Source organism: Odocoileus virginianus, chromosome 20 (assembly GCF_023699985.2).
Source record: "Odocoileus virginianus isolate 20LAN1187 ecotype Illinois chromosome 20, Ovbor_1.2, whole genome shotgun sequence".
Classification (NCBI taxonomy): Eukaryota; Metazoa; Chordata; class Mammalia; order Artiodactyla; family Cervidae; genus Odocoileus; species Odocoileus virginianus.
Window position 1 is genome coordinate 748,606 of NC_069693.1, and position 121,896 is coordinate 870,501.

The 121,896-nt window shown below is 54.6% G+C and overlaps 11 protein-coding genes, 1 long non-coding RNA gene and 2 other non-coding genes across 38 annotated transcripts in view; 7 read left to right on the plus strand and 7 right to left on the minus strand.

Moving 5' to 3' along the window:
• Window positions 1-7,492, minus strand: part of LOC110141009 (tigger transposable element-derived protein 1-like) — a 9,565-nt gene extending 2,073 nt beyond the window's left edge. The window contains exons 1-4 of one of the 3 annotated variants that reach the window (XM_070451599.1): window positions 5,838-7,492; window positions 5,098-5,132; window positions 2,422-2,594; window positions 1,809-2,246 (exon numbers count right to left, since the gene is read on the minus strand). In XM_070451599.1, the coding sequence (XP_070307700.1) occupies window positions 1,809-1,883 (75 nt within the window). In that variant the 5' untranslated portion in view covers window positions 1,884-2,246; window positions 2,422-2,594; window positions 5,098-5,132; window positions 5,838-7,492. Of the gene's footprint in view, window positions 1-1,808; window positions 2,247-2,421; window positions 2,595-3,492 lie in introns of all 3 variants that reach the window. The other 2 variants (XM_020899740.2, XM_070451598.1) reach the window with 2 other exon arrangements.
• Window positions 7,493-7,498: 6 nt separating this feature from the next.
• On the plus strand, window positions 7,499-16,403 carry MZF1 (myeloid zinc finger 1). The gene is made up of 5 exons (XM_020899675.2): window positions 7,499-8,186; window positions 8,532-8,715; window positions 9,185-9,255; window positions 9,365-9,485; window positions 14,809-16,403. Exons 1-5 carry the CDS (start codon window positions 7,791-7,793, stop codon window positions 16,242-16,244), a joined length of 2,208 nt encoding a protein of 735 aa, XP_020755334.2. The 5' UTR covers window positions 7,499-7,790; the 3' UTR covers window positions 16,245-16,403.
• A 4,151-nt stretch (window positions 16,404-20,554) lies between these two features.
• On the plus strand, window positions 20,555-23,760 carry UBE2M (ubiquitin conjugating enzyme E2 M). Of its 2 annotated transcripts, none has more exons than XM_070451647.1 (6): window positions 20,555-21,150; window positions 22,283-22,377; window positions 22,500-22,538; window positions 22,651-22,754; window positions 23,005-23,123; window positions 23,241-23,351. In XM_070451647.1, the coding sequence occupies exons 1-6, from the start codon at window positions 21,042-21,044 to the stop codon at window positions 23,252-23,254; spliced, it is 480 nt and encodes a 159-aa protein (XP_070307748.1). In that variant the 5' UTR covers window positions 20,555-21,041; the 3' UTR covers window positions 23,255-23,351. The 2 variants fall into 2 exon arrangements, with proteins under 2 accessions (XP_070307748.1, XP_070307747.1); XM_070451646.1 differs by having other exon boundaries at window positions 20,791-21,150; window positions 23,060-23,123; window positions 23,241-23,760.
• A 658-nt stretch (window positions 23,761-24,418) lies between these two features.
• CHMP2A (charged multivesicular body protein 2A) lies at window positions 24,419-27,110 on the plus strand. 3 transcript variants are annotated; one of them, XM_020899941.2, is made up of 6 exons: window positions 24,419-24,550; window positions 25,178-25,452; window positions 26,267-26,446; window positions 26,517-26,647; window positions 26,729-26,790; window positions 26,903-27,110. In XM_020899941.2, exons 2-6 carry the CDS (start codon window positions 25,285-25,287, stop codon window positions 27,028-27,030), a joined length of 669 nt encoding a protein of 222 aa, XP_020755600.1. In that variant the 5' UTR covers window positions 24,419-24,550; window positions 25,178-25,284; the 3' UTR covers window positions 27,031-27,110. The 3 variants fall into 3 exon arrangements, with proteins under 3 accessions (XP_020755600.1, XP_020755610.1, XP_020755589.1); XM_020899951.2 differs by having other exon boundaries at window positions 25,216-25,452; XM_020899930.2 differs by having other exon boundaries at window positions 25,239-25,452.
• Window positions 27,111-27,681: 571 nt separating this feature from the next.
• Window positions 27,682-59,055, minus strand: TRIM28 (tripartite motif containing 28). Of its 3 annotated transcripts, XM_070451584.1 has the most exons (19): window positions 58,972-59,055; window positions 44,211-44,297; window positions 32,908-33,020; window positions 32,565-32,697; window positions 31,413-31,454; window positions 30,801-30,936; window positions 30,607-30,723; window positions 30,408-30,522; window positions 30,106-30,252; window positions 29,888-30,002; window positions 29,703-29,809; window positions 29,578-29,614; window positions 29,451-29,496; window positions 29,119-29,371; window positions 28,711-29,030; window positions 28,510-28,633; window positions 28,341-28,427; window positions 28,125-28,262; window positions 27,682-28,027 (listed from the first exon to the last, which is right to left on the minus strand). In XM_070451584.1, the coding sequence occupies exons 3-19, from the start codon at window positions 32,956-32,958 to the stop codon at window positions 27,851-27,853; spliced, it is 2,145 nt and encodes a 714-aa protein (XP_070307685.1). In that variant the 5' UTR covers window positions 32,959-33,020; window positions 44,211-44,297; window positions 58,972-59,055; the 3' UTR covers window positions 27,682-27,850. The 3 variants fall into 3 exon arrangements, with proteins under 3 accessions (XP_070307685.1, XP_070307684.1, XP_020755875.2); XM_070451583.1 differs by lacking the exons at window positions 44,211-44,297; window positions 58,972-59,055 and adding an exon at window positions 33,352-33,759; XM_020900216.2 differs by lacking the exons at window positions 31,413-31,454; window positions 44,211-44,297; window positions 58,972-59,055 and adding an exon at window positions 33,352-33,759.
• A 116-nt stretch (window positions 59,056-59,171) lies between these two features.
• Window positions 59,172-64,116, plus strand: ZBTB45 (zinc finger and BTB domain containing 45). Of its 2 annotated transcripts, none has more exons than XM_020900076.2 (3): window positions 59,172-59,282; window positions 61,475-62,744; window positions 63,316-64,116. In XM_020900076.2, exons 2-3 carry the CDS (start codon window positions 61,475-61,477, stop codon window positions 63,570-63,572), a joined length of 1,527 nt encoding a protein of 508 aa, XP_020755735.2. In that variant the 5' UTR covers window positions 59,172-59,282; the 3' UTR covers window positions 63,573-64,116. The 2 variants fall into 2 exon arrangements, with proteins under 2 accessions (XP_020755735.2, XP_070307711.1); XM_070451610.1 differs by lacking the exon at window positions 59,172-59,282 and adding an exon at window positions 59,328-59,610.
• Window positions 64,117-64,218: 102 nt separating this feature from the next.
• On the plus strand, window positions 64,219-73,581 carry SLC27A5 (solute carrier family 27 member 5). The gene is made up of 10 exons (XM_020899696.2): window positions 64,219-66,001; window positions 66,352-66,561; window positions 66,887-67,045; window positions 69,999-70,123; window positions 71,166-71,360; window positions 71,439-71,529; window positions 72,093-72,291; window positions 72,819-72,916; window positions 73,019-73,149; window positions 73,230-73,581. Exons 1-10 carry the CDS (start codon window positions 65,314-65,316, stop codon window positions 73,404-73,406), a joined length of 2,073 nt encoding a protein of 690 aa, XP_020755355.2. The 5' UTR covers window positions 64,219-65,313; the 3' UTR covers window positions 73,407-73,581.
• Window positions 68,770-71,231, minus strand: LOC139029986 (uncharacterized). Its single transcript, XR_011482329.1, has 2 exons — window positions 71,144-71,231; window positions 68,770-69,404 (listed from the first exon to the last, which is right to left on the minus strand). It is a non-coding gene; the product is annotated as an uncharacterized lncRNA (long non-coding RNA).
• A 1,025-nt stretch (window positions 73,582-74,606) lies between the features above and the next one.
• On the minus strand, window positions 74,607-83,426 carry ZNF446 (zinc finger protein 446). 7 transcript variants are annotated; one of them, XR_011482319.1, is made up of 8 exons: window positions 83,375-83,426; window positions 81,771-82,138; window positions 81,494-81,695; window positions 81,091-81,221; window positions 79,941-80,022; window positions 79,718-79,816; window positions 79,122-79,572; window positions 74,607-79,039 (listed from the first exon to the last, which is right to left on the minus strand). XR_011482319.1 is itself a non-coding variant. In XM_020900222.2 (7 exons), the coding sequence occupies exons 1-7, from the start codon at window positions 83,418-83,420 to the stop codon at window positions 79,199-79,201; spliced, it is 1,263 nt and encodes a 420-aa protein (XP_020755881.1). In that variant the 5' UTR covers window positions 83,421-83,426; the 3' UTR covers window positions 74,607-79,198. The 7 variants fall into 7 exon arrangements, 6 of the variants coding, with proteins under 6 accessions (XP_020755881.1, XP_070307725.1, XP_070307724.1 ...); XM_020900222.2 differs by having other exon boundaries at window positions 74,607-79,572; window positions 79,718-79,813; window positions 81,091-81,185; XM_070451624.1 differs by having other exon boundaries at window positions 74,607-79,572; window positions 81,091-81,185.
• A 2,010-nt stretch (window positions 83,427-85,436) lies between these two features.
• On the minus strand, window positions 85,437-101,697 carry ZNF324 (zinc finger protein 324). 7 transcript variants are annotated; one of them, XM_070451603.1, is made up of 6 exons: window positions 101,039-101,651; window positions 90,843-100,081; window positions 90,670-90,732; window positions 89,151-89,277; window positions 88,728-88,844; window positions 85,437-88,124 (listed from the first exon to the last, which is right to left on the minus strand). In XM_070451603.1, exons 2-6 carry the CDS (start codon window positions 90,882-90,884, stop codon window positions 86,731-86,733), a joined length of 1,743 nt encoding a protein of 580 aa, XP_070307704.1. In that variant the 5' UTR covers window positions 90,885-100,081; window positions 101,039-101,651; the 3' UTR covers window positions 85,437-86,730. The 7 variants fall into 7 exon arrangements, with proteins under 7 accessions (XP_070307704.1, XP_070307705.1, XP_070307703.1 ...); XM_070451604.1 differs by having other exon boundaries at window positions 90,843-91,709; window positions 101,039-101,109; XM_070451602.1 differs by having other exon boundaries at window positions 90,843-101,651.
• On the minus strand, window positions 90,152-90,281 carry LOC139030098 (small nucleolar RNA SNORA30/SNORA37 family). The gene has a single exon (XR_011482411.1). It is a non-coding gene; the product is annotated as a small nucleolar RNA SNORA30/SNORA37 family (small nucleolar RNA).
• On the plus strand, window positions 96,678-96,750 carry TRNAW-CCA (transfer RNA tryptophan (anticodon CCA)). Its single transcript has one exon. It is a non-coding gene; the product is annotated as a tRNA-Trp (tRNA).
• A 185-nt stretch (window positions 101,698-101,882) lies between the features above and the next one.
• Window positions 101,883-110,372, plus strand: ZNF132 (zinc finger protein 132). Of its 2 annotated transcripts, XM_070451595.1 has the most exons (4): window positions 101,883-102,338; window positions 104,140-104,220; window positions 104,376-104,544; window positions 107,558-110,372. In XM_070451595.1, the coding sequence occupies exons 1-4, from the start codon at window positions 102,324-102,326 to the stop codon at window positions 109,480-109,482; spliced, it is 2,190 nt and encodes a 729-aa protein (XP_070307696.1). In that variant the 5' UTR covers window positions 101,883-102,323; the 3' UTR covers window positions 109,483-110,372. The 2 variants fall into 2 exon arrangements, with proteins under 2 accessions (XP_070307696.1, XP_020755343.2); XM_020899684.2 differs by lacking the exon at window positions 104,140-104,220 and having other exon boundaries at window positions 101,888-102,338.
• Window positions 110,373-112,833: 2,461 nt separating this feature from the next.
• On the minus strand, window positions 112,834-120,699 carry ZNF584 (zinc finger protein 584). Of its 4 annotated transcripts, none has more exons than XM_070451642.1 (3): window positions 120,416-120,699; window positions 119,207-119,333; window positions 112,834-114,370 (listed from the first exon to the last, which is right to left on the minus strand). In XM_070451642.1, the coding sequence occupies exons 2-3, from the start codon at window positions 119,238-119,240 to the stop codon at window positions 113,364-113,366; spliced, it is 1,041 nt and encodes a 346-aa protein (XP_070307743.1). In that variant the 5' UTR covers window positions 119,241-119,333; window positions 120,416-120,699; the 3' UTR covers window positions 112,834-113,363. The 4 variants fall into 4 exon arrangements, 3 of the variants coding, with proteins under 3 accessions (XP_070307743.1, XP_070307744.1, XP_020755557.2); XM_070451643.1 differs by having other exon boundaries at window positions 120,589-120,696; XM_020899898.2 differs by having other exon boundaries at window positions 120,185-120,692.
• Window positions 120,700-121,896: the final 1,197 nt, after the last annotated feature.

Here is a 121,896-nt window from a genome sequence, read left to right on the forward strand (position 1 = left end):
AGCCCTGCAGACCACTGCCTCGGAGGCAGGTCCAGTCCCTTCTCTCCCTAATGCGAAGCAAACTGCATACACACTTCTGAGCATCCTTTGCAACCAGAGGAGCATTTCACTTAGTTTTCGTTTATGAGATCAAAAGAGATCTGCAGGAGGGCAGCAAAGGCTACACAGACATAAAGAACAGACTTTTGGACACAGTGGAGGAAGGAAAGAGTGGGATGATTTAAGAGACTAGCACTAAAGTATATATATTACCATATTTAAAATGGATAGCCACTGGGAGTTTGATGTAGACACAAGGAACCCAAAGCCGGTGCTTGGTGACAACCTAGAGGGATGTGATGGGGCGGCATTCAAGAAGGAGGGGACATATGTATACCTATGACCAATTCATGTTGATGTTTGGCAAAAGCCATCACAATATTGTAATTATCCTCTAATTAAAAAATAAATGAAGAGGCTGAACACGCCAAAAAAACAAAAACATCTGCCAGGAGACTTTGCTCTTCCCCCAGCAAAACTCTTGAAACCATAAGGGAATGCGAAGTAAGTCTAGAAATCCTGATCCACCTCCCAGACACTGATGAGCAGGAGCATCTCCATGCTTCTCACTCAGTGTGAGAGACTGAATAATGCCTCTTAAAAAACACATCCACATTCTAATCCCAGGAAACAATGAGTAAATGACCTTTCAAGGCAAAAGGGACAGGTGTGATTAAAATAATAATCTTGAGTCCTGGGTCATCCAAGTGGGCCCTACACGTAATCAGGGATCCGTGTTAAGAGGACACAAAAAATTTCACTCACTCAGAAGACAATGTGAGAAAGAAAAGGCAATGTGACCACTGAAACCTAGAGCTTCAGAAGGAACCAGCCCTGCCAATACCCTGTTAGCCCAGGAGACCCACTGCAGATTTTGGAGCTCCAAACTTAAGATAATAAACTTGTGTTGTTTGAAATCACTAAGTCTGTAGTAATATGGTACAGCCATGACAGGAAACTAACACAGAAGGGAACTTCCTTAAATCACACCACCACTGTGGAGCACCTAGGGACAGAGAAGGTGGTTCTCCACACAGCAGCCAACTTTTCCACACAAGTCAGGGGGGAATTCCCTGGATGTCCAGTGGTTAAGACTCCATGCTTCCACATCAGGGGCACAGTTTTGATCCCTGGCTGGAGATCTAGGATCCTCACAAGTTGCAAAGTGCTGCCCCCCCCCCCCCCAAAAAAAAACCAATGGCCCCTCTGCTCAGGGTCCTCCCAGGCCGCCCACCCCGAGTCAAAGCCACAGTAATCACCAGCTTTGTCAAGGGCCTCTAAGCCTCCTTCTCTCCTTTGCTTACTCGTGACCACATCCTTAGGGCAGGCTAAGGGCACCCCCAGCCCAGGGCCTTTGCTACTGTGGCTCTTTGGCCCACAGTAGGGCGCCCACGAAGAGTACCTAACCCTAACCCATGGGCTGCACCTGGCGTACAGAAGGGTGGGCATGGGGAAGGCTTCCAGGAAAAAGGCCCCGAATTCCAAACAAGTCAAGTGCCCGTCCCTCTCTCTCCATATCGATGCCTTCGCCTGCTCAACCACAATTTTAAACTCCCCCTCGCCCTCTAGAAAGCCCCAAGCCCGCCGGGGAGGAAGGCACGAGACTACATTTCCCAGAAGGCGGCGGGGCTTCCGACGACTCCCATTGGCCCCTTCCCCGCGCGTCCGTTCCCTTCCCCCCCCCCCCCCCCCCCCACGAGAACCGAGTGTATGGGCGCCTCAGCCCCTTCTCCCGGGGCCCCGGCTTCCGCGCGGCCGACCGCCCTCACCTCCGGGCCGCAACATGGGCCAGCTGACTCAACTGGGCCTACGGGGCTGCAGAGCCTCCTCATCTCCGGCCTCATTCGCCGCTTCCCAGCGGCGGCCGAGCCCAGCCTTCATCTTTAGCGACGGAGGCGGAGGTTGCCGGGCGACGACCAGGATTGGAGGGGAATCCAATACTGCTGCTGTGCCCGGTCGCCCAGGGCCTGACGGGAAGTGTAGTTCTGTGAGGCGCCTGCCCAACGCTGAGTCCAAGCGGGGAAGCTCAAAGCCGTGTCAGTCCAAGGATGGCTTTCTTGCCTATTAATTTCCTTCTGTCTTGTCTGCCGTCTGCTTTCCGTCACTTTCTTGTTTTTTCTTCCTCTTTCATGAAGTTTTTAATAAGCTGTAATTTTCTTATATGCATGCTAGTAACTGGTGAAATGCCAGGCTGGATAAATCACAAGCTGGAATCAAGATTATATCAATAACCTCAGATATGCCAGTGATACCACTGTAATGGCAGAAAGCAAAGAGGAACTAAAGAGCCTCTTGATGAAAGTGAAAGAGGAGAGTGAAAAGGCTGGTTTAAAATTCGACAAAGATTCGTATGGTCAAAGCTATGGTTTTTCCAGTACTCACGTATGGATGTGAAAGTAGGACTATAAAGAAGGCTGAGCGCGGAAGAATTGATACTTTCGAATTCTGGTGTGGGAGAAGACTTGAAATGGAGCAGGATTATGTGGTCCTTGCCGCTGCCACCACCACCACCACCATGACGATGTCCTTGTGCCTGCCTTTTTTTCTGTGGAAAACTTTAGTCAAAGAATAATTTAATCAGAGAAGAGAGAAATGCTGAAACAAAGGAAAGCAAAGGAGACTAAATAATAATAATGTAGTTATTAAGCATAGTCAAGGACCTTTAGTTCTTTCTCAAGGGCTATAAATAATATTCTGAGCCATATCCTGTGAGCTGTCTTATAGATACCAAAACACCAGGTGGAAGAACTACATGATGACCAGACTACACCCACGACATGAGCTGCCACAGTTCCAAGAACTGGCTGCAAAGAAATGGGAATAAATGGACCCTAGAACTTAAGATTAACTATACCTAAAACAACCAAGATCATGTTGGTCAGACCACTGATGACCAATTTGAAGATGACTGCTAGAGATGACTGTGTGATTTCTGCATGTAGCCACCCCCCTCCTCTGTCTATGAAAGCTCTTGCCCCCTGCTTGTTGGGGGCAGGAGTCCGCCTTTGGACAGATGTCCAACACCCTCCCCCCCGACCCCAGTTGCCAGCACCGGATATAAAGCAAACGTTCCTTTCTACCAAGCTGGCCTGTTTATTGGCTTTTGAGCGGCGAGGAGATGGACCCAGCACACGTTCTTTCAGTAACAGACTTTTGAGAGTCCCTAGGACTGCAAAGAGATCAAACCAGTCAATTCTAACGGAAATCAACCCTGAATATTAACAGGAAGGATTCATGCTGAAGCTGAAGCTCCAATACTTTGACCACCAGATGCAAAAAGCCAACTCACTGGAAAAGACCCTAAGGCTGGGTAAGATTGAGAGCAGGAGAAAGGAGCGACAGAGGATGAGATGGTTCGATGGCATCACTGACTCAATGGACATGAGTTTGCACAAACTTCAGGAGACCACTTTGGGTTCCCCACCAACATCAGCTTCCGAAGTTGATACATACCATTTTCAGTATTTTGAAATTCCAAATCGGCCTCCTCATGGGACTCAACATCTTGTTTAATTTCTTCCCATTCCCCATATGGGTTTGATTTTTTTTTTTTAATTGTATTTACTTGGGCTGTGCTGGGTCTTCGTTGCTGCACAGGCGTTTCTCTAGTTGCAGAGAGCGGGGCCTACTCTCTAGTTGCAGTGCGTGGGCTTCTCATTGCGGTGACTTCTGTTGTGGAGCATGGACTCCAGGGCTGTGGGCTTCAGTAGTGTTCCTGGGCTCTAGAGCACAGGATCTATAGTTGCGGTGCATGAGCTTAGCTGCTCTGTAGCATACAGGATCTTCCCAGACCAGGGATCGAACCCAGTCTTCTGCACTGGCAGGCAGATTATTTATCACTGATCCAACAGGGAAGCCCCTATACACACACACACACACACACACACACACACACACACACACACATTTTTTTTTTCCTCTAATGAGCTTTGGATTTTTCTTCATTTGGACCTCATGAACTCTTCCTTTAGGGATTTTTTTTCTTTCTTTTTCTGGTTCAGTACCTTTATCACTGTTTTTAGTTTTTTCCTTAAACTTTATTTTTAGCTTTTGCATTGCTATAGAGACCTTTCCTTACCCCCTCCCTTTTTTGCTTCCTGTTCCCCCATCAGTCACTATGTGAATCTGATAGTTGGACTCTTCCAGGGCACCAAATAACTTTCATTGACTTTACTAGATAAGAGATCGTCAGAGTATGGAATGAAATGATCAGGTTTTTCCCATCTGGATTCCCCTGTTTGTGTTATAATAACATGTATAACCATCTTCACTTAATCCTTCTACCCAGTCTTCACTGCTGCTTTTTTAAGTTTCCTTGAAATCCTTCAGGTTTTTCCCACTGAGGTACTCCTGTGGTAAGATCATAACAGAAATGGTAACCCTGAGAGATAACTCATTCTGCCCATTTGCCCTTTGAAGGGTCTTTTTTGTCTTCCTGCTGATTTGATGCAGAGATGAATGGAACAGCACTGGTCACTAACAATATGCTTGGCTCTGAAATTTCTGACTCTGAGTCAAACCTTTTCAAATCTTGTTGGTATCCTTTCAGGACAGCTACCTCCACTGCAGCAAACTCCTTTGATGCTTTTTCTTCTTCCTTTCCCTTCTCCAGGCTTTCCTGTTTAACCTCACATATCCTCTTTGCCACATTTTCCTTATGATTCTTTCCTCTTTCAAGAAAGTAAACACTAGGCCTATTGTCCACTATCCAGCACCTGCAGCACTCGCAGAATTTCTTTGGTTGTGACTCCCAGTAGTCTTCCATGGACTGAACCAGTCGCTCTGATCCAGGCCTAGGTGAGGCTCACATTCCCTATGCGGGATGAGTTGGGGCCCAGCTCACCGAGAGGCACACTGGAGCCTTTGAGCCAGGACCCGGTCTCTTTCTTTCCATCATCCTTCGTACTGCCTTCCTTCCCTGGGTCTGTCTCACTGTTTTCTCTTTCTTCCTATCTGTTCCACATTCGGGGAGAAATGGTTGCCTTCAGACTGTCAAAATTTTAATTTTTGAAACCACTAAAAACAAACGCAGTGAACATGTGTCAAAGAGGTATTTACCTCCGGTGGGAACTAGCAGGATGACACAGGTGGTTCTGGGAAGGTGAGAGAGAAGAAACAACAGAGAAGGTGAAAGAACAAACACTGAAATAATAGCGCAAAGTTGAATTGGTGGTGTCCCACATAGGAGCGGGCAGGCATCTTAGTGTCCTACAGTGTGGTTAAAAAAAAAAAAACTTGGGGTACCCTTCTCTACTGGACAGAAAACATTTACAACCTATCAACCGTTTACAAGTTAGCATCCAACGTCACAGTATCTGAACTCTGATCAAAAGAGTTGCTTCGCTTAGGGAATCAGACAACCTGAAGCAGTCTTACTAGAAACGGTGCTAGGACTCCCAGCCATCTTTTTTCTCTAATTGACAAGTTTTGGGTAAGTTTCCTTAACAAGTGTCCCTCCTGCTCCGTCTGTCTCTCTTCTTGCTGTCACCCTTCTCTGAACCCTTGAAAACTCTCGACCCATTTCACTCTATCTCCAATTTCTGTCCCCGTCTCTCCTCTTGCTTCTGTACTCCTGATCCTCGTCTGTCACTTGAATCTCTTGATCTGCACGTCTCGCTGTAAATCGATTCACCCTTTGTCTCTCCTTTCCTCTCCATCCCGGCCCTGATTTCTCTCCCTCTTGTTAACTGTTCTGACACACATCTTACCAGCCCTGACTCTCTGATCTAGGTCTCTGAGAGTAGAAAGCCCTCTACGCTGTCTGTCCTGCCTGTCTCTGTCACTATGTGTTCACTTACTTTCACTCTCTGCTCGCTGTCTTGCTCGCTCAGCATCTCTACCCTCACCCCACCTCTCCCATCCTCTCAGACACCAGGCGGTACACGGGGTTGCCCTGGAAACCACCTGCTCAGTCCACCGGTTACCGTGGAGACGCCCGGGGCCCGCCTACCGCCGCTGACAACAAAAGAGCGTCAACGGGCCGCGCACGCGCGCGGAAGGCCAAACCGACCACTCCGCTCGGGCCCGGTCCCGGGGCCCCGGCTCTCTGCGGGAAGAAAATGGGAGGCTCGCTTGCGGTCCCCAGGGCGGAGGAAGGGGTGACCCAGTCTCGGCAGGGAGTTGCTATGGAGACGGGGGCTGAGGGCCTCCTAGCGAGGGCCGTGATTGGTGCAGAGCCCTAACTCCTGGAAGCCCCGTAGAGAATTCAGGGAGACTTGCTGGGGTGCACGCGTTGCCCGGAAGAAGGTGCTGGACGCATTTCCCCCAGAGAAGCTTGCTCGCGCCGACGGGTGCCGGGACGCCTGAAAGTGAGGCTGGGAGAGCGGGGAGACACGGCTCCAAGAGTGGTCCGACCGTCCGGAAAAACACTGCCCGGCATCACAGCGGGAGGAGGGTGGAAACTGAGGCGAGCGTGGAAACAGGCGAGAGTGGAAACGGAGGGGGGGGGCGGGGCGGGGGGGCGAGGCGGCGCGTGTGCTGCTGCGCGGAGCATTCTGGGAGCTATAGTCTGGCCGGGAGGGGAGGTCGGCGAGTGCCCATGCTCGGGATCGCGGCGCTGCCTGCTGAGCGCCGAGGTGAGGGCGGGGCACCCTCGGCCCGGAAGATTCGGGCAGGGACCCGGACGGCAGCCCTGCGGGGCGCGGGGCGCGGGGCAGGGTCCTAGCGCTCCCTGCGGACGGGCCCGGGGTTGTCGCGCGCGGAGCGGTAGTCACCGCGGGTTGCCACGGCGACAGAGCCTGGAGTCCCCGCGCCGTTGCCATGGCGGCACCCGGATCTGCCCCGGCTCCCTGAGGCAAGCGCCGCCCGCCTGGGCTCCTGGTCGTTGTAGTTCGGAAAGCTGCGCAGGGCCGGCAGGGTCGCGGAGGCCCAGCCTTCCCCTGGGGTTTCAGGCAGACTTGGAGCCTTAAGGAGACAAGGTCAGACTCACGGGATCGGGCGGCCTCGAAATCAAACGTAATAAACTCCGGTTTCTTTCCAAAACTCGCACCGTAACTTCAGCTGCAAGAGCAGCGCGAGTGGGGCGGGGATCGCCCCCGTTTGCAGACCGGGGAGCGGAGGTTCACAGTGGCACCAGCGACATGGCATGATTACGTGGCAAATAGGCTGGGTCAGGATCTCCGGCTCTCCTCGCAGGCTCCGAGGCCAGCGGTCTGGGGCCCCTGGCACCCCTCTCTGAAACGCCATCACCCGCTATTCCTACCTGAGTCAGGAGGTCGAGGAGATAATGGGGCTCAGAAAAGGGGGCTGGATAGGGGGAGGATGGCGTCAGAGTGCTGTGCCCTACAGTGGGCCTCGCATAGGTGTGGGCTGGGGCCGCTGGAGGGGGGATGACCTGTGAAACCACGCTGGGGGGCAACAGTCGGAGAAACACGCAGGAGAGTGAATGGCGCAGTGATGGGCCGGCGGGAGCGGGGTGGCGGTGGTGCGGACGCCCAGCGGCGGGGGTCGTAGGCGTAGGCGTAGGTATCTCTCTTGCAGGGAGAGGGCTGAGGGCAGGGCTCAGATCGTGCGTGTAGACGGGTGGGATTTAGCGGGCAGAGGAGGAACCTTCTGGGCCTGAGAACCAGCCCAGGAACAGGGGGTTACCAGAGACTGCACACGCCCAGCTAGAGGGGTTCAGCGAGGGCTGGCCGGCCCCATGCGTCAGCCTCCGGCCTGAGCTGCACGCCACTGTCCCCATCGCAGCAGCCTCCGCGTGCTCCTCCCTGGGGGTGGACACTGGCCTCAAGAGCCCCAGCCTGGTCTTTCCGATGAGGCCGGCAGCCTTGGGCTCCCGGGGCCGCGCATCCCTAGAAGATGAGGGGCCCGTCACGGTGAAGCTAGAGGACTCTGAGGGGGAGGGTGAAGCCGTCGCCTGGGATCCGGGCCCAGAGGCGGCACGGCAGCGCTTCCGGCGCTTCCGCTATGAGGAGGTTGCAGGGCCCGGCGAGGCGCTGGCCCGGCTCCGTGAACTCTGCCGCCAGTGGCTGCGGCCCGAGGCGCACTCCAAGGAGCAGATGCTGGAGCTGCTCGTGCTGGAGCAGTTCCTGGGCGCACTACCCACCGAGATCCAGGCCCGCGTGCGAGGACAACAGCCAGGCAGCCCTGAGGAGGCCGCGGCCCTGGTCGAGGGCCTCCGCCGGGAGCCAGGAGGGCCCCGCAGATGGGTGAGTCAGAGGCTTGGGGTCTCTGCCTCATCCTGGGGCGCCCTGCTCAGCAGGACGCTAGCCCCCCCGGGTTCTGCAAGTGGTCACCTGCAGCAGACCCTGTGCCAGGGCAGCCGCGGTTCTGACGCCAGCCCTCCATCAGCTGGAGTCAGGACTCAGGCCGCAGGGTTGGGGGAAAGGCGGGCGGTGTCGGCAGAGGAGAGCAGCTGCAGGGCGTCCCTGCCCTCCTTGTCAGTCCCTGGGGGCCGTGTGTCCTCAGAGGCCGAGTCAGTACCCCTGGGATCCCGAGAGGGTGGAGGCCAGGGAGCTCCCTACCTGAGCTCCTGATGGGGGGCACCTGCCCAGGTCACGGTCCAGGTGCAAGGTCAGGAGGTGCTCTCGGAGAGGACGGAGCCCCCCAACTTCCAGGCCCTCCCTCAGCCCACACCTGAGACTCCAGAACCTGGGCTGGAGATGCCCCCTGGGGCCATGGAGCAGTCAGCACTGGGCCTGCGGGTGAAAGAGGAGTCCGAGGTTACTGAGGAGCCAGGTAAGAGCAGGAGGTGTGCCCTCTGCTTCGGCAGCCCCGCATCCTGCCCAGCCAGTGGTGGCCATTCTCCCCTGTGGGCCAAGCCTGCCACAGCTGTGGCTCCTTGCACGTTCTCAGCATGGTGCTGGCTCCTGGGATTCCTGTGTGTGGGAGAAAGGAGTCCTCTCCCCAGGAGGTCTGCGGGGGGGGGGGGGGGGGGCGGGGGTGGAATTAGCCAACTGCTGCAGACCAGACAGCAGACTGGAGCGTGGGGGCGGGGGGCTCCAAGTGCTGGGGGGTGCCCTTCTCTCCTCCGCCTCCCGGGCAGATGCCAGATATGCCCCCACACCGTGTTTCTGTGAGTCCTGAGATCCCCCTGCCACACCAGCCCCAGGTCCCACCCCACCGGATCCTGGCACCTGCCACAGCACTGAGGAGGGCAGCGGGGTGGGGCGCCCTGGAGCTTCCTGACCGCACCCTCCTTCTCTAGAACCGCTGCGTCCTCAGCCTCTAAGCAGCCCGCAGGGGACCCCTTTCACTCTGCTCCCCGACCAGGCCCGGGTGAGTCCCTGCTTTGGGAGCCTCAGCGGGTGGGGCTGGGTGGGGGCCGGGTAGGTCTCTCCTGGGTGGGCCTGGCTACCCAGACCAGCAGTGACCACTGTGGTTTCAGGACTGTGGCGTGGTGCTGGACCAGGCCTCCCCCCATAGTGAGCCTGGGCCTGAGGGTTCCTCCTGGAGGCAGCACCGTGGGGCCCTGTGGCAGGAGGAAGCTGGGGGCATCTTCTCCCCAGGTGAGTAACACAGGGCCCCTTTTCTGCAGCGTCACCTGCGCGCCCGCATTGCCTGGGCAGCCCCTGCAGTGTTCAGCCTGCTTCAGCATCTCCTGCCCTCCAAAGCCAAGCCCTCCATTAACCTCCTGGCCCCATAAACCCCCCTGAGAGCAGGACTCACGTTCCCCACCTCCTCTCCCAGCCCTGGCATCCTGGATGGCCCCCAGGTTCCAGGCCTGCGTCCCACCAACTGGACAGCAGGTCAGCAGGGTGGACAGACAGGAGGGACCTACACACAGGTGGGGACTGGGCACGACAGCACAGTGTCCCTCCCAACCGCCCAGGCTCTCAGGCCAGACGCCCTGCGCGGTCCACCTCGGTCACACGCCTGCGATGGCCCACCATCATCCAGGCGCCGTCTCGTCTTCATCCCATTTCCTGGGCCCCTCCCCTTCTGGGTTTCCTCCCATGTTCTGGTGGACCTTCCTGTGAATGGAGCGGGAGGTAAAGTTCTGAGAGGTGTTACATGTTTAAAACACATTTGTCTAACACTCCACATTACACTGGACTTTGGCTGGATGAAGAGTTCTTTTTATTGACTCAGTCTCCAAACATTTTTTTTCTTAACTGCTGTAAAACTGGGTCAAAACATTTTTTATCACCACTGTTGGTAAGGCTGTTTAACTTTAAATTCAGTTTCTCAATTGTGGGAAGCTGGCTTGAATTGTTTCTTTGAGTTCCTTCCCCTGCATTGTTCTGTTCTCTCGTTTCTAGAATGCCTGTTACTCAGTTATTGGACTCTAGGACAAATGCTCTAGTGTTCTGTTCTCTGCAATTTCCCATCCCTTTCTTTCTGCTCTATCTTCCAGAAAATTTCTTCAGATATCCTCCAGATTCTCCTTTTGAGATTTTCACATCTGCTAGTAGAGTTTCAATTCCCCATCAGTGTCGTCTTTCCCTGAATACTTATTTAAGCCACTTTCTGTTCTTACAGTTGTAACATCTTTCCTTATTTCTCTGAGGATAATAATTTGTTGTTGTTCAGTGGCTAAGTTGTGTCTGACTTTTCTCAACCCCATGGACTGTAGAACGCCAGGCTTTCCTGTCCTTCACTGTCTCCAGGAGTTTGCACAAATTCATGTCCATTCAGTCTGTGATGCCATGCAACCATCTCATCCTCTGTCGCCCCCTTCTCCTCCCGCCTTCAGTCTTTCCCAGCATCAGGGTCTTTTCCAGTGAGTCCGTTCTTCACATCAAGTGGCCAAACTGAAGCCAAACTTCAGTTTCAGCATCAGTCCTTCCAATGAATATTCAGGACTGATTTCATTTAGGATGGACTGGTTGGATCTCCTTGCAGTCCCAGGGACTCTCCAAGAGTCTTCTCCAACACCACAGTTCAAAAGCATCAATTGTTCAGTGCTCAGCCTTCTTTACGTTCCAACTCTCACATCCATACATGACTACTGGAAAAACCATAGCTTTGGCTATATGGACCTTTGTCAGCAAAGTGGTATCTCTGCTTTTTAATACGTTGTCTCAGTTTGTCATAGCTCTCCTTCCAAGGAGCAAGTGTCTGTTAATTTCATGGCTGCAGCCATCATCCACAGTGATTTTGGAGCCCAACAAATGATGACTTGTCTTCAAGCTTCCTCCCAGTGTGCTCTCTGATCTCTCTGGCAGGTAAGAGAGGGCAGCTAGGAGAGAGGAAGAGTTTGCTCCCCACAGAGACCCACTTCTTGGGAGACGTGTGGGTGGGTGGAGCAACCGTGGATGCCACTGAAGGAGTCATAGGGCACCCTGGCTGGGCTGCGTGGAGGCGGCGCCCTTGCCGTGAGGGTCTTCAGTTCTCTCCTTTGAGTGTCCTAAGAAGGCATGTCTAGCCTCTTGCCTGCATCCCGGCTGGGAGACAGGTTGGCATCTCAGTCCCCTGGGTGGCTTCGCTTACCCCCTTGACTTCCTCAATGTTGGCGCTCACCCTCAACCCAGCCTTTTGCCAGGATGAGAGAAGAGATCCAGAAATCAGAGCTACTGCAATGCCTGCCCACATCCTCCATTTCCTCAGAATTGTGTGCAGAGAGGGCCCAGCGCTGTTCCCTGAGGTAGCCCAGCTTCAGCTTGAGTCAGCTTCCCCTGCCCACCTGGTGTCCTTGCCCCTTTACCTGCATGGCCAGAGGGACTTGGTCCTTCCAAATCCTGAATGTTTCGAGCCTTTGAGATCAAACAGGTTGATTTCTTTCCATTTTTCCCCACTGCTGCACAGTTACTGTTTGCTTGGTCTCCCATCCAGAGTAGAAATATCAGGGGTTGCTTTGTTTCCTTTCCTCTTCATCTTTGTGGATTTTATACCTTGAAGAAAACAAAACCAAAGAAAACCTTTATGGAGGTTTTTAATGCTGTTTCACAATGAAACCAATGTAAATAGATACTGTTATTACCCAGAAGTCCCCATTTGCTGTTTTTATCAATAAAGGGCCCAAACTCATTCTTTCTTCATGGATGTTGACCCATCCTTTGAGAACCTGGACATACCTGATGTTATTTCTGGACTTGTTAGCTAGCTTGGTTTCCTGAGGTGCGAGTGCTCCCACTTGTTGCACTATGAACAGCCTGCCCTTCACGGCTCGGGGAGTTCCTCGTCTGTCCCTGCACTAAGCGTCATCCTGGGTGACAGGCTGCCACAGAGTCCATCGTGACTCTGAACTGGAAGGCTCACCTGGGTCCCCAGCTGTTCAGTGGAGACCCTCTGCAGGCTCACCCACACCAAAGGTCTGTGGGTGGACTGAGCTCACCCAGGCCAAGTCCTCAACCCCCAGCTTCACGGCAGAGCCTGGCCTCAGCCCCCAGTCTCTAGCCTTACCACTTTGGAGCATGGTGCACAAGCTCTGGACGGTCCTTTCTTGTCTTGGAGCTGCCCCAGGTATTTTTAAGGTTCTTCTGTTAACGTTCTGTCAGTGCTGCATACTGAAGCTGAGAGGAGGTCTGGCAGCCACCCCTTCCGCTGTCTCAGCCTTCAGCTGGGGGCCCTGCTGGGCAGCTAGCGCCCTGCCTCTCTCAGCACAGCGCAGCCTCCGCTCTCTCCAGCCACACTGGCGGCTCCACCTACAGCTCCTCCGCAGGTCCTTTCTCTGCAGTCCCATCTTTCCTCGGGCTGCACTCACCCACAGACAACTATGGCCCCTGCTTCAAATACGGGGTCCCTCAGCCACTGTGGGCTCCGCACCAGGTGCCCTGGCTGCTCCCCTTGCCCTCCACGGAACATCAGTGCAGCCAGTGTTTTCATCAGGAGAACATTCTGAATAGGTAGCATTCACGTTAGAAAATTCAGAAGGCCCAAGGGCATATACAGTGGAGCGCCCCTCCCCTGCCTGAGTCACACGGTCCTGCACCCCAACAGCCAGCATCACCGGTCTTTTGTATGGACTTACAGAAAGATTCTGTGCGCAGGAAAGCAAACACAAATGTGGTTGCATACTCATCTGCCGTCTTTAAAACACACATGGAAGCTTGATCTTCACCCTGTTCCCCGCCTGACATTTTTCATGCATCTTCCCACTTGAACACACAGCAGCGAGCACCCTCCTCTTTGGACAGCTCCCCACGACACACCTGTTTACCCATCCAGGTTCCCACTGACACTCTTCTGAGTTATTTTTCAGTGAGAACTGAGAACCCTCCTATTGAAAGGTTGTTGCTGGATCATGCAAAGACGCCGGGGTTCTTGGCCTCTGGAGGAGAAGAATTCAATCCGGGGCCAGAGACCAGGCTGGGTCACTCAGAGCTTTTGTGTAATAAAGTTTTATTAAAGTATAAAGGAGATAGAGAAAGCTTCTGACATGGACATCAGAAGGGGGTAGAAAGAGTACCCCCTTGCTAGTCTTAGCACTGGAATTATATACTCTCAAATTAGTTATTACAGTGAAGCAAAAATGTCTAGAGGTTGTAAAGACCTCACCAGACCTACTCCCATGATTTACATACGGAGATAACAGAATTAGCCAGGTTTTTTCCAGAGACTGTCCTCAAGCAGGATACATTATTGTTATATAATCCTAAGGAATATAGAGGGAAAAAATTTTGTCCTTTCTGACTCCTTGAGAATTCCAGACCACTGTCTCCATGGGGACCCCTAGACTTCTTATCAACCTGCCTAGGAATTGACTCTCTCACTATACCGGTCATTTCACACAGGGAGGAACACAACTGGTGGAGAAGTACTTAGAAGTGGAATCGTTGGATTAGCCTACGGGAAATTTATTGTTTGATGTATTTGACGACACCAACTTCTGTCTGTGCTCACCAGCAATGCACACAGACACTTGGGTTCTGGAGTAAGGATGTGGAACTGCAGATGAGTATGGCCCTAATGTGCAGTTTTCTTATGGGGGGAACTAAGCATGTTTTAGGGAATTTAAGCATCAGTGACATTTCCTTTCCTTTTCCAGTCTTCTGCCCACATTCTTTTCTGCTGACTGATTGCTGCTCTTACTTTGGTTAATTAGACCCTTGCCTCTGGAGGGTTCCTCAGTTTGTCATTCATCTTTTGACTCTTGAGGGTTTTTGCTGAGCACAAATGATTTCCTTTGAGGCAGTATAATTTATCTGCATTTTCCTTGGCAGCTTATAGATTTTCTGTCATCCCTGAAACCCCTGTTCCCCTCTCTGCGTCCCTGATGTAACCCCCTCCTCCTCTGTGCCATGCTTACATCTCCCTCCTCCAGCATCTAAGGATGGAGTGCTCGCAGCCTGGCTGGAACCTGCTCCTTTGAGCCAGACGCCCAGCCCTGTCTGACCACAGGCAGGCCCAGGGCTTCGTGTGCCCTGTAAATGCCACGGTACCACAGCCACACTTCCCTACAGGCAGGGCGAGACCCCTGTGCCCCAGTGGCTGCACTAGGTCTCAGCGGCGCCACAGGAGTCCCGCGGGCATCACAGGCACGGCACAGCAGACAGAGGTCCTGGTGCCAGAATTTCCCGCCTGTCCGCTCCACTTCCAGCCTCCCTCAAACCCACCCACTTCTCCGCATCTGTGGGAACCAACATCACCCACCTGCCCAGTGCAAGGGCCACCTTTGCGCTACAGCCCTTCCGGAAAGGTGGTTTTGCAAACTTATGCCACACCTGGAAAGCCCGTCCCCTGTTTTTAGTCTTCCACCTGTCTGTCCCATCCTTACCGCCTTCGGAAGCCTGCTCAGACAGAACCCCTGCCCCTGCCCAGGTGACTTCTGTCTGCCTCTTTGGACAGTTTTAGGTCGCTCCATTTCACACCCTTTCACCAGGGCTGGAGTGTCTCTGGGCACCAGCGGGTTCTCTGTCATGAATGAGTGGATCCCCTTGTGCCATGCAGGGTTTACACTCCAGATCGACAGCGTTTCTGTGGACCCACACATCGTGAGCCCCCACGTCCACCTGCCCTGGGACCTCGGTGTGGCCAGCATCACAGGCCAACTCGAGTCAGCCTCCCACGAAGCTGGCTTTTCACACGCGCTAGTGCTCTCCAGCGACCTGGGAGGTGAGCTGGACCCGACGGAGGATGCCCGCCAGGCCGTGGGCCGCGGACTGGCCGCGGCGAGCTGGCGTGCCCCCAGGGGTCGCAGCCGGGCTCGGGGGCGCCCCGGCACAGGGGCCGGAGCTGAGCGAGGGGGCCGCTGCGATGTGTGCGGGAAGGTGTTCAGCCAGCGCAGCAACCTGCTGCGGCACCAGAAGATCCACACCGGAGAGCGGCCCTTCGTGTGCGGCGAGTGCGGCCGCAGCTTCAGCCGCAGCTCACACCTGCTGCGCCACCAGCTCACGCACACGGAGGAGCGGCCCTTTGTGTGTGCCGACTGCGGCCAGGGCTTCCTCCGCAGCGCGCGCCTGGAGGAGCACCGGCGCGTGCACACGGGCGAGCAGCCATTCCGCTGCGCCGAGTGCGGCCAGAGCTTCCGCCAGCGCTCCAACCTGCTGCAGCACCAGCGCATCCACGGCGACCCGCCGGGCCCCAGCGCCGCGCCCCCCGCTCCTCCCGGTGCGCCCGAGCCCCCAGGCCCCTTCCCGTGCAGCGAGTGTCGCCAGAGCTTCACGCGGCGCACCGTGCTGCTGGAGCACCAGGCAGTGCACACGGGCGACAAGTGCTTCGGCTGCACCGAGTGCGGCGAGCGCTTCGGGCGCCGCGCGGTGCTGCTGCAGCACCGGCGCGTGCACAGTGGCGAGCGGCCCTTCCGGTGCGCCGAGTGCGGCCAGAGCTTCCGCCAGCGCTCCAACCTCACGCAGCACCGGCGCATCCACACGGGCGAGCGGCCCTTCGCCTGCGCCGAGTGCGGCAAGGCCTTCCGCCAGCGGCCCACGCTCACGCAGCACTTGCGCGTGCACACGGGCGAGAAGCCCTTCGCCTGCCCCGAGTGCGGCCAGCGCTTCAGCCAGCGCTTGAAGCTCACGCGCCACCAGCGGACGCACACGGGTGAGAAGCCCTACCGCTGCCGCGAGTGCGGCCTGGGCTTCACACAGGTCTCCCGGCTCACCGAGCACCAGCGCATCCACACGGGCGAGCGGCCCTTCGCCTGCCCCGAGTGCGGCCAGCGCTTCCGGCAGCACGCCAACCTCACGCAGCACCGGCGCATCCACACGGGGGAGCGGCCCTTCGCCTGCCCCGAGTGCGGCAAGGCCTTCCGCCAGCGGCCCACGCTCACACAGCACCTGCGCACCCACCGGCGCGAGAAGCCCTTCGCCTGCCAGGACTGCGGCCGCCGCTTCCACCAGAGCACCAAGCTCATTCAGCACCAGCGCGTGCACAGTGCAGAGTAGCCGGAGCGCGTGGCCCCACCGTCGTCCACCATTGGAGGCAGGGTGTGTGTGGAACACCTACCTCATGGGGTTGCTGAGACCCGTGATCGCGTCGGTACAAGCCAGCTCTCTTAGGGCCTGGCTCCCAGTAGGTGCTCAATAAACAATATACAGAACCTCCGTCTGGGTGTGCACCCACCGTCTGCCCACTCGCCGGGACCCCTCTCAGCCCATGCTACTGGTCTACCACCTTCTCTGTAACCACGTGCCTCCTGCAAGACCCAGGGCTCCCGGCAGATGTGGCCCCTAGCAGGGCCTGCCCCCGTCTGCAGGACGTCCCCTTACAGCGGGGCTCCTGTACTATTTGCCTTCGACCCACCTCTCCGCTGGCCAAGCCAAAGGCCAAGGGAGGACCTGGAGGGCACCGCCCTGCCAGCCAGCCAAGATCATCAGGTGCTAAAGCATCAAACGGGTGCCTGTGAGGCCACCGCCAGCCTGAGTTTATATGTTTATGAAACCAAGGAAGCCATATCTTAGCTGTAAAAGCTATAAGGTTTTAAGTGGGAATCTAGTCTTAGAAGACTTTCCTCTGTTCCCGCAGACTCCAACCGGTCTGAGAACCAAAGCTGGCGGCAAGGCCAAGCTAGTTCCCCAGCCCTCCAGGTGCCGGCTGTTCTCTTCCCTCCCTGGCCCCAGGCACAAGCCCTAAGTACCCTCCAACTGGAAGGTCTCTGTCATGTGTGTTCAGTAACTACTCACAGGACACACCAGCTGCTGACATGCAGGTGGACAGACACTGGCAGCTCCAGGTCAGAGTCCTGCAGACTTGAGGGCGGGACCTCTGGACCCCTCCTGCCTCTTCCTGTGCCACTGCTGCTTTTGCTCTGTCCTCCCCTTCCATCCTACCACTGGGGCCTTGACACAGCCCCCGACTCCCCCACTGGATGCCGGAAGTACCAGAGACTGTGGGTGAAAGGCAGTTCCAAAAAGGGGATCTTCATGCAGCAGGGTCGGGCTTGGGACTCAAACCTCACCCTAGGCTGGTGTCAGCCTGCTCTTGGTCTAGAGGCCTAGAGGGTTCCAGGAACAGCCCTTCCGCACAGCTGGAATTTCACCTACCACTTTGAGTCACCCCAGTCCCAAGACTTGGGCCCTGGTATCAGGAAAAGACAAGCAGCCTGAGCCAGAGGCTTCCTACCAACATGCGAGAGAAGGCCCGCTCCCAGCCTCAGCCCCCACTCCTCCCCAACTCTACCCCTCTCCTTCCCCCTCCCCGGTAGCCTAGCCCCAGCCACAACCAGAATCACTCTTGGCATCTACTACATCCGGCAGGTCAGCCACTCCCCCAGGCAGAGGCACTCCTGTGTGGCAAGATCAGGGCTGGGAAGCTGGGGCGGGGGGGGGGCGGGGCGCGCTCCCCTGGGCCCTTTGACAGCACTCAGTTCTCTGGTCACAAAGGGTTCTGAGAAACCTGGTGTGGGATACATAGAATCAGAGGGAAGAGGAAGACAGGAAGGGGCTGAAGAATCAGATCAGGGAAGTCACACGAATGAACACAGGTAGCCAGTAGCTAGTGGTCTCAGGTTGGAGGAATGTTGCTGGAACTTTACAAAATCCTGTCATGTGGATTTTTTTTTTTAAATAACTTGTGTGACTTATAATCTGAAATAAAGAAAACTCATCTTTGGTCATCTTTGTGTTCATCATGAAATCTGTGCAGATACAACTACATAAAAACATGAAATTCCACACAGGAAAAATTATAACAGACATGAAAAGCATGGAGACATCTGGATGGGACCCCACACCCAAATCCTTGAGAAGTCCATGGACCCACGTTCCAAAACAGCCCTCTGAGAAGTCAACGTGAACAGCTATGTGAGGGCCACTCATGAAAGGTCATTTCTGCAGCTGGCCAGGGACACCTCTGCGATCCAGTCACACAGCTACAGGTCAAGACCCAAGTGTTACCATGCGGATCATCAAGACTGAGGGCTTGGACAGAATGACCACTTGGCCAGAGCCACAGAAGAACCCAGGAGAGGAATACCTACGCACTGGTCATCTAGGAAAGCTACAACAGTGCCCAGCCAGCCTATCCCCGGACTGTCTGTATCCAAGTCCATGTTGTCCACTTCCAAGCCCAGCTGGCTGCCCCATGCCACATCCATCCAGTTATTCTCATCAGCACCCCAGCCTCCCAAATCTATTCACTTGTCTCCACCAATCAGCACTGCTCTGATTCCAGCCATCCACCTCCAGCCTGGAGGCCCACAGCACTCAGCCTCCCTGCCCTGCCCACTCCTACTCTCTCATTCCCTGGACAGACCCTTTCTTCACAGAGGCAGGGCCCAGAGGCTAGGCTAACAATCGGAGGTGCACCTTCACCCTCACAACCCACCCAACAGGTTCTGCCCGGTCCTCTGCCCAGTCCCTCCAAAGCACTGGCCCCAGCTTCCCTCAGGGTCTTTGCACGTGTTAAGCAACTGTGCTGCCTACTAACAGGCAGCAGGCCCAAGGGCCACAAGCACCTGTACCACCCAAACCACCTGGGCCTCTCTGCCACTCGAGTGAGCACTAAGGTGACAAGCTTAGCTGCACCACCTCCAACCCAGGCGCCTGCCTCACTTAGGCCATCCCCTCTTCCTCGGTCCAGACACTATGGCCCCCTTTGCTTAGCATTTTGTTTCATGATCAAGTCTTCCGCACTGCACAGTGGGGAAACCACAAGATCAAAGATCACACAAGTCTAACTGTGGACTGTTACCTCTCCAGGGGATGAATACTCTTTCCCGAGATGGGACTTTAGCTGAAGGGTCTCAGCAACTGGCCTGAGGATGGATACATGAACCAGGCTGGCCAATAAAAACCATCCCTGAGATTTTGGTTGGAAACTGCAGGATGGTCACCAATCCTCACGTCCTGTACAAAGATAATCACCAAGAGTAGAGCAGATGAGAAGAACAGAGAGAAAGAGGAAAACTAACTTGGGAAGAGTCCTCCGCGTCCCAGGACCAGTCATGCCTGAAGGCTGAGAACACCAGGATGGTTGCAATCTCATCCGCCCCAAACCTGCGGTTTTTTGCAGCTTCCGATCGCTCAGCCTCACCCCAGCATCTCTCCAGCACACAGCTCTCAAGGAAGTCAATGAGGCCGGCAGTGTGGGGTGAGGACAACCAGAGGGTTGAAGGGGGGCTTCTGGAATGGCAGAAACTGAATGCAAGCGGGAGGAAAAGGGAACGGCTTCACAGCCACCACTGGGATCTGAGACCACGGAGCCCAAGGACGCCGAGGGTACCCGGGAGAAGGCTGGGGTCGGCAGGGACACCAAACCACGGCCCGAAAAAGTGGAGGTTACTTTCTGGGATGAGGATCGGCCTGGGGTCGCCAAGAGGAGGCCATGGGCTGAGCCTGCCCACCACTAGCGCGGGCCCAACTGGGCTGCCGGGACTACTCCCACGGTGCTCCAGAAGACGGTGGCACGTCGCCTGAGTGACGGGATGGGGCGTGCGGCAGGAGCCTCATTCGGACGCGGGAAGGCTGAGGGGCAGAGCCCCGGCCGCCCCTCAGGCCCGGCCCCCGCCCCGACCAGCCCTTGAGGCGCCGCTCACCACCAGACGGTGTCTTGGTGACAGCCTGAAGTCTCAGAGCCGCTCCGCGCCGCCTGCTCCAGCCTTCCGACGCACGCTGAGCTACGATTGGAGGGGAGGCTGGCTCCGCCCCCCTCGCGCAAAAAGACGGCGGAAGGCCGGAGGTCGCCCCGGGGGAACTCTAGACCCACGGGGAAACTCTGGACCCGCGCGGAGGGCTGACCCCAAGTGTGTGAGCTCGTGTAAACCTCCAGTGTTATACTACGCTCTGACACAATACATGTTTTATTTGTTACTTTACCTCAACCAGACTCTCTGCGAGCGGGTTCTCTGGGCCTGAGATGGGACACCGAAGGTTCTGGGTCACGCACTCTAGGCCACGCTCCTGGCCTTGCTCAGGCTCTGACCCTAACCCTGCCTCGGCCTGTGGCCCCTGGGGACAAGCCCCTCGTTTGGCCCGCCTGCGCCGCCGTTCGCACGACTGCGAGTGGGCATGGCGGCCTGCATCTGCCCCATTTAAATATGGCGGCGACACCGCCACCCCCCCCTCCTCCCTGGACTCGCGGGCGTCCCCGGAAGTGGCCGGCCCGGCCTGCACGAACGGAAATACCCGAGCCAAGCCGAAGGAGCTCGACCCCCAAGCCCCAGCGCGGAGCAACGTGGGGCGGTGGCGGCGGCTGCGCAAGCGCACAGCGCAGGCCGGCCGGGAAGAGCCGAAGCGGGCAGGCGACGGAAATAGCCGAAGCGGTGGGGCGCCCGAGGCCGTTGCGGACCTCCGCGCCGAAGCCGCTGCTGCCACGGAAGCCGGCCCTCCTGTCTAGTACACGGCCACCGCAGCCCCCGCCTCCCCCTTCCGCCTTGAGCCGCAGAGCCCTCGCGAAGAGAGCGAGTGACCAGGCCCAGGGACACGGCCTGAGGACGCCGGAGCGGACGGCCGGGAGGAGGGAGCAGCGGGTGGGGGCGGGGCCGAGTGATCCCGAGAACAGCCGAGCGGGCCCGAGCGCCGCCGAGCGGGCCCGAGGCGCCGGGCCAGGCCGGAGCTGACTACGGGAGCCGACGCGGGCCGCGCGGTGGGCGCGGAGCAGCGCGGCAGGCCCGGCGGGCGGCGGCAGCAGCCTAAGAGGCCGCGGCGGCGGGTCCGAGTGGCGGAGGCGGCGCGGGCGGCGGCGGGGGGCCGGGTGGCCGGGGTCCCGGGCCCCGCAGCGGCGGCAGCGGCGGCGGCGGCAGGATGATCAAGCTGTTCTCGCTGAAGCAGCAGAAGAAGGAGGAGGAGTCGGCGGGCGGCACCAAGGGCAGCAGCAAGAAGGCGTCGGCGGCGCAGCTGCGGATCCAGAAGGGTAAGGGGAGTCGGGGGATGGGAGTGGAGGTGGGAGGTCAGAGCCTGGCTCGGGGTGATACGGGAGTCAGGTGTGGAGTAATGCGGCTGCCAGGGGTCAAAGGTGTCAGAAACGGGGAGGCCGTGGATGTGGGGATTGGAGACCAGGGCCTGGGGGCCGAGGGGCCACGGGTGGGGTAATATAATCACCAAAGTGGTCGGAGGTAGGGGGACCGAGCAGGGGGCACTGAGCGTATTCGGAAAGCTAGGCGTTTGATACTAGGGACCGAGAATCTGAGGGTGGCAGCGGAAGGGGGAGACCGGCAACTCGAGAGTCTGGGGGTCAGACTGGAACCTGGGCGACAGGAAGAGCAGCTACTGACGGTGGGGTCGAGGATTGAGGATCGGGGTGGGAGATTTAATGTATTAACGCTAGAGTCACTGGGAATCAGAGTCAGGCCTGGTGAAGTAGGTTTTGGGGCCTGGGTGTCGTGGGTCTGGGGGAGTCACATGTCAGTTTGGGGTGACAGGAGGAGGGAGGTGCCAGGGATTGTAGAGATAGGAGTAGGGTTGGGTTTAGACTATCCTCCTAGAGATGCTGGAAATCTTATGCTCAGAATAGTATAGGGTAGGAGGCTTGGGAACTCACAGATCTGGAGGTCAGATGGGATCCTGAGTTTAGGATGACAAGCAGAGAGGAGTGTATGGAGAGCAGGCCAGGGATTGAGGGTGGTGGTGATTTAGGGTGAGGAAGGGGGATAAGATCCTTGCATCTGGGCAGACAAGTAGAGATTTCTCTAGAAAGCAGAGGTCACGGTCGGGATGCTGGGTTGGGGGTAGTCAGAGGCTCTTGGTGAGGCACATAGGAGTGGGAACATGTAGGAGCTGGGTTGGGGGACTTAGGACTGTGGATTCAGAAGAGTTGGAGCTTACCCTGGGTTAGGAGTTCAAGCACATCTCCGGTGTTCCATAGATGCGGAAGAGCCTGCCTGGAGACGCGGAGCAGCAGCAGGGAGAGGGTGGGGGTTGTGGCCCACTGCCCAGGACAGAGCCGGGGTCTTGGGAGAGGCTGTGGAGGCTCTGCCGGCACCTGCTCTGAGCACCCTGTCTCTCCCCTTCCCGGCCTGTTGCCCTTTTCTGCTGTGAAAACCCAGACATAAACGAGCTGAATCTGCCCAAGACGTGTGACATCAGTTTCTCAGATCCAGACGACCTCCTCAACTTCAAGCTGGTTATCTGTCCTGATGAGGTGAGGGCACGCTTAACTGGATTCTCAGGCACGGCAGGTGACACCACCTCAAGTTGGCATACCTGGTTAACCTGCCAGGCCTTGCAGAGCAGGGTTCTGACTCCTCTCCTCTTCCTTCACAGGGCTTCTACAAGAGCGGGAAGTTTGTGTTCAGTTTTAAGGTGAGTCTCAGGTGGGCAGGGGTGGCTCCCTGGGCTGAGGAAGCAACAGCTGAGGCCCCAGCCAGGCACTGCTGTGCACCTATCCACCTGCCCTCTCTTCTCCTGGAGCCAGGTGGGCCAGGGTTACCCGCATGACCCCCCCAAGGTGAAGTGTGAGACGATGGTTTATCACCCCAACATTGACCTCGAGGGCAACGTCTGCCTCAACATCCTCAGGTGAGGGCACTGGCCCTCCACTACGCTGCCCAGCCCTGCCTGCCAGGCCCCTTTAGTGACCTTGCACTATACCAGTCTCTTTCCCTCCCCTCCCACTTGTGGTCTGTGTGTCCCTCTGTCTCCAGCTCATTTTCTGCCTCATGGCTTGACCTTGGCTTTCTCCCTGGCCTGTGCTTCTCCATACCCTCCCGCTAGCATTTCCCGACTGCGCTGTCCCATGCCCTGGGCCTGACCTGTTTGGTCCCAGCAGGGCCTGTGGTGGCTGCCCGCTCACCAGCCCCTATCATGATGCTCTCTGCCCACAGAGAGGACTGGAAGCCAGTCCTTACGATAAACTCCATAATTTATGGCTTGCAGTATCTCTTCTTGGTGAGTAGGGGTGGGGGTGGGGGTGGGAGTGGGAGTGGGAGGGCAGCTGGGGAAGGTTGGCCCTCTGCCTTCTGGGCTTGTTGACCTCCCCGCCCCCGCCCCCCATACCGGCCGCAGGAGCCCAACCCTGAAGACCCACTGAACAAGGAAGCCGCCGAGGTCCTGCAGAATAACCGGAGGCTGTTCGAGCAGAATGTGCAGCGCTCCATGCGGGGTGGCTATATCGGCTCCACCTACTTCGAGCGCTGCCTGAAATAGGGCTGGCGCATACCCACCCCTGCCAGGGCCACCAGCCCCGGCGTCCCCTGCAGATATTTATTGGGGGCCACAGGTGGGGGGACATGGGGCGGCCGGTGGGGGAGTCCCATGCCCTGGCCGGCCACCCCTCCCTGCTACCCGCTCCTAGTTTGTTTTTTTTTAACCACCACGTGATTAAGGTCGGCGCTGCCTCCCCCGACCCGCTCAGCAATGGGAAATGAATTGGCTTGTCTAGCCCCTCGCTGGGTGCTGTCCAGCCCCACCCCCTACTCTGGGCTCTGGGGTGGGTGGCCATGGGGGTTGGGTGGCTGGGGATCCGGCACCCCACCCCTCCACCACTGGAGGTCCCACCAGGCTATTAAAGGGGAATGTTACTGCATGGCCTCTGCCTCTTCCTTTTGTGGGCTGGGAGGGGCAGGTGATGGCCGCCAGAGCTCCTGCAGCAAGAGTGGTGGGAGTTGTGTGCTCACAGGTGGTATGAGGAGACCCCCACCCCCGCCTTGGGCAGCAGCCTGCCCAGTGCCTGAGGCAGTGCTGGTGGGGGAATCCCAGCCCCAGGCCTCGGGCAGGATGAGATGAATCCCACTCTGGGACAAGGGAGGGTCAGGATCCAGTGACCACTGGCTTCCCGGCCAGTGAGCCGGCATAGGGGCTAAGTCCGCACCATCTACTGTTCTGCCCTCCTGCTGGAGGAGGAAAACTGCCTGATGCCACTGGGTACCTGAAGTTCGGAAACATCAGCGCGAGTTCTGGGTCCCTCGGATGAGCAGGGCTCTACAGTGGGTGACGTGGTGGGGTGCAGGACCACCGGGTGGCTGGAAGGAAGGCACCCGAAAGGTCACCAAGCCCACAGGGCCAGGATGGGACAGGACCTCCGCTCCCTTAACCTGGACTTGAACCTGCGGAATACCAAGCTTGCGGCAGCGAGGCGGAAGCTGCTGCGCATGCGTTTGTGGCAGGCACTTTCCTCGGCGCGTGCGCACGCGCGCTCTCGTCCCCGCCCAGCATTCCGGGCGCCGGCGGGGCGTGTGACGTCAGGTGGTTTAATCCGGAAACGGTGGTGACGGCTGAGGCGACAGAACGGAGGGGCTGTCGTTGGTGGGCGCTCCAGGGCTCTGAACGAGAGGAGCGTGACCCGGAAACGGAAGCGAGTCCCCATCCCAACTCCGGTGAGTCGCCCCTACGGGGGCGCGGGTCCTGGGTGGGCGCGAGGGCGGCGGCGTTCGAGGGCCTCGCCCCTGCCTGGGACCCTCACTTATCCTCTGGGTCCCCATGTTGTTTTGCCTTCGGTGCCCAAGACCCCCCAAAAGGCCCCAAGAGTTTCCTGGGTGAACAAGGCACCCCATCACCTAAAATCCCGCCCTCTGTCCAGGAGTCCCCAACATCCCCCAGCCTTATTCTCCGCACCCAGATTCCCTCAGCATTTAAGACCCCCGCCCTAAACTGAATGCCATCCACGCGCTGTCAGCTTCGGAGCCCCCACATCGACCCTGTCTGTAGCACTTGCGGCCTCCAGCTCCTCATGTTAGGGATCCTGTCAACTGGTCTTTCCTTGGAGCTCCAGGTTCCGAGCCCCCTCTCCCCGCGCCCGTCCCCGTGCTGTATCCAGCCTAGGTCCATTGGACATTCTAGGGTCTCATCCCAGAGTCAGGAGGAGATTGAAGCCCAGAACCTCCGTAGGGGCACTGTGGAGTAAAAGGAGCTGGGGTGGCTGGGGCTCCCCAAGTTCCAGGCTCCACGCTTTGGCCTTTCCATTCACTCGTTTTCTCTCTGCTCACCCTTTTCCTTTTTGTGAGCCCTCGTCTGTCCCCGCCCATACACAATGTGACCCCAGCTGTGCCTCACACCACCCTGCAGCCAGGTTTCACGCTAGCCCCAGGCTTACTGGTAGGCTCCTGCGGCCATGGACCTGTTGTTTGGGCGGCGCAAGACGCCAGAGGAGCTGCTGCGGCAGAACCAGCGCGCCCTGAACCGGGCCATGCGAGAGCTGGACCGTGAGCGACAGAAGCTTGAGACCCAGGAGAAGAAAATCATCGCAGACATCAAGAAAATGGCCAAGCAGGGCCAGATGGTAAGCTTAATTGGGCACAGGCTGACTCCAGGCCAGGTGCCGTCGCTTGGTCAGACCCTGGGGCTGCAGCAAATGGGAGAAAACACTAACATGTTCTAAGGAAATGGAATGAGTGGGGCTTTCCTTAGTTTCAGATTCCAAAACTGCTGCCTCTGTGGAGTTGATTTTAGAGCCTTGAGTAATTAAGAGAACAACCCTGCGAAGAGCCAGGTGTCAAGTGTGTCAGAACAGATGTTCAGTGAGGGAGTAATAGGGAAACTCAAGAGTGGCCCATGCCAGACCACTTAGAATCGTGGGCAGCAGTGGGAGCTGAGGGCTGAGTTGAAGGAGTTACTTCAATAGATGTGGTATGAGATCCACTTGCCCTGAGGGCAAACTAGCAAGAGATGGCCGAGTTTTGGCCTGAGCAGCTTGTTTGAGGAGGTGCCATTTCCTGGGATGGGCAAAGCAAGGAGGAGCTTTGGGGAGGACATCACAGCTGAGCTTGGATACCTTTGTATGTAAATCAGGATTTGGTGCTTGAGGTGAGCACGGCCTATGTGTGGTGGAGGGGGATTTTCTTTGGCCATGATTGAAATTCAGGAATGGGTGTTGACTAGCCATTGAGGAAAAAGGATTCCTAAAGGGTGGGCCTGGCTTTTCTTCAGGAGCGAGAAGCCTACAGAGGGGTCTGTGCAGTGGAGACCCAAGACGCGGGGGGAGGGGGGGGGGGGTGTGAGCACTGGGGCAGATCCCCAGGAGCCCCTGAAGGCCTCAGTGGGCACGCGCGAGCACACCCCCAAGGCTCGCTCCCTGCCCTCTGTCCCCTCTTCAGGACGCGGTCCGGATCATGGCGAAAGACCTGGTGCGTACCAGGCGGTACGTCCGAAAGTTTGTGTTGATGCGGGCCAACATCCAGGCTGTGTCCCTCAAGATCCAGACGCTCAAGTCTAACAACTCAATGGCACAAGCCATGAAGGGCGTCACCAAAGCCATGGGCACCATGAACAGACAGGTTTGCCTCTCCCCATCACCCCCCACCCCTGCTGACCTCTGGCCCAAACTCATCCTCCTCCCCCTTTCAGCTGAAATTGCCCCAGATCCAGAAGATCATGATGGAGTTTGAGCGGCAGGCAGAGATCATGGACATGAAGGAGGAGATGATGAACGACGCCATCGATGACGCCATGGGGGATGAGGATGACGAAGAGGAGAGGTTTGGAGACGGCTGGCAGGAAGGGTGGGGAGGGATAGCTGGCTCTGCACCTGATCTCATAAGCATTCTCTCCTTATCTAGTGATGCTGTTGTAGCCCAGGTCCTGGATGAACTGGGGTTGAGCCTGACAGATGAGCTGTCAAGTGAGTGTTTACATCTTGGGCCCTGTGTTAACCCTGTGACCCAGCCACCACCTCCCTCCCCTGCATTACTCCCTTCTGCATGGGTGCTCTTCCTAATCCCATCTCTCTGCAGACCTCCCTTCCACCGGAGGCTCCCTCAGTGTGGCTGCCAGTGGAAAGAAAGCAGAGGCTGCAGCCTCCGCCCTGGTGGACGCAGACGCAGACCTGGAGGAGAGGCTCAAGAACCTTCGAAGGGACTGACTGCCCATGCTGCCCCAGGGAGCCAGTGGATGGCCCGATATTTTCATTGTACCTTCGGTAATAAACGAGGTTGGACACTAGTTCTGGGCCTGTGCGACTGACCTGACGTGAGCCAGGCTGGGTTAGGAAGTCACTCAGGCGGCTTGGTAATGTGCCAGTCAGTCAGGGTGTGGGATAGAGGGCTGGAATGGTTTCATCTGGGCAAGCCTACCAGGTCCTCTGGGCTCCGAAGGTGATAGTGAGCTGCAAACACTGGTCCAGCACCCCTCCTGCTTGAGCCTCGAGGCTAGCACCCCCAAAAATGTTGGTGGGTTCCCTCAGACCTCTTGGTATAATTCCAGGAAGCCAGGCATATCCCCCAGGGATACAGTGCCCAACTTTATTAGCCAAGTGGAAGTCTCAGCCCACCCAGCTCACTGTGATACCCTGTCTGGTTATAAGAAATGTTCTGCCCCAGTCTAGGATGCAGCATGCACCTGGGGATTCCCCCTGCTTGCCCACAGATCCGCCAGCCCACCACGTAACCCTCCCCAGACACCAGATGGCTCGAGACATGAGCCCCACCCCATTCAGCACAAGGGCTTCGGGGAGGGACTGATGGCAGGCAGACACCAGGCCCAGGACCACTGCCCCCACCAACCAAGGCCTGAGTAATTGGTGAAGTTTTTATTAAATCCACAGAAGTAAAAACCATATCGTGAGGGACTAGGGTACGGGCCACCAAGGAGTGGGAGCCAGGCCACCAGAGGAAGGAGAATGGGAGAGGAGTGACAGGACAGAGAACAGAGCCAGGCTGGGCTGGCTCAGGGGCTGCCCAGCCTCAGGGGCCCTCACCAGGGCCACTGGACAGGTCCTGGGCACTCAGGCCAGCACCAGGCAGGCTCAGCGGCGGGGGCTCCACCAGCACAGCAGAGAACTTGGTGTCCCCGAAGGCCTCATTCATGCGAGTCTCAAAGAAGCGCTGCAGGCCAATGATGGACTGCACGTCGGCCTTGTCCTGCCAGCAGATTACAGTGGATGGGTCCTAGCTCTCTGCCCCCTCTCTGCCCCCCAGCCTCCCCTCCTCCAACTCACCCTCATCCCCACAGGCTCACCTCAGTCAGCTTGTTGAACTGCTTGAACATGCGGCCCACATCCTGGGCAAACTCCTGGGGGGAGCTATAGGGGGGTGACAGCTTCTCCTGGAGGCGGGCTCGGATAAGGGTCAAGTCCAGGGTGCCCCCAGGCTGATCCTGCAGGCAGAGGCCACAGGCTGAAGGTGAGGCCGAAGAGCCCCTGCAACTCCCACCCTCCCAAGTCCCAGAACTCACCAGGGAGAAGGTGGAGTCAGTAGCCAGCTGGTGCAGAGGCCGGCAGGGCTCATGGCAAAAGAGGGCCAGCAGAACGCGCTCACACTTCTGTAGACGACATGGACATCAGAGTCAGAGAGGAGTTCGGGGCTGCAGGAAAACCCAGCATATGGGTCCCCCCCCCCATCACCTGCTGGTTGGCTGGTGAGAGCTTGGCCACCACTCCAGTACTATCCCCCCCATCCAGGTTCAGGCTGCCATCCTCCTCCTTCAGGTCGGGCAGCACATGGCAGAGAGAGCAGCTCCACTCCTCCCTGGAGGAAACGGAGAGGTGAGGGGCTGCATGGGACCCAGCCCAGCCCTCCACCCTGCAGACTCCACAGCCTCGCACCCTGGCACATCCTGCAGGACAGGCAGGTGGCAATCCAGGTGGAAGCAGAACTCGCACTGGTTGCACATGACCAGGTCACCTGGCTTCTGGCAGACACGGCAGATGGTGGCACTGTCATCCAGGGAACCTGGGCCACCAGCTGGGGCTGAGGTGCCCTCTGGAGCCACCACCTCCAGACCTGAGCTGGTGCTGCCACTGGGTGAAGCCAGGCGGGGACCCTCTGCACTAGGGCCCTCCCCCAAGGCCATCAACACAGGCTTGGTCTCTGGGCCCTCGGTGGCAGCAGGTGGAGCTCCAATGGCAGCCTCTGTTTCTTCCTCCTGCGAGGAGGCAGGGGTGGTTTAGTGGGATGCTGGCTGGGACAGCAGACCTCCACCCCCCAGCCACAGTACCCAGGAGCAGGCTTACCTTGACAATGGCCATTCCAGGCATGGGAGGGGCCCCAGGGACCCCCGAGGGCGCAGTCCCAGGCTGGCCAGCAGCGGCGGCGGCAGCACCTCGCTCAATGACGATGAGGTTGTAATCTTCAGTGGTGCTGCCTGGGAAGACCTTGAAGACTGGTGGCTGGCTGTCAGCCGTGAGATCCAAGTCCAGGCGTTCAAGGCTCACCCGTGGCACCTTACGCATGAGGCCACTCACCTCGCCGTCACCTGAGCGGGGCCTGTGGGTGTGGCTTGTGTTGAGCACCCGACCCCATGACCACCCTGTCCCTACATGCACCAAAGGACAGTCACACTCACCGCTTCACCCCCGACACATGGGGCTCAGCACTCGAGTAAGGGTCATCTGCCCGGGACACAGAAAAAGATAGGTTAGATGAACCTAGGATGTTGGATTTCTCCCACTTACCGGGCAGAAACCACTCACCTGATCCGAAGCCGTAGCCTTCCTGCACCTCCATAGGCTGTAGGAAAAGCAAGAGGACCTCAGCAGGCCGGCCACCCACAAGCCTCAGGCCCCTCTCCTCCCCCACAGCCCCCTCCTCTACTCGCCTGGCTGCTGCCAGAGCCCTGCTTGCTCAAAGGCCCCGGAGCCCGAGGAGGGGCCATGGGTGCCGGGCCTGTGGAGTTGGTGCCAGGACGCTCGGCCACAATCTTGCCTGCAGCAAGGAGGTAAAACAGCTTAAGGCATAGTGCCTGGGAGAGCAAGCTTCAGTGAGAGCAAGACAAACACCCACCAAAGGCCTCTGCACTCTTGGTCCAGGCATTGAGGTCCCACTGAAATTTCATCTCGCCATGGGGCTCCACAGGGTCCACAATCATCTTAAGGGCCCGGTGCAGTTGGAAGTAGATCTGGGGGAGAGCGGTACATGAGTACAGAGGTAAAGGACAGTGCTCCAAGGCCTTGGGAGGTGCTGACCCGGAACCCACCGCCTGGGTGCCCACCAGCACACACCAGCTTCTTGGAGAGCAACAAAGCCGTGTTGTTGTCACTCTCCAGAGCCCAAGAGGCAAAGCGCAAGATGTGTTCCTGGTGCTTCTGGATCTTGGTCATGGTCCAGTGCTGCCGTTCCAGGCGCTCCTGCTGCCCCTCAGTTACCTTCTGCAGGTGGAGAGCAAGATAGGCCAGGGAGGAAACAGCACTAGAACCTCTCCCCACCGAAGGATGCCATCAGCAGCCAGCAGAGGGAGCCAAACCCCCAGAACGCTGCTACCAGAGTTAAAGCGACCTGTCGACAAGCACCACACAGAAGGTACCTGGGCATCGTTGACCAGCACACGGCCCCGCTTGTTCAGTTCCTTCATGATCTGCAGGATGGCCATCTTAACGTCCACTTGCACGCGCTTCTGTACGTCAGACACCTGGCGGATCCTGGGGGGCGGAGGGTGAGATCAGGGCCAGTAGGGCAGGTGCTCACCGCAGGACCTCTCCCATCACACTGGCTTCCACACTTACGAGCTGCGAACCTCCTTGGTGTTCTTCTGCAGTGTTGCATGCTTGTCCCCAAGGCGCTTCACCAATGAGGCCAGGAGCTTGCGCTGGTTTCTTACTGCATCCTCCAGGAACTGGTACCTGAGGGCAAACAGAGGTGGGCCCGGGCGCCCAGCATGGGAATGGGCAGCACCCACCCACCATGCCTCAGGACTCACTGGTGGTCTTTGTGGGCGTTGAGCTGGCAATCCCGGCAGGTGAGGGTGTCGCAGCTCTCGCAGAACAGCACAAGGGGCTCGTGCTTGTGCACATTGCAATACACAGTGCGCTCACCGTCCCTCGACTTGGCTGGCCCTGAGGAATGGGGTCTATGAAGCAGGAGCCGGTCCTCACCGCCTCAACTCAAGGGGCAGACAGACTGGGGCCTCACAGTGTCTGTCCTGCAGCCCTGGCTTATCTGCTAAAAAACGCAGAGGGCCTACAGCAGTGAACAGGGAAGGGCCCAAATCCTTGCTCTGAACGCCCTCTGCCCTAATCTTGACCAAGAGATCCGCACTCCCTTCTTTCATCTTCTGGGAGTGACAACTTAAGTGTAAGGACGATGGCCTCTGACAACCACCCCACTGCTCCCTCTACTGAAAACTCCTCCTAGTGGACACTCCAGAGAGCTCCTCCACCTCTGCAGCCCCCACTGCTGGGCTCCCTTTCTCGTCCACTCAAAAGACTGTGTCGCAGGGGAGGGGACTCTGGCAACCATGGCATCCGGACACACGCAAAAGCTTTCTGACTCAGACAGAAAGCAAACAAGGACCTAAAGACATGTCAGGTACCTTTTCCTCCTGAGCCACGCCTGGAGACCTCTTCTCTCTTCTCTGGTAAAAGGAGACCACACCATCTTAACAACCCACGAGGAGCCTTGCAAAGCCTTCTCAGGCTGGACAAAGTTGATGTCAGACCAGGACCCTCAGAGAGGGGTCAGGCCCCCGCACAGGGAAAAGGGTCTTAAGTGCTCAAAGCAAAACCCCCCAAAGACTAATACACCACAGTGACCCCCACCGCTTCCCAGAATCTGCTGCCATTAGATAACTGCTTGGGAACAGCCAGCCCCTTCCTTCCCAATCACATCTGATGCTACACTGACCCAGCCTGAGACATAAAAACATTGAGATACAGATAAGGCAAATCTCAGTCCCCCCAATACAGCCCCCTCCTGCACCCTGATCTTTGCTTAGAACCCAGGACCCCCTTGGAGACCCCTGCCCTTCCCTCCTGGCTCCTCATGACTCACGACCTCCATCTGGATTTTCCCATCAAAACTGTCCTCTGGGCTGCAGGAGCCACGGCATGACTACCAAAACACCATTCACAGGGAGTTCTGGATGAAAAAACCAAGCCCAAGCGCCTCTCCGAAGAACTGCCACCACGTTCACAGAAAAATCTGAAGATGCCTAGTTAGACTTTGAAACATCTGCAACCTAACAATAAGAACACTTAGAACACTCACTGGTCAGTGCCAGTCTGAGAACACTCATGGCTTTTGAGGACACAAGGTCCAAAGACCTCACTTTTCCTGCGGAGCCTTAAACCACATTCCAGGGATCTCAAGCCTAGGAGATCCCTCACACATTCCCCAACAACCTGCATTTCCCTTATCCGTACATGAGATCCCTCCACCTCAGAGGCATATTCCCTGCCTGGGGATTCCCTGAAGTGCTTCCTCAAAGCCTCCATACACCCTCTAGTGCAGCATGAGATCCCCGTGCACTCCACTCCCTGCCTGTGGCTTTTCCCCTTCTACCCGAACCAGCAGAGGCGACCACCAGAGCACCGGCCTCCCCCTTTTTGAACCCTGCCCTCAGGCCTTTCAATTGGTACCCCCTCAGAAATTCCCTGAGACTCCACCGCCATCTGCAACCAGCATCAAAAGCAGCTGGAGAAACATGTAGGGGAAGAATTAAGGCAGCCCCCTCCGTGTTGCATACCAGTGGAGCGCACGGTGTGGTCCTTGGTGTACTTCACCCGCTGGTGCGCCTCCACACAGGTCTCACAGAGCGGCTCAGAGCACTCCACACAATAACTGGTGGCTGGGGCATTATCCTCACAGCTAGTGCAGCACTGCTGAGCAAAGGCAGAGTCAGAAGAGACAGCACCACCAGACACATCTGCATTCAGACCCAGAAAATACAACCTGGTAAGATGATGCCTTTACTTAGCCTAGACAACCTGCTAAAGCCGTGGTAAAGCCTGGAGCTGGTACTATGCTCTGCGCTGCAGACTCCTACCCACGTCCAGAGGCCTTCCAGGGATCGCTTGGGCAACACATACCTGATTCGCATCCTGGGAATCCGTGGCGGCCTTACCGCCACAGTCTCGCATGAAATAATTCTCCACGATATCTTTGGAGAAACATTGCTGCTTACATACTGGACAGTCCACCACTGCGAAGAACAGGGGAAAACAAGATCACCGCATATTCACATCCAGACTGCGATCCCATCCTCCACAGGGGCCAACTTCCACCCCATGCTAGGCCAACCTTCCGCTCTAGGAGAAGCAATCAAACCCTTCTTCAACCTAACTTGAAACAGTCGCCCCATCCGAGTACGAGACTCACAGCCCGCACCCGTTTCGCCACTGTCCGATCCTGACCCTCTCACCCAGATGACCCCTGCCATTGTCACGCTAGGGACCGACCCCCAATACCTGAGCCTCCTCAGAACCTTGGCTGCAGGGTGGGGGAGGGGACGCCCCCGGCCCGACCGCACTCACCAGAACCGTCGCCCGCTGCACCTCCATCCCCCGAGTTGTTGGCGGCTGCAGGCGCCGGGGGCCCGAGGCAGGCGCTGCAGGCCGAGTGCAAGCAAGGTAGCAGGCGCGGTTCCCTCTCCGGCCGCAGGCGCTCCCGACACACGCCGCAGTGCTCCAATAGCTCCAGCGCCTCGCCGCCGCCCCCCGCGGGTGACGACGCTGAGGCGGACGCCGCCGCCGAGGCCGATGCGGAGCCCGCGGCCGAGGAGGCGGCGGCGCGCTTCTCGGCGCCCGCCGAGCCCTCACCCGGGCTCGGGCTGCCGGAGGCGGCTGCTGCCGCCGCCGAGGCCGCCGCCGCCGAAGCCGCCATTCACAGGCCGCCGGGGGCGCCCAAGGAGGGAGGAGGGGCACGGGGCCCGCCACGCAGGCGCAGACAACGGCTGGGCCGCTGCAGCCGCGAGGCCTAGCGCCGCCAGGCGAAGCCTGGGGCGCCGCCCGCTGCGCGCGGGGCGCTACCGAGGCTCACCCGGCCGCTGCCCGCTCTCCCGCCGCCGCCGCCGCCTGCGCCGCCTCCTCAGCGGCTGCTCAGATCAGCGCCACACAGCACGCGTACAACCGCTCGCCCGCGCGCCCGCTCGCAGAAAGAGCCACTGTCGGGGGGCGGGACAGAAATAACTGGCGCCGACGCCGTCGCGCACGCGCGTTGGGCGCCTCAGGCCTGGAGGCGGGGCCCTGGCGCGCGAGGCCGCGAGTACGCACGCGCGACTCCACCCCGCCACCACCCCTCGCAGCGCCTCTCCTGAGGTAGGGGCCGGGCCTCTGCGTCTCCACCGCCCCAGCCTGACCCGCCAGCCGGGCGCGTGCCCGCTACTGTTGTGCCCGCTCCAGGCCGCTTGTTTCGCTGGCGCGCACGTGGTCGGCCCCCGCCTGGGTCCCCGCCTCTCGGACCGTCCGGAGAGGTCGCCAGCAGCGACGTCACCGGGCGCTCTCAGGAGGGGGCGAGACCGAGATCTAGGGGAGATGCTGGCCCGGGCGGAGGGGCCAAGGGTCCCCACCCCGTGGCCGGGCCGGTTACTGGCATTCTAACCTTTTTATTGTTTAACGTGAGAGACACTGAAACCTAAGTCAGCTAGCTCCCAAGGGGCTCAGAGCAGCGAAACTGAAATTCCGTCTGGTCTCCAAGCGCCCCTGGCCACCTTTTAGCCAACCACTGCGCTGGCTTTGACACTCTTCGGGTGGGCGGACTTAAGAGGGGAGCGGAGTCTGTGGGGAGGTCCATCCGAGGATAGAGGCAGGATCTGTAAGGCGGGTAAGCCTGCCTCAGCCGGGAGCAGGATCTGCGTGGGAGGCGGGTATGCCTGTCTGAGGAAGGAAGCAATGTCTGGGAGAGTTCTACCAGGTGGGGGAAGCTAGGCCTGGAGGAGGAATCTTAGGGGAGACAAACACGGTCTTTCAGTGAGAATCCTGTCAGAAACGGAGTCTGGGCGGAGAATCCTGGGGGTGGGGCGGAATCTGGGGGGGGGGGGAGGAGCCCTGTCTGCCCGCGGGCAAGGGAGCAGGGCCTACGGCTGGAGCTGGGGGAGGAGGGGTACTGAGAGGAAAACAAGGGCGCCGGGAGGGGATCTATTTGGAGTCACCGGGCAGAGAAAGCCAGAGGCACGGGCTCCCTGGAGCTGTGCCTGGGGTGAGCCTCCGTCCCAGCGCGGGGCTCCCGGTCCTGCAGCCTCCAGTTCGGGAGGAGGCTCGGCGGCTACTCTGCGAGGACGCAGAGAATCTGAAGGGGAGGCACGTCCAGCCCCCAAACCCGACTCCGCCTGGCGCGGCTCCACCGACCCGGCAAAAGCTTCAGGAGAGCGGGGCGCGGCCTCCCCCACCCGGCTCCCCAAGACCCCGCACGCGGAGGCGGCGGTGGAAGTGCCTCCGGCGCGGCCCGGCAGGGGTGATCTTTGGCCCCCACAGCAGGGCCTGGGGGCCGCGGGGCTTTGTCTCGGCGCCGGCCTTTGTTTCGGTTCGGGCGCGGCCCCCAATCCGGGCCCCGCCCCGCCGCAGCGCCCGCCCCTCCCCCGCCGCGGGCCTCGCCCTCCCCCGCGGCCTGGGCCTGAGTTCTCGCTTCCCTCCTAGGAAGAGGGTGTAGGAAAGTTGGTGGCTGGCCGTGGGCTGCCTGAGGTGTGGAATCCTTTAGTAATTATTTGCTGAGCACTTTCCATGACCCCATCCAGCACTCTGTACTGGGCCCCAACATCACAGGGATGCGTAGGGTAGGGATGAGCCATACCGATCCTGGCCCGACAGTCGAAATAAATAGGTGATGGTCAAGAGTATGGGATTCAGGGCTGGCCCTAACAGCTGGAGGAAGAACAGTTAAGTCGCTCAGTCGTGTCCGACTCGTGTTCGACCCCACGAAACGTAGCACGCCAGGCCTCCCTGTCCATCACCAACTCCCGGAGTCCACCCAAACTCATGTCCATTGAGTCAGTGATGCCATCCAATCATCTCATCCTCTGTCGTCCCCTTCTCCTCCTGCCCTCACTCTTTCCCAGCATCAGGGTCTTTTCAGATGAGTCAGCTCTTCGCATCAGGTAGCCAAAGTATTGGAGTCTCAGCTTCAATATCGGTCCTTCCAATGAACACCCAGGACTGATCTCCTTTAGGATGGACTGGTTGGATCTCCTTGCTGTCCAAGGGACTCTCAAAAGTCTTCTCCAACAGCACAGTTCATGCAGATGCAAGTGCACAGGCCTTGAGGCAGGCAGGCACTGAGAGAGCAGTGACGGGAGAGGTGGGAAGTGCTTAGAAGTTGCTGGACAGGTTGGGTCCTCCGGTTGCCCCGCTTACGGTCCCTTCATTAGACTCTGGCAATTCTTTCAGAACAGCATCCGTGGAGGCAGGTTCGAGCAGAATCAGGCTCAGAAAACTCGGGGAAGCGCAATGGTGGAGACAAGTGGGCTTACAGGAGGGCAAGGCCAGGCCAGAACCTGCCTCTGAGTCCTCCCTGAGGAGCCAGCCTGTCCAGAAGAGCATGGCAGGGCATGATCTTACTCCCCAGTAAGCCAGTGTCACCTTATACCCTTAACCCCTGTGTTCCTTGCTACCTTCTACGGTACCTCACCCTTTCCAATCCTGGACCACTAGAAATTGTCTATATTCTGGCCCTGCAGACAGCGTACCTGCCTGCAGACAGCCATCCTTACTGCCTCTTCACTTCCCAAACTCCATGCTTGCATAGGACTCAACCTCCAACCTTCAGGTATTACCACCAAAGCTACTTCCTGGGGAAGTCTTGTAGCAGTATCACTCCGATCTCTTTCTCCATCCTTACAGGTTTCATTTGGGAACAAGACAGTTGTGATAGTTGCACATCATCAATGTACTTAATGCCACTGAATCATATATGTAAAACGAGCCAAAAATGGCAATTTTATGTATCTTACCAGGCATATAACAATCAGATTTTGATGAGTCTGTCCCCTCTGACCTCTGATCTCAACACTCAGCTCCAACCACAGAGGCTGGCCCATTTGTTCCCACCTCATAGCCTTTGCACTTGCTTTTCCTTCTGCCCAAAATGTTCTCCCACCTCTCTTTCTGGGTGACTCCTCCTCCTCTTTCATGTTTCAACATGAGAGAATCACAAAGACATGAGCTCCAAACTGTTTACATCACTGCTCTGTCTGCTGCATCTCACCTGGGGCCTGCTACACAGAGGGCACTCAGTCAGTGAGTAAAAGGACAAATGCTTGAAGATGATGATAGTTCTGTAGGCTACAAGATGAGATTGAGGTCTATTACTTTTTAAAAACATCTACTTATTTTTGGCTGTACTGAGTCTTCATTGCTCTGTGGGGGTTTTTTTAGTTGCTGTAAGCGGGGACTACTCTCCTGTTGTGGCACTCGGCTTCTTATTGCTGTGACTTATTGCAGAGCACAGTCTCAATAGTTGTGGCACACAGGCTTAGCTGCCCCATAGAATGTGGGATCTTCCAGGACCAGGGACTGAACCAGTGTCTTCTGCATTGGCAGGCGGATTCTTTACCACTGAGCCACCAGGGAAGCCCCTTCTATTACTTTTTAAACCTTTTTTTTTTAAATAACTGTGTTAAAATTCACATATCACACCCATCAATTTATCTGTTTTGAAGTGTGAAATCAATGCCATTTCATACATTCACAATGTTGTACAATCACCAGTTCATCTAATTCCAAAACAGATTCATCACCCCAAAAGGAAACTGAATCCAGCCAGTGGCAACAAATGATCTGTTTTGTTTCTGTGAACTTTTAAACCTTTTCATGGAGCCTTATGATATGTAGAGAAAAGCATACAGATTACATGTATAGTGAGCATCCTTGGTAACCAGCTCTGATAGCAAAATACAGAAGGGCCTTACCCAATGAGCTAGCTCTTAGTCAGGTAGCCACAGTACGGGAGCTTCAGCCTCAGCACTGGTCCTTCCAATTACTATTCAGGGTTGATTTCCTTGAGAATTGGCTGGTTTGATCTCCTTGCAGTCCAAGGGACCCTCAAGAGCCTTCCCCAGCCCTAGAATTTCAAAGCGTCAATTCTTTGGCACTCAGCCTTCTTTATGGTCCAAATCTCTCGCTGTCTAGCTTTGTTATAGCTTTTCCCCCAAGGAGCAAGGGTTTTTTAATTTCATCCGCAGTGATTTTGGAGCCCAAGAAAATAAAGTCTGTCACTGTTTCCAGTTTTTCCCCTTCTATTTGTCATGAAGTGATGGGACTAGATGCCATGATCTTAGTTTTTTGAATGTTGAGTTTCAAGCCGGCTTTTTCATTCTCTTTCACCCTCATCAAGAGGCTTTTAAGTTCCTCTACACTTTGTGCCATTAAGAGCTGTATCATTATATTGTTATGTAGGAAGTTAGGCATCAGCAACTAGGATTGGCCTAGCCAAAAACCATGCAAGCTGATTGATCTCTTAAACCCCATCCCAGACACACCCAGGAGATCTCACAGATATGTTACAAAAATAACCACAAGCTTTCCCAGCTCCTGCACAGGCTCACACACAGTGAGTGGATACAAACTAACCACAGAGGTTTCTCCCACTCTGGCAAAAGCACCCTTGATGCACAGCTGTGTCCTCAAGTAACCTTAGGCAGCTAGGAGCCTATTAAGGGCTCATAAATATTCTACACATACATATATCTGATTATAAGATACTGAATTATGGGAAAGATATGTGCAATAGAGCCTGCAAATGCTCAGTCCACTCCCACCTATATGAATATGTAAAAAGTTCCATTTTGCATGTGCCCAGACACTCCCCCTTCCCTGATTGGCCTTGAGCATGTGCCTCTTGGCATTTTTCACACAGGGCAGAACCAAGAGGAGACAAGACATATAAAAAGGAGAAAGGAAGGCAGAATCAAGTTTTTATCTCTTGGGCCCCAAAATTATTGCAGATGGTGACTGCAGACATGAAATTAAAAGACAAATGCATCTTGGAAGAAAAACTATGACAAACCTGAAAATGAAAGTGTAAAAGTATTAATTGCTCAGTTGTGTCCAACTCTTTGCGACAGTATGGACTGTAGCCCTCCAGGCTTCTTTGTCCACAGGGATTCTCCAGGCAAGAACACTGGAGTGAGTTGCCATGCCCTCTTCCAGGGGATCCTCCCAACCCAGGGATTGAACCCAGGTCTCCCGCATTGCAGGCAGATTCTTTCTGGTCTGAGCCACCAGGGAAGCCCAAGAATACTGGAGTGAGTAGTCTACCCCTTCTCCAGGGGATCTTCCTGACCTGGGAATCGAACCCGAGTCTCCTGCATTACAGGTGAATCCTTTACCAACTGAGGTCCAGGGAAGCCCATGACAAATCTAGACAGCTTATTAAAAGCTTATTAAAAAGCAGAGACAACACTTTGCTGACAAAGGTCCGTATAGGCAAAGCTATGGTTTTCCCGGTTTTCCCAGTAGTCATGTACAGATATGAGAGTTGGACCATAAAGAATGCTGAACTGTGAAGAACTAATGTTTTGTATTATGGTGCTGGAGAAGACTCTTGAGAATCCCTTGGACTGCAAGATCAAACCAGGCAATTTTAAAGGGAATCAACCCTGAATATTCATTGGAAGGACTGAGGCTGAAACTGAAGCTCCAATACTTTGGCCACCTGATGCCAAGAGCTGACTCACTGGAAAAGACCTTGATGCTGGGAAAGATTGAGGGCAGGAGAAGGGAGCAACAGAGGATGAGATGGTTGGATAACATCACTGAGCCAAGGGACATGAGTTTGGGCAAACTCCCAGAGATGGTGAAGGAAGCCTGGCATGCTACAGTTCATAGGATTGCAAAGAGTTAGACCTGACTTAGCAACTGAACAACAAAACGGGATCATGGTCAATCCTTCAGCATCAGTCAGCTACCATGTCTCAGAAGGGTACCTGCTGCCTGTTTAATGAACGATCTGTCTGCTTGAGCTCTAATTAGTCTGTCATTCCAAATATCATCTCCGTACCTGAAGTTGTTGATATTTCTCCCAACAATCTTGATTCCAGCTTGTAATTCATCCAGCCTGGCATTTCGCATGATGTACTCTGCATATAAGTTAAATAAGCAGGGTGACAGTATACAGCCTTGTCGTACTCCTTTCCCAATTTGGAAAGCCTATTGTTCCATGTCTGGCTCTTACTGTTACTTCTTGACCTGTACACAGGTTTCTCAGGATACAGGTAAAGTGGTCTGATAGTCCCATCTTTTTAAGAATTTTCCAGTTTGTTGTGATCCACACAGTCAAAGGCTTTAGCATAGTTAATGAAGCAGGTATTTTTCTGGAACTCTCTTGCTTTCTCAATGATCCAATGAATGTTGGCAATTTGATCTCTGGTTCCTCTACCTTTTCTAAACCCAGTTTGTACATCTGGAAGTTCTGGATTCACAAACTGCTGAAACCTAGCTTGAAGGATTTTGAACATTACCTTGTGAGCATTTGAAATAAGCGCAGTCAGGCAGTAGTTTGAACTTTCTTTGGCATTGCTCTTCTTTGGGAATGGAATGAAAACTGACCTTTTCTAGCTCTATAACCACTGCTGAGATTCCCAAATTTGCTGACATATTGAGTGAAGCACTTCAACAGCATCATCTTTTAGGATTTGAAATAGCTCAGCTGGAATTCCATCACCTCCTTTAGCTTTGTTTGTAGTATTTCTTCCTAAGGCCTACTTGACTTCACACTCCAGGATGTCTGGCTCTAGGTGAGTGACCACACCATCATGGTTATCTGGGTCATTGAGATCTTTTTCAGATAGTTCTGTGTTATCTTACCACCTCTCCTTTTTCTCTTCTATTTCTGTTAGGTCCATACCATTTCTGTCCTTTATCGTGCCCTTCCTTGCATGAAATGTTCCCTTGTTATCTCCAATTTTCTTGAAGAGATCTTTAGTCTTTACCATTATATTGTTTTCCTCTACTTCTTTGTATTCTTATTCACTTAAGAAGGCTTTCTTATCTCTCCTTGCTATTCTCTGGAACTTGCATTCATTTGGGTATATCTTTCCGTGTCTCCCTTGCCTTTCGCTTCCCTTCTTTTCTCCGCTATTTGTAAAGCCTCTTCAGACAACTTTAACTTCTTGCATTTATTTTTTAGGGATGGTTTTGGTCACTGCCTTCTGTACAATGGTATGGCCCTCCGTCCTATTAAGTGTCCTGTTAAGAAGACACATCAGGGAGTTCCCTGGTGTCCTAGTGGTTAGAATTCTGTGCTTCCACTGCTGTGGTCCCAGTTCAATTCTTGGTCAGGGCACTGAGATCTTGAAAGCCACAAGGAGTGGCCAAAAACAAATTTAAAAAAAAAAAAAGGTGGGGGGAAAGACACCAGACAGCTTGCTGTGATCACAGTGAAGAGGTCACGTGACCATAAAGCCACACAGCAGCGTCCTCCAGGCCAAGAGAAGGGGCCTCAGAATGAAACCTACCTGTGGGCGTCTTGCTCCTCAATTTCTCAGCCTCCAGAATCGTGAGAAACAAATTTCTGGCCTTGGTCTATAGTATCACTATTTTGTTTTTGTACCTAGAACCGACTAAGACAGATGACAAATTCCCTCTGCCTCACTCTTATAAAAGTGTATGTGAATTAACATTTAGAGTCCACTCAAATAACTCAGAATAATTTCCCCAATCCCAGGTCCCTAATCACAATTGCCAAGATCCTCTTTCCTGATGAGGTAACACTTGTGGTTTCCAAGGATTATGTCGTATAGATTTTTGGGGCCACCCTTCTGCCTACTGCAGCCCCCATTTCACAGATGGGAAAACCAATCCCAGTGAGTACACCATGTTGTCCAGGCTCCCACAGTCCTGGGGAATCTCTGGCCCCCAGGGAGGGAAGGGAGGGAAAGGATAGGAGACATCCAGAGCCCAGAGCTTTAGCTCCTTCTCTGCATTAGGAACCAGGGGTCCTGGGACAAAGGATTTCAGGGACAGCTCCAGGTGAGCTCGGAGCACCTGGTTATGTGTATTTATTTATTTTTCTCTATTATTTGGTCATGCCATGGGACATGAGCGAACTTAGTTCCCCAACCAGGGATGGAATCTGTGCCCCTGCAGTGGAAGCACACCCGTGGAGCACCTTGTTACACCAGTCAGTACCCAAAGGATGACTGGAACCTGTTAAGACGACACAGAAGCCAAACCTAATGATAGAACTCACGCATCAAAAAAGACAACGACTGTCATTGACTGACACACAATGAATCCACCCTATCCACAGTTAAGTGAAAGTCGCTCAGTCATGTCTGACTCTTTGTGACCCCATAGACTATACAGTCCATGGAATTCTCCAGGCCAGAATACTGGAGTGGGCAGCCATTCCCTTCTCCAGGGGGTCTTCCCAGCCCGGGGATCAAACCCAGGTCTCCCACACTGCAGGTGGATTCTTTACCAGCTGAGCCACAAGGGAAGCCCAAGAACACTGGAGTGGGCAGCCTATCCCTTCTCCAGCAGATCTTCCAGAACCCAGGAATCAAACCAGGGTCTCCTGCATTGCAGGCATATTCTTTACCAGCTGAGCTACCAGGGAAGCCCAAGGGTTCTCAAAAAGAAGAGTCACCTGGAAAAGGAAATGGCAACACAGTCCATTATTCTTGCCTGGGGAATCCCATGGACAGAGGAGCCTGGTCGGCTACAGTCCATGGGGGTCACAAAGAGTTGGACACGACTTAGCAACTAAAACAACGTGTGTAATATATAATTTTTACTGTTGTGTAAAGCGAATAAAAGTCTTTCTGAAAATGTTATAGCTTAAAATTTTCTAAAAAAAGAGTCAGAAAAATAGGGCCATCTGCCACCACATGCTGCTGCTTCTACAGCATCTCCTCACCGAGAATGCAGACTGATGCTGTCTTCCTACAGGAAACTGTGTTTCAGGGAAACACATGGTCCCAGTCCTTGATGAGATAATTAAATGCCAGAATTCAGAAAACATCATTTCCCAGGCGGTAATGAGTCTGGAGCAGGCCCGAACACATGCCGTATACACTGCAAGGTGAACGGCGGTGGGGACGTGACTGAGAGCACCGCTGCACCCCCTTAAGCAGCAGCAGGAGAACCTGCAGGGAACGCGATGGCGCTCATCTCCCGCCCGCTGTGAGGGGTTCCAGCCAACAACATTTGGCCCGAGGCCCAGCAAGTCTTTAGATCAGATTTTCCATCCATGGGAGCTGAAGGGGATGTTGGAGGCAGGGAGAGAGGCCATCTGGATGGGGCAGGTCCTGCCAGAATCCAGGATCCACTGTCCTGGACCCATCCTCATTGAGGGGGCTGTAAATCTCCAGCCAGACGCCAGAGCAGCGACTAGCTGGGGCTGGAGCAGAAATGGACACAGACTGCACAGAGGAAGTTCCTCCTGTTTTCTACTTCTTTTTTGGCCACACAGTGAGGCACGCTGATCTTAGTTCCCTGACCAGGGATTGAACCCATGATCCTTGCAGTGGAAGTATGGTGTCTTAATCACAGGACTGCCAGGGAATTCCCACGAAAGAAGCTTCTAGGTAGAGAGAAATATTATAAAACTGGATTGTGGCGATGGCTGCACAATATGAGGTATATCTGCTATGGGTGTACTTTATGGCATATAACTTATGCTTCAGTATAACTTCCAGTACAACTGTTGAAAAAGGAGAGAAGATCCAAAGAAGATATACAAATGGGCTGGGAGAATAAGCACATGAAAAGATAGTCAACATCATTAGTCATTAAAGAAACAATTAGAGTCAAACCATAGTGAAATACTGATTCACACCCATTTGGGATGGTTTAAAAAAAACAATTAAAATAAGGACTTCCCTGGTAGGCCAGTGGCTAACACTCCGAACTCCCAATGCACGGAGCCTGGGTTCAACCTCTGGTCAGGGAACTAGATCCCACATGCCCCAACTAACACCCAGCACTGCCAAATAAATAAATAATGAATAAAACAAACATTTCTTTCAATGAAAATGACAAGTATTGGCAGGGATATGGAGAAATTGGAACCCTCCTCCTACCTTGCTGGTGGGAATGTAAAGTAGTGTAGTCATCCTGGAAAAAAATTTGGCCCTTCTTCAAATGGCTAAAGATCGACTTAACGCTTTGATCCAGCAGTTAACTACGTAGGCATCCAAAGGAACTGAAAACGGTGTTCAAACAAATCCTGTGAGAGCACTGTTCACAGCAGCACGATTCACAACGGTCAAAGGTGGAAAGAACCCAAATGTCAATGGACTGATGAATGGGTAGATAAACGTGGTATTTCCATACAATGGAGTCGTGGCCGTGAAAAGAACAACAAGACGCCAGTGTGTGTTCCAGCAAACGTGAACCTTGAAAACACTATGCTAAGTGAAAAAAACCAGATACAAAAGACAACATATAACGTCACTTACGTGAAATATCCAGAATGTGCAAATTCACAGAAACATACCGCAGAGATCATTCATTGCCAGGGGCTGGAGACAGGGGAAAATGGAGAGCTATTGGAGGAAAATATTCTGGAATTAAATGGAGGTGTGATTATGCAACACTGCAACTATACTAAAATCCGCTGAATTGTTCACTCTAAAATGGCTAATTTTTGTGTTATGTGAATCACCTTTATTTCAAAAGAAGAGGTGAGGCTTCCAGATCAGTAGGGAGCAAAGGACCTAAGCAATCCTGAGTGGGTCTCAGGCAGGGACAAGCCAGCCTTCAGGGCTATTTGTAGACAAACGGTGACGCGGGGATGTGGAGGAGACACATAAGGAGTAAGGAAGCTTCCAAAGACAAGCATCGAGGAAACCATCCTCGTTTTTAAAAGATGAATCCTAAAGTTAAAAGAATTAACCAAAGAAGACATACAGATGGCCAGCAGGCACAGGAAGATGCTCAACATGGCTAACGATTAGAGAACTGCAAATGAAAACTACAGTGAGGTATCACCTCACACCGATCAGAATGGCCATCATTAGAATGTCTACAAATAATAAACGCTGGAGAGGGTGAGAAGAAAAGGAAACCCTCCTACACTGTTAGTGGAAATGCAAGTTGGTGCAGCCACTATGGAGAACAGTATGGAGGTCCCATAAAAAACTAAAAACAGAGTTGCCATGTGATCCAGCAGTCTCACTCCTGGGCATATATCTGAACAAAACCATAAATCAAAGAGACATATGCAGGTATTTCTGGTTGTCCAGTGGTTAAGAGTCCACGCTTCCACTGCAGGGGGCAAGGTTTGATCCCACATGCCACACAGCCAAAAAAAAAAAAAAAAAAACAGATATATGCACTCTAGAGGTCACAGAAGTACTATTTACAATAGCCAAGACATGGAAACAATCTAAATGGCCATTGACAGATAAATGGCTAAAGAAGATGTGGTACATTTATACAATGGAATATTATTTGACCATAAAAAAGGAATGGAATAATACCATTTGTAGCAACATGGATGGACCTAGGAATTATCATAATAAGCGAAGGAAACCAGAGAAAGACAAATACCATATGATATTGTTAGGTACTTAGAACAGGGAAAAGGAGTCCAGAATGGCGGTTATGCTAATGATTGGGAGGATGATCCCAGCCACTGGGAAACCACCCACTCCTCTGTCTTCTGACAGTGACTTAGAGCTGTCCCGCCACCTCTGGGTGCATCTTCTGGCTTACAGATTGGGTATTAAGGTTTGCGTGAATTCGACTTGCCATCTTGGACCCAATCGATTTTCATCCGTTTGCGTCACGCCCCTGTGCCATGTCACTCTCTCAAAGGTTGTGCTCTGCCCCCTCCCTCCTGTTTCATGCTCTTTTCCTTAGCCCCATCCGGGCCCACAGTGTCGCCTCTACAATCTTAGGGAGGGACAACAAGAAAATAGCTGGCCCTTGGGAGGGAAATACTGTAGAATATCCAATCCCTCTAGATATTCAGGTCATCATCTTCTATGTTTCCTATAACATGTGCAACATCAGCATCTCCCAGTGAATCCGCTAGGGCGGGCGACAGGTACACAGTGCCTGCTAGAAGTCCATCTATTGGCATACCTTCAAAGGCAATTGGGCTTCCAGGAATAATGTTTGCCACTTTGGGAGTTAGCCCCACAGGCCATTTGGGCCCAAACCCTTACCACCCTTCTTCTAAAGTTACAAATATACCCCTGGATCAAATCTCCACTCCACTTTTATGGAACATTTGGTCTGTTGCCTCTAAACAAATTTGTTCTTAAGCCAATTACTAACTCCTACAATTGGGACCCTGCCCCCTTGTAAGCAACATTGTTCCACCCAGCCTATTATTAAAATACCTTAATGTCCCTAACAGGGCCAGATAACCCACTCCTTTGTCACTCCTTCTGTTATTACCTAAAGTGGGTCTATGACAACGAAATGTTTACCATTGGAGACACCCTAACCTGCTCTTATGGAGGACTAGGGAAGAAATCAGTGATTTACAATCCCTTAGAACAGTAAGAGAATATGGCTTATGACTGTTATGCTGTTTCCCAGTCTCAGGGCACAGGCTTGGATTGCTTTACATCATGATATCTATTCCCATCCATGGTGCACAAACCAGCAATGAGTTAAGATTACAACCCCTTAACCCTACCCAGCACTGGTTATGCTGGAGATCTTGGGGATGCCCAACTCCAGTCCGGGGGTCCCAGGAGGTCAACCTGCCTTGACCTGCCTAGGGATCTGGTCCTCGAAAGCTTGTCACACCTCAACCTGCTCGGGAATCTGCCAGCCAGTCCAGGGGTCCCAGGAGGTCGTCACGCCTCAACCTGCCCAGGGACCCAATTCTTGGGAGGCCATCACGCCTCAACCTGCCTGCGGATTCGTTCTCTAGGAGACTGTCACACCTCAGCCTGCCTGGGCATCTGCACCCTGACCCAGGGACGCCTGGCTCTCAGGTTGCAACAATACTGGGTAGGATACGCTTCACACAGACTCACCCCTAAGGAAATCCACCCATGGAAACAGAAGGAAGCCTATTACTTGGGGGACTGTGCCCAGTCTCAGCAATAACTCAGGAGCCCAATGATAAGCCCATTGTCTTTCTGGAAAAGCTAAAAGAGGCCCTCCAAAAGTTTTCCAATCTGGACTTAGACTCTTATGAGGGACAGGTGATTTTAAGGACAAATTCCTGTCCCAATGTGCATCAAATATCAGAATTAAGTTACAACAGCTACAGCAGCAGGAGCCTGCTGCCTCTTTAGATGAGATGATCAGACAGCCACCAATACCTTTTATAACAGAGAACAGGAGAAGGAGGCCAAGGCGCAGGAGAGGGAGAGAAGGAAAGAGACAAGGCATGCCCAGATGCTGGCCGCCCTCCAGAGAAGCCCTACGGCAAACCCCGAGACCTTGAAGCACAAGAAAGTGAAGTCGCTCAGTCGTGTCTGACTCTTTGCGACCCTGTGGACTGTAGCTGACCATGCTCCTCCATCCATGGGATTTTCCAGGCGAGAATACTGGAGTGGGTTGCCATTTCCTTCTCCAGGGGATCTTCCCAGTCCAGGGATTGAACCGGGGTTCCCCGCACTGTAGGCAGATGCTTTACCGTCTGAGCCACCAGAGAAGTCCTTGAAGCACAAGGCACTAGGCAAATGCCTAATCTGTAGACAGGCAGGGCACTGGGCCAAAGAGTGTCCAAACCTTGACAAATCTCCTAAAACGGCTTGCTACAAATGCCATTAACTGGCACTTTGGGCGGCATTCTGCCCTCAGGACCCAAGAGCCTCAAGGTCAAGCGCCAAGCCTACCCTCAGGATGGTTCAAGAGGACTGAAGCGGCCCGCTCCAACCAGCACACACACAGATAACCATCACGGGGCTGGAGCCAAGTGTGCAACTGGATGTGGCAGGTAGGTCTGAGAATTCCTTGGTTGACACGGGAGCTACCTACCCTGTCTTGATCCCCTACTCCAGAGCCTTCTCCTCCCAAACCTGTACCATTTTGGGTGCTAGGGGAAAAATAACTACTAAAAGATTCACCCAAGCACTTCTTTGTTGCTGGGATGAAGAAATATTTTCCCACCAGTTTCTCGTGGTCCCTGAGTGTCCTACTCCCTTAATGGGAAGAGACACTCACTAAACTGGGGACCACCCTTGTGATGGGAAGCTTTTCAGCCCCTAGAGCTCTACAGCTCCTGGTTACTACTGAAGAACTCATTACACCTTCTCCAATAGAGAGGGACCAGAAACTATGGGAAGGCAAAATTAACCCCCAGGTGTGGGACCAGGGGATTCCCGGACGAGCCCGCCAAGCTGAACCAGTCATCATTGTCCTCCGAGATCCAACTCGGTTTCCTAACTGGAAACAATATCCCCTCAAAAGAGAGGCTTGGGAGGGACTACAGCCTTTAATAAATACATTCCTTGCTTGTGGGCTATTGGTCCCCACCAGTTTGCCATGTAACACCCCAATTCTCTCAGTAAAGAAAAAGGACAGAACCTGGCAGATGGTTCAAGATCTCCGGATCATAAATGAAGCTGTAGTCCCCCTCCATCCCACAGTACCCAATCCCTATGTAATCTTGGGAGAAATCCCACCCAGTGCCAAGTGGTTTACAGTCTTGGATCTCAAAAATGCGGGTTTTTTTGCATACCACTGGCTAAAGAATCCCAATATCTTTTTTGCCTTTGTGTGGGAGGCCCCAGGAGAAAAACATCAACAGATGACTTGGACAGTATTACCTCAGGGGTTCAGAGATAGCCCCCACTTGTTTGGACAGGTCCTTAGCTGGAATGTCCTAGATCTGGACCTGCAACCTAATGGGAGAATATTACAATATAGGTCATGTAGATGACCTACTAATCTGCTCTCCAGATGAGAAAAGTGCCAACAACATGCAATTCAGGTTCTAAACTTCTTGGCAGAGAGGGGATATAGTCTCCCGTGCTAAGGCACAGATGGTGGAGACAAAGGTCACTTACCTGGGAGTTCAGATTACACACGGGTCCAGTAGGCTGTCCTCTGATCCGATACAAGGAATCCTCCAGTTGCCCTCCCCCACGACTCGGAAACAATTGCGAGCTTTACTGGGAATTGTAGAATCTGGATACCCAACTATGGTCTAATTGTCCAGCCCTTATATGAAAGCTTAAAGGGATGGGACGATTCAATTCCACTGATGTGGGGAACTCCTCAAAAGAAGGCAGAGGCTACACTAAAACAGGCCTTAACTCAGGCACCTGCCTTGAGTTTGCCAGACCCAGAAAAAGCATTCCAACTTTATGTCCATGAAAGAGAGGGAATAGCCTTGGGAGTGTTAACTCAAGGGTTGGGATCTGAGCCCCAGCCTGTAGCTTACTTATCCAAGTGGCTCGATCCAACCGCCCGAGGCTGGCCCTCCTGCCTTTGAAAACTTGCAGCTATTGCAATCATGATAGAAGATGCTTTAAAACTCTCCTTTGGGGGCAAACTAACTATTTTTACCAGCCACCAAGTAAAACAACTCTTAAATGGGAGAGGCCATTTATGGATGTCTGATCAAAGAATCCTCAGATATCAAGTAATGCTGATGGAAAATCCAGGCCTAGCTATATCCCTTTGTGAGGTTCTTAACCCAGCCACCCTCCTGCCTACCCCCAAGGGCTCTCTCCCCTTTCACTCGTGTCTAGAAGCCTTGGACCACTGGACAAAACCGTGAAAGGGATTGTCAGAAGATCCTCTGACCAATCCTGAGGAAATCTGGTACACTGATGGAAGCAGCTTTGTCTTAGATGGAAAAAGAAGAGCTGGATATGCAGTAGTCTCCAATTTTGAGATCATAGAGGCTAAGCCTCTGTCACCAGGTACTTCAAGCCAATTAGCTGAGCTCATAGCCCTGACTCAAGCTTTAGAGCTGGGAAAAGGAAAAAGAATAGCTATTTACACTGACTCCAAGTATGCCTTTCTGGTGCTACATGCACATGCAGTTATTTTGAAAGAAAGGGGCCACTTGACCACCTGAGGGTCCCCAATCAAATATGGTGATCAAATTCTTAGACTCTTGGAGGCAGTCCATCTGCCCACTGAGGTTTCAGTCTCCCACTGTAAAGGACACCAAAAAGGGAGCACAAAAGTGGCACGAGGGAACCAAGCAACAGATCAGGCAGCTAAGAGAGCAGCATTACAGAACAGTGACCTAATAGGGATTGCCACCCTCGTTCCACAGACTAATTTGTCAGAAACTTCGTATACTGAAGGTAAGACTCTTAAAGCTAACAGTGAGGGCTTTCAAGAAGATCATATGGGGTGGTCCCAAAAGGAGGGACTCCTTTTTCTGCCTGGGAACCTCCAATGGAAGTTGGTTAACTCCTTACATGCCACCACTCATTTAGGAGAAAAGGCCCTCCAAAGATGACTAGAAAAGTCCTTCAGAGGAACAGGCTTCCAAACAACTATAAGGCAAGTGGTCTCCTCTTGTCCCACTTGCCAATTAAACAACCCCCAAGGAGCTCGAAGACCCCAACTGGCCCAGCCTGTCCAACGACATGGGGCCTACCCAGGAGAGGACTGGCAGATGGACTTCACCCAGATGCCAGTTTCTCAAGGGTATAAATACCTATTAGTCATAATAGATACATTTCACAGGATGGATTGAAGACTTTCCCACCCAGACTGAGAAGGCTGAGGAGGTGGTAAAAAAAACTGCTCCATGAAATCATTCCAAGATTTGGTCTGCCCAGGTCGTTACAAAGTGACAATGGGACATCATTTACTTCTAAGATCACCCAAGGGATCTCTAAAGCATTGGCATTACTTATTATCTCCATTGTGCCTGGAGGCCTCAGTCTTCAGGAAAAGTAAAAAAAGCCAACCAATTCTTAAAATCAGCGATAAAACAGAACCCAGGAGACCTCCCTGGACTGGAAGGAGGCTTTACCAATAGCTCTCCTCCGCACCTGTATCGCCCCTAAGGGACAGGTTGGTCTTAGTCCTTGTGAGATGCCATATGGGAGACCTTTTGTTTGTGTCAATGACCTCTTTCCTAGATCCAGAGGTTCAGACCCTCCAGTCTTACACCATGGCCACTGGACAATTCCAACAAGATATATGCTTGTGGGGTATGAACCAGGACCCAAAAGATTCTAAGGAATCACCACTATATGCTCCAAGGGACTCAAGTCCTAATTAAAGTCTGGAAAGATGGGTCCCCAAAGGCTCAACTCCAGCCCACATGGAAGGGCCCCTACCCTGTAATACTTTCTGCCTCCACAGCAGTCAAGGTACCAGGACATGATTCCTGGATTCACTACTCATGAGTCAAGCCATGAAAGAAAACAGAAGAGGACACTCAGTACACCTGTGAGCCCCTGGGAGATCTCAGATACCTATTCAGAACTACAAATGAGTGCCATTCTAATGAACAACCCCAAAATCTGGTCTCTGGGGATAAGATTTCTCAGGATAGCTCTAAAGAGCCAACACGGCTTGGCAGAGATAGTACTCCAAAACAGACAGGAGATAGATCTTCTGATCGCTAAACAAGGAGGGACTTGAGCCATCCTGGCGATGTGAATTTGGAATTGGCTAATGCCCCTACCAGTCCTTGTTATGCCATATTGATGCTGCTTATGATTGTTTCATGTACTGTCAATTGTCTAATCTGTTTTGTCTCTGCCCAGGTCAACAAGCTACAACATACAGTGCCAGTTCAACAAAGACATAAAACTACAGCCGGCCATGGAAAATATCACTCACCCTTAGATGGACACAGCTATAAGGACTCTGAGGCCTGAGACTAACAGGAGGGGGAGGCCCAATACCCCCTCGCTGTCCCAGTTCAGCAGGAAGTAGCCAGAAAGACTTCGACGCCCCTATTCCCAAAGAATTGGGCCTCCCATATCTTGAGGGGGGAATGTTAGGTAGTTAGAATAGGGAAGAGGAGTCCAGAATGGTGGTGGCTAAAAGATAAGGAAGAGAAAAGCCTGCAAAAATAGAACAAAGGAAGGTCCTAGGACTGGAATGAGGGCCTCAGGTAGAACAAACAACACTCCAGGCTAACCCAATTTACATAGGGCAGGCCCAGGGAAGGGAAAAAAACATATAAAAAGAGGAGCCAAAGCGAGTGCTTCTCTCTCTATCCCACCCCCTCCCCGCGCACTGCGGCGCTGTTCTCTTCATGTCTTTGGGTCGACATGATCTCATGCCTCAAAGATGTATTTTCCTGCTATTATCTAAATAAAATAGAGCTGTAACACAGAGCTGTAACACTGATTTGTCTAAGAGCTATAACACGGTCCATTTGAGACCTCAGAACTATAACACAGTCTGTCCAAAGTCCGAGAGCTGTGACACGCCAAGGGTTTTAATGTCCATCACTCCAAATCTTTGTTGTGATGAGACAGAACCAAGGAACATATACTCGCCTGACAATATCATTTATATGTGGAAGCTAAAACAGGACACAATGAACCTATCTATGAACAGAAACAGATACACAGACATAGAGGACGGACTTGCGGTTGCCAAGGGTAGGAGAGGCAAGGACCAAACTCGCGTCTCCTGCATTGGCAGATGCTAACTAGTACATATAGGTTGGATAAACAACAAGGTGAACTTCCCAGGTGGCTCAGTGGTAAAGAATCCACCTGCCAATGCAGGAGATGTGAGTTTGGTCCTTGGGTCAGGAAGATCCCCTGGAGAAGAAAATGGCAACTCACTTCAGTATTCTTGCCTGGGGAATCCTGTAGACAGAGGAGCCTGGTGGGCTACAGTCCATGGAGTTGGAAAGAGTCAGAAATGACTGAGCAACTAAATCAGCAATCAGCAGCAAACAACAAGGTCCTACACAGGGAACTATATTCTATATCCTGCGATTAAACCATAATGGGAAAGAATATTTTAAAAATGTATATATGTGTAACTGGATCACTGGGCTGAATACCAGAAATTAACACATTATAAACCAACTATACTTCAAAAAATCTAAAATGAAGATAATTCAAAAAGAGAAGAGTTAGCCAGCATCTTAAACACAAAGCGGGCAGAGTGGAGTGGACTAGGGCTCAGTGGGCCTCAGCCTCCATGGATGCAGCGGGAAGACAGGCTGGAAGAGCAGGCCTGGGGGTTCAGCAGCAGTCACCCACGTTAGCAGGGAAGTGCTCCTCAGACCTGAGGCCAAGGGCACAGCTTCTGAAAGGAAAACAAGGAACAATCCAACAAGACAAAATTCACAACATCTGGATGGTGGGCACAGCACGGCCTATCTTTTGCCAGCCAAAGCTATGGCAACCTCATATGGTGCAGTTTCACTGCTATGAAATGTCCAGCACAGGCAAGTCTACAGTGATGTTAGATATGCAGTTGCCTGGAACAGGGATGGGATCAGAAACTCATATGCAAGGACAGAGGGATCTCAGTGGAGGTGAGAGAAATGTTCTAAAGCAGAGGACGCTAAAGAAAGTGCAAGTGAAAGTTGCTCAGTTATGTCCAACTCTGCAACCCCATGGATTATACAGTTCATGGAATTCTCCAGGCCAGAATACTGGAGTGGGTAGCCATTCCCTTCTCCAGGGGATCTTCCCAACCCAAGGATGGAACCCAGGTCTCCAGCATTTCGGGCGGATTCTTTACCAGCTGAGCCACAGAACAGTAAATTGACTAAAAATGACTGGGTCATATGTGCACATGACATGGAGAATTTATCAGAGACTTGGGTGTTCAGAGGTAGGAAAGGTTGTACTGGGTCCCTGTGCCACGGTGCCAGGAACTCCCAGCCCCAGGTCAAGGAGAAGCAATGGAAGGGAGGGGAAGTCACGAGGAACATTGGTTAAAACAAGCATTTGAACATAGCCTCAAGGGATGCATTAACCCAAGGATGGAACAGGAGGCCACCAGGACAGAATTACCTAGGTGTGACAAGTCCAGGGGCTTTCCCTTTACCTACAAGCTTTATTTTAAAGGCTTCCCTCATAACTCTTTGTAGGGCTTCCCTTGTGGCTCAGCTGGTAAAAAATCTGCCTGCCCTGCAGAAGACCTGGATTTGATCCCTGGGTTGAGAAGATCCCCTAGAGAAGGGAAAGGCTACACACTACAGTATTCTGGCCTGGAGTATTCCACGGACTGTATGATCCATGGGGTCACAAAGAGTCGGACACAACTGAGAAACTTTCACTTTACTTTAAAAGAAAATTACTTTTACTTGAAAAAAAGTTTTTTAGTGTACTAAAAACTGAACAAAAAAAATAAAAAAAGAGAATACAAGAATACTTGGTAGCTTGAGAATGTGAGTGCGCCAGTATGTGTTCTATTGTTTTCTGTGCTTCTTGTTTTCTTTCTTTAACTTTTGGAAATTAATCCAAGGGCCCAGTAGGGGACCCAGGTGCATTGACCTTGGAGAAGCAACACTGGTGAAACTGGAAGGAAGGGGAAAAGGCACAACTATTGAAAGAGTATCATAGCCCGAGGGCCAAACTTAAACTGGTTAGAACCAAATGAATGTGTACAAGATGGCAGACAAGGCAACTTGACTAGTTTCTGATCCTTAGTATATACTCAGTGTAACACAGGAGCATTGTAACACATTACTATTGTAACAGATGAATACTGTAACACAATAGCAAGCTGACACACCCAGAGGCACCATGACAGTTCCAAGGGGATCATCAAGAACCAAAAAGTGGGCATTGACACAATTCCAGATGTTCAAGCTGGACTTAGAAAAGCAGAGGAACCAGAGGGCATATTGCCAACATCCCTTGGATCACCAAAAAAGCAAGAGAGTTCCAGAAAAACATCTACTTCTGCTTTATGAACTACGTCAAAGGCTTTGACTGTGTGGATCACAATAAAATGTGGGAAATTCTTCAAGAGATGGGAATACCAGACTCCCTGATCTGCCTCCTGAAAAATCTACATGCAGGTCAAGAAGTAACAGTTAGAACTGGACATGGAACAAGAGACTGGTTCCAAATTGGAAAAGGAGTACATCAAGGCTGTATATTGTCACGCTGCTTATTTAATTTATATGCAAAGTACATCATGCGAAATGCTGGGCTGGATGAGGCACAAGCTGGAATCAAAATTGCCAGGAGAAATATCAATAATTTCAGATACGCAGATGACACCACTCTTATGGCAGAAAGCAAAGAAGAACTAAAGAGTCTCTTGATGAAAGTGAAAGAGGAGAGTGAAAAAGTTGGCTTCAAACTCAGTATTCAGAAAACTAAGATCATGGCATCCTGTCCCATCACTTCATGGCAAATAGATGGGGAAACAGTGGAAACAGTGAGAGACTTTATTTTCTTGGACTCCAAAATCACTGCAGATGGTGACTGCAGCCATGAAATGAAAAGGTGCTTGCTCCTTGTCAGAAAAGCTATGACCAACCTAGACAGCATATTAAAAAACAGCGACATTACTTTGCCAACAAAGGTCTGTCTAGTCAAAGCTATGGTCTTTCCAGTAGTCATGTATGGATGTGAGAGTTGGACTATAAAGAAAGCTGAGCACTAAAGAATCAATGCTTTTGAATTGTGGTGTTGGAGAAGACTCTTGAGAGTCCCTTGGACTGCAAGGAGATCCAACCAGTCCATCCTAAAGGAAATCAGTCCTGAATATTCATTGGAAGTACTGATGCTGAAGTGAAACTCCAATACTTTGGTCACCTGATGAGAAGAACTGACACATTGGAAAAGATCCTGATGCTGGGAAAGATTGAGGGCAAGAGGAGAAGGGGATGACAGAGGATAAGATGGTTGGATGACATCACTGACTCAATGGACATGAGTTTGAGTAAACTCTGGGAGCTGGAGATGGACCGGGAGGCCTGGCGTGCTGCAGTCCATGGGGTCACAAAGAGTCGGACACGACTGAGAGACTGAACTGACACAATTCCTGGAAATCTCTGCCCTTCCCCAAAATAGTTGGAATAATCCTCCCACTCATTAGCCTATGAAATTACCCAGCACTTAAAAGCTAACCACATACATTTCGAGACTGTCCTCACCCTCTGCTATGGCCCACACTCTATGGAGTGTGTTTCTTTCTGAATAAATCCACTTCTTACCTACCTCTTTGTCTCCCACTGAATTCTTCCTGTCATGAGACACAAAGAACCTGAGCCTCAGAAAGTCCAGACACCTGGTGAGTGATTCTAATTAAAAGATCATGGGTTCAAGTCCCAATTGTCGGTGCTCAGCTTTCTTTATAGTCCAACTCTCACATCCATACATGACTACTGGAAAGACCATAGCTTTGACTAGACAGACCTTTGTTGGCAATGTAATGTCGATGTTTTTTAATATGCTGTCTAGGTTGGCCATAGCTTTTCTGACAAGGAGCAAGCACCTTTTCATTTCATGGCTGCAGTCACCATCTGCAGTGATTTTGGAGTCCAAGAAAATAAAGTCTCTCACTGTTTCCCCATCTATTTGCCATGAAGTGATGGGACAGGATGCCATGATCTTAGTTTTCTGAATGCTGAGTTTTAAGCCAACTTTTTCACTCTCCTCTTTCACTTTCATCAAGAGGCTCTTCAGTTCTTCTTCGCTTTCTGCCATAAGAGTGGTGTCATCTGCGTATCTGAGGTTATTGATATTTCTCCTGGCAATGTTGATTCCAATTTGTGCTTCATCCAGCCCAGCATTTCGCATGATGTACTTTGCATATAAATTAAATAAGCAGTGTGACAATATACAGCCTTGATGTACTCCTTTTCCAATTTGGAACCAGTCTCTTGTTCCATGTCCAGTTCTGTTACTTCTTGACTTGCATACAGATTTTTCAGGAGGCAGGTCAGGGGGGTCTCGTATTCCCATCTCTTAAAGAATTCCCCACAATTTGTTGTGACCCACATAGTCAAAGACTGATGTAGTCCATAAAGCAGAAGTAGATGTTTTTCTGGAACTCTCTTGCTTTTTTGATGATCCAAGGGATGTCGGCAATTTGACCTCTGGTTCCTCTGCCTTTTCTAAATCCAGCTTGAACATCTTGAAGTTCATGGTTCACATACTGTTGAAGCCTGGCTTGGAGAATTTTGAGCATTACTTTGCGTGTGAGATCCCACACCTGGCACAGCCCATGTCCACCAGGATAAGGCTGGGTTTGGAGACCTGAACACTGGATTTCCCCTTCGATGGTGGCTGCCACAGCAGGAAGTTGGAGGGAGACTGGGGACCCTGGGTGAGCTGGGAGGAGGGGCTCAGGCTTCTGACTCCTGACACAAACTGTGCAAACTTCCCCAGAGGCCAAGTGGTTAGGGCTCTGTGCTCTCATGGTGGGGAGCTAGGATCCCACAAGGCATGCGGCACAGTCAATAAATAATTAACATTAAGTAAAACAAAAACTGTATGTGTGTGTTGGGTGTGGGGAAGAGTCCGCTTCCCAGCTCAGTCAGGTTGCTAGAAAAGCCAGCTCAATGAGCTGTAAGACGAAGTTCCTGTTCTCCTGTTGGCTGTCTCCCAGGGCTCTTCTGAGATTCGAGAGTCCACGACCACCACCCACACATTCCTCACCACACAGCCCTCTCCTTCTGCCTTCAAAACCTTGGAGTCCTCCTCCTACTTCATGTATTCTTCTACCTTTAAGAACCCTTATGACAAACTATGACAAACCTAGGCAGTGTTTTAAAAAGCAGATAACTCACTTTGCTGACAAAGGTCTGTATAGTCAAAGCTTTAGTTTTTCCAGTGTTCATGTATGGATGTGAGATTTTCACCATAAAGAAGGCTGAGTGCCAAAGAATTGATGATTTTGAACGGTGGTGCTGGAGAAGACTCTTGAGAGTCCCTTGGACTGCAAGGAAATCCAACCAGTCAGTCCCAAAGGAAATCAACCCTGAATGTTTACTGGAAGGACTGATGCTGAAGCTGAAGCTCCAATACTTTGGCCACCTGATGAGAAGAGCCAACTCATTGGAAAGGACTCCAATGCCGGGAAAGATTGAAGGCAGGAGGAGAAGGGAATGACAGAGGACAAGATGGTTGGATGACATCACCGACTGGATGGACATGAGTTTGAGCAAGCTCCAGGAGATAGTGAAGGACAGGGAAGCCTGGCGTGGACAGGAAGCCCTACAGTCCATGGGATCATAAAGAATCACAACTTAGCCACTGAACAACAACAAAGAACCCTTATGATTCCCTAGAGCCCATCCAAACAATCCAGGACTATCTCCTTATCTAGTCAGCTGATTAGTAACCTTAATTATACCTGCTATGTACTATGAACTATTAGAATTCTCACTTAATGCCCCCAAATCCTGTGGAATCAGGCCAGTCCAGGGCAGCTTTGGCAGTTCCACTCCTGTTTAGGTTGCAGTGGCAACAGTTGTCAAGACACAGGACATAGGGGAACCCCTGGCCTCACAGGTCGAGGTGGGCACAGCAAGGGGCCTGTGAAGCCAGTGAAGCATGATCAGTGATAAAAACCAGGGCTGAGAAGTTGGACGGAAGAGATACAGGGAGTTGGGCAGGCCATTGCTGAAGGACTCAGATTCTTAACAAGGACAATGAGGCCTTGAGACTGGGATTTTAATTAGCTTCCTGGGGGCCTGGGCCACGGAATGCTCCCTTCCCTGTTCGCTCAGTAGGTGCCTAAGGCAGGAAGCAGGGGCTGTGACCTTATCCTCACACTGGAGCTGAGAAGTCGGCCCCTTCCACTCTGGACTCTGAACCTGCTGCACAAAGCATGGGGTCCACTGCGGTCTAGGCATCACCTCCCTCTTCCTTCAGCCCCCATGAGTAGAGCCTAAGGCTCGGTCAGTCCACATCCAGTGGGCCTGGCTCCCCAGGGGCCCTGGACAGCCAGGCCCAACTCAAGGTCCTTGGGAGGTCTAGGCTGTTCCTCTGCCGGGACAGTTCTTCCCACAGATTCTGGGCTCTAAAGAGCCTCTTTGGAGTCTGGCTGCTCACCACCTCCCATCTCACCGCCTCTGCCACCTTTATTTTCTGAGCGTTGGCGCGGAGTGTGGCCTGCTGAAAGCACTCTGAACATTCCCTCCTCACACCCCTCCCTGGGGCAGGTGCGCCTGCTGTAGAGGCATCTAGTCCGGGTGCCTCACCTTCTTCCTGGGCCAGGGCAAGGTGGTGCCCGTCTGTTGCCACATTCCACTCGCAGCCGCTAGACCCACACAGGTGGAGGCCTGGGGTGTCCTCATCTACTTGAGGGGTTTTGACCCGCCGGGACCCGCCCCGGGCTTGGGAGTCCACCGCCCTCCCACCCTCACCCCGCCTCACCCCGCCTCACCTTCTCCCGCCCAGCAGCGCAGGCGAGGAGCGTGGGCTACAGATTGACAGCGCAGGTCCCGGCCCCGCCCCGTCGCTAGGGCGAAGCTGCGTGATTGCCCCGGTCCCCTGCGACTTTGGCCGGAAGTGCGACCTGGCGGCGGCGACTCGTCTCCATGGAAACGCCGGAAACGTGCTCTGACCGAATGGTTCGCCGCGTCGCGGCAGCTGCGGACTTCGGTTCCGCCGGCGTCGCGGCCCGGAAGTGCGGCCTCGGAGGTGGTGAGCTGGAGGCGGCCACCGCCCGGCCTGGTGCCTGAGGAGGAGCCGGAGGTGGGGTCAGGCGAGCATCCCCCTGCAGCAGGGCCCGTGGGGAGGCCGGGGCGTGTCAGGGGAGGGGCCCCCGCGCTGGGCTCGGCGCGCTAGCCGCAGACGTGAGGGGGCGCTGCAGGACGGGGGCATGTCGCGGGCCGGGGCGCGGAGGCGGGAACCCGGCTCGGCCCGGGCCGGGGCGGGCGCAGCCGGAGCCGATCGGAGAACGGGGTGCTGGAGTCGAGGGGGCGCGAGGCAAGGCGCAGGGAACTCGAGAGGGTGCTCGGAGCAGAGGGCACGGCGTGGGTCAAGGGGCGGCAGCGAGGATGCCTGGGAGCCGCGGCTCAAGGTGGGCCTTTGTTCCGAGTCGCCCGAGGCTCCGCTGCACCTGCAGAGACCGGAGCCTGCCGGGGCGCGGGACGGAAAAGGAAGGGCCAGTCCCCACGTACTGGGGCGCGGGCTTGTGCCCGCGTCGCCCGGGCACAGGCTGAAAGTCCTTTAGGTGCGGGCGTATAAAGCCTATGCAGGGTGCTTGCGGCAGAGGTAACGGCACGTGAAGACTTGGCCTGAGTAAGGAATTGTCATGGAGACCCCAGAGCTAAGGAGGGTCCCGATCTGTTCTTAATAGATCTCAACAGGCTCCCTCTGGCTGTCGGGTGGGGAATAGACCGGGAAGTGGGGGGGGCCTGGTGGAGGCATGCAAAGTGGTCCAAGGGGTCAGATACAGAGCATGAACGGCCCACAGCAAAGGAAAGTCTATTTGGACGTAAGGAGCCAGAGGGGGTGAGTCTGAGACCCCAGCAGGCTCAGAGGATTTCGAGGCCTCACCTGAACCAGCCTGGTGCAGAGTGGGCCCATCTCAGGGTTTCTCAAACGTTTGATAAAGGGGAAACTGAGGCCCAGCAAGCATGCTGCCTGTTTGACAGTGAAGTAGCTGAGCTTCTCAGATTCCCAGAGATCCCTGGGAATCGCTTCCCCTTTTCAGTGCCTGAGGGTGGGCAGTGCTGGGATTTCCAGGCTGTAGTTGGACAAGAAGTGTCCGTATTGCTCAGCCATGCTAAACCTGAGGTCTCTGCTACTCCACATGCACCCAACCAATCACACAGACCTGGGCAGTCCACAGGCCCCTCTCAATGCCACACCCATACCCTGGGTCCCATGGGTACCCCATAGGTCGCATCAAGATTTCCAGGAAGCAGGCTGCAAAGACGTGTCTCCCACTCAACGTGCTCCCCTCAGCCAGAGACCATGTATTTTCCTCCCTTCCGGCAGCATCTGCCAGGTTTCCCAGGTGGCGCTAGTGGTAAAGAACCTGCCTGCCAATACAGGAGACAAAAGAGACCCGGGTTTCATCCCTGGACTGGGAAGATCCCCTGGAGGAGGACATGGCAACCCACTCCAGTATTGTTGCCTGGAGAATCTTCCCATGGATAGAAGAGCCCGGTGGGCTGCAGTCCATGGGGTTGCAGAGTCAGACACGACTGAAGCCACTTAGTGCGCACTCAGGACACCTGCCAGCCTAATGCCCAACCTCCTCTCAACTCTTTGTGACTATGAGCACCCTTAGACCCACAGGCCATTCATGCCAGCCCCACCCCATTGAAGACCTGTGCATACACTCGATATAACCAGGTTCTGAGGCAGCAGACCTCTGGGTATGGGTCTGGGTTTGGGTTTGCAAGGGTCTTGGATGTTCCAAGGTTGAGGGCCCTGCCAAGGGGAGATGAAAAAGAAGTCCTTAGTGGTGGGAGTCTTAGTTGGCAGGGTGGGGAGGGCTGTTCTATATAGGGGCCCCTGCCCTCTTCTCCACCCTATTGGAGGAGAAGGTCGGGGAGGCCATGGATGGGAGTTAGGGGAAGAGGGGGTCAGTCAGGCAAAATAGGGGAGGCGAGCCGTGGGTCTCCCCACTCTGGCAGTAAGCACGACCGGGAGGGCCGCAAAGCTTTGCTGTCCCCAGCCCTCGCCCAGCGGTGCGCTGGAGGCTGCGGGTTGGGGCAGGGGGCGGCCACATAAGTCCTGGAGGCGGGGAGGGGAGTCCTGCTGGGTCGGGAACCAGGACTTGGAGGGGCCAGGGACACTGGAGAGGGCTGGGGCTCCTGAGGCCTAGGGATGTGCGGCCCCTCGGCCCGCTGAAGGGATGGCTCACCCCCTCACCGCCCCGTCCGATGTAGATCGAGGGGAGGTCCCCCGCTCACACCTTCCGTCCCGCGCAGATGGCGGCGGCGGCGGAGGCGGTGCACCACATCCACCTGCAGAACTTCTCGCGGTCCCTGCTGGAGACCCTCAACGGGCAGCGGCTGGGCGGGCACTTCTGTGACGTGACGGTCCGCATCCGAGAGGCCTCGCTGCGCGCCCACCGATGCGTGCTGGCCGCCGGCTCGCCCTTCTTCCAGGACAAGCTTCTGCTTGGCCACTCGGAGATCCGCGTGCCGCCGGTGGTGCCCGCGCAGACGGTGCGCCAGCTCGTCGAGTTCCTCTACAGCGGCTCGCTGGTGGTGGCACAGGGCGAGGCGCTGCAGGTGCTCACCGCCGCGTCGGTGCTGCGCATCCAGACGGTCATAGACGAGTGCACGCAGATCATCGCCCGCGCCCGCGCGCCCGTGCCGGGCGCCCCCGCGCCCCCGCCCGCGCCCGTGCCGCCGCCTCTGGCGCCCGCGCAGCTGCGCCACCGCCTGCGGCACCTGCTGGCGGCGAGGCCCCCGGGCCCCCCCGGCGCCGCGCACCCGCGCAAGCAGCGCCAGCCGGCGCGCCTGCAGCTGCCCGCGCCCCCCGCGCCCGCCAAGGCGGAGGGCGCAGCCGCCGACCCCGCGCTGACCGCGGCCGCGGACGACGACGACGACGAGGAGGAGGAGGCCGACGACGAGACCGATGGCGAGGACGGCGAGGGAGGCGGCCCCGGGGAGGGCCAGGCGCCCCCCGCCTTCCCCGACTGCGCCACGGGCTTCCTGCCCGCCGCGGCGGATGGCACGCGGGAGGATCCGCCCGTGCCCGCCGGCCTCTCAGATTACAGCGGGCCCGGCAGGGACTTCCTCCGGGGGACCTCGGCCGCCGAGGACATGTTCCCCGACGGCTACGTCTCCGCTTGGCAAGAGGGCGATCAGGGCGCCCCCGAAGGCTGTCCGGCCGAGACCCCGGCCCCTCCCGACTGCGTCCTGTCGGGGCCCCGCCCACCTGGCGTGAAGACCCCCGGGCCGCCCGTGGCGCTTTTCCCCTTCCACCTGGGAGCCCCCGGGCCGCCGGCGCAACCCCCTCCTGCGGCCTCGGGAGCGGCCCCCGCACCCCCGCCCGCCTTCTACCCAGCGCTGCAACCGGACGCAGCTCCCAGCGCGCCTCTAGGGGAGGCCCCGGCCCCAGCGGCCGCGGCCCCCTCGACCACTCCCGTGCGCGGCCCGGGTGCCGAGCCGCCCGCCTACGAGTGCAGCCACTGCCACAAGACGTTCAGCTCTCGGAAAAACTACACCAAGCACATGTTCATCCACTCGGGTGAGCCGGGGTGGGTCTCTGGGCCCCTCGATTGGCCTTTCGTGAACTGTCGATGACCCAAGGGTCAGCACAGCCTGGTTCCCCTCTCGGATTCGGGTTATGGGGCGGCCTGCTCTGTAACCCCGGGGGTTCTGTACCGGCCAGCAGGAAGGAGCACATATACTTGGGTCTTTCCCAGTGTGAGGCCGCTGGCCCTGAACGGCGGCCAGTGACCAGAGTTCAGAGGGCTCTCTGGGCGCGGCAGGGGTGGAGGAGGGGCAGCCCGGCCCTGGGCCCGGCACCAGGAAGTTTGAGGGGGGAGGTCTCGTCCCTGGAGGTGGGGGTAGACCTGAGTGGTCAGCCCCACCTGCCGCCTTCCCTGCTAGGAGGCTACCTGTTGGAGTCGTGAGTCACTGACAGGTAGTGACCCTGGTGTCACCATTAGGGTCTGGGAGAGGGGCGTCCCTGCCGGGTGGGGGGGGATTCCGGGTTAATGACACTTCTGGGTGCGGAGCGGAGTCGCGGTCCGGCACAGCGCCCCGAAGCCCCTTCCCAGCTGACCTGAGCGCGCTTCCTGCCCTGTCGCCCGCAGGGGAGAAGCCCCACCAGTGTGCCGTGTGCTGGAGATCCTTCTCGCTGCGTGACTACCTGCTCAAACACATGGTCACGCACACGGGCGTGCGCGCCTTCCAGTGCGCCGTCTGCGCCAAGCGCTTCACGCAGAAAAGCTCGTTGAACGTGCACATGCGCACCCACCGGCCGGAGCGCGCGCCCTGCCCCGCCTGCGGCAAGGTCTTCTCGCACCGCGCGCTGCTGGAGCGCCACCTGGCCGCGCACCCTGCGCCCTGATGCGGGCCTGGGGCCTGGCCGCGCGCCGTGGGGTTGGCCTCGCCGCTTCGCTGGCGGCCGCGTCCACCGCCGACGTCACACCTGTCTCGGCCTCTTGGCCGCTTTCCCGTCGCCGGCCCGCGCTGTCCCCGAGCGCAGGCCCTGCTCCTGCCCACCCTGTTCCCCAGCCCCGCCTGCTTCGTTCCTCTCCTCCGGCGTACTCGGCCCTCCAAGTGGCGTCCAGTTGGGAGTGGTCAGGGACTCCACCGCCTCCGAGAACTGGATCATCGCCAGGCTGACCTAGGGCTCGGCTATGGCCACGGGCCCAGGATTCACGGCTCCGACTCCAGTTCACGCAGCGAACCCCCCCCCCCCCCCCCCCGCTCCAGGGAGTGGGGTGGGGGCTGCTCCTCTGACCCTGTGCCAGGCTACGAGGTCCCCAGCGCCCTGACCCGAGCCACCCCTCCCTCATCTGGCGCCTAGGGCATCGCCACGGACTGAGGCCCGGCCTTGAGAGCCCTGCTCTGTAATAAAGGACTGTGGGCCGTGGGGTCCAAACACAGAAGCGCGAGACCCGGCCCATGTGTGCCTCACCGGCTGTGACCATCGTGCGTGTTGGGGTGCAGCGCGCCTGGGCAGCGCGCGGCAGGATGGGCCTCTTTGCCATCTCGTGCCTCTGTTCTCTGATAGGAGACGTCTGGCTCCCTAGAGCCCTCTCTCCTGTGGAGGCGGGGTAACAGCCCCCTCTGATGAGGATCTGGAAGCCGCAACACCACCCACCCCCCACCCCGCCCAAGATGCAGATTTCGAGGCCCCTCCCCCGAGATCTTCCGGGCAGATTCTCTGGCCTTCAGGCTTCCCCTCCCGCGTCCTGGTGGCCTTGATGGTTGAACTACTCACTTTGGGGGGCAGAGGATCTTTGAGGCCAGGCGGGGTTAGGGTTAGGCGGGGACCTGAGCCCCAGAATTACTGTCCTGGCCTGCAGGGTCGCGAGTGCCGGGCTGGGCTGGGGGCGGCACAGACAACAGCGGCCGGCCCCTCGGGCTGCTCATCTGGGTTGCTGAAGATGCCAGTCAGGGTCAGCTCGAGGCTTCTCCTCGCCGGCCTCCTTCACATCGCTGGCACAAGGCCCGGGCACCGCCTGCAAAGTATCCCGAGCAGGGGGCAGGGGTGTGTGCGTGGGGTGTGGCCTGCCGGCCCACCTCGGGATCCTAGGCTCGTTTCCGCCTTCCCCCGCTGAGGCTTTCCCGCCACACCCACATTCCAGGCAAAGTTCAGCCTCCTGAACCCTGAGCCTGGTCCCCACTGATGCCAGGGGTACAGCAGAGTCAGAGCGGGGCACCTGGGTAGGGGGGTCAGGACTGGGTTTGAACTCAGGCGCTGCAACGTTCAGGGCTTACTGAGCACCTGCTGTGTCCCTGGCCCCCACGCAGCTCCCGCGGAGTCAGGTTAGGTCGATGCACAGGGAACCTCCCGGGAGGCCTGCTCACGCCGGAGCTGCCTTGCTATCGTGCCTCGCTAGAAGTTCAGAGGACTGTTTGCCTGTTTCCCAAGAGACTGGCACCCAGTGGCAGGAACGGAGGCAGAGGGGCCGGCGACACGCAGAAGAGCAGGCAGAGCCAAACACTTGGGGTTAGGAAGGCCGGAGGGCAGAGTCCTGGGGCCCGCACCGCGGTCAACAGTCCATGAGTCACGGCTCAGGGGCGGGTCTAGGGTGGAGGTGGGCACTCCTGGACATTTCCCGGAATAAGGAGCAGGTGCCATGGGGCTCTGGAGGCGACTGGCCTTCTCCTTGTTGCTGCTGCTGCTACTGCGGGGCCTGGGGCAGTCGCCATGGGTGGCGGCGGCCGCCCCGGCCCTGCGCTGGCTCCTGGGCGACCCTGCCTGCGGCGCGCTTCTGGGCCTGGCCGTGCTGGCAGGGCCCTGGCTGGGTCTCTGGACGCCGCACTGGCTGAGCCTGGCGGCCACGGCCCTACTACTGACCCTGCTGCCCGCACGGCCGCCACCCGGGCTCCGCTGGCTGCCGGCCGACCTGGCCTACACCTTCCGGATGCTCCGCCTGGGCCTTCGCACATGGGCGCGCTTGCGGCGCCGACCGCCGGACACCTTCGTGGATGCCTTTGAGCGGCACGCGCGGGCCCAGCCGGGCCGCACGATCCTAGTGTGCACCGGGCCGGGGGGCCGCGCGGTCACCTTCCGGGAGCTGGACGCCAGGGCCTGCCAGGCGGCCTGGGCCCTGAAGGCCGAGCTGGCCAGCACCGTGGGCCTGCGCGCCCGGGAGCCCACAGCCCTGCTGGTGCTGCCCTCACAGACGCTCCCCGCCCTGAGCCTGTGGCTGGGGCTGGCCAAGCTGGGCTGCCCGGTGGTCTGGATCAACCCTCACGGCCGCGGGCCGCCACTGGTGCACGCGGTGCTGAGCTCCGGGGCCCGCGTGCTGGTGGTGGACCCAGGTGAGAACCCCTGGACAAGGGGGTCGAAGGGGCTGGGCAGCGGACGGGAGAGGGAGGTGGAGGACTGCTGTCCAGGGGGTCCCAGTGGGGGCTGGCTCTTAGAACAGCCCACAACCTGCTGGCTCTTAGGACCCAAATCCAGTTGCTGGACAGAAATGCTGAGGGTACCAGAGTTTTTTGTGTTTTTTTTTCACCGTGGTTATTTGCGGGCGTTTCGCACCCCAATATCCATTACAGGTAAGGTAGGTGTGCGTCGCGGCCTCAGGGGAGCCTCGGCACGTCTCGCCCCTCCCACCGCAGGACGCCCCCCCACCCCCACCCCCTGAAGCCTCCTCTGACCCCTCTCCTAGAGCTCCGGGCGAATCTGGAGGAGGTCCTGCCCAAGCTGCAGGCGGAGAAGGTCCACTGCCTCTACCTGGGCCGCAGCTCCCCCACGCCCGGGGTGGGGGCCCTGGGCGCCGCCCTGGCCGCCGCCCCCTCAGACCCCGTGCCCGCCGACTTGCGGGCGGACATCAAGCTTCGAAGCCCAGCCCTGTTCATCTACACCTCGGGAACCACCGGTGAGCGTGCCCCGACGTCCAGGCCCGACCTCTGAACTCTCCTGCTGAACTGACCTTAAGCCTGATTTGTGCCCTCAAACTTGGCTTCTGAAACCCTCCTTGCCCCTGAATTGTGACCCCTGGCCCCGACGTTGACAGCCAGTGTTATTTGAATGGTCGATGCCAGAACCCTGCCTCTGGCCGGTGAACAGCCGCTGAAACCTTGACCTTTGGAATTAACCCGCTGAACGCAGATGAAAACCCACCCACGCTGGCCATCTTTCCAGAGCCTCAAACCCCTGAGCTTGCGAACCTGCCCTACCCGCCTCTCCCCTCTTCTCCCCAGGGCTCCCCAAGCCCGCCATCCTCACCTACGAGCGGGTGCTGCAGGTAGCAGGGATGCTGACTCTGTGTGGGGTCACAGCCGATGACGTGGTCTACACAGTCCTGCCTTTGTACCACACCATGGGGCTTGTCCTTGGAGTCCTCAGTTGCCTGGACCTTGGTAAGCCTTTCTTTCTTTGAGGTCCCCCCTCAATCCACAGGACTCCCAGCCTGGATGTCAGGGTGACAAGCCCCATAGGTTACTGAGAACCCCAGGTTCCCATCTTTGACAAGGGACCACGAAGCCCAGGGCCACCTGGACAGAAGGCTGGACACCTGGGGAGCCCTTCGTGGCTGTGGCTGTGCGAGAAGCCAGCAGCGCTGCTGTGGGTGTCGGGCATTCCTGGCAGTCAGTGTCCCAGGTGGAGCCAGTGAGGGAACCGGCAGCAAGCCTTCCTTCCGGTTGTCTCCCTAGACACCTGGCCACGAATTCAGTGAACAGACCACCTGATCGGTTTCATTGCCATTGTCGTTTCTGAAATTTTAACATGGAAAATATTGAAATATCAAAATTTCTAAAGTTTTCTACATGAATCCTCAGGTGCTCACCACCCAGCCTCAGCCACTAGCAGCATTTTGCTCTTCTGTGTTTTGTGTATCACCTCCCCTTTATTCTCAATTTTTACTCTCATTATTTCTTCAAAAATCTTAAAATCATGGGACATTTCAAACATACAGGAAAGCAGAGCAGATAGTTTGATGAAGTCTCTGAAATCCTCACCCAGCCTCAAGAATTGTTAACATGTTGCCAATTTTATTTCATAGGAACTCCCTTCTTTCAGGATTATTTTGAAGCAGATTCTAGATACTATCTTTCTCTGTAAATATTGCAGTATGCATCTCTAACATGTAAGAACTTAAAACACCTGTGACCACTGTGATTATCACACCTGCCTGAAAAATTAACAGTAACTCTTGGAAACTATCTGATGCTCACTTAATATTAAAAATTTCCCAGGAGTTCTCTCTTAGTCCAGTGTCTAAGCCTGTGTGCTCCCACTGCAGGGGCCACAGGTTTGTTCTCTGGTCAGGAAGCTAGAGCCCACATGCTGCAACTAAGACCCAGGGCAGCCAAATAAATGATTAAATATATTTTTAAAAAATTACCCCAAATATCTTACTGTCTTTTTGCAATTCAAGTATTCTTTTTCTTTCTTTTTTTTTTTTGTATTTAGATTATTTCCATTTTATAATTCAAGTGTTCTTTGTACTTGTTTGCTTGGTCTCTGTTCCTCTCCCTCCCACATCCCTATCAAAACTAGATAGTCCTTCTAGAGATGTTTTCATTTATTTTTAAAATAGTTTTTATTTCTTTGGCCACACCAGGTCTTAGTTGTGGCAAGCAGGACCCAGTTCCCTGACCAAGGATCAAACCGGGGTGCCTGCATCAGGAGCATACAGTCTTAGCCACTAGACCACCAGAGAAGTCCCTGTTTTATTTTTACTTTTTTTCTCTCTTTACAAGACTCACTTTCTTGCCTTTTAACTGAAGCATACTTGCTCTACAATATTGTGTTGGTTTCTGCCACACATCAACATGAATCAGCCACAGGTACACATGTGTTCCCCCCCCCCCAACCTCCCTCCCATCCCCCACCCCATCCCACTCCAGGCTGTCATAGTGTTTTCACGTATTTTAAAACAGTCTTTAGGGACTTCCCTGGTGGTCCAGTGGTTGAAAATCTGCCCTTCAATGCAGGGGACTTGGGTTCAACCCCTGGGCAGGGAACTAAGATCCCACATGCTTTGAGGCATCTGAGCCTATGAGCTTCAACTAGAGCCCCAATGCCAAGCCACAGCTAAGACCCGTTGAAGCCAAAAATAAATAAATATATTAAAAAAATAAAAATAAAAGTATTTATTGATCTGGCTGTAGCGGGTCTGAGTTGTGTCCTGCAGGGCCTTCAATGTGGTGCCTGGACTCTTCCGGCCCGTGGTCTTAGTTGCTCTGTGGCAGGTGGGAGCCCCAACCACGGATCGAACTTGTGTCCGCTGCATTGTAAGGTGGATGCTTAACCACTGGACCGCCAGAGAGGAATCCCCGTGATGTTTTTAGATTCAGTTTAATCATTCTTGGAAATAACTTTGGTGACATGCATATGCTTCCTAATTTGTCACACCAGAGACTTCTTAAAACTGGGATCCCATCTTAGGCTAAGAAGAATTGGGACGTTTTCATTGGAAAAATCCTTATCAACCTCCCCCCTGGTCTTAGCAGCTCTTGAAGCCCTTTCCAGAATCCAAGCATTTCAGTTGGGGTTGCCAACAGAGCTGTTGCTTTCAAGGACCCAGCATCCATTTTCACAGAAAGGACATTATACTTCACCTCCGTCAAGATACAGCTTCGAAGAAGACACACACCTGCTCCCTTCCCAAGCATAGGAGCAGTCGTCCCTCTGGGTGCAGGGCTGATGATATTATCTTGCGGGGTTTTCTGAGGATTAGGGCTGAGGTAGGGAGAGTGCCATCCACAGGGCCAGCTGCAGAGGAGGGGATCAGAAAAAAAGGGAGCACATTCCTGCAGTGACTGTGAGTGCTAAGTCGCTTCAGTCATGTCTGACTCTTTGCGACCCCATGGACTGTAGCCCACCATGCTCCTCTGTCCATGGGATTCTCCAGGCAAGAATACTGGAGTGGGTTGCCATGCCCTTCTCCATGGAGTGCCTGTAGTGGCCCCTAAGATGTACTGATCCACATGTCCATCCTTCAAAACATCCATATATCCATCCAGCAACCCAGCCCCGCATCACCCATCCATCCTTCTAGCCGCTATCCATTTGCCCAGCTAGACAGGCATTCCTTAGACATTTATCACAATCATGAATGAGGGCTCACAGCCCTCATTCAGCAGGGCTAGCTTTGTACCACGCACCAAGCTTTCCACACATTCTGAAGACAGGATTTGGACTCGGGTGGAGCTGTGCTCTTCTCGTGGGGACAGTCCTGGCTGGGTCAGTGACAAAGATGAGCGTGATGCCATCCTTGGCTTCAGGGACCACAGCCAGGTGGTCAGAGCAGCTTCTCATGGCAGCTCAGAGGCCCGACCTGAAGCTCCTTCCTCTCCTCCCTTCTAGGGGTGACCTGTGTCCTGGCCCCCAAGTTCTCTGCCTCTGGCTTCTGGGACGACTGTCGGCAGCATGGTGTGACTGTGATCCAGTATGTGGGTGAGATCCTGCGGTACCTGTGCAACACACCCCAGGTGAGATGCTCAGAGCGCCCCCGAGTCATCCCAGTGAAGGTCTCAGGGAGATTCGGGCCAGGACTCACACAGTGGCCTTCGGGACAGGGGGTCCCACGTGAGGATTTCCCATCACGGCTGCTTTGAGGATCAGCTGTGCTATCTTGGGGGGGGGCGGGCAGGCAGTGACTTCACCTCTCTCAGCCTCAGTGTCCTCTTTGGGGAAACAGAATAATACCTCACAGGGGTGCAGCAAGAATCAAACATGTAAAGTATGGAGAGCAGGCTTGGCTCGGGATAAAGTCACTAGACCTGAGCAGGTCTCATCCTATGAATCAATGACACATGGACCCCAGGTGACTCTCTCAAGGAGTACGTGTTAGTTCCTCAGTTGAGCCCGACTCTTTGCGACCCCATGGACTGTAGCCCACCAGGCTCCTCTGTCCATGGAATACCCAGGCAAGAATAGTGGAGTGGGTGGCCATTTCCTTTTCCAGGGGTCTTCCCAACCCAGGGATCGAACCATAGTCTCCTGCACTGCAGGCCAACTCTTTACCATCTGAGCCACCAGGGGAGCCCTAATGTCCCTCCAAATAAAATCCCCAGGTAACTACTCAGGAAAACGTTCCTGGTAACTAACCCAAGTAAGGCCCCCGGATAACTCCTCAAGATGAAGCTTCAAGTCAGTCCCCCAGGTTACCTTCAGGTAAAGGCCCCCCAAGTAACTCCTCCTGCTAAGGCCTCCAGTAAACGCCCCCAGGTAAAAGCTTCAGATAACCACCCCTATATAAGACCCTAGAGGTCTCCCTTAGGTCAGACCCTATAGGAGGCCTCTGGCCACCCCTACGTATTCCTCCAGCTAAGGTTCCCAGGTATCCTCTGCAGGTAAGCCCTGCAAGTAACTCTCTCCAGGTACAGACTCCAAGTAACTACTCTAAAGTTAAGAACTCAGATCCCCTAGATACAGGTCCCCCATCACCTCCCAGGATAGCTCTCCTGGGTAAGGGCTCCTGGGCACACCCAAGGGCAGCCCCTCCTCACCCTTCTCGGGGTGTCCCTGCAGCGGCCAGAGGACCGGACACATAAAGTCCGCCTGGCGATTGGCAATGGACTCCGGGCAGAAGTGTGGGAGACCTTCCAGCGGCGCTTCGGCCCCATTCGGATCTGGGAGATGTATGGCTCCACCGAGGGCAACGTCGGCTTCATCAACTATCCAGGGCGCTGCGGGGCCCAGGGCAAGACCAGCTGCTTCCTCCAAGTGAGTTGCTGGGCGTGACAGGGCCCTGACTGGGGCCGAGCCCACCAGACCTCTGCTGACGCCTCCCACCATCTACAGATGCTGTCCCCCTTCGAGCTGGTGCAGTACAGCCTGGAGACCGAGGAGCCTCTGAGGGACAGTCAGGGACTCTGCATCCCTGCAAGGCCAGGTACGGGGCTGGGGAACCTCCCCAGGTGTGCGAAGTGGGGAAAGCCGCGGGCTTCTCCATGGCTGGAACAAGCCATCAGAAGTCTCGAGGTGGCTGATGCCCACTGGTGGCGCCTGCAGTCCTCAGCCAGTCCCTGTGTCCCTGGTCTGTCTGCCCACGGTCTGGGACCTCCCTCTCAACTGGTCGGCTCTGCCCAGCTCCTGTGCTTCAGCCTCTGGCTCGGCTGCGTCTCTGGGTGTCCATCTGAGGTGTTAGCTTGCGCTTTCTGTGGAAGTCCCATTCTCCCAGGCATCAAGCTCCTGTCCTGAACTTTCTCTGAGGGTCTTCTCTCCTGGGGTCTAGCAAGGTCACAGCGGAATCTCTCTTCCCATCACCATTTGTGTCTCTCCCTTGTCCATCCTTGTTGGCCTTTTCCTCTTCTGAGGGGACTCTCTGATACCACCTTCCTTTCCTGTCTCTGTCTCTGGATCCGTTTCTGGGTCTTTCTCTTCTCTGGCAGAGTCCGGGCCACGGCCTGGGGGGCTCCTGACGCGCTCAGCCACAGCTAATGCTCCCTACCCCAGGGGAGGCAGGACTCCTGCTGACCCAGGTGTTGCGTCACCAACCTTTCCTGGGCTACCGCGGGCCCCGGGAGTTGTCAGAAAAGAAGCTGGTGAAGAACGTGCGGCGGACAAACGACCTTTACTACAACACCGGGGACGTGCTGGCCATGGACCACGAAGGCTTTCTCTACTTCCGCGACCGCCTCGGGGACACCTTCCGGTACCGCGGGGCTCCTCAGGGAAGGACGGGTGGATTCGGGGAGGGGCGGGGCCTCTCCTACCCGGGGGGCGGGCCTAATGACCAGGAGGTGGAGCTCGGTGGTCTGGAGGCAGGGCCCCTCCTTTCCAGAGGCGGGACCATGGAAGCGGGAAGGAGTGGGGCTTGTGGGAGGAGGCGGGGCTTCTCCTGCCCAGGGGAGGCGGGCCTAATGGACAGGAGGCGGGGCTTATAGATTCCAGAAGGGGCGGGACTTAAGAGAAGGAGGCGGGGCCTCTCCTACCCAGGGGAGGCGGGCCTAATGACCAGGAGGTGGGGCTCGGTGGTCAGGAGGCAGGGCCCCTCCTACCCCGGGTGGTCAGGGGCGGGACTTGGGGAGGAGGCGGGGCCTATCCTTTCCAGGGCCGGGTCCCTTCGTACACATTCAGGACAGGACAGGCCGGGGCCTAGGGGCTAGGAGGTGGTGCTTGGTCAGGGGCGGAGCCTCCTTTCTCGCGCCCTGATCCCAGGCACCCGCTCCAACCCCACAGGTGGAAGGGTGAGAACGTGTCCACGCGGGAAGTGGAGGGCGTGCTGTCAGTCGTGGACTTCTTGCAGGAGGTGAACGTGTACGGTGTGCCTGTGCCAGGTGCGGAGGAGTGCACAGCCGTGTGGGAGGGGCGGGGGCTTGTTCCAGGTGGGGAGCTGCCAGAGAACCCGGGAGAGGGCAGCTTGTGTACGTGCTCCCCAGGGTGTGAGGGCAAAGTGGGCATGGCCGCTGTGCAGCTGGTGCCCGGCCAGGCCTTCGACGGGCAGAGGCTGTACCAGCACGTGCGCACTTCGCTCCCAGCCTACGCTGCTCCCCATTTCATTCGAATCCAGGTGAGCTCCGGTGGCGGGAGGGGTGGGTGGGAGGCCCCGCAGGGCGGTTGCAGTCGAGGTTACAGGCTCTTCCCCCGAAGGACGCCTTGGAGATCACAGGCACGTTCAAACTGGTGAAGTCCCGGTTGGTGCGCGAGGGCTTCAACGTGAGTGTCGTAGCTGACCCCCTGTTCGTGCTGGACAACGAGGCCCAAGCCTTCCGGCCCCTGACTCCAGACATATACCGGGCAGTGTGTGAGGGAGCCTGGAGACTCTGACCTCCCATCAGCTCACAGGACATCCGAAGGCGCTTCATCCAACGCTGGTCCCCGCCTCCGCTTGTCCCCTCACCTACTCCCCAGACCCGATGAGCCTGGCCTTATCCCCAGCTTCACAAGCTGGGGTGACCCTGGCCCGCAGCAGAGTGAGAATAAACCCAGATGTGTACACGGATGTCTGTGTGGATGGGGAACAAGCCAGAGGTGAGGGATCCCCCCAGAGGGGTAGGCCTGTCTGGACAAGGCCAGGGGAGTGGCTGGAACCAGCGGCCCACTGCAGCCACTCCAGGAGGCAACAACACACCGAGTCTGCCTGTGGCCTCTGTCGGGGCTGGGCCGGGCTGCAGATGAGGACGTGGTCTCGAGGGTGTGGGGAGAAGCGCTGTGAGGGGCAATCTGACAAGGGCCAGAGGCAAGGCTTCTGGAGAACGGAGGTGATGGTATCTTGGGGCCGGAAGCACCTTCGGGGCACTGCGGGAGCCGCAGGCCGGCTGACGTCAGCAGGGGCAGCTGTGCTGGTAACAGCCCCGCTGTGGTCAGCTGCTCCTGCCATGTCTTGTGCTGGACTCTGCTCTCCAGGCATCCCTGGGCTCCTGTGCCAAACCGATACGCCCACTTCTTGGGCATGTGCCGTGCTGCAAGTGGGGTTAAGCTGTGCCCCCCCCCCCCCCCCCCCCGTGAGGCCCGGTTCAAGGGGCCCTGGCCGCTGAGGCTGTCACTGCATTTCCTCTTGAGAGAAGAGCATGTGCTGGGAACCCGGAGAACCACGTTGGGGGCAGGGGGCGCGTGCTGGACAGAACCTGGGTCTGTGGGTCCCCAAGCCTGCAGCTTGGATTGACAGCTGGCCACTTCCAGGCTGGGTGGCCTGGGCAATGCCTAGAACCACCTGCCTCTCAAGCACTGGTTTCCTTCATTGTAAAATGGGACTGAGGATCGTATCCACCTCAACAGATGTTTGTGGATATTAAAAAAAAAAGATGGAGGGCTTCCCTGGTGGCTCAGTGGTAAGGAATCCACCTGCCATTGCAGGGGACAGGGGTTTGATCCCTAGTTGGCGATCTAAGATCCCACACCACGTGCCTTGGGGGCAACACGCATACCATGACTACTGAGCCCAGGTGCCACAACTAGAGAGAAACTCACGCACCATAACAAGGACCCAGTGCAAAACAGAAAAAAAAGTCATCTCAAGGTTACATGTGGAGTTAGCATAAGGTCAATTATCACAGTTATCTTATACCTGAGATAAAGACATATGTCCACACCAACTCTTGCATAGGAATGTTCATAGCTGCATTATTCCCAGTCCCCAAACCTGCAAACAACCCAGTGTACAGACAACTTAGGAATGGATAAACCAAATGTGCTAAATGCGTAAATGGTCTATTATTAAATAGCAGCAGCAAAAAAAGAACAGCTCTGATAGATCCACAGAGACAGAAAAGAGACCAGTGATTGCCAGGGGCAGGGGGAGGAGGACTTGGGGGACTGCCAACAGGGGTGTGTGCTTTGGGTAATGTGAGAAAAAGTTCTAAACCTGTGACAATGAAGGCACAGCTCTGTGAATACCCTAAAAACCACTGCATTGTATACCAGCAAGAAGTGAATTGCATGGCACAGGGCTGTCTTCATAAAGCTGCTAAGAAATCTCTACACTGCAATTTAATGTTTTACAACGTGTGCATTTTTATTTTTTAGAATATTAAGTCTTTACCTACCTTGCTGGCTGAGTTTGTGGCGTCCCTTCAAAGTTGTGCCCCAGGCCAGCGCCCTGCTCTCCCTGCCCCGCTCTCCCCACCTGCCCCACGCTTGCTCAGCAGCTTTGGGGTGAGGTACCCTACCTGGCTATGGAGCATCTTCATCAAGTGTCGTGACGCCCGTGGTGAGCAACCTGCTCCTGGGCCCAGCGTTGTAACCATCTCCTGTTCAACCAGCCCTAGGGCCACCGAGATAGCTGAACACACAACATATGGAGGTGATCTCAGCCTGGGGAGGAGAGTACCTCCCACTACACAGGGTCACGTGCCTGTGGGACCAGGGGGAGGCAGGCTTTGTAGTTAAGGGAGGCTGGGGGGCCCCTGACTCCTGCTGAGGGTGTGACTGGCTTATTGGGGTGACTGCTGGCTTGGGGGGGAATTAGTCACTTGAGGGGAGCTGTTTGACTCAGGGCTCTTACCAGGTGCAGCATGGAGGGCGGGGGAAGGGGATTTGCTAACTGCCTTTTGAGGCTCTCCTGGTGTCAGGTGTTAGGAGGCACCAGAATCAGGCCTTACTTTTAGCCTCCCTCCTACACCCGCTGGTGCGAATGTCAGACAGACTCACGACAGATTTCTGCTCTGCCAACCACTGGGTCGCCTCCAGCAGACTTAACTCGGGAGCAAAGGCCAAGGAAGGAGACGGGGCTGGAGAGAGGACCAGCTGAGGACAGAGGCTCTCGGTGGCCTCAAGGACCAGATGAGAAGGGGTGAGGGGCGAGCAGCTGGGACCGGGCGGGAAGACGCTGCCCATGGTCTCAGCCCAGAAACAGCCCAGGCGATGCTGGGGTGTGGGGTGCCCGGGAGGCTGGCTGAGGAGGCTTGGCCCAGTTACAACAGCAAGAGGCAGGGTGACCGTGCTGTGGAGCTGGCTGGGGCGAGTGGCCTAAAGCCCATGGAAGACGGTGGCAGATGTGACTCCATCATGCGCAAGGTCGCAACAACAGGGTGACACACACACCGCTCCCCCGGGAGACTCCACAAACCCGAGCACGTGGGTGGGGCAGAGTCTGCCTGCTGTCCGTGGAGACACAGGGCTCCTGAGCTCTGCCCGCAGGATGGAAAAGGAGGGTTGGAAAAGCGAGTCCACAACGTTCTGGAGTCTCTGCTGCTGGGGGCCTTCCATCCCGAGGGAAGGCGGGCGGGGCCCATGTGTCTGGAAGACACTGATGAGTCCGCGGAGAATTTAAAAACCCCTTACCCCACCAGCTGACCCTGAGACGGGGGACTGTTCAGGATGATGCAGGTGGGCCCAGTGTCATCATGAGGGTCCATAAGAGGTGGAAAAGGAGAGCAGAGGAGAGCTCGGGCTAGCCCCCACAAGTGCTGAGTGGCCACTGCCGGCCTAGAAGGTTTTGGGGAAGGGCGGTGAGCGCGGCATGCAGGCCACCTCTAGGGTGGAAAAGTGTAGCAACGGTTCTCCCAGAGATCAGAGAAGGAAAGCAGGATCTGGACTTTAGCGCAGTGAGACTGTGTCCGCCTCCTGACCTCAGAACTGTAATCTGTTTCTTAAAACAAGAAGAAAAGGAAAAAAACAAGAACAGAAATCCCACGCTCCAGAAAACTCGCCACTCCCACTCTGCAGGAGCCTGTTTTGAAGAAACACACAGGCTGCCCGCAGAGAGTCTGCTCAGGTGTGTCCTCACGGCACCGGGAGCTTCGGGGGAGGAACTGTCAGGGCCTGGTGGAAACCCAGGAAGTGGAATCTCCACCCAGGCATCATGACACATCGCATTTTCAGTAACACAGGGAGGTAGGCGGGAAGAGCAAGGCTCAGAACAACATGCAGGGACTTAACCGGCTATAAAACCCCACCCGTGTGAACACCGAGAAAAACAGTGGCATCCGCGACCACTTTCGTAAGCTTCTTTGTCCTTGGGTATATTTCAGACTTTTCTAAGTGAACAGAAACTACTTTTAAATATAAAAAATCTCCCAAGAAGGCTGCCCACCCACCCCCGCCCGCACCTCACCATCTGTGTGGCTGGGCCCTGGCCTGGCACCTTCCTCTGTGACCCCAGCACAGACCTCACCGCTGGCTGCCAGCCAGATTGTGTTATAATGAAGAAGAACCTTTGAATTCTGTCACCTGAGTCAGTCACTAGAGGAATGCTGCCTCTAAGCTTAAATTATACATAATAGCCCACCTCTGGGAGCCCTGACTCCCAGGTAGTGAGCATTTAAGCTAAAATTCCTTCCTTTAGCTCACAGGAGACCTCCTGACCACACCCACCTATAAGTGTCTACAGGGAGGAGGAAATGAACACATCTCCTCTGAACCAGGAAACGTTTGACTTGACTCCCTCCCCTTTCAGTGTAAGAGCAGCCTGGATTTAAACTCAGACAGGATGTTTCTTTGGGGCACAAGTCTCTGTTGTCTCAGTTTGCTGGCTTTTTGAACACAGGTGCTACTCCTTGCCCTAACCACTCAGGCTCTTGATTCACTGGCCTGTCAGGCAGTGAGCAGCACAAGCTTGGATGCAGTAACGAGATCACTGGTGCCCAGTTCCACCTCCAGCCTGGCTGTGCTTCCCCAGGCCTGAGTATGGTCAACCGCTCAAAGGTCCCAGAAGACTGGACATGGAGGAGGTGGGTTCCCGGGGCGAAGGCTTCTCCCACCCAGTTTCAGGCTGCAGTAAGCTCCCCCCGAACCCCGTCCATGTGTCCCCCACCTTGCCCAGTAAGGATGGTTACTGCAGCACTCAACACCCTCCTGCGACCCCTGCATGTGCCCGAGGCTGTGGGGGGCTCAATCCTTGGGCGCATGTATTTCCCTGAAATCACCTCCCACGAAATGCTCTTTTTAGAGCAGAATGGAGACCGAAGTGCACCAAGTAACAGCCCCCAAGACGTCCACGTCCTAACCCCTGGATCCGTGAATGTCACCTCACACACAAAGGGCTTGCGCAGATGAGAGCAGGAGGGTGGATGGACGTGGAAGATGTGCAACCCTGAGAAGAGGATCACCATGGTTACCAGGGACTCTGGATGCAGCCCCGAGGGCCTTACAAGGAGGAGGCAGTATGGGACCTCACTATCCACGGCGAGCACTGCTGATGTAGCAAAGGGCCACAAACCAAGGGGCACAGCAGCCTCTACAAGCCAGAAAAACCCTTACAGTGGATTCCCCCTTAGAGACTTCAGGAGGAACCAGCCCTGCTGACACCGTGATTGGGCCCAGGGAGACCCAATCCAGAGTCCCAAGAGGATACACGTGTAGGAGTAGGAAAGTACCACAGGACACTAGCCGAGACCCGAACGACTGCCCAGGACCCAGATGGGCCACCAGGGGTGACCCACTGTGCAGGCTGTGGGGACACAGCCCTGAGTCGCTGGCCCTGCAGGCCTAAGTGACATCTGTTCTTGAAGCCCATCCTTGTCCAGAAATCCTTGGAGAGAAGTTCCCTTCACATCCACTCAGGCAGGGACAACAATGCCAGCAGTGGGGTGTGCAGCCAAGGAGCGGGCAGGCTGGACGCTGGCCCGGCTCAGGGGCTGGCTGCTCGGCAGCTCCAGGGGCTGGGCGGGAGAGCAGGTGCTCTGATCCAACCAGCAGAGACCAGACATCACAATTCTTCTGCAGAAACTTGTCCAGTTTAAAACTGGAATCTGTTAAAACTCTAAAATGCACAGTGGATAAACTTCAGCTTTGCAGCTGGCTGCAGACGGAAGCGGGCCATGCTTTCCTGGGCTTCCTGGCCCGTCCACACTCAGACCACGGGCCCAGCTTCTGCAGGAGGAGCGGGAGGGGCCTGGTCACCAAGCCAAGTGGTCCCAGAGGTCGGGGGAGCCCGCACGAGGTCACCGGTGGGAGCTTGCAAGTCCCCTGGCGGCACTGGGCTGGTGAAAGCCTGGAGCCCAGCCAGGCCTCTCAGAAAGCTGGGGTAGGGGAGGCAGGAGACAGGGAGCATTAGCTCCGGGGACAGACTGAGGGAGGCAGAGGGCCCCCTAGGACTCTGACCTGCTCCAGGGTTCTGGGCGGCCTCCAGGTCTCCAGGCCACGCCAGCGCCGGGACGGGGAGGCCGCCCTTCCAGCGCTCACGGGGCCTCGGGCCGGTGGCTCTTGCGGTGGATGACCAGCTGGGACTTCCAGTCGAAGCTGTGGCCGCAGTCGGCGCAGAGGTGGCGCCGCTGGCTGGCGTGGCCCTTGCGGTGGATGACCAGCTGGGACTTCCAGCTGAAGCTGTGGCCGCACACCTCGCAGGCGTAGCCGCGCGGGCCTGGGAGCGCGCGCGGGGGCGGGCCGGCCGGTGGCTTCTCGGTGCCCAGGCCGCTGGCGTGCGCACGACGGTGGATGACGAACACTGACTTCCAGTCGAAGGCGCCGCCACACTGAGCGCACGTGTAGGGCTTGATCCTCGGCGGCGGCGGCGGGGCCTCGGGGCCGCCGGGACGGCCCTCGCTCTCATCTCCTGGGGAGCGGAGGAGGCCAGGTCACCTGGGGACCCAGCACTGTCCAGCCGGGGCACCTGGGCACCCCGCCCGCCTCCACCTGGCCCCTGCCCCACCCGCACCTGCACCCCCACCCCCACCGAGGGACCTCGAGAGGCCACTCACCCGGTCGGAGGTTTCTCCGCCCCTCGGATCCGGATCCGGTGCTCAGGGCCTCCGGCTGTGACTTCGCGCGCGACTCAGGCAGGGGGTGCGGCAACCCTGCTTGAGGTGGGGGGCCCATCAGGTGAGGGGTTTGCACGAATGAGGGGCGGGGTGGGGGGCGGCCTTGGGAAGCGCTGGGAGGCAAGGTGCGCCCAAGGGCCAGGAGGAGGAGAGGGGGCCTCACCCAGGGAGACCACCGAGCCGTACTTCTCCAGCATCGCGTCCCAGTACAGCTCCTTCTGGGACGGCTCCAGGAGCCCCCACTCCTGCAGGGACACAACCCATCACCCACAGAACTGTCTACTCTGCACCCACCAGGCCTATCCTGGCCAGAGCCTTGCTGGTCCCCTGAGGGGTGGCAGGTTACCTAAGCCTCACCTGCTGAGATGGGAACTAGTAAGCGCTGCGGATGCAGGCCTGGGAAGGGAGCTGCCTCATGGCTCACCAGTCACCCTCAGCTGCTCCACCCCAGGTTCTGGTCATGCAGAAGGAAGCTGAGGACCCCTGGATGGCCCTGGGACTGCATGTGCTGCATGGAGCAAAAGGCTAGGGGATGGTGGGGACCCCAACCACCTCTCCCCTGCCTCTGGTTTCAAGGGTAACAGAGATCCTCAGGGGAAGTGCCCAGAGCCTCAGCAAACTTGCAGGGAGACTGGGGCATCAGAGGGCAGGCACTGCCTCGCACCTCCAGACACAGCCGGGCCAAGTGTTGTTGAAATAACCGGGCTTTCAGGCTGCGGCTGGGTCCTTGGGAGCTTCTCAGTGCGGAGCGGGTTAGGAACAGTGTCACTGGGAAAGGACAAGACCCTGATGCCCGCACTCAGGACCCAAGCCCTCCAGGTGACAGGGGCTTCCATGCCCAGCTGGGTGCAGCTGAGGGCTGACCGGACTTAGAGGAAGGCCCCGGGCCATTTCCTGGCAAGAGTGTCTCCATTCTGACCTCGGGTGTGCAAGGGAGGCCAGACTGCTGGGTGGCACTCAGGCTTTCCTGCCACACTGGGGACCCTGTCCCTTCCACACAAGCACATGAGGGTTCACACCGGGTGCTGACTCAGGACTCCTGCCAACCTCCGTCTCACATCTGTAAGTGCAAAGCCCACCTCTGCCAGTTCCCATCACTCTAAACCACGTTCCCAGTTCCCTGAAACCAGAATTCTTTCCAAGCACTGTTCTGTCCCCCACACCCTGCCAGGGGTACCCTGATACCAACTCCACTTTGGGGCAGCAAAAAGGACAAGAAGCACTGGCCAAGGAGCCTGGACAACTGGCAGGACAGAGAGCAACCCCTGAGGACACACTCTTCCCGCAGCACTCGCCAACCAGGAGCTGCTCACCTGAAGCCGGGGTGGCTGGAAGGGTGCAGGAGTCGGTTCCTGTTGTTCCACATGCTCCTTGTGGGACTGGGCTGGAGGTGGGGGGCTGGAGGATGCTAGGAAGCCAGGCAGGCAGGGGTCAGGGGCTGCTCCTGTGAGCCAGGGCAGGCAAGGAGCTGGCGTTGGTGCTGTAGCCTGGGCCCTCCTCTGGCAGCAGGAAGGCGTGCTCTTTGTGTGCCAGGCACACAGCAGGCAGGCAGCCAGCCCTTCCCTCCAGCCTCCAGGGGACCCAGTCCTCGTGGGGCCTACCTCCCAGCTGGGGACGCCAGACCCGCTCCAGGAGCCCCCAGTCTCCACACAGCCTCTCCTGGACTCCCCCCTCGCACTCTCAAGGGGCCCCAGCCCTGGTGCACCCGCACCTCACCTGTCTCCTGCACGTAGCCATCAGGCTCCTCCTTCACACTGCAGCTGAGCTGGGCATTGCCCTCCATCTGGGCATCCTTTGGCCCCTCCCCAGAGGCTACCCTGAGGAGCTCCACTGTCCCTGAGGGGTGGACACCCCCCACCAACTCCTCTGTCTTCTGCGTGGCTGGGAGCACAGCTTGCTGCAGGACATGTGCTGTAATCTGAGGTGGGGGGGAGGGTCATTGGGGCACTAGTTTTACTCTGTCCCTCAGAGAAGCCACCACCACCACACTCACCCAGCCCAGCAGCTGCCCAGGGTCACGCTGCAGGTCTTCGACCAGGACAACAGCCTCCTCAGGGCTGCCTGGCTGCTGGCCTCTCACCCAGGCCTGGATCTCGGGGGGCAGAGCCCCCAGGAACTGCTCCAGCACCAGCAGGTCCAGTATCTGCTCCTTGGAGTGTGCCTCGGGCCGTAGCCACTGGCGGCACAGAAACTGCAGGCGGGACAGGGCCGCCCGGGGACCGGCCACCTCTTGGTAGCAGAAGCCCCGGAAGTGCTGCCGTGCCGTCTCGGGATCCTCTGCGGTGGCCTCAGGGTCCAGAGAGGGCAGACTCGGGGGACCCAGTGGGGATGGCATTGTGTGGGGAATGTTCTTGGAGCCACCTGTAGGAAAGAGAGGTCAGGCTGCCAGCCACACAGCCACAGTCAAGGTGAGGCAGCTGCGTGCAGACAGCCCCAGCCCGGGGGTGGTGGCGGTGGTGGTGCTGATGTCTGGGCAGAGAGGGCCCTGGTGTGGGGATGCTCGAAGCTAAACTGGGGAAAGTTTCATGGAAGGAGAGGTCACAAGAGCTGGAACTAAAAGCAGAAGGAAGCCTTGTGAACCACTTGGAGTTGGATGGAGCTTCCAGGAAACAGCTAGGAGATGATGCTGAACGCAAGGCCAGGGGAATTACCCCAGGCTTCCAGGGTCAGCCGAGGAGCCGAGAGAGGGGGAGCCAGGGTGAGAACAGGCTGCCCGTCCCCTCCATCTCCGGGTCATGTTGACTCAAGAGGGGCACCCCGAGGGGCTGGCATGCGCCACGGCCGAGGCAGGGGCCGACGTGGTCCCCGAGACACCGTGATCGTTGACACCAGACAGCTGTGCGTGACTCACGCCGTGTGAACCGTACTTGTGAAAGGCGGAAGCCAAGCAAAACAGAGCCTAGGGCTGTGTGGAGCGCTCCGCGGGCAACCGTGTCCCGGCCCTGAGGGTCCGCAGGGAGACGCGCCCACAAGGGGGGGGGGGGGGCCTGTCTGACAGGCTGAACCGGGCCCGACCCCCACAGCTGGCCTTCCACAGACGAAGGGGAGACGGGGATCCTCCGGGAGGAAGGGACGGCGCCCCAGACAGAGGAGGAGCCAGACGATGGCTCGGGAGAGGGGCGCCCCGCGCACGTCAGGCGGCGGCTAGAGTGCCCGTGCGCCGCGCCGACCGCCGCTCACTCCGCCACCACGAGCCCCTGCAGTGAGCGGCCCCGCGCCCTTCCGCGGGCCCCCCCATCGGCCCGCCCCTCGCGCGTTGCCTCGGCGACGCGGCCCTGGCCAATCACGCGTCTGCCCCGAGGCCCCGCCCTTCCGCTGCCCCTCGGCCCGCCCCTCGCGCGTTGCCTCGGCGACACCGCCCTGGCCAATCACGCGTCTGCTCCGAGGCCCCGCCCCCTCCCGTCGGACTACGTTTCCCATGAGCCTCAGCACGTGAGCACAGGCGCGGCCTCGGAGCAGGTGCACTTTCTCGGAGTCCTCGCACAGCTGAGGGGCGCCCCGTTCCTCCGAGCGGCATCTGCGGCGCCGCGGGCTTCGGGGGGCTCCTGCCCCGTCCTGGCAGCCGCTCTCCCTTTGCACCCGCCCCGGAGGACTCACCAACTGCAGAGATGGACGGGACCTCCGGCCTTGCGCATGCGCACATCAGGCCGGTGCCTATTGGCCGAGAGGTGAGGCGGGGCGGGGCGTGACCTCTCAGCCAATCAGGCTGGCGCTCCGCCCGGGCGCTCTCCCTGCAGCCTCCTTCTGGGCGCCGGCTGTCGCCCTGGTAACCGCGGGAGCACAGCGGCCCGCCTCCCGCTATTTCCTCGGCGACCGCCGGAGCGTGGCCCTGCCCTCCCAGGCGGCCGGAAGTTTCCCAGAGACTTGCCTCTCCGAGTCCCAGGGGGAAGCAGGGATCTAACGGGAAGGCTGGCCTAACCCATGGGCGTTCTCCGCCTTCCCCAGGAATTTCTCCAGCGAGGGTGGCGCTGGGATCCGTCATTCGACTACCACTGAGCGCCCTGCGGGTGTGCGGGGACAGCAGGCACCCATCTACTAATGAGGAAACTGTCCCGTAATCTATATCCTCAGACTCTCAGACGTGCCTTCAACTCGATCAGTCCTGCAAAGAAAGGTCTCTTCCATCATCTACCGTGTGGAGAGAGCTGGAGCTTTAACAGCCTCTTCAGGAGCTTTCCCTCAGTCATGTTTGTTTGGGGGTCTACCCTTCCAGAGGGCTGCTGGTTTTCAAGCCTTCTGGATTTCTACAGCGTGAGCCTGGTGGGACCACCCTGCACGTCCGCCAGCGCCAACTCAGTATTCGACTTTTCCCCAAATCAGTACTAGCTCCTCTATTTCCACCCACTTCTAGCTTCCGTATGCCATTGCCTCCTCTTTCACGATCCTCCTACTTGCAGGTTTGTGTTTTATTTACTTACTGGCCCCACCACGCAGAATGTGGGGTCCTAGTTCCCCAACTAGGGATCGAACCCTGGGCCCCCAGCAATGGAAACTTGGAGTCCTAACCACTGGACTGCCAGGAAATTCCCAAGGGTTAGTGTTTCAAACACTGCCTGTGGTTTCAGTGGGTTTCTGGACCGAGTAAGATGCATGTAAGTAAGTCCATCATCTTGACCCAGAAAGTCCACAAAAACTTACAGTCATAACACATTCGGGGTTAAGCAGAGGGGTCAGTTTGGCAGGACACAGCCCAACATGACCACAAAGGTTTGGAGGACAACTCTGGGGCCAAGACATGGGGGCAGGGGGGGTACTTATGGTTGCTGTCCCTACAGAAACAGGGCTGGAGCCTCTGACCACCCCTCGGTACTGGGAGGGTGGACTCAAGGAGGGTGGAGGAACTGGGGTAGTAGGAGCCAACCACATGGCAAGAAAAGTTCAGTGAAGCAGGAAGGAGGCTGGACAGGGCACCAGGCCTAGTCTGAGGGTTCAGCAGGGCTCAGGGTGGAAACCAGGTTCCAGGAGCTTCTTCTGAGATGCAGCAAAGGTTGCATGTGACTGATTCTCTGGGAACCTATTTGATACTCAACAGGGTCCTACCACAGCGTTTGTAAGCTGTGGAGTTTGCCTGCATCTCACAGCCACGCCAACAAACCCTGATGTGACCTGCTCAGGGCTCCCTCATGGAGGCCAGCCTAGGGGAAGATGAGACAGAGCCAGGCCAAGGCTAGGACCAGGGCAGAGAAGTTGGGCCCAAGACGGCTGGACACTGGCTCAGAGGACCTGCCCCTGAGGAGTCTTGGGGAGCCTGGCCCTGTGTGACCCCTCTCCCTACCTCCAAGTCTCCTTTCCTTCAGACTTGTGAGGTTTCAAGGGCAGCAGCAGGTGGAGAGTTAGGGGGTCATGTCTCTGACCTCACACCTTTGAGGTCTTGAGGTGATGGAGCTGGAGCACCCACTGGGCTGTGGTCAACCTTCTGGGTCACACGTGGCCACAGCCTCAGATTCCAGGGTCTGGACCCACAAGGGCTCATCTCCCGGCGGAGCTGCAGCCTGAGGCAGCCCCACCCCATCTGGGTCCCCAACTGCCCCGGGGACAGACAGGCTGCACCTCTACCCTGCGGCCCCTCACAGGGACCAGGCCTGAAGCCAGGGCCCTGCAGCTGTGTGACAACATGTGTGCATCACACTGAGATGAAACCCACTTCAGGCCAACTCTGTACGTTTCTAAAAAGAAACCTTTATTAGGGAGTCTCTCTGGACTCTGTATTATCAAAACCTTCTGAACCACGACCTGGAGGCTGAGGCTGCAGACCTGCACAGTGCCATGCAAGAGTTTAAAACATACCTCCAAGCCATAACTTCTAGTCTTTCCCCCCTCCGATAAATGCACCATTAACTTCCCTGGAGGTGAGACCCTGGGTGGAGATGCCCCAGGTGGAAGGCCACAAGAAGCCAACCGGGCCCCCAGCCCATTTGTCTGCCTCAGTGTCCCTACCGCGTGGGCTGTGGCACCCTGGGGAGGGGTCTCAGGAGGGCACCCCACACAGCCTCGTGGTGGCAAGTCCTCTGCCCCATGAGGGGGCACAGGCAGGCACACGGCACTGGATCCCAGAGGCAAGTGGCCCACCCGCCTCCTCTGAACCTGTTGCTGTGGCCACCTCCCGTCAGGGCAGTGGGGCTGGAGAAGCTCGGATGGCAGGACACAGGAGCTAAACCAGGACCACAATCTGAGTGAACAAGCACAGCCGGGGAACTGGCACTCTGCACCTTGTTCCCCCAGCTCCCTGGGGACTCCCCTGTCCTGAGGGTCGGCCTCGTGCAAGGAGTCAGGCTTCACCCTCCAAGCTGGCAGGCTAAGTGTGGGGTGAAGGGGCGAGCTTTCTGCACCTCAGCCTCCTCTGGGGGGTGGGGACCCCAGCCACAGCAGCCCCTCAGCGCTGTCAGGAGAAACCTCCTCAGGCAGAGGCGGGACTGGCGGGAGCCTGCCGGGATTGCAGATTGCCGTCTGCAGCCTCAATGTTTTCTCTTCCCCGGAGGCCGGAGCTGAGGCTCAGAGCCCAGCCACTGCTCCTAAAGCCAACAGCTGCCTCCCACAAGGCCTCCTGTCCACGGGCCGGTTCCCAGGAAGTCCGGGCTGAACTGAGACCTGGAGTGGGGGATCTTCTGGCGGCAGGGGTGCAGCAGTTTCCTACAAAGCCTCCAGTTTGGGTGGAAACCTCGGAAATGTCTCCGGACCACCTCCACGCCCTCCAGCACCTCCCGTTCCGGTACCACAGTGAAGACACACATGAACCGGCAACACCCTGCTGGCCTCCCCCGTTCTTTCTGCAGCCAGACCGCTTGAGGCTGGAGGGGTGGGCTGTGGCCGACAAGCGGCAGAGCTTGTCACCAGGTGCAGGAGGAACCCCAGTGCCCGCGCCAAGCTCCTCCAGAGTGGAGGCCTCTGCGGAGGACCGGGCCTGTATGCGCGGAAGGGCCCAACCACCGGCCGGGGAAGGTCGGGCCGCGCCCTCAGGCCTCAGTGGTCCTCAGCATGGTGGCTGGGCCCGAGGTGGCGGGGCGCCCGGCCTCCCGCCCCAGTGCGCCCTCGGGCGATGCCCCTGAAGGCGGCCTGGCCGGGGGGCGTGGGCCGGCTCGGGGCCGCCGCGCCGGCTTCTCGCCGGTGTGGAGCCTCTGGTGGTGGAAGAGGGCTGGGCGTTCGCGGAAGGCGCGTCCGCAGTGCGCGCACACGAAGGGCTTCTCGCCCGTGTGGATGCGCCGGTGGCTGAGCAGCACGGCGCCTTTGGCGAAGGCCTTGCCGCAGTCCGCGCAGCGGAAGGGCCGCTCACCCGTGTGCAGCAGCCGGTGCTGCCGCAGGTTGGAGCTGTGGCTGAAGGCGCGGCCGCACTGCGCACAGGCGAAGGGCTTCTCCCCTGTGTGCACGCGCCGATGCTTGAAGAGCGACGAACCCTGGCTGAAGGCGGCCCCGCAAAGCGCACAGGCGAAGGGCTTCTCGCCAGTGTGCGTGCGCTCGTGCTGGATGAGGTGCGAGTTGCGGCAGAAGCTGCGGCCGCAGCGCGCGCACGCGTAGGGCCGGCCGCCCGCGTGGATCTTGCGGTGCTGGCTGAGGTTGGAGCGGTGGCTGAAGGCCTTGCCACACTCGGCGCAGCGGAAGGCCTTCTCAGCCGTGTGGATGCGCTGGTGCCGCACCAGCGACGAGCTGTGCCGGAAGGCCTGCCCGCAGGCCGGGCAGCTGTAGGGCGTCTCCCCGCTGTGGATGCGCTGGTGCTGCGTCAGGTGTGACGTCTGGCTGAAGGCCTTGCCGCACTGCGCACACTCGTACGGCCGCTCCCCAGTGTGTGTGCGCAGGTGCTTGAGCAGGTCGGAGCTCTTCACGAACACCTTGCTGCACGCCCTGCACTCGAAGGGCTTCTCCCCGGAGAGGAGGCCGGGCCCGGGCTGCAGTGCCTCACCCAGCTCGGTCCAGCCGGGCGGCCCGCGCCAGGCCGGGCCCATTCCTCGCGCTCCTGGAGCCCCGGGCTCGCTTGAGAAGGCTCCCCCGGGGGCGTCGCGTGCCCAGGGCTTCCGCCGCTCCGACACCCGAGACGGCTGACTGGGCGCGGGGCACTCTGCGAGGGCCTTGTCCCCAGGCGGCGGCCGCAGAGAAGAGGTCAGCCGGAGGCTCACGCTGGCATCGCCGCTGCCCGGCCCCAGCCGGAGCCTCTCCCAGTAGATCACAGACACCCCGGTGGGTTTCCTCTCCCGAGACGGGGAGATGCTGCGCCGACCCTCCGGGATCTTCCTGTGCTCACAGGCACCCGTGGTGGGGAGGACACTGGCGGTCGCCAGAAGGGAGCCATCCCCGAAAGCCCCAGGGAATGGGGCTTCTCCAGAAACATTACTGTTCTCAGCCAGAAGAGGGGAACCTGCAGGCACAGAAACGGTGGAGGACTGGGTCAGCCTGGGCGGGCCGTGCGGGTCGGCGAGGGGACCCTCAACCCCAGCGTGGATGAGGGGGAGGAACAGGGGCCTGACTCCCTTCTGTCATGGAGCTGGCCCTGGGGTTCTCCCGGGCCGCTCTGCTCCTCACACTCACCAACTCTGGTACTGACAGCCTGAGCCCTAGCACCTACTGACTGCCTCTCCCCTGCGGGGTCAGCCCCACAAAGGCAAGACCAGAAGTGATCAGGGCAAGGTTGTGTTCCCAGGGCCTGGAATGGAGCTGGCCACCGCAAGTGCTCAAGAGACCATGTGTCCTTAAATAAATGGCCTCACGGATGAGGTAGTGAGGAAAGACAGTGAGGGTCTGAGGCCACACAAACTGGCTGAGGGTGGGACTCTGGGCAGGTCTCCCCACAGCCTGGGGGTGGCCCCAGAGCCACCCTCAAGGACGGCCAAAGTCAGAGCCTCTAGAAGAGGCTGAAGATGAACAGTCAGGCTGGCGGGAAGCCAGAGAGGACCGTGTCCTGGAAGGGAGGCGAACGAAGCCGGCTCACAGGCTGGCCTCCAGCTCCCCGAGCCCCACTCACCGCGGCAGGGCCTCCTCTGGGCATCCTGGGGCAGGGTCACGTCCACCCCACTGAGAACCCAGGGTTCCTCGCCGCACTCCAGCTGCGTGACCACATGGGGCCGGGACACAGACAGGCCTGCGGGAGAAGACGGGCGAGTGAGGGGCAGACGGAGGGGCCGGGGCTTAGCTGGACGCAGACGGCACCCTCTGTGAGGATGAGGAGGCCAAGGGCACACCCCAGGGCAGGGTCACACCTCCTCCCTCGAGCGAGGAAAACAGTGTTGGCAGCACCAGCAGGGGAGTGAGTGCTGAGACACCACAGCTAACAGGGACACTCGGCCAGCGGGCACGTGGCTGCTCCCAGGCTGCCAGGTGATGAGAGGTTAGTGCTGGCAGCCCAGCCTGGCAACAACCAAGCTCTGCATGGGGACCCAGAGCTTACCCAGCGAGGCCAGGAGGGCGAAGTTCTCCAGCATCACCCGGCGGTACAGAGACCTCTGGGCTGTATCCAGGAGCCCCCACTCCTCCTGGGAGAAGTGCACGGCCACGTCCTCAAAGGCCATCAGACCCTGCCGGAGTCGGAAGGTGGACACGATGAAGCTACGGCTGTGTGACCCAAGACCCAGCTCTCTGTCCTGAAGGCTACCTCTGCACACATCTCTCAGCTGCTACCCACCCCCCACCCCCCCCCCCGCCCCACGAAGCTCTGCAGGTGGAATGCCCCTCACCTGGCTGAGCCCCTCCGCCTTCCTTATCGGGGCCGTAGATGCCTCGTTAACCCCGCCCAGCCATCTACATGAGGAAGCCAGAGGAACCCCCAAGGGAAGCCCCTCGTGCCCACCCATTCTCCAGCCTTTGCAAACGCTCACCCACCCCAAAGGCGCCCTCGCTGCTCCTGCACAAGTAACTGCGAGCAACAGCAGCAGAGCCCCCAGGACACGCCCAGCCCTGCAGGTGTGCCTCTCCTGCTGAACGCTCCCAGCATTTCCAGGCTGCTCTTTGAACCAGAGGGCTGGCTGATCCCCTGCAGCCGCCACAGGCAAGATCCCAAGGACCTAGTGGGCACACAGAAGCCACTTCCCTCCTCCCTCCACAGTCAGACCTCCTCTATTTCCTCCTCACTCGGCTGCTGCCTCCTTTCCCTCAGCCACCTGCCAGACTTCCCCCTAGAGCCCCAGGACTGCCAGCCATTTCCATCTCCCTAAAGCCCTAAGTATCCATGCCTGTCCCTGGCTGACTCCATGAGATCCCCTCCTCCTCCGTTTGATTCCCAGGCTCGGCCTCGCTCAGGACACCAGGACACTGTCGTTGGACAGCTACAATTCCAGGTGCATGTGACACCTCCACTCTAAGATACCATAGACTCTTCCCAATTTACCCTTAAACCTGCTTTCCCTTCAAATGCCTAATTTTGTCTACAGCACCTCCTTCCCCTCTCCCCCGCTCTGTCCCACTGAGTGACAGTTGTCACTGACACAGTCCCAAGGCAAGGATGTAATCAAGGGTTTTCAATTTCAGGACCAGCTCCCAAATCCTAGCCCCACTGCCCAAGGAGGATCTGTGAAAGTGCTAGGCACCTGCATCCTGTTGGGTGCTCCGGAGGAAAACCTTAGAATGGCCCTTCCGTTGGGCACTCACGCACATCGCACTTGCTACATCAACGTATCTGCACAGAATTCTCTTCTTCACTGCCCGGACTCTGGCCGCAGCCTGCTCCCTGCACAGCGCCACCCCCTCTGCTGCCCTCCATCCAGAAAACGATGGGATACCTAAAAACTGGTGACTTAAAGCATGTCCAGTCTCCTAGAGCCCTGAGATAGTCTTAACTCCTCGGCCTGTCCTTTCGGACATATCCTCTCCTGGTCCCGCAGTTTCAGCTTCGGAAGCGCCTACACTCAGGCTTCCCTCCCAGCTTTTGCACACGGGGCACCGTCCCCTCGGAAATTCTATCCACACCTCACCCCCTTAGCTGCAAGAAGTGGGGATCCCACGCGTGCACGCCCAACCGGCCGGAACACCAGGGCCTAGGACGAAGCGCGAAGGGAAGACATCAGGTGAAGTGCCTCCCCGGCTCGGGGCTCTGGTCCCTGGAAGAGGCAAGGTGGGGTGGGGCGCCCGGGCTCTCGCTCCTCACCTGAGTCTGGTCGGGCTGCGCTGCCGCAGGCGCCGCCGCCATTGGAACCTGCAGAAAGGGCGGACGCCCAGACGCGGGACTTACTCTCCCCGTTCGTCAAGGGCGCCGCGTTGGGGCTGCGTGGAGACCAGAGAGTGCGCGGCTCGGCGGCAGCCCACGCGGCACCCGGGAAATTGAGACCAGCTGCGAGCCGTGGGCCTCCTGGCTCCGTCGCCCGCGCCTCGGGTCTCCTCCCGCGCGTCCTCGCTGCCCGCGCCTAGGGTCACAAGACCCTCCAGCCAAGCCGGCCGCGACGCTGCGCTCTCCGGCCGTCACCGGCGTGGCCGGACACCGGTAGCCAAGTGACAGTCCCAGGCGCCGGAAGTCCAATCTCGCGAGCTCTCATTGGCCCGTGGCGCGTTGCGGAGGCACGCGCAGAGACCTCGGGGGGGGGGGCGTGGCTTCCGCCTGTCTGCAGGCACGGCGGGCAGGCGGGCGGCGGGGGGGGGCTGTCTCCATGGCAACGGCAAAGCGTCACCGCGAGGGACGCTGGGAAGTGGAGTAGACGGCCGTCCAGCAGTCTATTTTATTAATATTCTTTGTAAGTCCTTGTAATGCAAGAGATAGCATCCATTTTGGCGTTCAGTCATGTCCGACTCTTTAAGACCCCATGGACTGCAGCACGCCAGGCTTCCCTGGCCTTCACCATCTCCCGGAACTTGCTCAAACTCATGTCCATCGAGTCAGTGATGCCATCCAACAATCTCATCCTCTGTCGTCCCCTTCTCCTCCTGCCTTCACTCTTTCCCAGCATCAGGGTCTTTTCCAGTGAGTCAGTTTTTCGCATCACATGGCCAAAGTATTGGAGCTTCAGCTTCAGCATCAGTCCTTCCAATGAATATTCAGGAGTGATTTCTTTAATATTACAATTAGTATCTGTACTTAAATTTTGCTTACCTTGAAACTGAAAAACATCTAATGTATATCTGGGTAGAACATGTTTCCTGCCGTTCTTGTACACAAAGAATACTCAAGTCCCATCTGAGGTGCACCTTGAACCCACGTGTCTGGACTACAAATCCAGTCTAAACCCATATATTGGGACTCGAACACAAGGTCTTTTTCTATTTCCTGGCTGAATGGCATAGCACGAGGGATCCCTTCAACCAAGGATCAAACCTGCACCCCCTGCAGTGAAAGCACGGAGTCTTAGCCACTGGACTGCCAAGTAAGTTCCAACCCATGCTCATTTAATTAAGATCACACACCGGGTCTCCAGACTTAATGAAGTTCAGGTTCTTTATGTCTCATCGCAGAAAGAATTCAGTGAGATACAAAAATGATAGGTAAGAAGTAGATTTATTTAGAAACACATTCCACAGATAGAATGCAGTCAGCCTCAAAAGGCCAGAACGACCATGGGAGAAACACACTCCACAGTGTGGGCCATCTCAGAAAGCGAGAGGACCCAAAACACGGAGTGATTAGTTTTTATGGGCTGGGCAACTTCATAGACTTAACGAGTGGAAGGGTTTTTCCAACTATTTGGGGAAAGGGGTGAGATTATCAGGAATTGGGCCACTGCCCAATTTTTGACCTTTTACCATTGGCCTCAGCACTGTCAACGTGCTGGTGGATGTGTCATGTAACTTCTCTGGGGCTTCTCTGCACTGGGGAGGGGCTCTACATGTACCCCCACTTCAGCTGCCTTTGGTGTTAATGGAGGCTGGGGCTGAACCGGGAGGCTCCCCGCCACGTCCCCGGGCACACGGCTTCTACCTACTACAACCAGGTGTCTTTGAAGATGTGTCACTGGGGTGGGCTCTCCAACTTTCAGGGTCCGCATGGTGGTCCTGGACTGTGAGACTGACCCCACTGGTACAGATGGCAACCCACCTCCACTCCAGGCCTCGTGGTAGCCCTCAGGCAGGTTAGCAGTCTGTGGACATCTTCGGTGGGGAGAATGATTCTGCTGACCAGTAAGGGGCAGCTGAACTGAAGGGCCTGGCAGGAATGTGTCACATGTAGAGGCTCAAGAGGGCCCATTCCCCTGACCTTCACCCAGTCCCCCTCCCTTCTCCATGTGGATGTCAAACGGATGCTCTTTTTTAACATGTATTTATTTATTTGGCTGTGTCAGGTCTTATTTGAGGCACACGGGATCTTCCCTGTGGCTTGTGGGCTCCAGAGCACGTGGGCTCAGCAGTTGTGGCACTCAGGCTTATTTGCATCTCAGCATGAGGGATCGTATTTTCCCATCCAGGGATCAAACTTGCATCCCCCACAATAGAAGGCGGGTGGTTAACCACTGGACCACTGGGGAAGTCCCAGAAGGGAGTCTTGTCAGATCTAGTCACTCCTCCAATCATGTCTCCCCAACCCCTTCCCCACCCCCATCCCCCCCAGGATAAAGGCCTAACATGAATCCTTCTCCCTTGGGACTTTGTGGTAAAGGACTTCAGGTGTCCTGCATACCCTCCTCCAAGCCTTTGCACATGCTGGTCCCTCTGAAACAGGACAGAGGGGTTCTTTTAAACAGAACCTTTAAAAGAAAGACATAGCTATGGGACATGATATGGGGCTCCCCAGGTGGCTCAGTGGTAAAGAAACTGCCTGCCAATGCAGGAGGCACTGTTTTGATCCCTGGATTAGGAAGAGCCCCTGGAGAAGGAAATGGCAACCCACTCTAGTATTCTGCCTGAAAAATTCCATGGACATGGGGTGGCAAAGAGTCGGAACTTGTTAGGCCCTAACTGCACGGGAGCTGGGAACTGACCCTCTCTGGCCAAGGGCCCCACAGAGGGTCTGCTGGCAGTGCTGGGGGAGGCTTCCTGGACAGGCTCACTCTGCTGGGGGCAACTGGAATGTCCCAGGGGCAACTCCCTTCCTAATGCTCCAGATTCTGTGACAATAAAGCCAGAAGGGTTACATCACCTTGGAGCCACGGCTGTGGCCCAGAAGGCAGAACAGAAATGGGTCACTGCCAGGATGCTGAGGAATCAGATTCTCAGTGGTGACAGCAATGTCCACGTGCCTCTGGGGACAGAGTGGGAGGGCGGGGGAGGCACTCTGTCCTCATGTGGTCCGAAAGGTCTTGTAACTTCAGGCCCTCCAGGGAAAGCACTGTGGCCAGGATCTCAAGAGTCACCTGTGTGCCCAGAGCTTACCTGAGGCGGAATCACAGGATCTGAGGGGTACAGCTTTCTGAGAATAAGGAAGCAGGTCCCTCAAACCAGGCGCATCTTAGCGTGGCCACCAGTTGGAGATGAGCCATCTTTCTGTGCCAGGCCAGAAAAACCAGATCCCTCTAATCACCACTCCAGGCTGACAGGGGCCGGTCCACTCTACGTAGATGGGGAATGGCAGGACACAGGGAACAGGCAACAGGGTACGCCAGAGCCCAGTAGGCAAGGGCACAGGCCATGAGACCTACAGGGGCCAAACTCGTATCTGTTAACACCATGCTCAAGGTCACTGAGCAGCTGAAGCTGTCCTGAATCCTGCAGTCTTCTGAGCCATATTCCGGACAGCTGTCACCCCACCAGCAAAAGCCAGGGAGGCTCCTGTTGCCCAGGCTGGGTTCCTGGTGACTTCAGCAGTCACAACCTTCATGGCTTTCCAGGCTTGGGGCCCAGAGGCACAGCTTCGTAGAAAGGAAAGCGGGAAAGGTAAACACAGTTTCAGGATCTTCTGTTGGGTGTGTACTTCCTGGAGGAGCTAGACCTTCAGATTTCTTTGTGGAAACTTCTGCTTTTATAATTTTAGCATCTGTTTTATTTTATTTTTTGGCTGCCTTGCATGGCATGAGGGAATCTAATCTCCCTAACCAGGAATGGAACCCAAAGCCCCTGCAGTGGAAGTGCAGAGTTTTAAGCACTGGACTGCCAGGGAAGGCACAGCACTTATTTGAAGATATCTAATGCCATGTCAATCTGGAAGTCTCCCCAAGGGCTCAGCAGTAAGGAATCCACCTGCAGAACAGGAGATGCAGGAGACATGGGTTCAATCCCCGGGTCGGGAAGACAGCCGGGAGGAGGAGATGGCAACCCGCCCCAGTAGTCTTACCTGGAGAATCCCATGGACAGAGGAGACTGGAGGGCTGCAGCCCATGGAGTTACAAAGAGTCAGATACGACTGACACGACTGAGTGACTGAGCACACGCAATAGCCATGTGAGTTCAGCATGGTAGGCAGAACCACGGCTCTCCAAGAACGTCCACACCCTAATGCTCAGAACCTATTAACACGCTACCTGACGTGGCCCATAGATGGACATATTATCCAGAATTGCCTGGGTTAGTCTAGTATAATCACATGAGCCCTTGAAAGCAGAAAAACACAACACAGATATTTTAAATCTAAGAATGAAAAAAAAAATCTAAGAGCGTCCTAGGTCTGACGCTCATGTCAGCTGCTCTAAAACCAAGGCCTCAGCAGGGCTGCATTGCTTCTGGGGGGAAAAGGGGTTTCCTTGCCTGTTCTAGACTCCAGGGTCTGCCCATATTCCTTGGTTCCTGGCTTTTTCTGTCTTCAAAGCCAGCAAAGGCAACTTGAGTTTTCCTCACATGATATCACTCTGACTTGATCTCTCTCCGTCTCTATGCCTCCCTCTTCCACTATAAGGACCCTTGTTATTACGAGGTTTGCTCCCATCCTGCCAACCTCAGACAATCCAGAATGATCTCCATGTCCCAAAGTCAGCTGATTATCAACCTTATTTCCACCTACCATCTAAACGTAGTTCCCTCTTGCCCTGTAACAACATGTTCTGGACATTAAGTCCTCCACATCTTTGGCGGGGATGGTGCTTTAGTCTGCTTACCATGCATGCTCAGTCATTTCAGTTGTGTCGGACTCTTTGCGACCCTATGGACTGAGGCCCGCCAGGCTCCTCCATCCATGGGATTCTCCAGGCCAGAATACTAGAGTGGATTGCCATACCCTCCTCCAGGGGATCTTCCCAACCCAGGGATCAGACCAGCATCTCCTGCATTGCACACAGATTCTTTACCCACTGAGCCACCTGGGAAGCCCTGCTTACCATAAGTATACTTATACAAAAATTAAGCATTGCCTACTCAGCTACTTGTTACATCAAGAATGAGTGCACTTTTTATTTTGGTAGATGTTAAAGGAAGAAATGTTCACATATTGAGGGCTAGGGAAGTCATTCTTGCTTATATATGATTTAACTTGATTTCTATGCTAACTAAAAAAGATAGCATAGAAGGAAGTCAAAGTAGGAAGTCAAGAGATACCTGGAGTAGCAGGCAAGTTTGGCCTTGGAGTACAGAATAAAGCAGGGCAAAGGCTAACAGAGTTTTGCCAAGAGAACACACTGGTCATAACACAACAACACAAGAGAGAGGACTCTACACATGGACATCACCAGACGGTCAACACCAAAATCAAACTGATTATATTCTTTGCAGCTGAAGATAGAGAAGCTCTATACAGTCAACAAAAACAAGATAGAGAACTGACTGTGGCTCAGATCATGAAGTCCTTATTGCAAAATTCAGACTTAAATTCCTTATTGCCAATTCAGAGTTAAATTGAAGAAAGTAAGGAAAAGAACAGGGTACACTGGCCAGAAATAAAGAATGTCCGTGTTAAAAAAATAGAGTTTAGGGATTTCCCTGGTGTTCCAGCAGTTAATGCTTCCCAGGTGGCGCCAGTGGTAAAGAATCCACCTGCCAGTGCAAGAGAGGTAAGAGACGTGGGTTCGACTGGAGTGCACACGTATGCACGCGCGCGCGCACACACACACACACACACGCATGCACGCGCGCGCACACACACACACACACGCACACACGCACACACACACACTCTGGTGGTCCAGCAGCTAATGCTTCCCTGGTGGCTCAGATGGTAAAGCATCTGCCTCCAACGCAGGAGACATGGGTTCAATCCCTAGTCCAGGAAGATCCCCTGGAGAAGGAAATGGCAACCCACACCAGTATTCTTGCCTGGAGAATCCTTTGGACAGAGGGGCCTCAGGCTACAGTCCTTGAGGTCGCAAAGAGTTGGATATGACAGAGTATGGCACGCACACGCACACACGCGCACACACACACACACACCCCAGCTGTTAATACTCCATGCTTCCATGCAGGGGACACAGGTTCCAGCCCTAGTGTGCCAACTAAGACCCCACATGAGTGTGGACACACTGGGTTTGAGCTCGGGAGGGCTGTGGCGTGTCACGTTTGCCACACTTGCTGGCAGACCCCAGGCAAGGAGGGCTCAGCTTGGCAGGGAGGGGCCGCGCAGGCTCACCGTGACCTGAGAATGGGTGCAGAGGCCACCTGAGAGCAGGCGTGAGCCGCAGCGTGCTGCTCGGGGCCGGACGACAGTCTGCAGGCAGGCGGCCTCCTCGGGCTTGCTCCCGGCAAGACCATCACCGCAAGGCAGGAGCCCTGGGGCTGAGAGGTCTGCAGCCCAGATATCAGGGGCACAGGCGGCACTGCAAGTGAGCCTGGGGGCACCTGCCCTCATCATCTGCTGATTTCCACTGAGGCAGAGCCCAGAACAGAGGCAGGGATGGTGGGGTACACATTTGGTGGTCTCATTTGCTGCTTTTCCAAGAGGAGTGAGAGATCCATGTTTTACGTGGAGCCTTTTGATTTTATAAAGGTTCAAGACTATTCCCCCCCAAACTTCAAAGTTGATAGGTATGTATGAGCTCCACTCTTTCTATATACATGGAGAGAGCTATATAGAATGTTGGATTCTGGGCTATCATTTGTGACTCAGGACAAAAGGCAAACCAGGAGCCCAGGGATCCCCAGGCAGGAAGGCGCAGGGCCCAGGGGTCGCTGCACAGCATGCTGTGGCCGCTCTCAGGACACCTCTCCACTCCCTCCCCGTCGTCGACCTGAAGCTGAGCGCTGGACGCAGGACACTCCTGCAGGCATGCAGTGAGCCAAGCTTGGGGCCTGTCTCCCTGAGCTCTCCCCAGCATCCTGAGGCATCTGTTCGTCCCCTGAACTCAGACATTCCCTTCCCTTCCCTTCAGCCAACAGGGGGGCTTGAGATCAGAGCTGCAGTCAGGTGTGCCTTGGGGCCTCAGGCTTCCGAGCAAAGGGTGGGCTCAGCTCCCTGTACCAGAGTGGTCAGCTGTGGTCAGAGAGGCCTCACGGCGCTGCCTCCCACACCTGGGGAGAAGCCTTTCCCCTGCCTGTTACCCTTCCCAGCCAGGCTCTGTGCACTTCATGGAACACCCATGTTTCACCGGTGGTGCCAGAACAACCAACCCAGGTCCCACATGCCACTGGTTCTGAGTGTGCAATCCCTATCAAAACCACAGCTGACATTCTGAGCAGAAACTAAGGAGCTGACCCTAAAATCATAGACATGCAGAACACAATAGGGAAAACAATCATGCCAAGAAACAAAGTTGCACTTTCCTTACTAAACTTCAAAAATTTCTATAAAGCCAAGGTAATCAAGACAGTGTGGTCCTGTCATAAGGACAGACATATAGATAAATAGATTTAAGAGACCAAAATACCCTTAACTGATTTCCAACAAAAGTATAACGTGGAAAGATGGCCTTTTCAGGAAATGGTTTTGGGAAAACTAGACAGTCACAGGCAAAAAAAATAAATTCAAACCCTTATCTCAACTATACGTAAAAGTTGCCATGAAAAAGACCATAAACGTAAGAGCTAAGACTATAAAATTTATAGAAGAAAACAAAGGAGAACTTTTTGACTTTTGGCTAGGCAAAGAATTTTTTAGGTATGACACAAAGACAATATATAAATAGAAAAACTAATATATTAGACAACGAGTATAAAATTTAACATCACAATGTAAAATTTTGCTCTTTAAAACACACCATTAAAAAAAAAAATACCATTAAGAGACTTTCCTGCTGGCCCAATGGCTAAGACTCTGTGCTACCCATGCAGGGGGCCTGGGTTTGACCTCTGGTCAGGGAACTAGATCCCACATGCCATAACAAACACCCAGCACAGCCAAATAAACAAATCTTTTTTTAAAAAAGACACCATTCAGAAAATTAAGAGATGAGCACACAGCCTGGATTGGGGGGAGTTTGGCAGGGGTAATAAGGGAGATATGTATATGTATGGCTGAGTCCCTTCACAGTTCACCTGAAACTATCACAACAATGTTTGTTAACTGGCTTCACCCAAATACAAAATAAAAAGTGTTTTTTTTTTAAATAAAAAACACAAATAAATAAAATAAAAGTTAAAAAAAATGAGCCACAGACTGAGGAAAAAATACTTAGAAAATACTTACATATGGATTCTAAACACAGAATCTATGAAGAACTTTATGGCTCAAAGATAAAAAGACAACCCAATTAGAAATAGGGAAAAGATCTGAATAGACATTTCATCAAAGAAGATAAACAGACTGTTAACACACACCTGAAAATACCATTGTTCATGAGAAAAATGTAGATCAAAAGCCCAATGAGATGACTGCTTCAAGGGTAGAGTTTCAGTTCAAGATAATAAAAATGTTCTGGAGAAGAATAGGGTTAAAGCAGCACAACTGAATTTACTTAATGCCACTAAACCATACACTTAAAAATGGTTAAAATGGTTAAGTCTTGTGTATATTTTACCATGATTTTTAAAAAAGCCATTGAGATACCATTTCATACCCACTAGGATGACACCACGAAGTTGTCTTGGTGTTGGCAAGAGGTGGAAAAACTGGATCAGTCCTACAGTGCCGCTGGGGATATAAAAAGGCACAGACCCTTTGGAAACCAGTTCGGGAGCTTCCAAGGAGTTAAACATAAACTTGCCAGGCTTCCCTGCTGGTCCAGTGGTTGAGAGAATGCCTGCCAATGCAGGCAGCACGGGTTCGATCCCTGGTCCAGGAGGATCTCCTATGTTTTAGGGCAACTAAACCCATGCACCACAACTACTAAAGCCCTTGCTCTCTATAGCCCATGGTCCACAACCCACAGAAGTCATCGCAATGAGAAGCCTGCACATCGCCATGAAGCGGAGCCCCCACATGCTGCCGGAAGACAGGTGACAGAGGGAGGGAAACGTCACAGGTCCGGACTGGGCCACCCGACCAGAAAACAACCAAGGTGACCAATCTGGTGCTACTCAGGCTGTGATGTTTTTGATCTTGGGCCATGGCTGTCAAGATCCCAAGGCAAACAGCGCTGTGGTTGTTTACACGGTGGTCTGGGAGGAGAAGCAGCAGGACACAGCCAGCACAAGGGTCAGCAGCGCCTCTCCTGGGGAACATGGCAGCCTGACCTGGTGAAGACAGCACCACACCTCAGCAGAGGCCTCACTAAGGAGACCTACTTCTTCCTCAAAAAAGACACACGCTCTTGTCCTCAAAAGTCACTGGGTCCTGCAACACCAGGCAAGGGGCACAAGCATGTGATCTAAGCACTGGGCCCTGGACCTGGGCCCCCAGTCTCTGTCCTGCCCACACCTCCCCTTAGGTCTCCAAAAGCCCATCCCCTGACACCCCTGCTCACCCTTTCACCTCTGAGGGCATGGGCCCTCCTCCTGGGTGTGCACTGTCCCCACATCCATTGGAGTTGGGACAGTTTCTCTTCTCTGCACCCCCTCCTCCACTCAGCTACTGGTCCTTCATCTGGACATCCCACACTCATCTCAGGGCCCATCTGGAACCACAGCTGAGACTTCCCTTCCAAAATCCCATCTCAGGACATTCCCTGGTCCAGGCCACCAGGGCAGAGCAGTCTAGACATCAAGAGGCCAAATGGAACTTTCCTGTTTGTTCACGGGCACGCGGGTCAGGTCCACTTAGAGGTCTCCAGACAACTCAGACTCTACTCCCACATAATCCAACTGCTACTCTTCTGCCAAACATACTCCTCCTACCAACCTCCACTCTCCATCTCATTCTTTATCTGTAACACTTGGGATAGTCCTTTATCCTCCACTACATTCACTCTCCATTTGTACATGGAAAACCGACTCCACTTTGAAAAACGCATCGGAAATCTGATTATTTCTCCCACCTCTCCTACTTCTATTCTCGAGAGGTCACCGGAGAAACATTTGCAGCAGCATCCTCAAGAAGCTGCCTGCTTCCAGCCCCCAGCCCAACTCTGTGTTTACGCAGTTTCAAAATCCTAACTCAGATCACGGCCATCCATCTGCTAATGAAAATCTGTGGCTCCCAGGATCCTAAGCCCGTCAACAGAGGCAGGACTCCCATGTTCACACGTCGCTTACCCGCAGTGGAGACGGCAGAACTTTTCCGAATGCTCCCAGGCCAGTCTCACCTCCGAGTCCTCGCATATGCACATCCCTCCGCCTGCACCATCACTTTATCACACTGGACTCTGAAATGCAGGCCGCCACCTATGAACGCCCCAGTGTCCTGAGCACCGAAGCCTGGGGTTCAGTCGGGGACTTGCGGCACGGGGTTCGGAGTCCACCCAGGTGGAGGCCAGGAGACCCTACTTCACCCGGCTCGCTTATCATGCCCGCATGACCCATGCTGGGTCATGACCTCGGAACGGGTGGCTTTTGAGCCTGGGGCCCTTCTCCGTAAAGTGGACACGACACACAGGGCGACGACTCCGGGTCGGCCACGGGCACAGACGGGCCTTGACGGACGACCCGCAGGACAACCCCCGCACCGGGCGGTCCCCCGACAGCCGAGGACACAAGAGCCCGGGGAGACGGGACGTTTGCTGAGGTCACGGGACATAGAGGGCACAGTCGGGACCTCCTAGGCTGTCGCACCTACCCATTCCCGATTCCGCGGGCCTGAGGAGCCCCCTGGACACCACCACAGTCCATCAACGAGGTCCGTCCGCCCGCGGCCAACGGAGTAGCAGGACAGAGGAGCAACAATCTGAACGGAAGTCCCGCCCTCCAAGGTGTGGCTGTCCCGGAAACGCCTATCTCCTAGGCTATCATTGGTCAATACTGGTGTAAACGCACGGCGAGGGTAGTTCTGGGTAGTGTAGTTCATGTCGCGTGAGCCGTGATGCGGTGCGTCCTGCCTAATCACCTAGGCAACGACTCGGCGGCACAGCGATAGGCTCAGGGAAAAGCGTCACAGACGTCCACGAGTCTGGAGCCAGTGAGGGTCAGGATTCGGGCGTTTTCGCCTGGCCTTAGAGGGTGGGGCGGGACTTCCGGCGTCGCCATTGCAGTCTTAGTTTTGTGCCTGGTGGGGCTGCGGCAGACACGCCCTGGAACGTGAGGCGAAGGCTCCCAGGGGGACGTTCTGGGACCCTCTTCGCACCTTGGCACTCCCTTTTACCCTCGGCTCACCGCCCCTCTTTCCCAAGCCTGGGTTTCTGTTCCCCGCCTTCGTCCCAAGTTCCGGGGAGGCAGCTTCCGTTTCATCCTGGGGACGGTCGAAGCACTGAGTGCGACCATCAACCTGCGTCACCCCACCCAGTGTGTGTGTGGGGGGTTGGGTGAGCCCGCCGGCTCGTCCCGGCCGCCGCCTGACACGGCCCCGCCCAGCTCACAGGCTGTGACCGGTCCTGCAGAGTCGCTGATGGACCCAGGGCAGGTGAGTGGCAGGTGAGAGGACACAGGTCTTCACCTGCTGAGATCCCCGCCCTTGTGACCCTGGGGTCTGTTAGGGAATGGTGGGTGGCGTCCCGAACTCGGCCTGCACATGAGTCTGGGCCCTTGAGAGTCACTTTCCCCTGGCATCCTGAACCTAGGCCAGAGGTTATGTGGAGCTGATCACATGGCATAAGATCTGGAAAGGTGCCCGTGACACAGGGACCAGCATGTGCCAGTTGCTTGGAGGTGGGCATAAAGTGACAGTGTTGAGGGAAACGACAGATCTCCATTTCTTCTGGTGGAAATAGAGAGCAAGGGAACTGGTGACAGACCCGGAAAGGGAGGCTGGGGTGCTGGGCCTCTATTCTCAGTGTGGTGCAGGTCACTGGGAAGTTTAGAGCAGAGGAGGAGGTGATCTGAATCAGATCTTAACAAGTCTGTGGATGCTGGGTGAAGAGACTGGAAGGTGGGGTGAGGTTGGAGGCCCGAAGATCATGGAGGAGGTGACTGCAGTAGTCCCGGTGTGTGGTTTTGGTGGCTAGAGCAGGGAGGTGCCTGTAAGGTAGGAGAAGTGGTTGGCTCCTGGATGTAATTTTTAGGGTGGACTAGATTTCCTGATGTGTGGCAGGGAGATATGGTTGACCCTGAATGTTTTTTCGGATTTGGAAGATGGTTTGAGGAGTAGATTTCAGAGGGAAAATAACTGTATTTTGGCCATATCATATTTGGAATGTCATTGAGACTGCCAGATTGAGATGTCAAGTGTATTTCATGCCAGCTTAAGACTAGAGACGTCCGCTGGGTGGAGGCTTGTGCTTGCACACTGTCTGCAGCTATGAGCTGGATTCAGGATGATGAACAAGCCTCTGAATAGAGTGTAGACCTGGGATGAAAAAATGAAGCACATGGTCTTCCTTGGTGGTCCAGTGGCCAAGACTCCATGCTTTCAATGCATGGGACCTGGGTTCAGTCCCTGGTCAGGGAACTAGATTCCACCTGCCACAACTAAGATGCCGCATGATGCAACTAAGACAAGCACAGCCAAATAAATAAATACAAAACAAAAAAAAAAGCACAGAAGTAAGGTAGGATGACAGTGGGGCCTGAGTTTAGATTGTTTTACCTTTCTACAGCTCACAGGGTTTTGTGACCATCCTCCTTACGTCCATGGGGGTTTGTTAGGCTGCTGGAATATCAGGAACAAAAAGGCTCAACCCAAGCTAAGAGTTGCCATGCCAAGAGTGGGGACAAGCAAGTCAGGGATTTGTGTATTAGGACGGGCAAGGACAGCTATGACTTGTGAAGGGACAGCATGCATAATGTCAGAGCTGGAAGAGAAAAACGGTGTTTGAGATTATTACTCCTGGTTCTGGGGTGCAAGGTTGGAGCAACAGAGCCAAGAAGGGAGGCTTTATCTAGAGAGGTGATGGCTCTCTCTGTTAGTGAGAAATTTTTGCAATCAAGGACAGTCCAAGGTCGGCATCGGATCCTGCTTGCCTCTGTTGGCAAGCTAAGTGCATAGTGGTAAATGAGTACAGAGGAACATGCCTATGGCCAGGGACAGGGGCGATGGTATTGTGGGATGTGGGAAGTAGAGGTATGAAGATTGATGTGTACATGGGTAGGGAATAAGCCCTGATACAGAGGCTTAAGAAAGAAAAGAGAGCCCAGATTTTCTTACATTTGCGAGGTGTGACCTGAAGGACACAGGGAAGTTGGTTAGTAGGGAGAGGGGTGTCATGTGACAACTTAGAGCTCAAACAGCATCCATCTACACACCTTCCTTTTGTCTCTCTCGTTAGGACTGGTCTGAAAACAGTGGCCAGTGGGAATGTGAGGAGAGCAGGGCACCAGTGGGGCCAGCACCTGTGGTCTTCTCGGAGGTGAGGGCCTGCAGAGGGGGTGAGCTGCAGGCGGGTGGAGGGAGGATGGACGGGGTTCATGAGGAGAGGAGATGCCAGTGGGACACGTGGCAGAACTCTGAGTCGCACATCAAGGGCCTGAATGTGCCCGCTGGACTGTTTTGTTTGTTTTCCAGCCCACCTACTGGCCACCTGGCCTTGCTGTCTCCTCATGGGGGAGCCTGGTGGCCTTCGAGGAGGTGGCCATGCACTTCTCCAGGGAGGAGTGGGAGCTCCTCGATGAGGCCCAGAGGCAGCTGTACCACACCGTGATGCTGGAGACCTTGGAGCTCGTGACCTCACTTGGTAAGGCCCTCATGCCCTGCCCTGGCCTGGGGGCCAGCATCTGCCTTTTGTCTTCTCCCCAGCCCCAAGCTGGACCAAGGACACTGCTTCCTGCCCAGGTTTCCTGTTGTAGCTGCTGTGACTGCTGGGCCTGGGTTGTGTGCACCCCTGTTTCTCCCTGAGCATCCTCATGAGGAGTCCTAACAGCTATTAGGTTGGGGATGCTATTAGCATGAGGTTGGGGATCGGGCATTCTGGTCTGCCTGAAGGGTCCTGCTCAACTTTACCAGTTTACCTTTAAACTCAACTTTACCTAGCTGGCTGATCTAGTGTGGGGCCATGCCGAGGTTTTGCCCCTTCCCCTGGAGACATTTTTTTAATGGCTTTACTGATATATATTATAACGTTCACCCTTTTATTTATTTTTTTTACAAAAATCAATTTTAACGTTCACCCTTTTAAAGTATATCGTTTAGTGGGTTTTCATGTTTCCAGTGTATAAATATCACCATACTCCATAAAGCTCCTTGAAGAGAACATAGGCAAAATATTCTTTGATATAAATCATACCAGTGTTTTCTTAAGTCCGTCTCCCATGGCAACAGAAATAAAAACAAACAAATGGAACCTAATAAAACTTACAAGTTTTTGCACAGCAAAGGAAACCATAAACAAAATGAAAATACAACTTAGAAACTGGGAGAAAATATTTGTAAACGATATGATTATCAAGGGTTTTAATTTCCAAAATATACAAACAGCTCATACAACTCAATAACAAGAAAACAACCCCATTGAAAAATGGGCAGAAGACCTAAACAGACATTTCTCCAAAGAAGACATACGGATGACCAAAAAGCATGTAAAAAGATGCTCAACACTGCTTATTATTAGAGAAATTCAAATGAAAACTAATGAGGTATCACCTCACACCAGTCAGAATAGCCATCATTAAAAAGTCTACAAATAACAAATGCTATAGAGCGTGTGGAAAAAGGAACCCTCCTACACTGTTGATGGGAATGTAAATTGGTGCAGCCACTATGGAAAACAGTATGGAGGTTCTTGAAAAAATGAAAAATAGAGTTGCCATATGATCTAGCAATCTCACTCCTGGGCATATATCTGGAGAAAAAACAGCAATTCGAAAGGATAAGTTTACTCCAGTGTTCATTGTAGCACTATTTACAATAGCCAGGACATGGAAGCAACATAAATTCTATCGACAGATGAATGGAAAAGAAGATGTGGTGTATGTATACAATGGAATATTACTCAGCCATAAAAAAGAAATAATGCCACTTGCTGTAATGTGGGTGAACCTAGAGATTATCATACTAAGTGAAGTAAGTCATAAGGAGAAAAGATAAGTACCATGTGATAACTCTTATGTGTGGAATCTAAAATACAACACGAACATATCTGTAAAGCAGAAAAAGTCTCACAGATATAGAGAACAGACTTGTGCTTGCCAACGGTGGGGGTTGGGAGAGGGATGGATTGGAATTAGGAAATGCAAACTATTATATATAGAATGGATAATCATTAGGTCCTACTGTATAGCACAGCAAACTATAATAGGAAAGAATACGAGAAAGAACATATGTATAACTGAGGCAGTTTGCTTTATGGCAGAACTTAACAATACAATTTTTTAAAATTAAGGATAATAAACAAATGGATTTCCCTGGTGGCCCAGACAGTAAAGCGTCTGCTACAATGCAGGAGACCCGGGTTCATTCCCTGGGTTGGGAAGATCTCCTGGAGAAGGAAATAGCAACCCACTCCAGTATTCTTGCCTGGAAAATCCCATGGATGGAGGAGCCTGGTAGGCTACAGTCAGTGGGGTCGCAGAGAGTCAGACACGACTCAGCGACTTCACTTTCACTTTTTCAATAAATTAATGTCACCATACTTTAATTTTAGAACATTTTCATTACCTAAGGAAAAACTCTGTACCCTTTAGCAGTCACTCTTTATCCTCCCTCATCCTGTCCTGAGTCCTAGGCAACCACTAATCTACTTTCTGACTATACAGATTTGCTTATTCTATTAATAGATATTTTATGCAAATGGAATTATACAATATGTGTTTTCTGTGACTGGCTTTTACTTGACATAATGTTGAGGTTCATCCATGTTATAGAATATATCAGTAATACTTCTTTCATTTTTATGGCTGAAAAATATTCCAGTGTATAGGTATACCAGTTTTGTTTATCCAGTCAGCAGCTGATGGACATTTGACTTTTTTCCACTTTTTGACTGTTAAAAAATCATGGCTGTTACAAATGTTCATGTACAAGTTTTTGTGTAGATATATGTCATTTCTCTTCAGTAAATACATAGCAGTGAAATTCCTAAACTGTTTCCAATTGGCAGCACCATTTTACATTCCCACTGCAGTTTATGAGTGTTTCAGTTTCTCTGCTTCCTCATCAAAAACTTGTTATCTTTTTTTCTTAAAGCTATCCTGGTAAGTTTAAAGTGGTATCTCATTGTGGTTTGAGCTTGCATTTTTGTAAAGACTAATGGGCTTCCCCAGTGGTGCAGTGGTAAAGAATCTGCCTACCAGTGCAGGAGATGGAAGAGATGTAGGTTCGATCCCTGATTCAGGAAGATCCCCTGGAGTAGGAAATGCCAACCCACTCCAGTATTTTTGTCTGGAAAATTCCATAGACAGAGGAGCCTGACAGGCTATAGTGCATGGGGTTGCAAAGAGTCGGACACAACTGAGCACACACACAGTACACACAGTGACTAATGATGTTGAGCTTCTTTTCATTTACTTTCTGGCCATCTGTGTATATATATCTGTTTCTGAAAAATGTCTTTTCAGGTCCTTTGCCTCTGAGTTCTTGCCTCTGGTGAGGGCCCTGTCCTGCAAGTGAGCCTTTCACTCTAACTCTGCCCCACCTGGCCTGTCGGCAAACCCTTGGAACATTCCTGTATGTGTCAGTGACACATTTCTAAAGAAGTCACCCTTTTCACTAAGTGGAACGCTCACATTAACCAGAAATTTCTCGTCTTTCAGGCTGTTGGCCTGTGGTGGAAGGTGAGGAGTTGCCTTCTGAGAAGAATGCTTCTGGAGAAGTGGTGGCACAGGTCAGGACTCCCAGTGTACCTCCTTCCATTCAGAAGGCTGACAGCTGTGACACGTGTGAGCCACTCTTGAAAAACATTTTGCAGCTGGACGACCATCAAAGGCATACTGGGGAGACTCCCTGCACATGTTTAGCATATGGAAGAAAGTTTTGGTTTGGTGCAAATCTTCACCAGCATCAAGAGTACAATGGAGAAAAGCCCTTCCAATGGAACAGAGACAGGGACTTGTTTGTGAAGAGCTCAACAGGCTCTCTGTCAGAGAAGCCCATTACATGTGGGTTAGGTGGCCAGGATGTCTCAGACAGCCATGACCTCCTCCAGCCCCCAAGCATGAATGGCAGTGGGGAGCCACATAGCAGCACAAAGGGCAGGGAGGCCTCACTGCACCCTTTCGATTCTGGGCAGCTCCCAGAGGTCCAGTCCTTACAGAAGCCCTTCAACTGCAGTGACAGTGGGAAAGCCTTCCAGAAGACTAATGTCCTCCTCAGCCACCTGAGCACTCACTCTGAAGAGACACCATTTAGATGCCCAAGAGTTGAAAATTCCTTAGAGGAGAAATCAGCCCTTATTAGTGACCAATGGTTTCATACTGGAGAAACATCTCATATATGCAAAGAGTGTGGCAAGGCTTTCAGTCACCCATATAAACTGAGGAAGCATCAGAAATTCCACACAGGAGTTAAAGATTATGCGTGCAGCGACTGTGGGAAAACCTTCAGCCACAAACTCACCCTCATTCATCACCAGAGAATCCACACAGGAGAAAGGCCTTATGAATGCAGTGAATGTGGGAAAGCCTTCAATAACAGGTCACACCTCGCTCGGCATGAGAAAGTTCACACAGGAGAAAGGCCTTTCAAGTGCAGCAAATGTGGAAGAGCCTTCAGCCAAAGCTCGAATTTCCTTCGGCACCAGAAAGTCCACACCCACATAAAGCCTTATGAGTGCAGTCAGTGTGGTAAAGCCTTCAGTCGCAGCTCTGCGCTCATGCAGCACTGGAGAGTTCACACTGGAGAAAGACCGTTTGAGTGCAGTGAGTGTGGGAGAGCTTTTAACAACAACTCCAACCTTGCTCAGCACCAGAAGGTTCACACCGGAGAACGGCCTTTCGGATGCAGTGAATGTGGGAGAGACTTTAGCCAAAGCTCTCACCTCCTTCGCCATCAGAAGGTCCACACCGGAGAGCGGCCTTTTGCATGTGGTGAATGTGGGAAAACCTTCAGCAATAGCTCCACCCTCATTCAGCACCAGAAAGTACATACTGGACAAAGGCCTTACAGGTGCAGTGAGTGCAGAAAAGCCTTCAGTCGCAACTCCAGCCTGGTTCAGCACTGGAGAACTCACACTGGGGAAAAGCCTTATGAGTGCAGTGAATGTGGAAAAGCCTTTGCTCACAGTTCCAGTCTCATTGAGCACTGGAGAGTTCACACCAGAGAAAGGCCTTATGAGTGTAATGAATGTGGGAAGTTCTTTAGCCAAAAGTCCATTCTTACGAAGCATCAGAAAGTTCACACTGGGGAAAGGCCTTATGAGTGCACTAAATGTGGCAAGTTCTTTAGCCGTAAGTCCAGCCTCATCTATCACTGGAGAGTTCACACTGGGGAAAGGCCTTACGAGTGCAGTGCATGTGGGAGAGCCTTCAGCAGTAACTCTCACCTCATTCGTCACCAGAGAGTGCACACACAGGAAAGGCCCTACGAATGCAGCCAGTGTGGGAAAGCCTTTAGTGAAAGATCCACACTTGTTCGACACCAAATAGTTCACACCAGAGAAAGGACTTATGAGTGTGGCCACTGTGGGAAAATCTTCAGCCGCCTCTGCAACCTTGCACAGCATAGAAGGATCCACAGCTGAGTGTAGCCTCATGGAGATGGTCTTTGGGAGATCTTCAGCCACATCATACTTCAGGCAGCAGACTACAGAGAAATTCCCTAATGTGTCACTGATGTGGAAATACCTTCAGAAGCTACCCTGCCCTTTCTGAGTAGCCTGGGAACCTACACAGCGCTGTCTCCCCTCTGGAGCATAAACCTCTTTCTAGCTGCCTGTTGCCTCTGAGAGAGTCAGGGAATGAACTGACCCATGCTGGTTGAGAGATTCATTAATAAAGACACATGACAGTCCTACACATTAATGTACCCAACAGTGCTTCAGGATACATGAAGCAAAAACTGATGGAACTGCAAGGAGAAAGAGACAAATTCACAATTATACTTTGGGATGTTCACACTCTCCCAGATAATCATTAAAGGCGTGGAAGACAGCAATTTTAACCAGCTTGACATAATATTTATAGAACTTCCTGTCCAAGAGGACAGAATAGACATTCTTCTCACATGCACGTAGAACATTTACCAAAATGGAGCATATTCTGGGCCATAAAAGAAGGCCTGATAAAGGGAAAAGAAATAATACATGGTATGGGCCTTGACTATAACAGAATTCAATAAGAAATCAAGAACAGAATGATGTGTGGGAAACCCTCATTCAGAAACTGAATATCACACTTATAAATAATCCATGGTCAAAGATGAAATCAAAAGAAAAATTTGAAAGTACTTGGAATGAAAATGAAAACAGCATATCAAAATATGTGGGATATACCTAAAACTGTACCAAGGGAGAAATTGTGTGTGTGTGTGTGTATAGGTGTGTGTCCATGTATACTGGTGAAATACTAATAAGCCTTATGGATTGTAGAAGAATCATTAAATGCCAGGTTTTTTAAAGTTCCAACAAAAGAAGCAGACGTGACTCCAGGCCACGAAGTTTTTCTTCACTGAAAGGTAAAAGCCTACTGTAGGGTCACGTGAGCCCCCAGGAGAAAAACATAAGGACAGACTCGGGTCCTGAGATGAGGTGCACCAGGAGGGGCTCACTGACACACTGAAGGGCCCGTCACAGCCCTGCTCACAGCTGCCAGTGAGGGATGTCTGTCTCCCATGTCTTAGTCCATTCCAACTGATCAAACAAATACAAACTGGAAGGCTTTAAAATAACAAATTTATCACAGTCCTGGAGACTGGAAAATGCAAGATCACAGTGCCAGGATATTTGGTGTCAGGTGAGGATCTGCTTCCTGGTTGACAGCCATCCTCTGTGTCCTCACAGTGAAGGAGAGGGGGTCCTTGGGGGCCTCTCTTATGAGACCACTAATCCCAGTCACAAGGGTTCCTCCCTCAAGACCTCATCAACCTCCCAAAGGCCCCACTTCCAAATACAGAACACTGAGTGGGTTAGGCTTTAACCTAGGTATTGGGGGGGGGGGGACACAGCTTCGGTCTACACCACCCTACTACAATGTCAGTTTCACGCAGGAGGGGCCTGTGGATTTCATCCTGCCAGGGGAGTGAAGTCTCCAGGGCTCAGCAGCTGGACGGGGTAAGCACCACTCTTTCCCTGAGGTCTCCTACCTTCTCCTTCCCCAGGGTCAGCTCCGACAGGGCTGTGTACCATCCCTCAGGGCCACCAGACATCCCCTGGGGTCCTACTGGGCACCAGGCTTTTGCCTGAGCTCCGCGGTAGATGCATTTCATCTCCATCTGATGTGCAATACAAAGGTTTAACGTGCAAAGGGACCAAAGGATACGGTCACTGCGGAGCAACCGCAGCTCTGAGAGGAATGAAGCACAGGTGAGAGTGACAGTGATGCCGCTACTGCCCGCTTTTAGGCTGGCAGGAAAATCTGAGGAGGGGACTCCAGGAACCTTTTCAGCCAGGAGCGGCAGTGCAGAGGCACCAGGCAGGGATGACCCATGGAGGGACCATGGGGGAGAAGCAGGCCGTGAGGTCAGGAGACAGGTCATGCCACCCTGTCGGTTGGGGTGAAGAGTCTGGTCAGTGCCCTGACCCCCACCTGCCTGGACATCTGGGCCCTGCTTGGCTCTGCCAGACTTTGACTCTGCTCCATACAGACCTCCACGCTGAAGGCAGACAGTTGATCACACACAGGGATTACACACACAAGGGCCCCAGCAGGCCTGGGGTGGCGTGTGCCTCACGGCACTGGAGACGCCGAGCAGACTGGCCGAGAGCTCCCTGCACCCACGGCTGCCGCCCCTCCTGCTGGCGGGGTGGCTGAGGGGAAACTGCTGAAGCTAAAGGCAGCAGCAGTGGGTTCCAACCCCAACACATGGTCCTGGCTGAGCACCACTCAGCCCAAAGCCTCCAGTCTGTTGTTGGCTCTCCCCAAACACGCCTCCACTAACGTTTTCTTCTTGATGTGAAGCACTATTTATAGACCAGGGACACGGTGACAACCACAGTGATAACAAGTTTCACTGAACTGACATTTACCTTGTAAAAGAGTAGTTTCCAACATTTGAAAAATCAAAGGGCCCACAACCGACAGATCTGGATCTATATGTGAATCAACAACTTCCTTCCCTGGAGCCCTGTGACAGCAACAGCAAAAAGTCAAGGCTGTGGTGTGCAGACACACCAGGAATCCCAACCAGGTCACGAAAGCTGCATCCCAGAATGACAGGATCTTCTCTCAGCCCCAGGGTGACGGCCAGGAGGTAAACATGCCCGGAAGGCTCTGAGGATCCAAGGAACCTGTAGGCTATTTGCTGACAGCGACCTTGGACACCAGAAACAGGCTTGAAATTCCTGAGAAACGGCCCGCCTCACCCCCTGAAACTGCTCCTGGCACATCCATGGATTCCTCTTTAGAATTAGCTCAAGCCTCATGTGTGCCAAGGCCCCTGCTCCACAGGACTCCTCTCCGTGCTCCTGTGCCCACTCACTCTGCCCAGCAGCCCCTGCAGGACATACAGCCACTCTCAAACTTACCTCCACGTTCTCAGTTTCAGAGAGCTCGGCCTCTGAGCTGATTCTAGAAGCAGCTTCTGGCCAGCGCTGGAGGTTGCAGAACTTACCCCAGAAACAAGGAGCCCAACTGGTGCCTGTCCCCAGTCACACAGGGATCTTCTCCCCACCACTCCATTCTTCAGGCAAACTCTGGGCCCAGAGGTAGACCCGACATCCAGGCCAGAGATCCACCCACAGAGCCCTTCAGTCTCCCCCCGGAGGTCTGAAGCTCCAGTGCAAACTCGGCCAACCTTGACTGGAGCTGGCCTCTGCCATCCTGCTGTCCCCGCTGAGGTGGACGCCAGTCAGGGACCTCCAGAGAAACCACGCCCTCTATTCATGAGCCCAGGTTGGTTCTCAGTCCTTCCACACACAGAGATCAGAGCCCAAAGATTAAGGGTGGCGTACACGGAAGGTTTTTATTCGACATTCCAGAGCTGCTTGAGACAGTCCCAGGGCTGGATAAATTCAGGACAGGGACCCAACGTGGCGTCCACAGAGTCCATAAAGATGGCTAACCTTCCCTGGAAGCCCCTGCAGACACTGCTCCGCTACCGTCGGCCAGCGCTAGGTCATGTCCGCACCTCAACCGCCTCGGGGGAGGGAATAAGGCCGCGAATGGAATCCAGCGCCCGTGACTCTGTCCCTTACGGAGGAGAGGGCGGCTTCCCAGAGCGCACAGGGTCACTGATGCACACCACGGGAGCTGCCGGCTCAGAGCGGTGGGACGGCTTCCGTCACAGGAACTGACAATGGCCCAACACTGCCAACAGCCGGCCGGGCTGGAGCGCAGCGCGCCTGCCCGTTGGTGAGGGCGTCGGGTTCCGCTGGCAAACGGCCCCTCTCCCCAGCCTCCCTTTTGGACTGAGAACTTGAGCAGGAGCCAGCCGCGGCCGATGGCTTCCTGCCTGCCAGCCAGCCCCCTACGGTCTTCCTGCAGCGTGAACCTTCCTGTGCTGGAGGAGGGTCGAGCCGTGTTTGAAAGCGCGACCGCACTCGGGGCACTCGTGGGCCCGCTCCTCGGTGTGGAAGCGCTGGTGGCGATTGCGGTAGGACCGGGTGGTGAAGGTCTTCCCACACAGGCCACACTCGTAGGGGCGCTCGCCGGTGTGGACCTTCCGGTGCTGGTACAGCCCCGACCGGGTCACGTAGGCCTTCCCGCACTCGCCGCAGCCGTACGGCCTCTCTCCCGTGTGCACCCTCTGGTGCAGGACGAAGCTGTGGCTGTATTTGAAGAGCTTCCCGCACTGCCGGCACTCGTACGGCCTTTCTCCGATGTGCACCTTCCGGTGCCGAATGAGGGTGGACGGCACGCTGAAGGCCTTCCCGCACTCGCCGCACTCGTAAGGCCGCTCTCCGGTGTGGATTCTCTGGTGCAGGACGAGCGCGTCCTTGCGGTTGAAGGTCTTCCCGCACTCGGCGCACTTGAAAGGCTTGACGCCAGTGTGGACCTTCTGGTGCTTCCTCAGTTTAGACGGGTAACTGAAGGCCCTGCCACACTCACTGCACACGTGGGGCGTCTCTCCAGGGCGAGCGTTCCGGTGAGGAAGCAGGCTTGAGTTCTCCGGCGGGCTGCTTCCACCTGCTGGGCCCCTGAAGGGCCGCCCTCTGGCGCGAGCGACGAGGTGGTCGAGGAGCGTGAAGGCCTGGAGGAAGGCCTGCCCACAGCCACTGCACCGGAAGGGCGTCTGCACCGCGTGGCCACCCTGCTGCCGCTGGCGAGCAGAGCCGGGTGGGCAGGCCTTGCTGCACTCGGGGCTCCCGCGGGGCGCCGCCTCTCCGCGGGCAGCCTGGGGCTGGAGGAAGCCTACGGCGGCAGGGAAGGCCCGTCCAGACGTCCCACACAGAGAGGGCTTCTCTGGCAGGCGGACTCGGCAGCTCTCTCCGAGCTCGCGAGGGGCGTCCTCATCCTGCAGTCTACACAGACAACCTGGGACAGAAGAGGCGGGCGCTGAGAGCGGGCCTGCAGGGAGGACGCACCCACGGAGGTGTCCACAGACTTGCAGGAGGTTGCAGGGAAGGGTTCGGATGAGGAGGGGCTGGCCCAGGGGAACAGGGAAACCGCAACAGGGACGAGGAAACAGACGGGAACACTGCAGGGAGGGGGCGCGGTCCTCAAGTCCTGCTCTGCACAGGGCTTCAGCTGGGCCAGCGATGCTGACGGCAGCGAGCCCTGTGGGGAGGACGTCTGCCCAGTGAAAAGACGACTGACAGAGCGGCAGGTGCTCATGGATTACTGAAGGATGTGTGCATCCCAAGTCACACGCAGAGCAGGTCACCGTGGGCAGCTCTGCAGCGGCACAGAGAAGCGGGAATGACCAGACAGAGGCCGGAGAGGTGGGGCATCCAGAGCCTCAGTAGAGACTGCAAGACCACACGCTGAGTCCAGAAGAGGGGCAAGGTGGGAGTAAGGTGTGGTCACTGGCCCCAGCACCCAAATGCCAGTGCACACATACCCATCACTGAAACCAAGGCCTCCCCTGGCCCCAGTCACTGAGTCTGGGACCCTTCCTGGCCTCTGCTCGGCTGACCACATTGTCCACCATGTTGGGCACCCAGGCCTCTTCCTCACCCTCCATTTGGGCAACCTTGGGGGACTTTGAAGGCGCAAAGCCTAAGAGGGAGAACAGTAATAAGATGCCAGCCCTAATCAAGACTGACCCACCCTACAAAAACAGAGGAAGCTTGTGTCACCATGGCACCCATGAAGGAAATCAAGTATTAGAACATGGGACTCTACATTTTTTTAAAAAAATTGTCAGAGGCAATTGAATGTTCATTTATTTTTTATTAATTTTTTAAAATTGAAATATAGTGGACTTACAGTACTGTATTGGTTTCTGGTGTACAGCAAAGTGATTCAGTTATGTATGTGTGTGTGTATATACCTTTTTCAGATTATTTTCCATTATAGGTTATTAGAAGATACTGAACACAGTTCCCTGTGCTGTACAGCAGCTCCTTGTTGGACCCTCTTCTGTACATTTAAAATGTGTTAAGAAGGTAAATATCATGGTTTGTTTTACCACAGTTTTCTAAAAAAGAACCCCCTATGAGGCAAAACTGACAATAATTAAAGAAAGAATTAAGACAATAATATTTAGAGACTTCAATTTCTAACTTTCATAAATGGATAGGACCACTAGGCAGAAACTGAAGACGGACGTACCACTTGAATAACGCTAAAAATCAACTAGACCTCTAAGACATCTATAGAACATGCTACTTAACAATAACAGAATACATATTCTCCTCCATTCTGACATGCACATGGAACATTCTCCAAAAGAGGCCATTTGCTAGGACATAAAACAAACCAGTAGACTTCAGAGTAGAAAGCAACAACAGAAAAAATTTTGGGAAATTCACAAATATTTTAGAATTCTTTCAAATCATGGTTTATTACAAGATATGAATATACTTCCCTGTGCTATATAATAGGACTTTGTTGTTTATCCATTCTATATGTAATAATCTGCATCTGCTAGTTACAAACTCCAATCCACCCCTCTCCTGCTCCTTGCCCCATCCCCTGGCAACCAAAAGTCAGTTCTCCATGTCTGTGAATCTAGAAAACTCACAAATTTATGAAAATTAAAGTACTCCTAAATAACCACAAGGAAAATTATAAAACACTTTGAGATAAATGAAAGAGAACACAACATACCAAAAGTTATGGGGAAAGTCTTGCTTAGAAGGAAAATTATAGCAACAAAAATTGAGCTGCCTTATTCACAACACCTCTGACACCAAATCCATGGGTGGTTTTCCATACTATTTCTCCAACTGGGTGTTCAAGGATTCAATTCGATTCTGACACCAGATACGTGAAATTAGCACCAGATCCCACAGGTTACGGGCTCAGTCTCACAAGACTGCCCCTACCTCAGGCATCAGTTGAAGTCCCCTGCCTCCCATACTTCTGGTAGCTGTAAATCTGAGATTCTCACAATTATTGATTCCGCTTCAGGTTCAATAAGTTGCTAGAACAGATCTGATAACTCAGGTAAAGAGTTTACTTACTATTACCAATTTATTTTAAAGGCTATAACTCAGGAACAGCCCAGTGGAAGAAATGAAAAGGGCAGGGTATGCCAGGGTTGGAGACTGAGGATGCAGAGGGTAAGAAGGATCCATGCCCTTGGTGGCACCGTTCTCCTAGCACCTCAGATGTGTCCACTAACCCAGAAGCTCTCTGAACTGGTCATTCTGGAGTTTTTATGGATGTTTCATCACATAGGCATGATTGATTGAATCACTGGCCATTGATGATTGGCCCAAACTCCAGCCCCTCCCCCTCCCCACAAATGTCAGGGTAGGGAAGTGAGAGGAGGAGGCTGGGAGTAACTGAAAATCCAACCTTCCAATCATCCCCTGGTATTTTTGGTGCCCAGCCCCTATTCTGAGACTATCCAGGGGTCCCCAGCAACTGTCAATGTTCATCAGCATACAGAAGCATCTCATCACTCCAGAGATTCCCGAAGTTTTAGGAGCTGCATGCCAAAGAACTGGGAACAAAGACAAAATACATGTTTCTTAAAATGGCACAACACACATAGTAAAAAAGATCTCTATATGTATAACTGAATCACTCTGTTGTACCCCTGAAACACTGTAAATCAACTACACTTCAACTATAAAATGAATTTTTTAAAAAAGACCTTCAACCAATATCCTAACTTTATACTTCAAAGAACATAAAGAAAAAAACCAAAAAAAAGAAAAGAAAAAAACCAACCCCAAAGTAGAAAAAGACAATTTAAAAAAAAAAAAAGCAGAGATAAACTGACTGAAGAAGAAACAGAACAGCTGAATAGACTTAAAAAAAAAACTTCCGCACAGGGAAAAAAAAAAAGCTAGGCCGAGATGGTGTCTCAGGTTAATATTAACACAAATAAGAATTAACGCCGATATTTCAGAAACTGTTCATAAAACAGAAGATGAGGGAACATTTCCTAATTCATCCTTTGAAGCCAAAATTATCCTCATGCTCAATCCACGTAAGATACAAGAAAAGAAAACATACCACGTATGAATATAGAAAATCAATTACTGTAATACACCACATTAATAGAACAGAGGACAAAAATCACATGATCATTTCAATAGACATGGAAAAGCACTGCCCAAAATCTAAGAACTTTTCACAGTAAATGCACTCAACAAGAGAACTTCCTCACCTGAATAGGACATTGCAATAAACTTATAGCTAACATCATACTTATTAGTGAAAGACTGATGAGTGCCTTTCCTATCAGAACTGGAACAAGAAAAGATGTCTACTCTTAAAATTTATATCCAACAGCCAAGTTGGTTAGGCAAAGGAAGAAGTAAAAATATCTCTACTCACAGATGTTCTGACATTATATATATATATATATAATACCAAACAATCCACTGAAAGAACTATTAGAACTAATAAATGAGTTTAGCAAGGTTGCAGAGTACAAGATCTGTACACAAAAATCAATTACATTTCTCATTTCTATACACTAGCAATATATAATCTAAAATGAAATTAAGAAAAAAATTCCACTTAAAAGAGCATTAAAAAAAAAGATTTAAAAAATGGGAAGACCCAGAGGGATCGGATGGGGAGGGAGGCGGGAGGGGGGATCAGGATGGGGTACACATGTAAATCCATGGCTGATTCATGTCAATGTACAGCAAAAACCACTACCATATTGTAAAGTAATTAGCCTCCAACTAATAAAAATAAGCGGGAAAAAAAAAAGATAAAAAGGAGGGGGGAGGAAAAAAGAGCATCAAAATGAATAAAATACTTAGAAATAAATTTCGCTTTGTATATTGAAAACACTGTTTAAAACATTAGAGCTAGTGGGTTTCCATGGTGGCTCAGTGGTAAAGAATCTATCTGCCAATGCAGGAGACATGGGTGCAATCTCTGCCGGGAAGATGCCACGTGCTGTGGGGCAACTAAGCTTCTGAGCCACAACTACTGAACCTGTGCTCTAGAGCCTGGGAGCTGAAATTACTGAACTCACACGCAACTGCTGAAGCCCATGTACCCTACAGCCCATGCTCTGCAACAAGAGAAGCCGCCTCAATAAGCCTGCACATGCCAAGGAGAAGTAGCCCAACTGCTGCAACTAAAGAAAGCCCACCCACAGCAACCAAGACCCAGCACAGTCCAAAATAAATAAATACATAAAATTATTTTTTTAAAATATATGAATATATATATATATATAGAGAGAGAGAGAGCTAAATAAACAGAAACACATTCATGTTTATGGATTGAAAGATATTAAAAATGGCAGTCCTGGAATCTTCTGGAAGTCCAGTGGTTAGGACTCCATGCTTTCCCTGCCAAGGGCATGGCTTAAATCCCTGATGGGTAACTAAAAGCCCACAAACCACTCAATGCAGCAAAAAAAAAAGATGGCTATCCTGCCCAAACTGATCTACTGATTTCAAGTCATGGCTGACATCTGGCCCAGGGAGGGCCCTATAAAATTTCTTTTGGAGGAGGAAGGCAAAACTCAGAGCACAGAGCGGACAAAGCTTCAGCGAAGTCACGCTGCCAGAAAGAGGCAGAGCTGGGATTTGTTGGGCAAACTATAAACACCTGACCCCCAAGCCCTACTCCAGGAGCCTGTGGGGCAACAGGTGTCAAAGCTGCCAACAGTGCTGCTCAGAGAGAGGCAGGGAAGGGCACACAGACTCCGAGGGCTTTAGGACGAACAGAACTTTCCATGGAGAAAAGGCAGAGGTGGTCAGTCTGTTGGGGAAAAGTGTGACTTACCCAGTGAGCCAATGAGTGCAAAGTTCTCCAGCATAACATGACAGTACAGGCTCCTCTGGGTCAAATTAAGGAGACCCCACTCCTCCCGGGAGAAATACACAGCCACATCCTCAAAGGTCACCGGGCCCTGTAATGATGAATTCCACTGAGCCTTAGGGTCAATAATGGGCAGAAAGCCAACCAAAATATGGACAGAGAAACACTCCCACGCCCTTGACCCGTGCCTCAGGTCCCGCCACATCCCTCACTGCCGTCATGGTTCCCTGTGAGCCCCCACCACTCACAAGCCCTCATACCTCTCTCCTCCTAAGACCCCTAGCTCAGAGGATTCCCAGGGCCCCCAATACCATTGGTGCCTGTCTCATCTTGTTGCTATTAAACTCTGCATCCAGCCCACAACAGGCTGCCATCGATGGACGCCTTGAAGCACACAGGTCCATCCTATTTCCTATCAGTCAATTCCCTGTCTCCCAGGGATCACCATTCGGAAGCAACAAACCCACGGTAGCGTCTCTCTCTCAAGCCTAAGTGCCCTCCACTTTGCCCTCCTGCACGCCAGGCACGTAACTCGGTACCGCAGCACGGTGCAACTCCACACCCTCAGCACAACCTCACTAGTCCACCCCACTGGCAACTTTCGCATGCCACTGTGCACACTGGTGTCTCCAGGGTGCCACCACGGGGAGCAACTTCAAGTCCTTCCTGCATCGCCCCCCGCCCCGCCGCACCTCCAGCGGCCCACGGCCAAGGGTACCCCCCGGCTCTGCACAGAGGACCTCCTCACCCTGCAACCCTCTGTCGCCGGGAACCACACCACACACGTAGCTCCCAGATCCCCGTCCCTCCTCCGTCTCTGTCTCTGCACAGACTGTCCCTTCACCTGTCACAGCCTTCCTCACCTCTCATAGGCCATTCAGAGTCCAGACCTGCTGGGTGGGGGTTCGGGTGCTGAGAACCTGGGGCACACCTCCCACTCACCTGCGCCTCCTTTGCCATCGGAACCAGATGGCGGAGAGTTTCAGCGGGCTCAGCTGAGATCCGTACCCGCCAGCCCGCCCGAGCCCCCGGCCGAATGAAGACCAGGAGCCGCTCCGGGAGGTTCTCGGGGGACAACAGCAAGTCTCAGCAAAAGGGAATCATGGACGGGGTCACGGTGCGAGCAAAGGCGCGGTGACGGTCTCTGCGGTGAGAGCGCGGCCCTCAACGTACCTCACAACGCGGGGCAACGTCAGAAGCCCAGCCCCATTGCCCTCCCCGTGACGCAGGGACCGCCAGCGGAGGCAAAACGGACACCCGACGGCAACGTCGGAAGCCCCGGCCCGCCAGCGCCTCCAGGTGGAACCTCTGCCCGTGTGCCTCCGTTAACTCGACTCCCGGCTCACCTGTGACCCCGTTTGGGGCGCGCGCGAACTACCGGTCGCGTAAGTGACGTCGCAGACTGCGTCTGTACCGTTGTAGCTAACAGCCAGGAGAGGGGCGTTTCCGGGAGAGCGGCGAGGGCGGGCCTGGGACTTCCGGTTGGGCGTTTGGACCTTGTCGCGGCCGGAGGACAGATTTGTCCCACCCACCTGCCTTTCCGTTATTGGCAAATGTATTTGTTTGTTACAGACCAAAGAGTATAATTATACTGGTTTTGTTGCTTTTAAAGTAAGAAATATGAATTTACACATTTTTTATACACGTCAGTCATTACAGTATACTACAGGATAGTTTTGCTGCATGAAAAATCTCCTTTTTCCATCTATTCACCCCACCTTCCCTTCCCCTGAGTCCTTGGCAACTACTACTTCACTCTCTCTAGTTTTACCTTTCCTAAAATGTCATAAAGTTGGAATCATACAGTATATACCTTTTTCAGCTAACTTTTTCACTTAGGAATACACATTTAAGATTCCTCCATGCCTTTTTGTGGCTCCAGAGCGTAGTTCTTTTTATTGCTAAATAATATTCCATTGTATGAATGTACCAATTTCCTTATTCATTTATCATGGAAAAGCATCTCAGTTTGGCTCCAGTTATAAGCAATTACGGATAGATTTGCTATTAACATTCCTGTCCCACTGTCTGTCTCAACATATTTTCAATACATTTGTATAAATATGTTGGAGTGCGGTAGATGGATCACATAAGTTTATAAGAAACTACCAATTGTCTTCCTGAGGGCTATATGATTTTGCATTCTGGACAGCAGTAGAGTTCTGGTACCGCTTGTCAGTATTTTGGATTTTAGCCACTCTGATATGTAGTGATATTGTTTAAATTTGAAATCCCATAATGGGATATGATGTTCAGAATATTTTCATCTGCTTCTCTCTGCCATCTATGTATCTTTTTTGGTGGGATGTCCAAATCTCTTGTTTTTCCTTTTTTTTGGCTGCACCACATAGCATGTGGGAATTTTAGTTCCCAGACCAGGGATCAAACCGATACCCCCTGCAGTGGAAGCACCCAGTCTTAACCACTGGACCGCCAGGGAAGTCCCCATTGCCCTTTGAAAATTGACATCAGGGCTTCCCTGGGGGGTCTGTGCATGCGTGCTAAGTTGCTTCAGTTGTGTCCAACTCTGTGCAGCTGTATGGATTGTAGCCTGCCAGGCTCCTCTGTCTCTGGGATTCCTCAGGCAAGAATATGGGGTGGATTGCCATGTCCTCTTCCAGGGGATCTTCCCAACCCAGGGATTGAACCCATGT

Bases quoted from the DNA above. Each gene is read 5' to 3' on its own strand.
- MZF1 (XM_020899675.2), top strand. From the start codon at position 7,791: ATGAGGCCGGCAGCCTTGGGCTCCCGGGGCCGCGCATCCCTAGAAGAT. The intron at 8,716-9,184 runs GTAAGAGCAGGA...CTCCTTCTCTAG, and splicing joins CGAGGTTACTGAGGAGCCAG to AACCGCTGCGTCCTCAGCCT. The intron at 9,486-14,808 runs GTGAGTAACACA...TGTGCCATGCAG, and splicing joins TGGGGGCATCTTCTCCCCAG to GGTTTACACTCCAGATCGAC.
- UBE2M (XM_070451646.1), top strand. From the start codon at position 21,042: ATGATCAAGCTGTTCTCGCTGAAGCAGCAGAAGAAGGAGGAGGAGTCG. The intron at 21,151-22,282 runs GTAAGGGGAGTC...GTGAAAACCCAG, and splicing joins GCAGCTGCGGATCCAGAAGG to ACATAAACGAGCTGAATCTG. The intron at 22,378-22,499 runs GTGAGGGCACGC...CTTCCTTCACAG, and splicing joins TGGTTATCTGTCCTGATGAG to GGCTTCTACAAGAGCGGGAA.
- CHMP2A (XM_020899941.2), top strand. From the start codon at position 25,285: ATGGACCTGTTGTTTGGGCGGCGCAAGACGCCAGAGGAGCTGCTGCGG. The intron at 26,447-26,516 runs GTTTGCCTCTCC...TCCCCCTTTCAG, and splicing joins TGGGCACCATGAACAGACAG to CTGAAATTGCCCCAGATCCA. The intron at 26,791-26,902 runs GTGAGTGTTTAC...ATCTCTCTGCAG, and splicing joins CCTGACAGATGAGCTGTCAA to ACCTCCCTTCCACCGGAGGC.
- TRIM28 (XM_070451583.1), bottom strand. From the start codon at position 33,700: ATGGCGGCTTCGGCGGCGGCGGCCTCGGCGGCGGCAGCAGCCGCCTCC. The intron at 30,724-30,800 runs GTGAGTCCTGAG...GTTTGCCCTCAG, and splicing joins AACGCCCACAAAGACCACCA to GTACCAGTTCCTGGAGGATG. The intron at 30,003-30,105 runs GTGTGTGCTGGT...GCTCTCCCCCAG, and splicing joins TGTTGCTCTCCAAGAAGCTG to ATCTACTTCCAACTGCACCG.
- ZBTB45 (XM_070451610.1), top strand. From the start codon at position 59,410: ATGTCGCGGGCCGGGGCGCGGAGGCGGGAACCCGGCTCGGCCCGGGCC. The intron at 59,611-61,474 runs GTGGGCCTTTGT...CGTCCCGCGCAG, and splicing joins CCTGGGAGCCGCGGCTCAAG to ATGGCGGCGGCGGCGGAGGC. The intron at 62,745-63,315 runs GTGAGCCGGGGT...TGTCGCCCGCAG, and splicing joins GCACATGTTCATCCACTCGG to GGGAGAAGCCCCACCAGTGT.
- SLC27A5 (XM_020899696.2), top strand. From the start codon at position 65,314: ATGGGGCTCTGGAGGCGACTGGCCTTCTCCTTGTTGCTGCTGCTGCTA. The intron at 71,361-71,438 runs GTGAGTTGCTGG...CACCATCTACAG, and splicing joins AGACCAGCTGCTTCCTCCAA to ATGCTGTCCCCCTTCGAGCT. The intron at 71,530-72,092 runs GTACGGGGCTGG...TCCCTACCCCAG, and splicing joins CTGCATCCCTGCAAGGCCAG to GGGAGGCAGGACTCCTGCTG.
- ZNF446 (XM_070451622.1), bottom strand. From the start codon at position 83,420: ATGTGCGCATGCGCAAGGCCGGAGGTCCCGTCCATCTCTGCAGTTG. The intron at 81,696-81,770 runs GTGAGTGTGGTG...CCCCCACCTCAG, and splicing joins CTGGGCAGCTGCTGGGCTGG to ATTACAGCACATGTCCTGCA. The intron at 79,817-79,940 runs GTGAGGCCCCCT...CCCCACCTCAAG, and splicing joins CGGCTCGGTGGTCTCCCTGG to CAGGGTTGCCGCACCCCCTG.
- ZNF324 (XM_070451603.1), bottom strand. From the start codon at position 90,884: ATGGCGGCGGCGCCTGCGGCAGCGCAGCCCGACCAGACTCAG. The intron at 89,278-90,669 runs GTGAGGTGTGGA...CGACTCCGGCAG, and splicing joins CACTTCTTGCAGCTAAGGGG to GGTCTGATGGCCTTTGAGGA. The intron at 88,845-89,150 runs GTAAGCTCTGGG...CTTCTCCCGCAG, and splicing joins CGCCCTCCTGGCCTCGCTGG to GCCTGTCTGTGTCCCGGCCC.
- ZNF132 (XM_070451595.1), top strand. The intron at 104,221-104,375 runs GTGAGGGCCTGC...TTTGTTTTCCAG, and splicing joins CACCTGTGGTCTTCTCGGAG to CCCACCTACTGGCCACCTGG. The intron at 104,545-107,557 runs GTAAGGCCCTCA...CTCGTCTTTCAG, and splicing joins GGAGCTCGTGACCTCACTTG to GCTGTTGGCCTGTGGTGGAA.
- ZNF584 (XM_020899898.2), bottom strand. The intron at 114,371-119,206 runs GTAAGTCACACT...CTTCTGTCCCAG, and splicing joins TGCACTCATTGGCTCACTGG to GTTGTCTGTGTAGACTGCAG.